Below are 144,179 nucleotides of genomic sequence, written 5' to 3' on the forward strand. Positions count from 1 at the left end.
TCACTTCAGGAACTATCAATATAAATTTTTCTGGATTTTTCAGCAGAAAATGACAGAGATGCCTTTAATCACACACAAAATCACATTACCAGCATATTTTACATACCTATTCAAATATTCATTCTTTGATTAAATATCGTGTGTCAAAATGTGCAAGCATCATAAGTAACTATGTGCTTCAAATATAATATATGTTCCAATGGGCAAGGAATGTATAGTCCAATGAGAAAATAAAAGCAAATAAATGAGAGTATTGATTTGCATAGCCAAATATTAAATGACTTGATTCACATTGCGAAGATCCCAGATGGCTATCAATACCTTGACATACCCAAATCCAAATCCAATTTCATTCTGTACAAAAGACCATTTTACCTGGATTCAGCATCTCTGCTCCTGGATTCTGTTTCCTCCAAGTGACTTGCTGTTTGGCCTTCTATTCTTCTAACACTAGCTTTACCATCAAAACAATTCTAAATTCTACCTCTTCCACTCTGATCTTCCCTTTTCAGATATTTATGATGTTTTCAATTGAATCTCAAAAATCTACAGGCATGTTTTCATGACTAGGTAGTTATTGAAGTCTTGTTTCTTCAAACAAATACATACTCCTTGAAGGCAGGAAGCATGTCTCTGGTTTTTGAAATATAAGTGAAAACATCTCCACAAGTGTGTGCGTACAATCAAGTTTTGATAAACACATTAATTGACAAGATCAAAGAGCAGTATTTCTTTTCCCATCCAAATTTTTCCTGTTACATTTTAATTAATGTTAAAGTGCTTATGCTTCAACACTTTATTTTTCCTGTTAGTAGTCCCCCAAACTCACTCAAAATATTAAAAGTAGATATTTTGGGTTCTTATGAATTATTTCTAGAATGGAATTATATTGTTTCTGGTATTGGACTAATGATAATATATATCAGTTCGGTTCAGTCACTCCGTCATGTCCAACTCTTTGCAACTCCATGACTGCGCACACCAGGCCTCCCTGTCCATTACCAACTTCCAGAGCTTGCTCAAACTCATGTCCATCGAGAGAGTGATGCCATCTAATCATCTCATCGTCTGTTGATCCCTTCTCCTCCCTTCTCCAATCTTACCCAGCATCAGGGCCTTTTCCAATGAATCACATTATATATATATATATATATATATCTGATTCACTTTGTAGTACAGCAGAAGCTAACACAATATTGTAAAGTAGTTATATTCCAATTAAATATATATGTAAATATATGTATATATATAGCCTGAAAAATATTAATGTAAATAAAAATGACTCATAGTCACAGGAATAAACATGATTCAGTGGATAACCAAGTAGTACCCTAGTACTACAGGTAATACTGATGGTCAAGATGTAACATTAGTGATATGTCACAATTCAATGAAAATGATTGCAATCAGAATAACATGAAATATAGTTGGCGCTGATCAGATGATGACTATGACTAACTAAATTTCAACAGATTTCAGTGGATGGCCTTAAACAAAGGTGGTCACAACCCACATTTTCACATGTAACTAGAACATTTCATGTTGTATAATATTTTCACACAATGGCTTTTATTCTGCAAATGATATTTTAATAGAGGACTATTCCATTAGTAAACATACTGGTCTTGCTGACACATCTTTCCTTGTAAAATATACTTTGGCTGAATTCTAACAAAACCATTTTGAATGCAAAAGGGATGCTTTTCAAGCCAGATGGTTTATCTAATAGGAATGTTTTCTGATTAGAAAAACAGCAGTAGACTCATGATCACAGCAGGTGCCAAACTGGTCCTGTAGTTTACATGAATTTACAACTGAACAAGTCATGAACCAAAGGGAATCTATTTTACAATGTGCCACAATCTATTCTAAGAGGAAAGGGGGATGTAAAAGATACTACCGTTTCACATGCAATTCATATATCATTTTTCAAAAAAATTATTTCAATTGGAGGATAATTACTTTACAATATTGTGATGGTTTTTGCCTCTACATCAGTAAGTATCAGCCAAGGCATATATCATTTCTTCATATGAGTGTGGACATTACTACATTTGTGATAAAATTTAATTGTATGTCAAACTTCCCGAGTATTTTGTGCAGAATACTAGTAAAATTTCAAAATCATAATCATTTGCAGAGTAGTCTATATAGGCATAATAATCGAAATATTTTTAATCTAAATAATTAGAAGTCTTTTTATTTTAAAAAGTATTGCTGTTTTTCTTTCTTATTTTTCTTTTTCTTTACACCTGTATTTCTCTTAATTTCGAAAGAATTTTTCCTTGTATTAGTAATCAGAGAAGCAGAATATTATTGGCATGGTAGGTCAGCTATGCCTAAGTCCACAGAGGAGGGAACCTCCTAGGCCCTGCAGAGATGGCATGGGAACATAGGTTCCTGAATAATGGAATTATTGCCTGTGAGGGTAGTGTATGTTGTTTCTCAGTGCTAACATGACTACTGGGGACACAGAATGCAGTGAGCACAGAAATTCACATTCTGACTCAGCAGGATCTCATTTCCAGTGGCTTGCAGAGACCACCAAACACTGAGTCATCTCAGTAAGGTGTAATGGGCAAATTTGTTTCATCATATCCACCTACATACCTTCTTACTTCACTTACATCTGCAATTCTGTTTATTTGAAACTTTGGAGGAAAATCACAGTAAAACTAACTTAGAACTGAGTCCAAGTCATCATTCTCAGTCATCCTCACTGCAGTTAAATTCCATGATCTTTTCTAGAACAGTTGCTATCTGAAATCTGTTCAAATCAGAGATACATTACTCATATATTACTCATAATTTCCTAATTGTTATCAATATAACTATTTAAACTAACCCACTCTAAAGCTGTTAAACATGCATCAAAATATGTCTAAGTATGATAAAATTTGAAACCCCATTTTTTGATGTAATATAATGATTTGACAAGTTTTTTGTCCATGGATCTGATATTATAGGAATAGTTACTACAGCAAATGACTGTACCTTATATAATTTCCTCTGATTAATCAAACACCTTTAGAATTTTAAATGTATAACTTTTCCCACTTGTTTTGGCAGTTATTCATACCCAGACTTGTAACCTTATGCTATGTAATAAGGTCCGCCTGCAATATAGAAGACCATGGTTCAATTCCTGGGTCAGGAAGATCCCCTGGAGAAGTGATAGACTACCCACTCCAATATTCTTGGGCTTTCCTGGTGACTCAAATGGTAAAGAATCAAATGAAATATGGGTGACCTGGGTTCAATCCCTGGGTGGGGGAAGATCCCCTGGAGAGGAGGGCATGGCAACCCATTATAGTTTTCATGCCTGGAGAATCCCCATGGACAGAGGAGACTGATGAGCTATAGTCCATGGGGTTGTAAAGATTAGGACACAACTGAGTGACTAAGCACAACATAAGCAGTAACAGTACAAGAAATATATCTTCCATATTCTGTTCAATTCTTTCATAATTCTGACTTATGTAGAATTGACTATGTTTGTTTTATGAAATTGAATATGCTTATTTTATTAAATCCTTTGGTTGCTTACAAGAAAATGAATTATCTTGAAATAGAGGGATCTGTTTTTGATTCTGCTCAAGTTCCAGAAACCTATAATAAAACTGCTCCAGTGCGAAATAGTAACATCTTTCATCCATGACTTTGAAAATAAAGTAAGTGATCAACAACCTGAACTTTCTTTAAAGTGTTTTCATCTGTGCTGTAGATCAGTGTTTCTTATAATAAATGTGTGCAGATGTATTCTGGTAAGCTAATAGTTCTCAATGATAACAATTTAATTTTCATCTTCATTTTAATATATATATAATATAATATTTATTATATATTATATTACATATGTAACATCATATATATTTATTATATAATATATTAATATATTATATAATTTATTTTATAATATATATAATATATTATCTGGTAATATATAATATTCTATAGTATTCTATTTATAGAATGTATAATTAGAATTATATATAGAATTATATTAGAAAAATATAATAGATTTAAAAAATTAAAAAATTTAAGAAAAGAAAAGAGAAAAAGGAAGAAGAAAGGAAAAAAGGGGATAAAAGGAAAACCACAGAACTGCAATGGCCCAACATAGAGGCAGAGGTTTGTAACAAAAATAAAAATTGTGACTGAATATACACATATACATATACACCCATAAGCAAAATCAAAACAGTCCAACAAAAATAAAGTACAGTAAATTGACCTGGTGAAAAAGGAAACTGAAAATTATATCTATCAGAACAAACTACCTAAAGCACAAACTGGAAAAAGAAAAAAAAAAAAAAAAAAACTAGAGCAATGTCCCAACTGGGGAATAAAGCAATCAAAATAAAACTAACAAATATGTTGAGAGGAAAGGAAAGAAAGTAAAGAAAGAAAGAATAGATATGCAAAGTTAAATAGAGGCAGATAAAAAAGATTTATTTACATTAAAGATTAACTGCAAGGGGAAAAGAACAGTAGGAAAAGCAAACAAAGAAATGTGTGTGTGTGTGTTAGTTGTTTAGTTGTGTCCGACTCTTTGCAACCCCATAGAACGCAGCCCACCAGGCCCCTCTGTCCATGGGATTCTCCAGGCAAGAACACTGGAGTGGGTTGCCATTTTCTTCTCCAAAGGAATAAATGCAGGAAAAATAACAGTTTTAAAAAATTAAAATTAAATGGAGAGAGAGAAAAAAAAGGAAAACTCCACAGAATTTCAAAAGCCCAACGTAGAGGCAAAGGTTCATAACATCAATAAAAAATGTGACTGAGACCAAAAACAAAACACTCAGAAGCTTAACTAGATTTCATAGTGGCAATAAAATTGACAACTACAACAGAGGGAGGGAGGAAGGGGAAAAAAATCCAAAAGAACCTACAGAGCAAGTCAAAACATAAGAATAATAATTGTTTTTCCTGAGTCATTGCTGCCAGAGTCCTTTCCCTCACTGGGAGTCACAGTCAGCCTCACCTCCATAGGATGACTTCCAACACTGATGATTTCTGGACCTGCTGTAGGGGCAGCTCAGATTCTAATTTGGTGCTACTCACATGTGTTCTTGCCTCCACTGTCCACGGCTATCAGAATTAGTGCATTTTCTTTTGTGAGTGCTCTCAATCTTTTATATATTCCATTGACACCAAGTCTGCCTAGTTGATCATATGGACTTAATCTACAGCTTGTACAGCTGGTGGGAAGGTTTGGGGTCTTCTTCCTTAGCCACACTGCCCCTGGGTTTCCATTGTGGTTTTATGTCCACCTCTGAATGTGGGTCATCCACTGGGGTTTACTCCTGAGGCTGTCCTGAAGGACTTGGGTTTGCTCCTATGAGAGCCAAGTGTGGAGGTGGTGAAGACGCTTGGGTCAGAGAGGTTCTGGCAGCACCAGGATACTCAGGGGAGTTGACAGCTAGGACAGCAGAAAATATAGTGCTCTAGAAGGGTATGGCTGTGCAGCGCTGGCACGGTAAGTGGCCGAGAGGAGATACCCCATATCCAAGGTCAGAAGCGGTGGCTATGAGGAAATACACCATGTGAAATGTAAGAAGTGGTGGTGCTTTGGTGGAGGAGCCATGAAGACACCCCACATCCGAGGTAAGAGAAAACCTAGCAAGACAGTAGGTGCTGAGAGAAGGCATCAGAGGGCAGAAAGACTGAAACCACAATCAAAAACAACTAGCCCATCTGATCATATGACCAACAGCCTTGTCTAACTCAGTGAAACTAAGACATGCTGTGTAAGACCACCCAAGATGGATGGGTCATGGTGGAGAGTTCTGACAAAATGTGGTCCACTGCAGAAGGGAATGGCAAACCATTTCAGTATTCCTACCTTGAGAACCCCATAAAGAGTATGAAAAGGCAATAAGACAGGACACTGAAAGATGAACTCCCAAGGTTGGTAGGTGCCTAATATGCTACTGGAAATTAATGGAGAAATAAATCCAGAAAGAATGAAGAGATGGAGTCAAAGTGAAAACAACACACAGCTGTGGATATGACTGGTGATAAGAGCAAGGTCTGATGCTGTAAAGAGAAATATTGCATCAGTTCAGTTCAGTTCAGTCGCTCAGTCGTGCCTGACTCTTTGCGACCCCATGAATCGCAGCACGCCAGGCCTCCCTGTCCATCACCATCTCCCAGAGTTCACTCAGAGTCACGTCAGTTGAGTCCATGATGCCACCCAGCCATCTCATCCTCTGTCGTCCCCTTCTCCTCCTGCCCCCAATCCCTCCAAGCATCAGAGTCTTTTCCAATGAGTCAACTCTTCACATGAGGTGTCCAAAGTACTGGAGCTTCAGCTTTAGCATCATTCCTTCCAAAGAAATCCCAGGGTTAAGCTCCTTCAGAATGGACTGGTTGGATCTCCTTGCAGTCCAAGGGACTCTCAAGAGTCTTCTCCAACACCACAGCTCAAAAACATCAATTCTTTGGCGCTCAGGCTTCTTCACAGTCCAACTCTCACATCCATACATGACCACAGGAAAAACCATAGCCTTGACTAGACAGACCTTAGTCGGCAAAGTAATGTCTCTGCTTTCGAATATACTATCTAGGTTGGTCATAACTTTTCTTCCAAGGAGTAAGCGTCTTTTAATTTCATGGCTGCAGTCACCATCTGCAGTCATTTTGGAGCCCAAAAATAAAGTCTGACACTGTTTCCACTGTTTCCCCATCTATTTCCCATGAAGTGATGGGACCGGATGCCATGATCTTCGTTTTCTCAATGTTGAGCTTTAAGCCAACTTTTTCACTCTCCACTTTCATCAACAGGCTTTTTAGCTCCTCTTCACTTTCTGCCATAAATGTGTCATCTGCATATCTGAGGTTATTGCTGTTTCTCCCGGCAATCTTGATTCCAGCTTGTGTTTCTTACAGTTCCTGCTTTCTCATGATGTACTCTGCATAGAAGTTAAATAAACAGTGTGACAATATACAGCCTTGACGTACTCCTTTGTCTATTTGGAACCAGTCTATTGTTCCATGTCCAGTTCTAACTGTTGCTTCCTGACCTTCATACAGATTTCTCAAGAGGCAGGTCAGGTGGTCTGGAATTCCCATCTCTTTCAAAAATTTCCAGTTTATTGTGATCCACACAGTCAAAGGCTTTGCCATAGTCAATAAAGCAGAAATAGATATTTTTCTGGAATTCTCTTGCTTTTATGATGATCCAGCGGATGTGGGCAATTTGGTCTCTGGTTCCTCTGCCTTTTTTAAAACCAGCTTGAACATCAGGGAGTTCACGGTTCACGTATTGCTGAAGCCTGCCTTGGAGAATTTTGAGCATTATTTTACTAGCATGTGAGATGAGTGCAATTGTGCGATAGTTTGAGCATTCTTCAGCATTTCCTTTCTTTGGAAATGGAATGAAAACTGATCTTTTCCAGTCCCGAGGGCACTGCTGAGTTTTCCAAATTTGCTGGCATATTGAGTGCAGCACTTTCACAGCATCATCTTTCAGGATTTGAAATAGCTCCACTGGAATTTCATCACCTCCACTAGCTTTGTTCGTAGTGACTCTTTCTAAGGCCCACTTGACTTCACATTTCAAGATGTCTGGCTCCAGGTGAGTGATCACACCATCGTGATTATCTTGGCCTTGAAGATCTTTTCTGTACAGTTTGTGTATTCTTGCCACCTCTTCTTAATATCTTCTGCTTCTGTTAGGTCCATACCATTTCTGTCCTTTATCCAGCCCATCTTTCCATGAAATATTCCCTTGGTATCTCTAATTTTCTTGAAGAGATCTCTGGTCTTTCCCATTCTGTTGTTGTCCTCTATTTCTTTGCACTGAGGAAGGCTTTCTTATCTCTTTTTGCTATTCTTTGGAACTCTGCATTCAGATGCTTATATTTTTCCTTTTCTCCTTTGCTTTTCGCCTCTCTTCTTATCACAGCTATTTGTAAGTCCTCCCCAGACAGCCATTTTGCTTTTTTGCATTTCTTTTCCACGAGGATGGTCTTGATCCCTGTCTCCTGTACAATGTCACAAACCTCATTCCATAGTTCATCAGGCACTCTATCTATCAGATCTAGACCCTTAAATCTATTTCTCACTTCCACTGTATAATCATAAGGGATTTGATTTAGGTCATACCTGAATGGCCTAGTGGTTTTCCCTATTTTCTTCAATTTGAGTCTGAATTTGGTAATAAGGAGTTCATGATCTGAGCCACAGTCAGCTCCTGGTTTTGTTTTTGTTGACTGTACAGAGCTTCTCCATCTTTGGCTACAAAGAATATAATAAATCTGATTTTGGTGTTGACCATCTGGTGATGTCCATGTGTAGAGTCTTCTCTTGTGTTGTTGGAAGAGGGTGTTTGTTATGACCAGTGCATTTTCTTGGCAAAACTCTATAGTCTTTGCCCTGCTTCATTCCATATTCCAAGGCCAAATTTGCCTGTTACTCCAGATGTTTCTTGACTTCCTACTTTTGCATTCCAGTCCCCTATAATGAAAATGACATCTTTTTGGGGTGTTAGTTCTAAAAGGTCTTGCAGGTCTTCATAGAACAGTTCAACTTCAGTTTCATCAGCATTACTGGTTGGGGCATAGACTTGGATTACTGTGATATTGAATGATTTGCCTTGGAGACGAACAGAGATCATTCTGTCATTTTTGAGATTGCATCCAAGTACTGCATTTCAGACTCTTTTGTTGACCATGATGGCTACTCCATTTCTTCTGAGGGATTCCTGCCCACAGTAGTAGATATAATGGTCATCTGAGTTAAATTCACTCATTCCAGTCCATTTTAGTTCGCTGAATCCTAGAATGTCGATGTTCACCCTTGCCATCTCTTGTTTGACCACTTCCGATTTGCCTTGATTCATGGAGCTGACATTCCAGGTTCCTATGCAATATTGCTCCTTACAGCATCGGATCTTGCTTCTATCACCAGTCACATCCACAACTGGGTATTGTTTTTGCTTTGGCTCCATGCCTTCAATCTTTCTGGAGTTATTTCTCCACTGATCTCCAGTAGCATATTGGGCACCTAATGACCTGGGGAGTTCCTCTTTCTGTATCCTATCATTTTGCCTTTTCATACTGTTCATGGGGTTCTCAAGGCAAGAATACTGAAGTTGCTTGCCATTCCCTTCTCCAGTGGACCACATTCTATCAGACCTCTCCACCATGACCCACCCGTCTTGGGTTGCCCCTCAGGTATGGTTTGGTTTCATTGAGTTAGACAAGGCTGTGGTTCTAGTGTGATTAGATTGACTAGTTTTCTGTGAGTATGGTTTCAGTGTGTCTGCCCTCTGATGCCCTCTTGCAACACCTACCATCTTACTTGGGTTTCTCTTACCTTGGGCGTGGCGTGTCTCTTCACAGCTGCTCCAGCAAAGTGCAGCTGCTGCTCCTTACTTTGGATGAGGGGTATCTCCTTACCGCAGCTGTTCCTGACCTTCAACATGGGATAGCTCCTCTAGGCCCTCCTGTGCCTGCTCAGCCACTGCTCCTCGGGTTGCTCCTCCCGGCTGCCGGCCCTGGCCTCAGGCTCAGGGTGGCTCCTCAGGGTCACTGCCCCTGGCCTCCGGTGAGAGGTGGCTTCTCCCGGCTGCCCCTGACGTCAGACGTGGGGTGTCTCCTTTCGGCCACCACTGACCTCGGACGCTGCCCCTGACCTCAGACGCGGAGTGGCTCCTCCTGGCTGTTCCTGCGCTGTCGCAGCATGGCACTCTGGACCACCGTCCCTGACTTCGGATGTGAGGTAGCTCTCGGCCACGCTAAGTGCACCGGCCCACTGCGCCGCCACCACTGCCGCCTGCGCTTAGTGCGCCACCACCTGGAATGCTAGTTCCATAAATCAAGGCAAATTGGAAGTGCTCAAACAGGAGATGCCAAGAGTGAACGTTGACATTATAGGGATCACCAAAATAAAATGGACTGGAATGGGTGAATTTAAATCAGATGTTCGTTATATCCAGTACTGTGGGCAAGGATCCCTTAGAAGAAATGGAGTAGCCATCATGGTCAACAAAAGAGTCCGAAATGCAGTACTTGGATGCAATCTCAAAAATGACAGAATGATCTCTGTTCACTTCCAAGGCAAACCATTCAATATCATGATAATCTAAGTCTAAGTAATGCTGAAGAAGCTGAAGTTGAACAGTTTTATGAAGACCTACAGGACCTTTTAGAACTAACACCCAAAAAAGATGTCTTTATCATTATAGGGGACTGGAATACAAAGTAGGAAGTCAAGAAACACCTGGAGTAATAGGCAAATTTAGCCTTGGAGTATGCGATGAAGCAGGGCAAAGTCTAATAGAGTTTTGCCAAGAGAACCCACTGGTTATAGCAAACATCTTCTTCAACAACACAAGAGAAGTCTACACATGGACATCACCAGATGGTCAACTCTGAAATCAACTGATTATATTTGCAGCAAAAGATGGAGACTCTCTATACAGTTAGCACAAACAAGACCAGGAGCTGACTGTGGCTCAGATCATGAACTCCTTATTGCCAAATTCAAACTTATATTGAAGAAAGTAGGGAAAAGCACTAGACCATTCAGGTATGACTGAAATCAGATCCCTTATGATTATACAATGGAAGTGAGAAATAGATTTAAGGGACTAGATATGATAGACAGAGTGTCTGATGAACTATGGACAGAGGTTCATGACATTGTACAGGAGATAGGGAGCAAGACATCCCCAAGAAAAATAAATGAAAAAAGGCAAAATGGCTGTTTGAGGAAGACTTACAAACAGCCATGAAAGAAGGGAAGCAAAAAGCAAAGGAGAAAATTAAATATATAAGCATCTGAATGCAGAGTTCCAAAGAATAGGAAGGAGAGATAAGGAAGCCTTCCTCAGTAATCAGTGCAAAGAAATAAAGGAAAATAATAGAAAGGTAAAGACTAGAGATTTCTTCAAGAAAATTAGAAATACCTTGTGAACATTTCATGCAAAGATGGGCTCAATAAAGGATAGAAATGGTATGGACCTAACAGAAGCAGAAGATATTAAGAAGAGAGAGGTGGCAAGAATACATTGAAGAACTGTACAAAAAATATCTTCATGACCGAAATAATCATAATGATGTGATCACTCACCTAGAGCCAGACATCCTGGAAAGTGAAGTCAAGTGGGCCTTAGAAACCATCACTATGAACAAAGCTAGTGGAGGTGATGGCATTCCAGTGGAGCTAGTTCAAATCCTAAAAGATGATGCTGTGAAAGTGCTGCACTCAATATGCCAGCAAATTTGGAAAACTCAGCAGTGGCCTCGGGACTGGAAAAGATCAGTTTTCATTGCAATTTCGAAGAAAGGCAATGCCAAAGAATGCTCAAACTACCACACAAATACACTCATCTAACACGCTAACAAAGTAATGCTCAAAATTCTCTGAGCCAGGCTTCAATAATACATGAACCATGAACTTCCAGATGTTCAAACTGGTTTTAGAAAAGGCAGAGGAACCAGAGATCAAATTGCCAACATCTTCTGGATCATCGAAAAAGCAAGAGAGTTCCAGAAAAACATCTATCTCTGCTTTATTGATTATGCTAAAGGCTTTCACTGTGTGGACCTCAAAAACTGTGGAAAATTCTGAAAGAGATGGGAGTACTAGACCACCTGACATGCCTTTGAGAAATCTGTATGCAGGTCAGGAAGCAACAGTTAGAACTGGACATGGAACAAAAGACTGGTTCCAAATAGGCAAAGGAGTACGTCAAGGCTGTATATTGTCACCCTGCTTATTTAACTTAGAAGCAAAACACATCATGAGAAATGCTGGGCTGCATGAAGTGCAAGCTAGAATCAAAATTGCTGGGATAAATATCAGTAACTTCAGATATGAAGATGACACCACTCTTATGACAGAAAGCAAAGAAAAATTAAAGAGCCTCTTGATGAGCATGATAGAGGAGAGTGAAAAAGTTGGCTTAAATCTCAACATGCTGAAAACTAAGATCCTGGCATCTGGTCCCATCACTTCATGGCAAATAGATGGGGGACCAGTGAAAGACTTTATTTTGGGGGGCTCCAAAATCACTACAGATGGTGATTGAAGCCATGAAATTAAAAGATGATTGCTCCTTTGAAGAAAAGTTATGACCAACCTATATAGCATATTAAAAAGCAGAGACATTACTTTGCCAACAGAGGTCTGTCTATTCAAAGCTTTGGTTTTTCCAGTAGTCACGTGTGAATGTGAGAGTTGGACTGTAAAGAAAGCTGAGCACCAAAGAATTGATGCTTTTGAACTGTGGTGTTGGACAAGACTCTTGAGAGTCCCTTGAACTGCAAGGAGATCCAACCAGTCCATCCTAAAGGAGATCAGTCCTGGGTGTTCATTGGAAGGACTGATGCTGAAGCTGAAACTCCAATACTTTGGCCACCTGGTGTGAAGAGCTGCTTCATTTGAAAAGGCCCTGATGCTTGGAAAAATTGAGGGCAGGAGGAGAAGGGGATGACATAGGATGAAGTGGTTGGATGGCATCACCGACTCAGTGGAAATGAGTTTGGATAAGCTTCAGGAGTTGATGATGGTCAGGGAGGCCTGGCATGCTGCGTTCCATGGGGTTGCAAAGAGTCAGACATGACTGAGCCACTGAATTGAAGAATGATATGGCAACCATTATTGGTCAATACACTCCAGTATTCATGCCATGAGAATCACCCTCCCTGACAGAGAAGCCTGGCAGGCCACAGTTTACGGGGTTGCCAAGAATCAGACACGACCTAAGGGACCCTTCACTCATAGACACAAGACCTTTTTTTTTTTTCCCCCTGTGGCAGCTCTTCCCAAGTGAGAGTTGAGCATGAAGGTAGTGCAGCTGCTTGGCTTGTGGGGACTCTGGTGGAGCCAAGTGTGGAGGGACATGGACTGCCTCCGCTGCAAGAATTATGGCCCTATCAGAGTCTTTTTTGGAGCCTCTTATAGCTGATGATCAGAAGGCCTGTTTGGCCAGTCTTTTTCCATAGCTCCATCCATTCAGGCACTTAGAGGGCTTCATTGCCTGGGGTCCTTCTCTATTTCTTCCTGTGTCAGGCACATAGAGGGAGCCCCCTGGCTAGGGTCCTATGCTGTAGATCCATGCATCAATCACTTAAAGGAGCACCCTGGGTGGGGTCCTCCTCTGTAGTTCAGTGCCTCAAGTGTTTGATAGGCAAGCTTCTCTATCGTTCAGCTGCATCTATATTGTATATAGAATATTACATAGAACATTTATATATATCTATACATATATATGTATAAATATACATGGCTTCTCCAGTGGCTCAGTGGTAAAAACCCAGCCTTCCATGCAGGAGATGCAGGAGATGCAGGAGACACAGGAGACGTGAGTTTGGTTTCTGGGTTTGGAAGATTCCTTGGAGAAGAGCATGGTAACCCATTCCAGTATTCTTGCCTGGAGAATTCCATGGACAGAGGAGCCTGGTGGGCTATAGTCCATAGGGTTGCAAAGAGTAAGACACAGCTGAAGCAATGGAGCATATAAGCCCGTATATATGTATGTGTGCACATATATATATATGTATGTAAGCACATATTAAGTCATCTGGATGATCATTATAGACAACCATCACAGGATGCCAATTTCATGATTCAAACACTGAGTTAGTTTGCACAAAATAACACCATCATTAAATCCATTTAATATTAATTCGTTTTTTAATACTTTAAATATGTCTTGGAATAAACTAATAAATAAAGAGTGTATACCTAGTTATACATATATTCAGAAATAAAATAAAAGTAACTTAAGTCATTAATCACAGTCTAGGAGAATACTTTTCATCCTTCAAAGCAATTGTTTGAATTTCTTAAGCATAAGAAATGCTGTTATAGTCTATGTGTACTCTCTATGGCTGGGTATCACTTTATTACAGTTATAGGTCAGGACACCTGGGTCAAATAACTCAGTTCAGGAGTAAGCAATGTTTTCTGTAAAAGGTCAGATGGTAAATATTTTAAACTTGTACAGTCCATATAGTCTCTGTAGCAACTACTCAACTCTATACTGTTACAGAAAAAAGTCATAGATAATGTGTAAATGAATGAGCCAATGTGTCCCAACAAAACTGTATTTACAAAGAGAGGCAGTGGGCAAGATTGAGTCCGTGACTGTAGTTTGTTCACCTCTGAATTAGTTTAGTGGCTTCAAGATATGGTATTATGAAAATATTTCGAGAGTAAGTTACCTATTATCTCAGCTTCTAACTGGGGAACCTATGTACCACTAGCAGTTTTCCAAAAGAAAACAGAAACTGCACAAAATTTTGTTTCTTACTTTAACTTACGATGATTTATTATTTAGAGAAGTTGAGCAAAATCCACCTAAAGTCAAAAAAGATGTTTTATACAGATAAAAAAAAAATTGATAGCATAAATTAGCTATTCATGCCTATTTAATCACCATAATAATTAATGATTAAATATATTTATACCTATTAAATATTTAAAAAGAAATGATCCTTATTACTAAAGCCAGCATTTCACTTTTCTCATGTAAACAAATTTTAAGAAATTTTTGCTGCTGCTGCTAAGCCGCTTCAGCCGTTTCCAACTCTGTGCAACCCCATAGACGGCAGCCCACCAGGCTCCCCCGTCCCTGGGATTCTCCAGGCAAGAACACTGGAGTGGATTGCCATTTCTTTCTCCAAAGCATAAAAGTGAAAAAAGTGAAGTCGCTCAGCTGTGCCTGACTTCGCAACCCCATGGACTGCAGCCTACCAGGCTCCTCCATCCATTGAATTTTCCAGGCAAGAGTACTGGAGTGGGGTGCCATTGCCTTCTCCGGCCTTCTCCTTAGTGTTATATTATTATGAATGTGCCTACTTCTTGGGGAGAAGGCAATGGCACCCCACTCCAATACTCTTGCCTGGGAAATCCATGGACGGAGGAGACTGGTAGGCTGCAGTCCATGGGGTCGCTGAGTTGGACATGACTGAGCGGCTTCACTTTCACTTTTTACTTTCATGCATTGGAGAAGGAAACGGCAACCCACTCCAGTGTTCTTGCCTGGAGAATCCCAGGGAGGGGGAAGCCTGGTGGCCTGCCATCTATGGGGTCGCACAATGTCGGACACAACTGAAGCGACTTAGCAGCAGCAGCTACTTCTTAGAGGAACAACATGGAAAGATAACACATTTTAGTAATGGGAATAAACAAGCTTTCCAATGTGATCACAGATGTGTCCAATACATTCTAAGTACCCTGGGTTCCGGACTATGCATTTCACATCTTCTGGACAATGATTACCTTTAAAAAGAATAAATGTAACACATCAGGTACTTTCCTGTCTTGCCAGATGAAAGCTATTAATTGAAAAGCACTACACAAATAACCATGGAAAATGCATAATTAAAAAAATAAATTTTTATATTAAATATAATAAGTCAGGATGCATTATGAAAAGCTGATAATACAATTCTTTTAGGAAAACAGCAATGTTTTTACTCATGATAAATCTATATAATTATAATAAAATTCTACTGCTTTGAAGAAAGCACATGAATGAAATGTGTTTTATGATTTAAGCAGTTATATAGCAAAGTTAATTTGTTTTATTTAATAATGCACATGATCATATTCTGTTTATAAAATAGACAAAAGTAATAAATATTTCCTATCAAGGTCTGATCATTATTACTTCCAGTCAGTTAAATACTGATGTTTAGCTTATTTACAAAAAAAATTGCAGAACACTATTAATACAACTTTTGAAAATGTTCTACTTTTTTCTTTATTTCTTCTACTGTTACTTTATTCTGTTTATTCTTTCATTCATCCTTTCTCCTCTTAAGTCATTTATTTACTCACTCTTTATGATTCATTTAATTGTCCCTAAACATGGAAGTGTCTGCTGTTTCTCTCATGATTACACTGGGGTTCTGGGTTTGGGAAAAGAATACCACAGAGGTAAGTAGCTTTTACATCACAGCATATCAGGGAGCAATGATGTCCACATGGCATCACTGGTGATGTTAACCTTCATCATTTGGTTAAGATAATGTTTGTCAGGTTCCTCCACTGTGAATTTACCATTTTACCTTTCCCTATACAATTATTTGAAACATATCATCTAGCTCATTCTTAATGGGAGCATGCAAGCAAAGGACAAGAATTAAGTTCCACCTCCTAGGAGGGTAAGTATCTACATATATTATCTGGAATTTTGTGAAAAAATATTGGTCACTTCTCCCTCATTTAAATAATTTTACATTTATTGATATTAAAGTAAAAAAAAATATTTAACTTCTTAAAATTTAACTTTTAAAAATTCCTCCAGAAATATCATCAAGCAAAGTTGTTTATTAGAACTTATGCAGTAAAGAAGACTCAAAAGAGGTAAAGTCAGAGGGAGAAAGATGTTCATTAGGTTTCAGTGCCTGAACTGAATGATTTTAATATGAACTTTGCCAGGAGGGAAACTGGTTAGGATTTGGCAGGGTTCAAAAAATAAAAGTTTTGGATTGATGGGCCCCATGATATGAGTGTCTTGAAATCAGTATTGTTGAATTAGTCTTGATTAAAGCTATTGTGGTCTTGAAAAAAGCTATTAGTCTTAATTAAAAAGTTATTTCAAAGTCTTGTATTTGAAGAGCAAAAATTTCCTAGAGCAAGTAACTGACTTATTTTTGCTTGTTCTCTGTGTTGTTCCATAGGCAAAACAGGTTTACTTAGATCTGGTTTTATTTTACATAGTGACCACAAATTATGTTAGTTTTGATTTTTCATTTTTTATTTGGTTCATTCTGTTGTTTTCTTAGATTCCTGAGGTGAATGCAAATTCCATTTATATCAGACATTTTTTAATAAAAAAAAGAGCATATAGTGCTATAAAACTTCTTCTAAGTATAATTTTAATACGTGACTTGGTATGTAGTGAAATTTGTTTCTAATCTATAATTTCAGTTTGATTTCTTTAACACCAATAATTGAGAAAAGTATCTTTATTTTCAAGACTTTTTTTCATTTTGGCTATTTCTGCTTTTAATTTCAAATTTTAGTCTATTGTCTTCCATTCTTATAGCACATATAAATTTTCTTGCATTGTATTGATTTTTTTTGACTAACATATTCTATGAGCATTTTTTTAAAAATTCTATGCTGTTTACTGAAATTTTAAAATTTATTATTATGTGCAATTATATTTCTGATAGTTTTGCTTCATACGAGTTTTAGCTATGTTTTTCAGCACATAAGTGTTATGATGGCTACATCTTCCTAGAGGATTGTAAGTCTTGCCTTTTGGTCCAGCTATTGTTCCTCCAGCTCCATCATCTTCACCACTGCTTTCTATCTCACAGGAAAATAGCTCCTTTTTCTTTTGGTATTTGGCCTCTGATTTTCCATCTGTACGTATTCAGAATTCTCCACAGGACAAGCTGTTGTTTTCTAGAACAGTCAAATCTCAACTTATTAACAGAAAAAATCAGATATCAGGCTGCAGAGATATATATATACTGCAGTGACCACATTTTCCATTTCCAATGTTAAAAATAATATATTTACTACTATAATGAAGAGTCTGGAATAGCTTTTCTGATATGAAGACTACTTTTTGCATCTAATATATAATTTGCATATATTTTTTATTTACATGGTTATATGATCCATTCAAGTGATTGTCCCAGAATAGAAAGATCTTTCTTAAAGATATGTCTGTTTATCTCTGCTTCCTCTGAAACATCACAAGTTATTTCAGGTTCCACTCCCTCCTTCAAGATTTCAAAGAACCCAGGGGTCACATCAGAGTTCAACTTCAAATCAAACAGTCAGATACTCCCAAAAGTCTCTGCAAGAGAGAAGTGTTCTCCAAGTTAACCTAAGCCCAGGGAACAATTTAATATGATAAAAGTGAAATCAGTCATTAAAAGCAAGTGGCATTTGGTTGAGTCATTACTGTTCTACCATTTCCTGTGAGATCTTGAGCAATTCAGTAGACTTCTTTACAATTAAATTTTTTCCATACAAAAAGAGAATAATATTAAAATTTACCTTATACCACTGTTTCCAGGATTAAATGAGATAAAATCTGGAGTGTGTTTTGCAAAAGCTTGGCACAGAGTAAATACTCAATACAAGATAACTATTATTAATAATGGAAGCTCAGTTCTCAGATGATAAATATATGCCTGGCTTGCATGCACTCTTTCAGAGATCATTACCTATTCCCTAGGCAGAGATGACTGTTACACCCAGAAGCTTGGGCCAAGGACCCATCAGGATCTGAGAAAGCACATGGAGTAACAGAAGACAGGATACAGGAAGCAGGTGCTGAGTGATCCACTTAATTCTGATGGATGGCATGTGTCTGGCTTAGGGCTATTTTTAACAGCCCAGCAAAACTGCAGCAGACCTTACTCTGCAGCCTCTTGAAAGCACTGCCAGTACCTGCCAGGCTCCAGGACCAATGGGAACTTTGTGTAAAGGTATTTGTTATCCTTTCTGGCCAAGGACTATTCTTTAATCATGACTTAAATCCCTTGTCACATTATTTAATTGGCTCCATTCTCACTATGCATCTATCTGTTATAATGCAAGCGGTATAAAATATCTCTCCACAAGTATAATACTCGCTTTCTTTTTCATATGCTTTAAGTTTTTGAGAGCTGGTTGCTGCCTCGCACCAGCAAGATGAGTCAGCAGATAAGTGACCACAAGTGTGTACCGCAAAGGCACCTTATCCCTGCATCATCTTCATGAAAATAGAAATAAGATGATTGTTACTTCACTTTTGCCTTCCCAACCTCATTATTAATGTCTTTGTTACTCACTTGGAACTATTCAGAGAAGAGAATTGAGGGAAACATGAAATTCCAGATTAACTCAATTGACCCAAAACAAAACAATAACCTCTAATTGGAAGTTTTAAGGCACCTCTTAGTGTGGATGGCTGTGACTGGCGCATAAAGCGCGGCGGAGAGGAGCTAACCCACGTCCGAAGTCAGGGGCAGAAGCCGGGAGGACCCCATGCCCAAGGGGCGGCAGCCAAGAGGAGTTACCCCACGTCCGAGGTCAGGGTGCGGCCAGGAGGAGCTACCCCATGTTCAAGGATCGGTGGCTGCGCAGGCGCAAGCAGGCCTAGAGGAACTATTCCACGTTCAAGGTTGGGAGAGGCGGCGGTGAGGAGATACCCCTCATCCAAGGTAAGGAGCAATGGCTGCGCTTTGCTGGAGCAGTCGTGAAGAGATACCCCAATCCAAGGTAAGGGAAAACCAAGTAAGATGGTAGGTGTTGCAAGAGGGCATCAAGAGGGCAGACAGACCGAAACCATAATCACAGAAAATTACCCAATCTAATCACACTAGGACCACAGCCTTGTTTAATTCACTGAAACTAAGCCATGCCTGTGGGGCCACCCAAGATGGGAGGGTCATAGTGAAGAGGTCTGACAAAATGTGGTCCACTGGAGAAGGGAATGGCAAGCAACTTCAGTATTCTTGCCTTGAGAACCCCATGAATAGTATGAAAAGTCAAAATGATAGGATACTGAAAGAAGAACTACCCAAGTCAGTAGGTGCCCAATATGCTACTGGAGATCAGTGGAGAAATAACTACAGAAAGATTGAAGGGATGGAGCCAAAGCAAAAACAATACCCAGCTGTGGATGTGATTGGTGATGGAGGTAAAATCTGATGCTGTAAGGAGCAATATTGCATAGCAACCTGGAATGTCAGGTCCATGAATCAAGGCAAATTGAAAGTGATGAAACAAGAGATGGCAAGAGTGAACATCGATATTCTAGGAATCAGCAAACTAAAATGGACTGGAATGGGTGAATTTAACTCAGGTCACCATTATATCTACTACTGTGGACAGGAATCCCTTAGAAGAAATGGAGTGGCCATCATGGTCAACAGAAGAGTCCAAAATGCAGTACTTGGTTGCAATCTCAAAACGACAGAATGATCTCTGTTCGTCTCCAAGGCAAATCATTCAATATCACAGTAATCCAAATCTATGCCCCAACCAGTAACGCTGAAGAAGCTGAAGTTGAACGGTTCTGTGAAAACCTACAAGACCTTTTAGAACTAACACCCCAAAAAGATGTCCTTTTCATTATAGGGGACTGGAATGCAAAAGTAGGAAGTCAAGAAACACCTGGAGTAACAGGCAAATTTGGCCTTGGAATATGGAATGAAGCAGGGCAAAGACTATAGAGTTTTGCCAAGAAAATGCACTGGTCATAACAAACACCCTCTTCCAACAACACAAGAGAAGACTCTACACATGGACATCACCAGATGGTCAGCACCAAAATCAGATTTATTATATTCTTTGCAGCCAAAGATGGAGAAGCTCTGTACAGTCAACAAAAACAAGACCAGGAGCTGACTGTGGTTCAGATCATGAACTCCTTATTACCAAATTCAGACTCAAATTGAAGAAAATAGGGAAAACCACTAGGCCATTCAGGTATGACCTAAATCAAATCCCTTATGATTATACAGTGGAAGTGAGAAATAGATTTAAGGGTCTAGATCTGATAGATAGAGTGCCTGATGAACTATGGAATGAGGTTTGTGACATTGTACAGGAGACAGGGATCAAGACCATCCTCGTGGAAAAGAAATGCAAAAAAGCAAAATGGCTGTCTGGGGAGGCCTTACAAATAGTTGTGATAAGAAGAGAGGCAAAAAGTAAAGGAGAAAAGGAAAAATATAAGCATCTGAATGCAGAGTTCCAAAGAATAGCAAGAAGAGATAAGAAAGCCTTCCTCAGTGCAAAGAAATAGAGGAAAATAATAGAATGGGAAAGACTAAAGATCTCTTCAAGAAAATTAGAGAAACCAAGGGAATATTTCATGGAAAGATGGGCTGGATAAAGGACAGAAATGGTATGGACCTAACAGAAGCAGAAGATATTAAGAAGAGGTGGCAAGGATACACAGAACTATACAAAAAAGATCTTCACAACCAAGATAATCACGATGGTGTGATCACTCACCTAGAGCTAGACATCCTGGAATGGGAAGTCAAGTGGGCCTTAGAAAGCATCACTATGAACAAAGTTAGTGGAGGTGATGGAATTTCAGTGGAGCTCTTTCAAATCCTGAAAGATTATGCGGTGAAAGGGCTGCACTCAATATGTCAGCAAATTGGAAAACTCAGCAGTGGCCACAGGACTGGAAAAGTCAGTTTTAATTCCAATTCCAAGGAAAGGCAATGCCATAGAATGCTCAAACTAGTGCACAATTGCACTCATCTCACACGCTAGTAAAATAATGCTCAAAATTCTCCAAGGCAGGCTTCAGCAATACGTAAACCGTGAACTTCCAGATGTTCAAGCTGCTTTTAGAAAAGGTAGAGGAACCAGAGATTAAATGGCCAACATCCACTGGATCATCATGGAAAAAGCAAGAGAGTTTCAGAAAAACATCTATTTCTGCTTTATTGACTATGCCAAAGCCTTTGACTGTGTGGATCACAATCAACTGTGGAAAATTCTGAAAGAGATGGGATTACCAGACCACCTGACCTGCCTCTTGAGAAACCAATATACAGGTCAGGGAGCGACAGTTAGAACTGGACATGGAACAACAGACTGGTTCCAAATAGGAAAAGGAGTACCTCAAGGCTGTATATTGTCACTCTGCTTATTAACTTCTATGCAGAGTACATCATGAGAAAGTCTGGGCTGGAAGAAGCACAAGATGGAATCAAGATTGCCCGAGAAATATCAATAACCGCAGATAGGCAGATGATACCACCCTTATGGCAGAAAGTGAAGAGGAACTAAAAAGCCTCTTGATGAAAGTGAAAGAGGAGAATGAAAAGGTTGGCTTAAAGCTCAACATTCAGAAAATGAAGATCATGGCATCCGGTCCCATCACTTCATGGGAAATAGATGGGGAAACAGTGGAAACAGTGTCAGGCTTTATTTTGGGGGGCTCCAAAATGACTGCAGATGGTGACTGCAGCCATGAAATTAAAAGACGCTTACTCCTTGGAAGAAAAATTAGGACCGACCTAGATAGTATATTCAAAAGCAGAGACATTACTTTGCCAACAAATGTTCGTCTAGTCAAGGCTATGGTTTTCTGTTGTCATGTATGGATGTGACAGTTGGACTGTGAAAAAATCTCAGCGCTGAAGAATTGATGCTTTTGAACTGTGGTGTTGGAGAAGACTCTTGAGAGTTCCTTGGACTGCAAGGAGATCGAACCAGGCCAGTCTGAAGCAGATCAGCCCTCGGATTTCTTTGGAAGGAATGATGCTAAAGCTGAAATTCCAGTACTTTGGCCACCTCATGCGAAGAGTTAACTCATTGGAAAAGACTCTGATGCTGGGATGGATTGGGGGCAGGAGGAGAAGGAGACAACAGAGGATGAGATGGCTGGATGGCATCACTGACTCGATGGCCATGAGTTGAATGAACCCCGGGAGTTGGTGATGGACATGGAGGCCTGGCGTGCTGCGATTCATGGGGTCACAAAGAGTCGGACATGACTGAGCGACTGAATGAATTGAACTGAACTGAAGCCACCTCAGCTCAACATCTTTAAATATAATCTCTTGACTCCTGTTATTTATACCCTCTACTTTCTTGTCTTCCTGTGTTCCTTATGGAAGAAAATGGTACCACCACGAAGCTAGTCGCTCAGGATTAAAATGTTGCAATCATATTTCAGCTTTCTATTTCTCTTTAACCTCACATCTAATCATTCAGTAAATAGTAGTCAGAGCAAAGGTAATAGCTACCTTGGGTGTATATTGTTTTTCTCTCTTTTTTTTTTTTTTTGCACACCATGTGGCTTTTGGATTTTATTTCCTCATTGAGGGATCAAACGCCAGCCTTTGGCAGTGAGAGTGCAGAATCAAAATGTTTGGTAGTTAGAATAGTTTAGGAGTCCAGAATGGCAATAGCTAAATGACAAGGAAGGGAAAAGCCTGCAAAAATAGAACAAAGAAATGTCTGAGGACAAGAGTGAGGACCTTAGGTAGAACAAACAGCACTCCTGGCTAGACCAATTTTCACAGGGCAGGCCCCGGGGGAGGGAAACAAAGAAACATACAGAAAGAGGAGCCAAAAGGCCGGGGGCCACTCTCCCTCTCTGCCTCTCTCCCTCTCTGCCTCTCTCCCTCTCTGCCTCTCTCCCTCTCTGCCTCTCTCCCTCTCTGCCTCTCTCCCTCTCTAGCTCTCGCCTGCTCTCACTCACTCTCTCTTGCTTGCTTTCTTGCTTTCCCTCGCTCTCTGCCTCTCTCCTTCTCCAGCTCTCTCTGGCTCTCTCTCAGTGTCTCTCATTCAGTCTCTCTCACTCTCTCTTGCTCTCCCTCGCTCTCTCCCTCTCTCCCTCTCTGCCTCTCGCTCTTGCTCTCTCTCGTTCTCGCTGTCTTTCTATCTCTCTCTGTCTCTCTCTCTTCTCTTCATGTCTTTTTGGTCAGCATGGCCTCAGGCCTTCAGGATGTATTTTCCTTTATTTTCTAAATAAAACTGAGCTGTAACACGGAGCTATACCACTGATCCATCTGGGTCGATCACTTAAAATATTTGTTGTGATGAGGCAAGATCAAGGAAATTACACACTCCCCCAACACTAACAATTAGACCACCAGGCAATTCATGGAAAATGCACAAATCTTAACTGAAGAAACCAATTATATATATATTTTTCTTTTTTGGATGCCCAGAGTAGCTTAGCTCCTCAACCAAAGTTCAAACTTGGGTCCTCTGCAGTGGAAGCATGGAATTCTAACCACTGGATCACCAGGAAATTCCCCATGTGTGCTTGTTTTCACTCTTCTCACCACCTCCACCATCAACCCAACTGATGTCATCATATCCAACATGGACAACTTCTATAGCCACCTAACTCACCTCCAGAAAATGTGAAATATCGCTTTCCATTCCTTAGTCTATTCTCTACACAGCAGCCAGAATGACAGTTCCAATTGGCAAACTAGATAATGTTAGTCCTCTGCTCAAAACTTTTCAGTGACTTCCCATCACATTTAGAATAAATTCTTTGGTTTTTACTATGGCTCTTAAGTTGCAATTTCACTTCCTCTCCAGCATTCTTGGTGTCTTCATTTCCTAGTATTCTACTAGTTGACTACTTTACCCTAGCCATAGTGGTCTCCTTGCTATTCTTTAAGTTCTTGGAGCTCATTCTTATCTCAGGACATTTGTACTTGCTTTTTCCCCACCCAGAAATATTACGCCTCCACATACTTGCATGACAGGCTAATTTATTCACTTCATTCAGATTTCTGTTCACATATCTGTTCACATATCCAAAGCAGCTTTCTTACTTTTATCTCAGCTCCTGAGAGAAAGGAGGTTTTTTTTTTTTTGCCAGGGGGGTGAGGGGGTGGGGTGGGGGGTGGTGGAAAGCTGTGCCCTGTAGCATGTGGAACTTTAGTTCCTCAACCAGGGGTTGAACCCATACCTGTGGCAGTAGAAGTGCAGAATCTTAACCACTGGACCACCAGAAAGTCCTTTTTTTAAAAAAAAATCCTGAAATAAGTATTCATATCTGTCTATCTTATTATCCTACTTTATTTTTTCTTAACAGTACTTATAAGAACTCCCCAATGTTTTATTCTATTTTATTTTATTATTATCTGTTTCTTCCAATAGTAGAATGTAAGTTCCATGAGGTGGGGCTGGGTCTGTACTTTTTTTTTTTTTTTTTTTTTTGAGTTCTCAACATTTATAACATAACTTGCTCCATTGTAGAAACTCATAAATGAATCTTTTATTTATCAGTAGAAATAGGCTTGTTTTCTTTGTATTAATTAGAGCCTATTCTGCTCTTGGTGGTGGTTTAGTTGCTAAGTCGTGTCTGACTCTTGTGACCCCATGGACTGTAGCCTGCCAGGCTCTTCTGTCCATTGGATTCTCCTGGCAAGAACACTGGAGTGGGTTGCCATTTTCTTCTCCAAGATATCTTCCCGACCCAGAAATTGATCCAGAGTCTTCTACACTGCAGGCAGATTTTTTACCGACTGAACTATGAGGGAAGCCCCAACATTCTGCTAAGGGCTCTAATCTAATAGAAACTCTGGTATATAAAACTGTTGCAAGGTCATTAGACATACTTTTTTGGTTTGTATGCTTCAGAATGGCATTACATACTAAGTTCGGTTATTTGCATTAGCCCTGGAAACAGGAAAGAAGAAATGATTGGACAGAGACCTAACCTTGAGGCTAAAAGAGAGGACCAAGGGAAACTGATAAATTTTGAGCAAGGAGAGTAATAGCATCCTTAAGTCCACTGTTGAAGACATTATCACACAGGTAACACTAGGGACCATGATCTATTTTGAAATCACTCTTTTCCCAGAGAAGTAAAGTATAACAAATGTGTAATTTTAGGCCACTAAAATGTCTGTAATTAATATTTAATAAATAGAATGTGTCAGCTGAACAATATCATGGTAGGCATATAAGGTTAAATGATATATGAAATAGAATTTATAGATGTATTTGGTGGGATAAAGAAAAATGGCAATAACTGATATAAGATTAAACATGTTCATGCCATTTTTTCTCTCAATATCTTAGGAATTTTGTGAAATGGAGAGGCTTCAGGAAGAGATAAATGCTCTGTGTGTGTTATTTCATCCGTCCTTATGCAATTTCTCTATTTTGGCACTTCACCTCTATTTTCCTCCCATCAAGCCCACTACAAGGTCCACAAATCATTGCCTCTGGGGAGTCATTTATCTTCCATACTTCAGTTTCATCATCTGTAAAAGAAAAATGCCACCAATATTTTATGTATTTTACAAATATAGTATGGCATAAAGCAAATAATATATGTGAAGAATGACCATATGCCTTCAGATGCTATGAGACAATCTGAAGGCAAGGAAAGTGGAGGAAGTCACATCACTAAAGGAGCTGTCACTAATAGGGAAACAATGCCAAGCAGGGGTAGAAAGGAAAAGATAAGGCACCAACAGAGAGAAGCAAGTGATGAGGGAAATGACTACAACTAATAGCCTAAGGGAACAATAATGAAATTAATGGAACATCTTGTGAAACTGCAAGATAAGCAAAGAAAATATAGTCATTTTGCTCATGAGGGAGAGTTAGGCACTGTGATAACCTAAGTATATGCTATTATTTATGTGCATTGGAAATTTGTTAGTAAAATCATGGTCTGTCTTATTTATACTGAGTTGGAGAAGACTCTTGAGAGTCCCTTGGACTGCAAGGAGATCCAACCAGTCCATTCTGAAGGAGATCAGCCCTGGGATTTCTTCGGAAGGAATGATGCTAAAGCTGAAACTCCAGTACTTTGACCACCTCATGCGAAGAGTTGACTCATTGGAAAAGACTCTGATGCTGGGAGGGATTGGGGGCAGGAGGAGAAGGGGACAACAGAGGATAAGATGGCTGGATGGCATCACTGACTCGATGGATGTGAGTCTGAGTGAATTCTGGGAGTTGGTGATGGACAGGGAGGCCTGGCGTGCTGCCATTTATGGGTCACAAAGAGTCGGACACGACTGAGCGACTGAACTGAACTGAACTGAGGAATTAAAATTAAGTAATGATTGCTGCTGCTGTTTGTGCATAAGTGGAATCACATTATGATTAGGCTAATAGAATAAGACATAAACACAAAAGCTATTGAAGGCTCAGCCTTTCACTTTTATCAAAGGAATAAGAAAATGAGCAAGAAATAATAGGCAATTAGAGCCTACCAACTACTAATCCCAGGATATTCTTGTTCAAGAGCCAACAGTAGAGGTTGTTTAGAACAGGAATGTAGATGATCAGAGAAGACTGCCCTCTGGCCTAAGGCTATGGCTTGCTCTATATGTGTCTCAAACCAAAAGGACTTGGTATACCTCTCTCAGCAGGAAATATCTCAAGAAATTCCGGGGAAAACTGAGGAAAGCTGCAAACACCAGGTTATGATATAAACAGATCCTCTCATTTTTTTCAGAATTAGATGTTAATGAGACCAGATTATTGCTTTTCCTCAGGGAGAAAATCACTAATGCAAATTCTCTAACTTATTTTGGGACTCTAAAGAGGTGGCTAATAATCCTTGATTAGAAGAATTATTCCAACTACATTTCTGCACTCAGTTATCCAGGCTTTGAAGTGCAAAGAAGTAAATTCCAAGTAAGTAAATTAAAATCGTTAAAAAAAAATTTTTGATCTATGTGTAACAATGATTAGATGAAAAAGCTGTATCACTCTTATGCCAAGAATTCATGCCCCAAAGTTATCTCTTCTTTTATTGACTATTACCTATAAATTTTTTCTTCTCTCTGGAAAGGAAGTTTTAAACGAAGTTTAACACTAAACTGCAAACATAATATTAAAAAGGGAAATTTCAGAATTATATTTTTGTCTGTCTTGCAGAAAGTAAAGATTCATATTAATAGAAAAATATCAATTAACTAAATATGTAAAGTCTTATCTAAAATTTTGAGTTTATTATACACTATTGATTGATATGGAGGAACTTATGGAGGTGATTCATCTGATCCATCCAATAGAAATCAACTTATCTGTTTTGTTATCACAAGCTTGTGAACATTTTCTGAATCAATCTAAAATATTTTATTTAAAAAAATTTATTTCTAGGAAATATGTGTTGTATTAAATCTTAGATTTCTGTTTTGCTATGTAAAACTGAATTAATATTATTTCCACTGATTCATTCATTTGACAAATATTTGTGGAGTATCTACTATGTACCAAGTACTATTCTAGGTAATGGAGATTGAGAAAAAGATAAGAATAACAAAGACCCTGCTTTCATAGGGCTTATTCTAGTAGTGGAAAGATAAAATAGATAGGATAGATAGATTGACAAATAGATGATGATAGATAGATACTCCTTAAAAAAATAAATATGGAGATAGGCTGGAATTCCTGGTGCGTACTTCAGACTGAATTGTCAGAAGTCTATTTCAGAGCATACCATCCTTAAACTTCAACCTGAATTACAAGATTTGGAGAAAAAATATTATCATCAAGGAAATGACAATGACAAAGTCTGAAGACAGGAACTAGTTATATTTTAGAAAATAGGAGAAAAATCAGTGTGATCATAAAAAAGCAAGTACAATGGAGAATAGTATAGCATGAGCATAGGGAATAGGTAAATACTAGATTATACATGGCCTCAGGGGACAGGGTAGGAGTTCAATTTTATTCTGTTTTCAATGTTGCATCATTTGTGTAATAAATCATTCTGAAATTTAATGACATATTAATTTATGTTGTTTACATATCTGCAATATTCCATGCAGCATCAGCTGAAAGCTGTTAAACTAGGGGCTAAAATATTCAAGATGGCTTACTAGCATGACTGCCACACTGGCATATCAGACGAGAGCTCAGTCAGAACTGTGGACCAGAGGTCAAGGTTCTTCTTCATATGACCCTCTCTACACAGGCCTCTTGGGATTATACAAATACAGTAGCTAGATTTTTTAAGAGCAAGCAGTCTAAATGGACTAGAAAGACATAACACACTTCACAAGCTTCTCTCTCAAAGCCATATAGTTTTGTCACAGTTCTGCCCAGATTTAAGGGAAGGGAATAACTCTTCACTGGAAAGGTCTCAAAGACATATTGTAAAAAGGAAAAGGGAACTAGGAGGTAATATTATTGTCATATTTGAAAAATACTATTTGCCACAGTTTGTTTCAGGCTACCACAATTTACCTCTCTCCCACATTCAAAAACTGTCCTTTCCCTTCCCTAAGAAAGAAAAAAATCCCATTCCATAATTACATCAGCTCAAAGTTAAGAACCTTATTGTCTAAATCAGACCTAGGTATAGGTGATACATTTTATGGGCAATTTCTCAAAGACAGCTCTTTGAGCACTCTTTTGAATGATGTGATATCAAGTGAAACTTTTGACTCAAAGAGCCAATTGTTCTAGGTCTCCAAAGGCTCAAAATTTGGGGACAAACATTGGATAACTGCTATGGACAGTCTCATTAAAAATGACAGGTAAGAGGAAGGAACACAGTGATTACTGGTCCATATCAATTCTGAAGTTTAGCTAGTTACATGTTGCCTGTTCTTTGATTAGAGTTCACTCCTGCTCCACCTTTCTTTTCCCTAAGGCTTCTTAAGAATTGACTTAAGCAGATTCTCTACTTGTAAATGTTTGAAGGTTCAGAACCCTTCCTCATGTTGTTTTGTTTCTCTTCCTTCTATTACAAGCTGATACAACCCCTTTAACTATTTTGGTAGGCTTTCAATATATAAAGCTTACCTATATAAAATTATATAATTTATAATTCACTCCAAAAGATATTATATAAGCCCAAATCATTTCTAAGTAATTCATTCTCTTCCTCAACTTCATCATGACGCTATGGAATAACATCCTTAAGATTCTTAAATTCTTATTGTATAATAAAGAGTTCAGCTAATTACAATATTATGATCCTTAAAACAGCTTTGTCTGTTTGAAAAGTTCTATGTGGAATAATTTCAGATATCTCTGAAAGTCTTAATAATAGTGTTAATAGATTTTACAGTAAAATCTTTTCCCTTAAGTCAATACTTAATTTAAGTACCATTTGTCACCTAGAGAGATTTGGGAAGAGAAAAATTTAGTTTGAAACTTAGATAGTTTCAAATTGGATCCTAAAATAGTTTCATACTGGATCCTTTATAGAAGAGTTAATTTTTAGCTTATTCATCTCTTCTCCCATTATGCCATATTATATGCATTCATGCATTATACACATTATACAATAGTATGCAAGATCATACAATTATTCCTAAATTTTAATCATGTCTTCCCCTCTAATGATCTGAAACAAAACTCCACTCTTCTCCAGTTTCACTCATTTCACTCTACTGTCTTTAGTTACTGCATTTCTCCGAATTTTATCTGAAGTGAAGTTGCTCAGTCATGTCTTTGCAACCCCATGGACTGTAGCATACTACGCTCCTCCATCCATGAGATTTTCCAGGCAAGAGTACTGAAGTGGGTAAGAATATTAATTGGGAACTAGCCAAATTAGATTTTGGTCTTTGGTCTGCTACTGATTTAGTGTTGGCAACTCAGCTTTGTGGTCTTCAGGCTCTTCTTTTTTGGAATGTAATTTCTAGACTACATGATAATGATGATAAAAATAATACTTTGCATTTGTATAACAATGGAAAATTTTAACACTTTTTGGATGCACTTTTTGCTTTAAATTGTTATGCTTTAAGAAAAGGTGCAAGTTTAAGAAAAAACTACATTTATATCTTTCAATGTTGTTGTTCAGTTGCTAAATCATGTCTAACTCTTTGTGGCCTTATGGACTGCAGCATGCCAAGCTTCACTGTCTTTCACCATCTCCCTGAGTTTGCTCAAATTCATGTCCATTGAATTGGTGATTGATACTTTACCTTTTAACTGTATATGCAATATATTTTTACAGTATGATTTGTAATTAATCTTATGGTTTCTGTGTGAATGATTAACTTTCACCACTAGATTGTAAGTCTCATAAAATTGGGATTCCCAGGTGGTTCAGTGGTAAAGAATCTGCCTGCCAATGAGGAGACATGGGTTCAATCCTCAGGTCACATAGATACCCTGGGGGAGGAAATGGCAATTCATTCCTGTATTCTTGCCTGGAAAACCCCATGGGCAGAAGAGCCTGACAGGCTAGAGTCCAAGCAGTTCCAAAGAGTTGGGCAAGACTGAATGACTCATAAAACTAGAAAAATTGCCTTTTCTGTCTCGCTCTCTCTCTTTTTTTTTTAGGCACATGCTGTATACTTAGTGATGATAATGAAGGTAATGTGTCAATATACTGTTTTATTTTTTATAATGATGTCACCTTCTTTATGTTCCAGTGAACTAAGTCACATAAGTCATGTCTGACTCTTTGTGACCCCATGGACTGTAGGCCACCAGGTCCCTCAGTCTATGAGATTCTCCAGGCAAGAATACTTGAGAGGGTTGCATTCCCTTCTCCAGGTATTTATGTCCAATATTCTTCTAAATATTTGAAATACATTGTCATCACATGCTAACAACAACATAAGACAGGTATTGTCTCTCCAGCAACTGAAACTAAGTACAGAGAGGTTAACTAAGGTCAAACAGCTAGTAATTTTAAATGTCAAGCCATGATATTAACCACTAATCTAAACTGCTTCCCTGATTATAGTAAAATTGATGGTGATGGTCAAAGAGAATGATGTTAAGAATTTAATAGCTGAGAATTAGTTAAATAAATGGGACTTAATTCTAAGAATGGGAACCTGGGTGGCTCAGCAGTAAAGAATCCACCTGCAATGCAGGAGATGCAGGAGACACAGGTTATACCTCTGTGTTGGGAAGATCCTCTGGAGAAGGAAATGTCTACCCATTTCAGTATTTTTCCTTGAGAAATCCCATGGACAAAGGGGCCTGGTGGGCTACAGTCCATAGTGTCACAAGGAGTCAGACACAACTGACCACACACACAATTCTAAGAGTAAAATAATTGTAGAAAGGTGAAGAGAGTTACATAGAGGGAATTAGCTTGCAAATGGGTTAATACTTCCAGAACAAAGGGAGAGAGTGGTGCAGAAAAAGACTAGGAAACCAGTGTATGAAATGAAGATGTGAAGTATAATCTTTTTTATGGTATTAATGGAATATGACCAATCAAAATTTGATCATTATACTAAATCGACCTCTCTGATTACAGATCCACAAGATAATCACATTTAATCCTATTTCAAGAAACACCCAAAGTTAAGCTGAATTGATAATCAAAAATATAATGTGTATCACAATATAAATATCAATACAGAAATAACAGAATATAATATAAAACATATAAAGAAATGTATTATAAAAGACTGACTTACATAATTATGGAAGCTGAGAAGTTGAATTACAGTCAGCAAACTGGAGACCCAGGAGAATTGATGTGTAGTCCCAGGGCGAATCCAAACGCCTGAGCACCAGAACTGATGGTCAATGTTCCAGTTCAAAAGCTGGCAGTCTTGAGACCCAAGAAGAGCCAATGTTCAGTCTGAAGCCAAAGGATAAAAAAGAACAACATCCCAGCTCAAAGAGTCAGACAAGAGGAGTTTCCTGTTACTCAGTCTGTTTGTTCTATGAAGATCTTCAACTGATGGAATGAGGCTCATCCACATTAGGGAGGGCAATCTGTTGTAATCAGTCTGTTGAGTCAAATGTTAATCCCATCCAGAAACACCCCCTATGACAACTCAGAACAATGTTTTCCCAAATATCTGGGAATAATAATATAATGATTTTATTTAAAATTATAGATGGAAATATTTTTACTATCTTATAAGAGAAATATGTATGTATTTACTAATTTGTTGCTGTTTAGTAGCTCAGTCATGTCCAATATTGTGATCCATGGACTGTAGCCTGTCAGGCTCCTCTGTCCATGGAATTTTCCAGGCAGGAACACTGAAGTGGGTTGCCATTTCCTCCTCCAGGAGATCTTCCTGACCCAGGGATTGAACCCACATCTTCACATCTCTTTCATTTCAAGAAGATTCTTTACTGGTACTGAAGAAATTTTTATATGCACTTAGATGCATATATCTGAGGAATACAATTCATTGAGCTTTGATAAATGTACACTTGTGAAAGCATTATCCTAACAAAGAAAAAGAACATTTCACTTATTCCAGAAAATCCACTTGGGCCTTCTAATCAATCTCCTGACTATTGGGTAATGATTTTTCTAATTCCTATTATTATAGAGGTATTTTGCTTGTTCTTGAACTTCTTGTAATGGAAATATACAATATGTACCATTTTGTGAATGGCTTCTTTTATTTAATAAAATGTCCTTGAGATTCATTCAAGTTGTAGTATATATTAGTAGCCCATTCTTTAAAAAAAAAAAAAAAAAAAAAGATTTCTAAACAGCATTTGATCAGATGGTAAAACATCTGCCTACAATGCAGGAGACCCAGGTTCGATCCCTGGGTTAGGAAGATCCTCTGGAGAAGGAAATGGCAACCCACTCTAGTACTCTTGCCTGGAAAATCCCATGGATGGAGGAACATTGTAGGCTAGAGTCCATGGGGTCACAAAGAGTCAGACATGAATGAGCTACTTCACTTTCACTTCACTTTCATTCCCTTATAAGCATATGTAGCTCTTTATTTATACACTTAACTAGTGGATGGACATTTGGGTGGTTGCCAGTTTGGTGCCATTATGAAAAATCTGCTTTGACCATTTTTGTATAAGGCTCCTTGTGGACATATGTTTATATATCTCTTCGGTAAATAATTAGAATTGCTAGTTCATAAACTAGACACATGTATGAGTGTATGTGTGTGAATTCACTCAGTTGTGTCTGACTCTTTCCGACTCCATGGACTGTAGCCTACTAGGCTCCTTCATCCATGGGATTTTCCAGGCAAGAGTATGGAGTGGGTTGCCATTTCCTTCTCCAAAGGATCTTCCCCACCCAGGGATCAAGCACATGTATATAAAGATATAAATATATTAATTATATTTTTGAAGAAAATACAAAATAGCAAATATGTTAATCCATTTTAAACATTCACCAGAAAAATATGAGATCCATACCACCTCTTTACCAAATTTGATGCTGTCAGTTTTTCTAATGTTAGCCATGCCGCTAGGGGTGAAATAATATCTCATTATAGTTAGACAATTATTTTCTCAATAGACCAACTAAATCTGTTGAAAAATTATGTTAAAAAAACATAATTTGCAGTACATTGTGGCATATTATCCAAATATAAATGTGAGTCTTTGGGCTAAAGAATATAGATCTTGAATATTTAAATTGCAAATATGAAACTAAACAGTGACTACATATCTGGGGGCCTTCAACATAAGCAATGACTTCTTTTTCCTTTCTCTTTATTTTTTTTATACAGTTTGCCACAAATCTCATTTTTTGCTTACCTCCATGATCAGGGAAATAAAAGTCTTTTTTTTAAAATTAAGTTTTCTTAATTAGTTAAAAGTAAATACTGTTGTGAGATTTTGCTTAAAGTTTAATCAACACATTTTTTGACTGAAAATCACTTTAATGTTTTTTTTTTGTTGTTGAAGATATTGTCTAAATAAAAAAATTAAAAAGTGAAGTAACATAAATAAAGATGCACATTAGAATCTGAATTTTGTCAGATGGAAGTAAGAGAATTATGTACAGGTTTTATATGATCTTTAATTTTTAGCCTCTCAGTATTAGCTAGCTTACACAAAAATTATATACACGTCAGAATTAAACAAGTCAGTTTTTAACTATCTAGTTTAAAATCACCTGCAAGTATGGTGTCAGAGGTACTCTTTGCTCCTTTAGCAGCTTCAAGTCTGGGCTGGTGGGCGGGAGTTGAGGGACCACAGCTGTGTGGGTATCCTGGTCTGCTGGACCTTCCACAGGAGTTGCTGGCTGCCACCTGATAAGGAAAAGGATGTTTCACCCACACCTGCTGTTGGAAATTCTCCCCAGGCAGAGGAGATAACCAAGGTCCCACACAGATTAGCGCTGACAGCAGCCATATAGGTGAGGGTGAGGAGAAAATGGTAACCATGAGGGCACCTGGAAAAGATCAAGGCCTGGGTCCATAAGAAAGAACTAAGGCACACACCCAGGTGGAGGATGGTAACTTCAAGCTGAACAGAAGACTCCTAGAACATTGCCCTGTTACCTAGCCATGAGTCAATTACAGAAATGTCATATACCCTTCAGCTCTCACCTCAAATTTTACCTTTAAAAACTTCTCCCTGAAAATCATCAGGGAGTTCAGGGTTTTGGAGCCCAAACCATTCATTCTCATTCTTAGGCCATGAAATAAACCTTTCCTATGTTTCTCTGACCCCCTCCCTTCCAAATCAAATGAATGACAACATCCTTTACTTCAGTCTTTTAGGTAAAGTTAGGGCTTTGAGACTGGTTGACTACAGACATGCGTGTTTGAGTTGCAGAGTGTTCAACATTTTTTTAACTCCAGATTTGAAAATGTGAATTTTAATATAAACATTCTTATCTGACTTCCTTGAGAGATAGGAACATCTGAAGAAATGGCAGCCACGTTCAGGCTGGGAATCAACTGAAGGTGGGTAGTGACTTCCAGTTGATGTATTCCTTTTCCTATTTGGAGCCAGTCTGTTGTTCCATGTCCAGTTCTAACTGTTGCTTCCAGACCTGCATACAGATTTCTAAAGAAGAGGGTCAGGTGGTCTGGTCTGGTATTCCCATTTCTTTCAGAATTTTCCACAGTTTATTGTGATCCACACAGTCAAAACCCTTGACATAGTCAATAAAGCAGAAATAAATGTTTTTCCAGAACTATATTGCTTTTCTGATGATTCAGCAAATGTTGGCAATTTGATCTCTGGTTCTTCTGTCTTTTCCAAAACCAGCTTGAACATCTGGAAGTTCACGGTTCATGTATTTTTCAGGTCTGTCTTGGAGAATTTTGAGCATTACTTTACTAGCGTGTGAGATGAGTGCAATTGAACAGTAGTTTGAGCATTCTTTGGCATTGCCTTTCTTTGGGATTGGAATGAAAACACCTTTTCCAGTCCTGTGGCCACTGTTGAGTTTTCCAAATTTGCTGGCATATTGAGTGCCACACTTTCACAGCATCATCTTTTAGGATTTGAAATAGCTCAACTGGAATTCCATCACCTCCACTAGCTTTGTTCATAGTGATCCTCCCTAAGGTCCACTTGACTTCACGTTCCAGGATGTCTGGCTCTAGGTGAGTGATTACACCATCGTGATTATCTGGGTCATGAAGCTCTTTTTTGTACAGTTCTTCTGTGTATTCTTGCCATCTCTTCTATCTTCTGCTTCAGTTAGGTCCATACCATTTCTGTCCTTTATCGAGCCCATCTTTGCATGAAATGTTCCCTTGGTATCTCTAATTTTTTTGAAGAGATCTCTAATCTTTCCCATTCTATTGTTTTCTTCTATTTCTTTGCATTGATCACCGAGGAAGGCTTTCTTATCTCTCCTTGCTATTCTTTGGGACTCTGCATTCAAATCAGTACATCTTTCCTTTTCTCCTTTGCCTTTAGCTTCTCTTTTTTCCTCAGCTCTTTGTAAGGCCTGCTCAGATAACTGTTTTACTTTTTTCATTTTTTTTTTTCTTGAAATGGTCTTTATCCCTGCCTCCTGTACAATGTCATGAACCTTCATCTGTAGTTCTTCAGGTACTCTATCAGATCTAATCCCCTGAATCTATTTGTCACTTCCAATGTAAATCATAAATGATTTGATTTAGGTCATACCTGAATGTTCTACTCTTTTTCTTAACTTTCTATTTAAGTATGAATTTGGCAATAAGGAGTTTATTATCTGAGCCACAGTCAGTTCCCGATCTTGTTTTTGCTGACTGTATAGAGCTTTGCCATCTTTGACTGCAAAGAATATAATCAATCTGTTTTCAGGGTTGACCATCTGGTGATGTCCATGTGTAGAGTCTTTTCTTGTGTTGTTGGAAGAGGGTGTTTGCTATGACCAGTACATTCTCTTGGCAAAACTCTGTTAGCCTTCGATCTGCTTCATTTTGTACTCCAAGGCCAAATTTACCTGTTATCACAGGTATCTCTTGACTTCCTACTTTTGCATTCTGGTCCCCTGTAATGAAAAGGACATCTTTTGGGGGTGTTAGTCCTAGAAGATCTTGTAGGTCTTCATAGAACCATTCAACTTCAGCTTCTTCAGCATTACTGGTCAGGGCATAGACTTGGATTATGTGACATTGAATGGTTTGCCTTGGAAATGAAATCATTCTGTCATTTTTGAGATTGCATCCAAGTACTCCATTTTGGACTCTTTTGTTGACTATGATGGCCACTCCGTTTCCTTTAAGGGATTCTTGCCCACAGTAGTAGATATAATGGCCATCTGAGTTAAATTCACCCATTCCAGTCCATTTTAATTCACTTGTTCCTAAAATGTGAATGCTCACTCTTGGCAATATTGTTTGACCACTTCCAATTTCCCTTGATTCATGGACCTAACATTCTAGGTTCCTATGCAACATTGCTCTTTACAACATCAGATTTTACTTCCATCAAAAGTCACATCCACAACTGGGTATTGTTTTTGCTTTATTTTTGTTTCTTCATTTTTTCATTAGTTATTTCTCCACTCATCTCCAGTAGCATATTGGGCACCTACCAACCTGGGGAGTTCATCTTTCAGTGTCCTATCTTTCTGCCTTTTTATACCATTCATGGTGTTCTCAAGGCAGGAATCCTGAAATGGTTTGCCATTCCCTTCTCCAGTGGACCATATTTTGTCAGAACTCTCCACCATGACCTGTCTGTCTTGGGTGGCCCTACACAGAATGGCTAATAGTTTCACTGAGTTAGACAAGGCTTTGCTCCATGTGATCTCTTTGTTTAGTTTTCTGTGATTGTGATTTTCATTCTGTCTACCCTCTGATGGATAAGAATAAAAGCCTTGTGGAAGTTTCCTGATGGGATAACTGACTGAGGGGCAAACTGGATCTTGTTCTGATGAGCCTGACCAATGTGAACGTGAACGTGAAGTTGCTCAGTCATGTCTGACTCTTTGCGACCCCATGGACTGTAGCCTACCAGGCTCCTCTGTCCATGGGATTCTCCAGGCAATAGTACTGGAGTGGATTGCCATTTCCTTTTCCAAGGGATCTTCCCAACCCAGGGATCGAATCCAGCTCTCCCGCATCATAGACAGACGCTTTACCATCTGAGCCACCAGGGAACTCCTGAGCCTGACCATGCAGTAAATTTTTAATTCAATTTTCTGTTGATGGGTGGGGCTGTGTTCCCTCTCTGTTGTTTGACCTGAGGCCAAACTATGGTGGAGGTAATGAAGATAATGGCGACCTCCTTCAAAAGGTGCTATGCATGCACTTCTGCACTCAGTGCCCCAGACCCTGCAGCAAGCTATCACCGACCCACTCCTCCACTGGAGACTCTTGGACACTCACAGGCAATTCTGGGTCAGTCTCTTGTGGGGTCATGGCTCCTTTCTTCTGGGTCCTGGTGCACACAAGGTTTTGTTTATTCCCTCCAAGAGTCTTTTTCCCCAGTCTTGTATAAGTTCTGGCGGCTCTGTGGTAGGGTTAATGGTGACCTCCTGTAAGAGGGCTTATGCCATACCCAGGTCTGCTGCACCCAGAGCCTCTGCCCCTATGGCAGGCCACTGCTGACCTGTACCTCCTCAGTAGACACTCAAACACAATTCTGTCCCAGTCTCTGTGGGGTCTCTGGTCCTGATGTGCACAAAGTTTGTTTGAGCCCTCTGAGTGTCTCTCTGGAAAGTATGGGGTTTGATTCTAAACGTGATTTCATCCTTATTGCCATCTTGCTGAGGCTTCTCCTTTACCCTTGGACATGGAGTACCTTTTTTGGTGGGATCCAACATTCTCCTTTCAATGGTTGTTCAGCAGTAAGTTGTAATTTTTTAGCAAGACATTAGCTACCAGGAGGCAAAAGTGAATTTAAAAGTCCAAGTGATAGGAGGCTGCTTTCTCATTTACCTAAAAATATCATAGCAAATCCATCTTAAGAGAACATGGGAGGATTTGGTACCACATGGAGCTATTATGATTTACTTATCTGTGAAGATGAGGTAATAGCACTGTCAGTAAACACCTGTATATACTTTTGGGAAATAGCTGAAATAGGGTAACAGCCTATTATATATTAACATGTACTAATGATTGCATATCATTTAAAAAATAAAAACCTAAGAGCCATCTTTGACATTTAGCTTGATTAAAAAAAAAAAAAAAGTGTTGAGTATTATGAAAGCCAGTTGAAGCTAAACACCAAATGCCCTGAACATGTATCATTATGCCATACCCATTGATTGTATTATATGTGGCATAAAAGGATTCTTGCCACTTGCCGCTGAGCTGGTGCTGTGTTTCCAAACTCACCCTTTTCTTTCTTTTCATCTGTTTTTAATCCTAGTCACACATAAGTCTCCTAAATGCCTGATTTTGCCTCTTACCTCCCTTTTCTTGCTTTGGCACGATTGGATTTTGTAGTCAATGTTTACTTTTCATTTGAAGTTACCTTTCATGTGAATAGTAAATGTCAGCCCTCTATTGTGTTGTTTCTGTTGGGTCATCATCAGTCCTGATTCCTTATCAATTCAAGAGTGGAAGAAATTCGAGCATGTATGAATATAGACTTACAAAAAAACCCAAGCACAATACAAAAACTGAAATTGAATACTAGCAAATAAGACAACATTCCTTCTTTCAGATAAGAACTAGGGAATCTGAGGAGAATGAAACAGCACACAAATGAAACTGTGCAGTGAAGACAGCCACAGAGATAATTCATGCTGTCCTTCTATTTCAAAATAAGCAGTGAGTAGAAATTCCAGCTGAGCATTGTTCATTTAAATTTAGGATTTTTAAGAATTATTAGGAAACCATCAAGGCACTATTGCTGAGGCTAAAATGCTTCTATTGGAGTTTTGAGTTGTCTTCATTCTCAGTCCCTCTTGGAGGTCATTGAGAAAAAACAATGTGTCTACAAGCTTTTAATAGAACAAAGAGTGCATCTGTCAGCTCTACTCATGAATTTAAGGCATTGGTGCCTCTGATCGTCAGTTTACTTTAGCTTTGCTCCTGATTCACAAGAATGTTAAGTACTCAAGGGATTAAAGGCTAGTCTCTTGAGGTTCTGTACACAAATAGGCTGATATGGTCTAGTAATCAAATGAGATTTGTTTTACAAGTAGATACCAGTTCAATTACTGAAACTAAATACAAAGAGGAGAGTTGCCAAGCCAAAAAGAGTGTCAGTGTTTTAGAACAGATAGATAAAAGACTATAATAAGGTATCCATTATGAATAGGAGAAATATCTGACCAATTCAAGAAGAAAGAACATTGGTTAAAATCTTCCTCTTAAACACTAGACATTTTATAAATCACAGTGAAAGAACTTCCATTTGAATTCCAATCCTTTTTTTTTTTTACTGTTTTAGAAACTAATATACCTATAAATTAATTCATCAGTATAGAGAATCAGAGAAGAGTTTACAAGTAAAAGAAATAAAACTACATCTCACAGCATGGGAAGAGTATTGGAAAAATGTAAATAATCCTTTGTACTCTAATATTTTTTAATACCTTGCATTTTTCTGATTTATCTGAGACTGTTAGAGGGAGGAGAGAGATGAAGTTCTATTAATTACTCTGCACATAGATCTCAGCCAGAAGCTAGGGAATTTAGCATTAATTTATTCCATATATTAACCTAGTGGGGCTTCCCTAGTGGCTCAGAGGTTAAAGCGTCTGCCTCCAATGCGGGAGACCCGGGTTTGATCCCTGGGTCGGGAAGATCCCCTGGAGAAGGAAATGGCAACCCATTCCAGTATTCTTGCCTGGAGAATCCCATGGATTGAGGAGCCTGGTCAGCTGCAGTCCACGGGGTCACAAAGAGTCAGACACGACTGAGTGACTTGACTTTACTATTAGCCTAGTGAAAATGAAGTTGCTCAGTCGTGTCCGATTCTTTGCGACCCCATGGACTGTAGCCTATCAGGTTCCTCTGTCCATGGGATTTTCCAGGCAATAGTCCTGGAGTGGCTTGCCACTCCCTCAATGTAGACAGACACTTTACCATCTGAGCCACCAGGAAAGTCTACATTAGCCTAGCACAATGCATACTAGAGAATTTGTAAAATAATATACCATTTTATAAAAGTGTAGCTTATAAATAAAAGCATGTTTATTAAAATATTATAATGATGACCATATAGCAATAAGTGATATGCTAATAAATGATGAACAAAGTGATGTTTAACTTGTACATATTTCAAACAAAATAAAAATTTTGAAAGACCATTTTGTATTTATTATGATTACAATAAATCAGAAATTAACCATATTTAGAGGTATTTATTCTTCTTAGTTTCTTCCTGACATCCTGTAGGAATTCGAAGTGATTTTTTTTTATACTAAGAAAATGTACAAGTTCTGTTTTTAGACCTTCTTAAAAGGGACCTTCTTTAAAACTTTAAAGAATTACGCTACCTTTTTAAAAGTCTCAACCAACAGCTATGAAATTACCTATAGAAACTTAGCTAGATAACTTCCCTGGTGGCTCAGTGGTAAGAATGTGGTGCCAAAGCAGGAGACATGGGTTCAACCCCTGATTTGGAAAGATCCCACATGCCACAGAGCAACTCAGCCTGTGCACCATAACTATTTAGCCTGTGCTCTACAGACTAAGAGCCGCAACTACTGAGTTCACACATTGTAACTACTAACACCTGTGTGCCCTAGAGTCAGTGTGCCACAGCAAGAGAAACCACCACAGTGAGAAGTCTGCACACGGCAAAAGAGAGTCACCCCTGCTCACCACAACTAGAGACAAGCCCACACAGCAGCGAAGACCTAGCACAGCCAAAAATCAAAATAAACAAATAAATCAATAAAATTTAATATATTTACTAAAGAAACTTAGCTGGAAACATCATCCTTCATGATTTCAATCAGTTGTTCTTACTCACTAATAGGCTTTATTTAATATTCTTTTAAGAAACATCTTCTTAAAACCCACTTATAGTTTTCTTTTGCATGAGTTTTAAACACGCTAGAAAATCCTGAATGCCAAGGTTGGTTTGCTTTAAATTTAAATATTTGTCAGTTTTTTTAAAGGTAACATGCTTACATTTTTCCAATAAATTTCATGGTGACAGAAAATTCTCCAAACTTTTATATTCAAAACTTAGTACAACACAACTTTTTTTCCAAAAGTATTTACTTTTGCACTTGTTAAAATTTCACTTTTACATTTAAAGTGTAGAGAATTCCTATTTTTAATAATATTTCTAGTTATTATACAACAAAAAATCACTTTTATGATAGATAGATAGAGTTTAATCAATGCAATTTGTGAATTAGTAGCTCAAAACTCAATTAGTAGCTTTAAACTCAAAAAATCATTTGACACTTTTTTTGGGAACACATCTAAACATCTAAATTATCAGCAAATATCTATGTGTTCCTTGATCCATCTCATTAGTAAGTAATGGAAGTGTTTCACTACTTAAGATTATAAAAATCTATAAATCTATTTAGTGAACAAGAAGTACTGAAAGCAGATCAATTCCTTTCTGTTGTGGAAGTTTTCCTTTTCCCTTAGGCTGCCTTATTTACTCCTTAGGCTGTCATGCTTGCTCCTCAGACAATGGGACCAAGAAAAGCATGTGTCAGTCTTAGTAGTATTAAATATTAGTAACTATAAACATATTTCTTAGAAAATATAAATAGAGATAATAATATATTGCTTTTAATATAGTGGATTTTCTTATTTGGAGACCATTTTAAAGCAGAAAAACAAAGTTCTGAGCTAATGAAAAGAAAGGAAAGAAGGTTTAAAAAGTAAAGAAAAAACAGAAAGACAGACAAAAGAAAAATAACTGCTGAATATGGTTGGCACTTTCTTAATACCAGGCTTAAGACAGCATTCAACTCCAGAATGAAAGCTAGATGCATAAATGTTGGAAATGAGGTTTACAATCAAAGAAGCAGAGATAATCACTATTGAGGAAAAAGGGAAAAATAAAAAATAAAACTTCCCCAAATGGTATATCTCTTACTCTATCAATCACATTGATTAGATTTTTTTGAGTTGGATTTCTGCATATGAAAAACTCAGCATTCATTTTAATTTTCCCAGCTACAAGTTCTCTTTCAAATTACATGATGTTTTTGAGATTCATCCATATTTTTTTGTAACACTATACTATTGCTGCGGTAACAAATTGTCACAAATTTTCTGGCTTAAAACAACATAAATTTCTTCCTTTACAGTTCCAGGAGTCATAAACAAGTTCAAACATAAGTCCAAAACAATCTTCAGGGGCTAAAAGATATCAGTATAGGTGACTCATTCTAGAGTTTCCAGAGGAGTATTCATTCCTGGTGGTGGTTCATGTTTGGGAACACATGTAAGAATTAAAGATTTTAAAATTAAAAAAATAAATAAATTAATTAATTAAAAAAAAAAAAAAAGAATTCACCTGCAATGCAGGAAAGCCTGGTTCATTCCTTGAATGAGCAAGATCCCCCATAGTAGGAAATGCCGACCCACTCCAGTATTCTTGCCTGGAGAATCTCATGGACAGAGGAGACTGGTGGGTTACAGTCTATGGGGTCACAAAGAGTCAGACACGACTATGACTAAACAGCAACAATAATCCATTTCTTCTCACCTGTCAAAGGTGATTTAGTTGTACTACTTTCCAGAAATGATAGTAACCTGTAACAACTCATCCCTAGGATATTTCAGTTCATTTTTACTGACATAAAAGGTTTATCTTTAGCACACAGTTTTTTAGCAAGTTGACATTAAAGAACAACTTATCTATGTAATATTGAATCTCCTTTACTTTGTTAATACACAATTCAAAGCACATTTATATCACATTACAATATGATTCCTCTGCTTCTGGTATACAGATGCTGTCAGTATTCCTTGTTTCCTGGTTATATCACTCCAATCTCTGCTTCAGGGATTACAACTTTTTATTTTTTGTTTTTACTGGAGGATAGTTGATTTACAGTGTGTGTTAGTTCCAGGTAGGTGCAGAGAGAATCAGTGATACATAAACATATTTCCATATTTCTATATTCAATGTAATGTTATTTAGTCTCAAAAAGCAGGAAGCAAAGCCTGTCATTTGCTACAACATGGATGAACCTTAAGGACATTATACTAAGTAAAATAAGCCAGACAAGCAATGCATTGTATCGCTTATATGTGGAATGTAAAAACCAACAACAAAAAGCAAAACTCAAAGAAAAGAGAGCAGATGGTGGTTCTAGGTGTCAGAGAGTATGCGAAATAGCATTTGGCAAAAGGTTACAAACTTTCAGTAGTAAGATGCATAGGGTCTGAAGAGCTAATATATAACATGGTGATTCTCATAGATAATAGCTGCATTGTATAATTTACACTTGCTAAAGAGTAGAACTTAAATGTTCTCATCAAAAAGGAAAAAAAAAAACTAAATATGTGAGGCAATGATGTGTTAATTAACTTGATGATGGGAATATTTTCTCCATGTATATGTATATATAATCATCATGTTTACATATATGACAATTTGGTCAAACATACCTTAATAAAGCTGAAAGAAATATTAATAAGGCACTCCATTCTCTAAATTTCTTCCACAAAATATAATCCTATTTTACATTTTTATTTTAATAATGTGACAAAATGTAGTCACTAAGAAAGTAATAGGTTATATATTGCAAGAGACTTTGTTAATGATAATACCAATAAATATAAATTTTTTAATAATCCAATATACTAAATATATCCACAGTAGAAGCTGTGAGGAAATCTGGAGCATATATTGATACTTTCAAGCAAATACATTAATGATATACATTGGAATAATGCTTTGTTGAATATAAATTTAAATTGAATCACATCAGTTTTAACTTTATCCTTTTCTGTGCCTTTTGTTTGCACAAGCATAATAAACTTTGCAAATAAAAATAGGCATACACAAATCTACACCTATACAGACACACACATACACACATAGGCATGCAGTAGCTGGGCTGTCATTGCTCTGGAAAATCACTAACCATTATTACATGAACAAATCACTAAGGCTTTTCACTTTACAATATGCCACTGAAAGTTGCTCTGATTATAAACAGAGCCGTTGAAAATCAGCTCCTGAAATTTTGAATATCTGACTCTGTGACTTTGATTTTGGAGGCTCAGAATTAAATCCTCTATTTCTTTTCTCGGTTCATGATTTCTTTTTCTCTTAAACTGAACGATGGTATTTAACAAGATACATAAACCATAAGCAAATATTTAAATAAGCTTTTGAATATTCATTCATATTCCCTTATTAACCACAAGCCACATTTTAGAATATTTCCACCTTACTAGTAGGCTCTCTCACACTCTTTCTAAGTAAATAACATCACTTCATTCTTGAGATAATGGTCATGACATTTTATTTTTATTTTTTTACTTTATAATACTGTATTGGTTTTGCCATACATTGACATGAATCCACCACAGGTGTACATGAGTTCCCAACGCTGAACCTCCCTCCCACCACCCTCCCCATATCATCTCTCTGGGTCATCCCAGTGCACCAGCCCCAAGCAACCTGAATCCGGTATCGAACCTAGGCTAGTGATTCATTTCTTACAGGATAGTATATATGTTTCAATGCCATTCTCCCAAATTATCCCACCCTCTCCCTCTCCCACAGAATCCAAAAGTCTAAAACAATGAATTTCACCTTTTTCTCAAGTGCGCACAGAACCTTCTCCAAGATAGATCACATCCTGGGCCATAAATCTAGCCTTGGTAAATTCAAGAAAATTGAAATCATTCCAAGCATCTTTTCTGACCACAATGCAGTAAGATTAGATCTCAATTACAGGAGAAAACTATTAAAAATTCCAACATATGGAGGCTGAACAACACACTTCTGAATAACCAACAAATCACAGAAGAAACCAAAAAAGAAAGCAAAATATGCATAGAAATGAATGAAAATGAAAACACAACAACCCAAAACCTGTGGGGCACTATAAAAGCAGTGCTAAGGGGAAAGTTCATAGCAATACAGGCATACCTCAAGAAACAAGAAAAAAGTCGAATAAATAACCTAACTCTACCCTAAAGCAACTAGAAAAGGAAGAAATAGAGAACCCCAGGGTTAGTAGAAGGCAAGAAATCTTAAAAATTAGGGCAGATATAAATGCAAAAGAAACAGAAGAGACCATAGCAAAAATCAACAAAGCCAAAAGCTGGTTCTTTGAAAGGATAAAAAAAATTGACAAACCATTAGCCAGACTCATCAAGAAACAAAGGGAGAAAAATCAAATCAATAAAATTAGAAATGAAAATGGAGAGAGTACAACAGACAACACAGAAATACAAAGGATCATAAGAGACTACTATCAGCAGTTGTATGCCAATAAAATGGACAACGTGGAAGAAATGAACAAATTCTTAGAAAAGTACAACTTTCCAAAACTGAACCAGGAAGAAATAGAAAATCTTAATAGACCCATCACAAGCACGGAAATTGAAACTGTAATCAGAAATCTTCCAGCAAACAAAAGCCCAGGTCCAGACGGCTTCACAGCTGAATTCTACCAAAAATTTAGAGAAGAGCTAACACGTATCCTACTTACACTCTTCCAGAAAGTTGCAGAGGAAGGTAAACTTCCAAACTCATTCTATGAGGCCACCATCACCCTAACACCAAAACCTGACAAAGGTGCCACAAGAAAAGAAAACTACAGGCCAATATCACTGATGAACATAGATGCAAAAATCCTGGTCATGACATTTTAATACACATTGTCTCTCTCTGTAAGTATCAGACTTTTCTAAAATTGCCTCGTGTTTTGCTGCTCAGGTAAATGACTGCCTTTTGAGGTGGTTCTAGATTTCATATTTTACATAAGTTTTGTATAGTTCACGTATGACAAATCTAGACTGCATATTAAAAAGCAGACACATTACTTTGTCAGCAAAGGTCCATCTAGTCAAAGCTATGGTTTTTTCCAGCAGTCATGTATGAATGTGAGTTGAACCATAAAGAAATGTGAATGCTGAAGAATTGATGCTTTTGAACCATTGTGTTGGGGAAGAGTCGAGAGTCCCTTGGACTGCAAGGAAATCAAACCAGTCAATCTTAAAGGAAATCAGTCCTGAATATTCATTGGAAAGACTTATGCTGAAGCTGAAGCTCCAATACTTTGGCCACCTGATGTGAAGAACTGACTCACTGGAAAAGACCCTGATTCTGGGATATATTGAAAGCAGGAGGAGAAGGGGACAAGAGAGGATGAGATCATTAGATGGCATCACCAACTCGATGGACATGAGTTTGAGCAAGCTCCGGTAGTTGGTGATGGACAGGAAAGCCTGGCATGCTGCAGTCCATGGGGTCGCAAAAGTTGTACAGGACTGAAAAACTGAACTGAAAGTTCACATAGCACATAATTTAATTCATACCATTCCAAATATATTCACTAAATTTTGTGAGAATTTAGGTTCATTTTTCAATGCTGTTGGATGAGTGCTCTCACTTTTAAGGGTATACTTGAGCTTCAAAAAACAAAACAGGAGTCTGCTGACAGAAAATAGCCGTCCCATACTGTCCAAACATAATAAAAATATATTTAGTTGATTTCTAATGAGGTTATAAGAGATAAACAGACATGAAATTTAAAGACATGATATATATTAATTCATATAATACTTACAGTATTTGTAAAATAGAAGTCAATCTGAAAAGGATAATTTCTCATAGAGAAATTGAAGATGGTAATGAGATAGTAAAGGGATTTAAAATAGAACTGAAAAAGCTGTGGTATAAATTAATCATTATTTCATAAATATGAATCACAACCAGTATAAGATGCAGAAAGTTTACCTCTAATGGAGCCAGGACCAAAATCATCATCATCATCATCATCACCATCATCTGAAACTGAAATACAAGCACTCTAGGTTAGGGATAATTAAACATTTTTCATGGTAAAAATTATTAAGCATACAGAACTTCTCTCTCTAGAGACCTATAAAAGTAGGAAAGATACTACTCTTTCAGAGATGATTTAGTTATCATGCTTTCAGGAAACAGGATAATATCCTGCAAAAATTTTTTATACTATGGATATTTCAGTTCATTATCACTGACAAGTTTACATTATATATATACATTAGTTCAGTTCAGTTCAATAGCTCAGTTATGTCTTTGCGACCCCATGAATTGCAGCACGCCAGGCCTCCCTGTCCATCACCAACTCCCGGAGTTCACTCAAACTCATATCCATCGAGTCAATGATGCCATCCACCCATCTCATCCTCTGTCATCCCCTTCTCCTCCTGTCCCCAATCCCTCCCAGCATCAGAGTCTTTTCCAATGAGTCAACTCATCTCACAAGGTGGCCAAAGTGTTGGAGTCTCAGCTTCACCATCAGTCCTTCCAAAGAACACCCAGGACTGATCTCCTTTAGAATGGATAGGTTGGATCTCCTTGCAGTCCAAGGCACTCTCAAGAGTCTTCTCCAACACCACAGTTCAAAAGCATCAATTCTTTGACATTCAGCTTTCTTCACAGTCCAACTCTCGCTGGAGAAACCATAGCCTTGACTAGATGGACCTTTGTTGGCAAAAAATATCTCTGCTTTTCAACATGCTATCTAGGTTGGTTATAACTTTCCTTCCAAGGAGTAAGTTTCTTTTAATCTCATGGCTGCAATCACCATCTGCAGTGATTTTGGAGCCCCCAAAAATAAAGTCTGACACTGTTTCCACTGTTTCCTCATCTATTTCCCATGAAGTGATGGGACCAGATGCCATGATCATAGTTTTCTGAATGTTGAGCTTTAAGCCAACCTTTTCCACTCTCCACTTTCACTTTCATCAAGAGGCTTTTGAGTTCCTCTTCACTTTCTGCCATAAGAGTGGTGTCATCTGCATATCTGAGGTTATTGATATTTCTCCCAGCAATCTTGATTCCCGCTTGTGCTTCTTCCAGCCAAGCATTTCTCATGATGTACTCTACATATAAGTTAAAAAAGCAGGGTGACAATATACAGCCTTGACGTACTCCTTTGCCTATTTGAAACCAGTCTGTTGTTCCATGTCCAGTTCTAACTGTTGCTTCCTGACCTGCATATAGGTTTCCCAAGAGGCAGGTCAGGGGATCTGGTTTTCCCATCTCATTCAGAATTTTCCACAGTTTATTGTGATCCACACAGTCAAAGGCTTTGGCATAGTCAATAAAGCAGAAATAGATGTTTTTCTGGAATTCTCTTGCTTTTTCCATGATCCAGCAGATGTTGGCAATTTGATCTCTGGTTCCTCTGCCTTTTCTAAAACCAGCTTGAACATCAGGGAGTTCACGGTTCACGTATTGCTAAAGCCTGGCTTGGAGAATTTTGAGCATTACTTTACTAGCATGTGAGATGAGTGCCAATGTGTGGTAGCTTGAGCATTCTTTGGCATTGTCTTTCTTTGGAATTGGAATGAAAACTGACCTTTTCCAGTCCTGTGGCCACTGCTGAGTCTTCCAAATTTTCTGGCTTATTGAGTGCATCTCTTTCACAGCATCATCTTTCAGGATTTGAAAAAGCTCAACTGGAATTCCATCACCTCCACTAGCTTTGTTCATAGTGATGCTTTCTAAGGCCCACTTGACTTCACGTTCCAGGATGTCTGGCTCTAGATGAGTGATCACACCATCGTGATTATCTGGGTCGTGAAGATCTTTTTTGTACAGTTCTTCTGTGTATTCTTGCCACTTCTTCTTAATATCTTCTGCCTCTGTTAGGTTCATATAATTTCTGTCCTTTATCGAGCCCATCTTTGCATGAGATGGTTCCTTTGTTTCTCTAGTTTTCTTGAAGAGATCTCTAGTCTTTCCCATTCTGTTGTTTTTCTTTATTTTTTTACACTGATCGCTGAGGAGGGCTTTCTTATCTCTTCTTGCTGTTCTTTGAAACTCTGCCTTCAGATGCTTATATCTTTCTTTTTCTCCTTTGCTTTCCATGTCTCTTCTTTTCACAGTTATTTGTAAGGCCTCCCCAGACAACCATTTTGCTTTTTGTATTTCTTTTCCATGGAGATGGTCTTGGTCCCTGTCTCCTGTACAATGTCACGAACCTCCATCCATAGTTCATCAGGCACTCTATCTATGAGATCTATTCCCTTAAATCTATTTCTCACTTCCACTGTATAATCATAAGGGATTTGATTTAGGTCATACCTGAATGGTCTAGTGGTTTTCCTACTTTCTTCAATTTAAGCCTGAATTTGGCAATAAGGAGTTCATGATCTGAGCCACAGTCAGCTCCTGGTCTTGTTTTTGCTGACTATATAGAGCTTCTTTATCTTTGGCTGCAAAGAATATAATCAATCTAATTTCAGTGTTGACCATCTGGTAATGTCCATATGTAGAGTCTTCTCTTGTGTTCTTCGAAGAGGGTGTTTGCTATGACCATTGTGTTTTCTTTGAAAACTTTGTTAGTCTTTGCCCTGCTTCATTCTGTATTCCAAGGCCAAATTTGCCTGTTATCCCATGAATTTCTTGTATCTATCTATCTATCTATTTTGTTTATCTTTAGCAAGCAATTTTTTAGCAAGTTGATGTTAAAAATAACTTGTAAATGTAATATTGAACCTCCTTCACCTTATTAATATGCAATTCATAGCACATTTACATGGAGCTACAATTGTGACTCACAAATGAAAAGATGAAAGATTCAGACATTGCAAAACAAGAGAGAGGCCTTATTTGACATAAACTTAAAATCACGTTTTCCTTCAAAGAGCCATATTTTGCGTTAAATTTAAGTGAAGTTGAACCTTTGGGAAACAATATAACTCAGTACTATTGCTTTGCCCTTCTACGAAGCTTTATGCAAAATGCTTTGGTTGTTACTCATGCTAATAGATGAGAATCACTGATTATATAAATTATTTCCCAAAACTTTTCCAGATGGAGAAACATATTCACTGAGTATTTTAAGAACTTTCCTTTTACAATCAAAATTATAGTCATACAATGCAAATGTAAGAAACAATCTTTAGATACTATCTAGCTGTATAAGTGACTATTAATATGAATCTATTAAATTTAGATTTCAGAATTCTTGTTTCTGTTTGTGTTTATCTGTGGATATTGCTCTGAGTTATCTGTTATGAGTGGGACTAATATAAATATTAATGTATCCAACAAGTAAAATTCTTAATATAATAGTATATGTGATATTATAAAATGAAGGAACAATAAAGCATTATGATACACATCTTTATTTAACTGTTAAAACATAGGCTTGTTTTTGTTTTGTTGCTCAGTGATGGCTGACTCTCTTAAAACCCCATGGACTACAGCTTTTTCAGGCTCCTCTGTCCATGGGATTTCCCAGGCAAGAATATTGAAATGTGTTGCCATTTTCTTCTTCTGATCTGCCAGACTCAGAGATCAAATGTGCATCTCCTGCATTGCAGACGGTTTCTTTACCATTGAATCACCTCAGAAGACTACTAAAATTAAAACAAACAAACAAACAAAAAAATGGTTAGGGAAGAATTTAATGGATTCTTGGTATGCTATAGGCTTCCCAGGTTGTGCAGTAGTAAAGAATCTGCCTGCTAATGCAGGAAATGCAGGAGATGCAGGTTTGATCCTTGGATAGGGAAGATCCCCTGGAGTAGGAAATGGCAAACTCCTCCAATATTCTTGCCTGGGAAATTCCATGGACAGAGGGGCCTGGCAGGCTATCATGTGGTCACAAAGACTCAGATATGACTGAGCAACTGAGTATGCATGTTACGCTATAGATTCTCAATAGTAATTAAAATGTAATAATGAGTAAAAATGATCACCTATTTCCATTTATAAATTCTCTCCTAGGAAAATACGTCATACATTTGATATGACAGCATTGCAAAGAAAAATATATCCTTATAAAGATGTATAGAAAAAGAGAAAGAATTTGAAAATGAGGGCCAGAAAACAAAAAGCAGAATGAAATGTATAGTTTGAAGTCACACTGGTAAATAATTACTGACCTAGTAGTCAATAAAATATTGTAATGTTGATAGTAATTCATGAGTGACTAATCATGAGTTACATATTTTATACCTGCAGTATAAAATAATCATGATGATTCAAAATAGTACTAATTGCAATAATGACTTTAATGGTAACAAAAAATCAGTTCATGGAAACAGATTATGAATAAAGAAAATTAGTAAATTAAAAAGTTTGGAAGGCAGATACAAGCAGAAAAATTCCATCAAAAACTGTCAGCCAAACCAACTATACACATGTATTCTAATGAAAAGAGACACTGTGTAGCTGCTGTCACCAGTGGGGAGGACAACAGCATCCTGCATTCACGAGAAAAAAATCTAATGCATGAGTTTATTTTTTTTTTAGAGGCATGCATCTGTTTATTGTATTTTACCTTATTGTACTTCACAGATATTGCATTTCTTTCAAATTGAGGATTTTTGATAACTGTCAACAAGAATAATCAATAAGCAATCTATAGTAGGAGAAGAAAAGGGTTTTTTTGGTTTTTATTTTAATTTATTTTTTTATTGGAGAATAATTGCTTTATAGAATTTTGGTTTTTTTTTCTGTCAAACTTAAGCCATAGGTATACATACATCCCCTCCCTTTTGAACCTCCCTCCCATCTCCCTCCCCATCCTACCCCTCTAAGTTGATACAGAGCCCCTATTTGAGTTTCCTGAACCATACAGCAAATTTCCATTTGCTATCTATTTTACATATGATAATCTAAGTTTCCATGTTACTCTCTCCATACATCTCACCTGCTCCATGTCCATAAGTTTATATTCTCTATGTCTATTTCTTCACTGCTACCCTGTAAATAAGTTCTTCAGTTTCATTTTCTAGATGCTGTATATATGCATTAGAATACAATATTTATCTTTCTATTTCTGACTTACTTCACTCTGTATCCTAGTTTCTAGGTTCATCCACCTCATTCGAACTGACATGAATGTGTTCCTTTTTATGACTGGGTAATATTCCATTGTGTATATGTACCACTACTTCTTTAACCATTCATCTGTTGATGGACATTTAGATTGCTTCCATGTTCTAGCTATTTTAAATAGTGCTGCAGTGAACAATGGTATAGAAGTGCCTTTTTAAATTTTGGTTTCCTCAGAGTATATACTAGGAGTGGGATTGCTGGGTCATATGGTGGTTTTATTCCTAGTTTTTTAAGGAATCTCCATACTATCTTCCATAATGGCTGTATCAATTTACATTCCCACCAACAGTGCAAGAGCATTACCTTTTTTCCCTACCCTCTCCAGCATTTATTGTTTGTAGACTTTCTGATGATGGCCATTCTGACCGATGTGAGGTGATATCTCATTGTAGTTTTGATTTGCATTTCTCTAATAATAAGCGATGTTGAGCATCTTTCCATTTCTTTTTTAGTCATCTGTATGTCTGCTTTAGAGAAATGACTTTTTAGGTCTTTTCTCCACTTTTTGATTGGGTTGTTTGTTTTTTTAGTATTGAGTTGTATGAGCTGCTTGTATATTTTGGATATTAATATTTTGTCAGATGTTTCATTTGCTATTATTTTCTCCCATTCTGAAGGTTGTCTTTCACCTTGCTTATAGATTTCTTTGCTGTGCAAAAGCTTTTAAATTTAATCAGGTCCCACTTGTTTACTTTGTTTTTATTCCCATTACTCTAGGAGGTGGGTCATAGAGGATCTTGCTTTTGTTTATGCCGTTGAGTGTTCTGTTTATGTTTTCCTCTAAGAGTTTTATAGTTTACGGTCGTACATTTAGGTCTTTAATTCACTTTGAGTTTATCTTTGTGTATGGTGTTAGGAAGTGTTCTAATTTCACTCTTTTACATGTATCTGTCCAGTTTTCCCAGCACCATTTATTGAAGAGGCTGTCATTGCCCCATTGTATATTCTTGTCTCCTTTGTCAAAAATAAGGTACCCATAGGTGCATGGGTTTATTTCTGGGCTATTTATCTTGTTCCATTGGTCTATATTTCTGTATTTGTGCCAGTACCATACTGTCTTGATGACTGTAGCTTTGTAGTATAATCTAAAGTCAGGAAGGTTGATTCTTACTGCTTCATTCTTCTTTCTCAAGACTACTGTACCTATTCAAGGTCTTTTGTCCATACGAATTGTGAATTTTTTTGTTCTAGTTCTGTGAAAAATGTCATTGGTAATTTAATAGGGATCTCATTGAATCTGTAGATTACCTTTGGTAGTATAGTCATTTTCATAATATTGATTCTTCCTACCTAGGAACATGTAATATCTCTCCATCTGTTTATACCATCTTTGATTTCTTTCTTAGTGTCCTACAATTTTCTGTGTACAGTGCTTTTGTCTCCTTAGCTAAGTTTATTCCTAGATATTTAAATCTTTTTGTTGCAATGGTGAATGGGATTGATTTCTTAATTTATCTTTCTGATATTTCATTGTTAGTATATAGAAATGCAAGTGATTTCTATGTATTGATTTTGTATCCTGCAACTTTGCTAAATTCACTGATAAAGCTGTAGTAAATTTCTGATACTATCTTTAGGGTTTTCTATCTATAGTATCATGTCATCTGCAAACAGTGAGAGTTTTACTTCTTCTTTTTTATTCTGAACTACTTCTCTTTCTTTTTCTTATCTGATTATGTAGTTAGGACTTCCAGAACTATGTGGAATAATAATGATGAAAGTGGACACCCTTATTTTGATCTAATCTTAGGGGGAATGCTTTCAGTTTTTCACCATTGAGAATATTGTTTGTTGTAAACTTATCATATATGCACTTTATTATGTACAGGTAGGTTCCTTCGATTCCCATTTTCTGAAGAGTTTTAATCATAAGTGGGTGATGATTTTTGACAAAGGCTTTTTTTGCATCTATTGAGATTCAGTTCAGTTCAGTTCAGTCACTCAGTCGTGTCCTACTCTTTGTGACCCCATGAACCACAGCACGCCAGGCCTCCCTGTCCATCACCAGTTCCTGGAATTCACCAAAATACATGTCCATGGAGTCAGTAATGCCATCCAACTATCTGATCCTCTGCTGTCCCCTTCTCCTCCTGCTCTCAATCTTTCCCAGCATCAGGGTCTTTACAAATGAGTCAGCTCTTCGCATCAGGTGGCCAAAGTATTGGAGTTTCAGCTTCAACATCAGTCCATCCAATGAACACCCAGGACTGATCTCCTTTAGGATGGACTGGTTGGATCTCCTTGCAGTCCAAGGGACTTTCAAGAGTCTTTTCCAATACCACAGTTCAAAAGCATCAATTCTTTGGTGCGCAGCTTTCCTCACAGTCCAACTCTCTCATCCATACATGACTACTGGAAAAACAATGGTCTTGACTAGATGGACTTTTGTTGACAAATTAATGTCTTTGCTTTTGAATATGCTATCTAGGTTGGTCATAACTTTTCTTTCAAGAAGTAAGCATCTTTTAATTTTATGGCTGCAATCACCATTTGTGGTGATTTTGGAGACCCCAAAAATAAAATCAGCCACTGTTTCTACTGTTTCCCCATCTATTTGCCATGAAATGATGGGACTGGATGCCATGATTTTCGTTTTCTGAATGTTGAGCTTTAAGCCAACTTTTTCACTCTCCTCTTTCACTTTCATCAAGAGTTCGTCTTCAGTTCCTCTTTAGTTCTTCACGTCTGCCTTAAGGGTGGTGTCTTCTGTATATCTGAGGTTATTGATATTTCTCCCAGCAAACTTGATTCCTGCTTGTATTTTTGCAGCCCAGCATTTCTCGTTATATACTCTGTATATAAGTAAAATAAGCAGGGTGACAATATACAGCCTTGACGTACTCCTTTTCCTATTTGGAACCAGTCTGTTGTTCCATGTCCATTCCTAACTGTTGCGTCCTGACTTGCATACAGATTTCTAAAGAGGCAGGTCAGGTGGTTTGGTATTCCCTTCTCTTTCAGGATTTTCCACAGTTTATTGTGATCCACACAGTCAAAGGCTTTGGCATAATCAATAAAGCAGAAATAGATGTTTTTCTGGAACTCTCTTGCTTTATGAAGATTCAGTGGATGATCTCTGGTTCTTCTGCCTTTTCTAAAACCAGCTTGAACATCTGGAAATTCACGATTCACATATTCCTGAAGTCTGGCTTGCAGAATTTTGAGCATTACTTTACTAGCGTGTGAGATGAGCACAATTGTGAGGTAATTTGAGCATTGTTTGGCATTGCCTTTCTTTTGGGATAATTGAGATTATCATGTGGTTTTTATTTCAATTTCTTAATATGGTGTATCACATTGATTTTCATATATTGAAGAATCCTTGCACTCTTAGAATAAACCCAACTTGATCATGTTGTATGAGCTTTTTGATGTATTGCTGAATTCTGTTTGCTAAAATTTTGCTGAGGAATTTTGAATTCATATTCATCAGTGATATTGGCCTGTTCAGTTCAGTTCAGTTCAGTCACTCAGTCGTGTCCAACTCTTTGCGACCCCATGAATCGCAGGACGCCAGGCCTCCCTGTCCATCACCAACTCCTGGAGTTCACTCAGACTCATGTGCATCAAGTCGGTAATGCCATCCAGCCATATCATCCTCTGTCATCCCCTTCTCCTCCTGCCCTCAATCCCTCACAGCTTCAGAGTCTTTTCAATGAGTCAGTTCTTCACATGAGGTGGCCAAGACTGGAGTTTCAGCTTCAGCATCAGTCCTTCCAATGAACACCCAGGACTGGTCTCCTTTAGGAAGGACTGGTTGGATCTCTTTGCAGTCCAAGGGACTCTCAAGAGTCTTCTCCAACACCACAGTTCAAAAGCATCAATTCTTTGGCACTCAGCTTTCTTCACTGTCCAACTCTCACATCCATACATGACCACTGGAGAAGGGAATACTAATACTTTAGTATTTTTGCCTTGAGAATCCCATGAACAATATTGGCCTGTAGTTTTCTCTTTTTATGTGTTGTCTTTGTCTGGTTTTGATATCAGGTTGATGGTGGCCTCATAGAATGAATTTGGAAGTGTTCCTTCCTCTGTAATTTTGTGAAAGTGTTTTAGAAAGATATGCATTAGCTTTTCTCTAAATGTTTGATAGAATTCTCCTTTGAAGCCATTTGATGCTGGGTTTTTGTTTTTGGGAGATTTTTTAAATCACATCTTCAATTTTAGTGCTTGTAATTGGGTTGTTCATAATTTCTATTTCTTCCTGGTTCAGTCTTGGAAGATTGAACTTTTGTAATAATCTGTCCATTTCTTCCTGGTTATCCATTTTATTGCCATACAGCTGTTCATAATAGTCTCTTATAACCCTTTTTATATCTGCATTGTTTGTTGTAACCTCTCCTTTATTATTTCTAATTTTGTTGGTTTGATTCTTGTCTCTTTTTTGCCTCAATGAGTCTGGCTAAATGTTTGTCAATTTTGTTTATCTTCTCAAAGAACCAGCTTTTAGTTTCATTAATCTTTACTATTGCTTCTTTCATTTCTTTTTCATTTATTTCTGCACAGATCTTTGGTGATTTCTTTACTTCTACTAATGTTGGGGATTTTTGTTCTTCTTTTTCCAATTGTTTCAGGTGTAAATTTGGTTGTCTATTTAATATTTTTCTTGTTTCTTGAGGTAGGATTGTATTGCTATGAACTTCCCTGTTAGAAATGCCTTTGCTGCATCCCATAGGTTTTGAATGGAAAAACAGACTGGTTCCAAATAGGAAAAGGAATACATCAAGGCTGTATATTGTCACCCTGCTTATTTAACTTATATGCAGAGTACATCATAAGAAATGCTTGACTGGAAGAAACACAAGCTGGAATCAAGATTGCAGGAGAAATATCAATAACCTCAGATATGCAGATGATGCCACCCTTATGGCAGAAAGTAAAGAGGAACTTAAAAGCCTCTTCATGAAAGTGAAAGTGGAGAGCGAAAAAATTGGCCTAAAGCTCAGCATTCAGAAAATGAAGATCATGGCATCTGGTCCCATCACTTCATGGGAAATAGATGGGGAAACAGTGGAAACAGTGTCAGACTTTATTTTGGGGGGCTCCAAAATCACTACAGATGGTGATTGCAGCCATGAAATTAAAAGACACTTACTCCTTGGGAGAAAAGTTATGACCATTCTAGATCGCGTATTCAAAAGCAAAGACATTATTTGCCGACTATGGTCCGTCTAGTAAAGGCTATGGTTTTTCCTGTGGTCATGTATGGATGTGAGAGATGGACTGTGAAGAAGGCTGAGCACTGAGGAACTGATGCTTTTGAACTGTGGTGTTGGAGAAGATTCTTGAGAGTCTCTGGGACTGCAAGGAGATCCAACCAGTCCATTCTGAAGGAGATCAACCCTGGGCTTTCTTTGGAAGGAATGATGCTAAAGCTGAAACTCCATCACTTTGGCCACCTCATGCAAAGAGTTGACTCATTGGAAAAGATGCTGATGCTGGGAGGGATTGGGGGCAGGAGGAGAACGGGACGACAGAGGAAGAGATGGCTGGATGGCATCATTGACTGGATGGACATGAGTCTGAGTGTACTCCGGGAGTTGGTGGTGGACAGGGAGGCCTGGTGTGCTGCGATTCATGGGGTCGTAAAGAGTCAGACACGACTGAGTGATTGAACTGAACTGATAGGTTTTGAGTTTTGTGTCATTGTCATTTGTTTCTAGAAATTTTTAGTATCCCTTTTGATTTCTTCAGTAACCTGTTGGTTATTTAGAAACATGATGTTTAATCTCAGTGTGCTTATATTTCTTACAATTTTTTTTCTTGTAATTGATATCTAGTCTCATAGCATTATGGTTGGAAAAGATGCTTGATACAATTTCATTTTTTTTTAATTTACTGAAGTATGATTTGTGACCCAAGATGTGGTCTATCCTGGAGAATGTTCCATGTGCACTTGAGAAGAACATGTATTTTCTGCATTTGGATGGAATGTCCTGAAGATATCAATGAGATCCTTCTCATCTAATACATAATGTGAGACTTGTGTTTCCTTATTAATTTCTTGTTTTGTTGATCTGTCCATTGGTATGTGTGGGGTGTTAAAGTCTCCTCCTTTTATTGTGGTACTGTCGATTTCTTGCTTTATATCTGTTAGTGTTTATCTCATGTATTGAGTTGCCTCTATGTTGTGTGCATAGATATTTACAACTGTTAAGTGTTCCTCTTGGATTGATCCCTTGATCATTATGTAGCGTCCTTCCTCATCTCTTGTAATTTTTATTTTAAGGTCTATTTTGTCTGATATGAAGATTGCTACTTCAGGTTTCTTTTGCTTCCCATTTGCATGGAATCTGTTTTTCCATCCTCACACTTTCAGTCTATATATGTCTTTAGGTCTGAAGTGGGTTTTTTGTAATAGCTCTATATGGGTCTTCTTTTTGTATCCATTCAGTCAGCCTGTTTCTTTTGGTTTGAAAATATAATCAGTTTACATTTAAAGTAATTATTGATATGTATGTTCTTATTGCCATTTTCTTAAATGTTTGGGGTTGATTTTGAAGATCTTTTTCCTTCTCTTGTATTTCTTGACTATATAAGTCTCTTTAACATTTGTTTTAAAGCTGGTTTGGTGGTACTGAATTCTCTTAACTTTTGCTTGTCTGAAAAGCTTTTGATTTTTCCATCAATTTTGAATGAGATGCTTGCTGAGTACAATAATCTTGATTGTAGATTTTTCCCTTTCAGTACTTTAAATATATCCTGCCATTCCCTTCTGGACTGCAGAGTTTCTGCTGAAAGATCAGCTGTTAAGCTTATGGGGGTTTCCCTTGTATGTTACTTTTTGTTCTTCCTTTGCTGCTTTTAATATTCTTTCTTTGTATTTTGTCTTTGTTAGTTTGATTAGTGTTTCTTGTCATGTTTCTCCTTGGGAGACTTTATCCTGAATGGAACTTTTTGTGCCTCTTGAGTTGGTTGACTATTTCCTTTTCCGTGTTGCGGAAATTGTCAATTATGATCTCTTCAAAAAATTTCTCACACTCTTTCTTTTTCTCTTCTTATTCTGGGACCCTTAAAATTCAAATGTTCATGTGTTTGATATTGTCCCAGAAGTATCTGACACTATCCTCAGTTTTCTTCATTATTTTTACTTTATTCTGCTTTTCAGAAGTTATTTCCACCGTTCTATCTTTCAGCTCACTAATTCAGTCTTCTGTCTCAGATATTCTGCTATTGATTTCTTCTAGAGTATTTTTAATTTCAATATTTGTGTTGTTTGTCTCTGTATGTTTATTCTTTAATTATTCTAGGTTTGTTTATGCAAAATCAAAATCGTCCAACCAAAAAAAAGAAAATACAATAGACTGACCTGGTGAACAAACGAAACGAAAAATTCTATCTACCAGTTACGAACAAAGCTAACTAAAGCACAAACTGGAAAAAAAAAAAAAAAAAGTAACTCAAGCAAGGTGACAATTCGGGAGTAAAACAATGAAGAGAAAACTAACAAATATTTTGAGAGGAAAGGAAAGAAAGAAAACAATAGATATGCAAAGTTAAATAGAGGTAGATAACAATTTATATACATTAAGGATTAACCACAAAGGGAAAAGAACAGTAGAAAAAGTAAACAAAGGAATAAATGCAGAAGAAATAATAATAGTTTTAAAAGCTAAAAATTAAAAATAGAAAAAAGAGAAAAGAAAGAAAAAAAAAGAAAGAAAAACTTCACAGAGCTTCAAAAACCCAACGTAAAGGCAGTGGTTTATTACAACAATACAACAACAAAAAGTGTGCCTGAAGAAAAAAAAAAAAAAAACTTCAAAAGCTTAATTAGAATTCATAGTGCCAGTAAAGCCAACTGCAAAGGAGAGGATAAAAGGGGAATAAAAAATCCAAAAGAATCCACAGAACAAGTCAAAACATAAGGATAATAAATGTTTTTCTTCAGTCATTCCTATCAGAGTCCTTTCCCTCACTGGAAGCTACAGTTCACCTCACCTCCATAGGATTCCTTCCAACACTGTGCTGAACACTTAACATGCTGTAGAGGCAGCTCAGATTCTCATCTGGTTCTACCCCCATATGTACTTGCCTCCAACTTCCATAGCTATCAGAACTAGTACATTTTCTTTTGCAGGAACTCTCAATGATCTTTTATATATTCCATAGACAAAGAGTCTGCCTAGTTGATTGTGTGGATTTAATCTGCATCTTATACAGCTGGTGGGAAGGTTTGGGGTTTTCTTCTTTAACTACACTGCCCCTGGTTTTCAATTGTTGTTTTATTTCCACCTCTACATGTGGATTGTCCACTGGGGTTTACTCCTGAGGCTTCCCTGGAGGACTTGGATTTGCTCCTGTGAGGGCCAGGTGTGGAGGTAGTGAAGCCGGTCGGGTCATAGGGGTTCTGGCAGCACCAGGTATTCAAGGAAGTTGACGGCTAGAGCAGGAGGAAATATAATGCTCTAGAAGGGTATGGCAACCAGTATTGACCAATACACTCCAGTATTCTTGGTTGGAGAACCCCCCTCCCTGACAGAGAAACCTGGCAGGCCACAGTCTACAGGGTCGCAAGAGTTGGACATGACTGAAGAGACCCTGCATGCATAGACACAAGGCTTTAAAAAAATATATATTTATTTATTTTAATTTGAGGCTAATTACATTACAATATTGTAGTGGTTTTTGCCACACATTGACATGAATCAGCCATGGGTGTACATGTGTTCCCCATCCTGAACCCTACTCCCACCTCCCTCCCCATCCCATCCCTCATGGTCATCCCAGTGAACCCTCCCTGAACCCCCTGTCTTTTCCATTGAACCTGGGCTGGCAGTCTATTTCACATATGGTAATATGCATGTTTCAAAGCTATTTTCACAAATAATCCCACCCTCGCCTTCTCCCACAGAGTCCAATAGTCTGTTTTCTACATCTGTGTCTCTTTTGCTGTCTTGTATATAGGGTCATCATTATCATCTTTCTAAATTCCATATATATATACATTAATATACTATGTTAGTGTTTTTCTTTCTGATTTACTTCATTCTGTTTAATAGTGTACAGTTTCATCCACCTTATTAAAACTGATTCAAATTCATTCTTTTTAATAGCTGAGTAATATTCCATTGTGTATATGTACCACAGCTTTCTTATCCATTCATCTGCTGATGGACATCTAGGTTGCTTCCATGTCCCAGCTATTGTAAACAGTGCTGCGATGAACATTGGGATACACGTGTCTCTTTCAGTTCTGTTTTCCTCAATGTGTGTGACCAGCAGTGGGATTGCTGGGTCATATGGGAGTTCTATTTCCAGTTCTTTAAGGAACCTCCACACTGTTCTCCACAGTGGCTGTACTAGTTTGCATTCCCACCAACAATGTAAGAGGGTTCCCTTTTCTCCGCACCCTCTCCAGCATTTATTGTTTGTAGAATTTTTGATAGCAGCCATTCTGACTGGCATGAGATGGTACCTCATTGTGGTTTTGATTTGCATTTCTCTTATAATGAGTGATATTGAGCATCTTTTCATGTGTATGTTAGCCATCTGTATGTCTTCTTTGGAGAAATGTCTATTTAGTTCTTTGGCCCATTTTTTGATTGGGTCATTTATTTCTCTGGAATTGAGCTGCAGGTGTTGCTTGTATGTTTTTGAGATTGATTCTTTGTCAGTTGCTTCATTTGTTATTATTTTCTCCCATTCTGAAGGCTGTCTTTTCACCTTGCTTATAGTTTCCTTTGTTGTGCAGAAGCTTTTAAGTTTAATTAGGTCCCATTTGTTTATTTTTGCTTTTATTTCCAATATTCTGGGAGGTGGGTCATAGAGGATCCTGCTGTGATTTATGTCGGAGAGTGTTTTGCCTGTTTTCCTCTAGGAGCTTCATTGTTTCTGTTCTTACATTTAGATCTTTAATCTATTTTGAGTTTATTTTTGTGTATGGTGTTAGAAAGTGTTCTAGTTTCATTCTTTTACAAATGGTTGAAGTTTTCCCAGCACCACTTGTTAAAGAGATTGTCTTTTCTCCATTGTATATTCTTGCCTCCTTTTTCAAAGATAAGGAGACACAAGTCTTCTGTTTTTTTTTTTTTTTTTTTTTTCCTGTGTCAGCTATGCTTAGTGAGATTTGAGCATGAAGGTGGTACAGCTTCTTGGCTTTTAGGGACCCTGGTGGTGCCAAATGTGCATGGACACGAACTGCCTCTGCTGCAAGACTTATGGCTATATTGGAGTCTTGTTTTGAGCCCCTTGTATCTGGCGATCAGAAGGCCTTTGGCCAGTCTTTCTCCACAGCTCTGCCCATTCAGGCACATAGAGGTCTTCCTTGCATGTGGCCCTTCTCTGTTTTTCAGCACGTCAGGCACATAGAGGGACCTCCCTGGCTGGGGTCCTACTCTGTAAATGGACATGTCAAGCACTTAAAGGGGCACCCTGGGAGGGGTCCTACTCCATAGTTCAGTTCATCAAGCATTTGATGGGACATGGGCCAGACTCTCTACTGTTCAGCTGCTAATGCTGGTGGATGGGAAGAGACAGGCTATGGTGATGGCTCCACCCACTATGCGTGATTCAATAGTATCACCTTGCTTCCATGGCTGCCCAGCTTTCTGCCACATGCATTTCCCACCACAATCTTCTTATTCACACCTCCTTGATCTGTCTCTCCACAATCAACAGCAGCCCTCACCCTGGGATTGCTCCACAATCCCTAAACACCAACTCCCAGGTGCTGTGCCTTCCAGGGGACCTGCATCCCTCTCCTGGGTATGTATGGCTGAGGCAAGAATCATCTTATTCTCATCCCATTTAGGCTGCCACAGATCAGATGTTTCACTGTCAGCCTTAAATGTTTCTCCTGTGACTCAGACAGTAGCCCCACTGTGGGGATCGGACCCCTGCTTCAGTTCTTGCCTCACCCACCAAGGACAAGTCCAGTCCTCCTAACACTCCTGTTTCTACCCTAGTTCCTTCATCTATGGACTTTTGCATGGTTCTATATATTCTTTTCCACTCAGGTACTCCTGTCCATTCTCAGATGGTATTCTGCATGCATGTCTGTGTCTGAAGGTGTATTCTTGATATATCCATGGAGAGAAATGTACTCCATGTTCACCTACTCCTTCACTACCTTATTCTGTCCTCAAGATTTTGTATCAAGAACTGATGTGGCAGGTTGGAATTTGCCTTCCAGATAAGCACAATTTTCAGACCTCACATAATTGAGAAATGATCACCTCCACAGGTATCCCTATACCCAGTAAAAGGATCTGTAGCCATGATAGTTTCCTGAAAACATTCTATCAAAGAAAAAAAAAGAATAAAGTTGTTTGTAATAGATTAAACTATTAGATTATTAATTTACTAGAGTATTATTAACCTAGCAAATTTACCAACACAGGGTAATTCTAAATTGTGTGTGTGTGTTTGTTGGGTTGAAATTAAGGATGAAAGTTATATAATGGACTTTTGAAAACTGACACCTTGTATCTATTGCTTATTGTCCCTGAGATTTTGAAAATTAACAACTGTTTAATTTAAAAAAATCTGAGCAAATGAATAACTATATAATTAACTGTTATTTGTGAGATTTCAGGAAAGCAAAGGAGCTCTGCAGAACCTGATGGAGGTCTTCACTATTCTATGAGGCAAAATTGTAAGTAGGTAGCAAATTCTGACCACCATTGAGTATTGATGTATTATCCGTGAATGACTTGTTTGTACTGAGTTGCATTCCATAGGCTTTTGTATTAAATATATCCAATACTTAGTGGTTCGATCCAAAGCCATAAAATCCTAGAACAAAATATTTCCTATTAAACATTCTGGATTCAGTGAAAGTAGATTTATAGGAAGACTGAAAAAGGTCAGTTTTCATTCCAATTCCAAAGAAAGGCAATGCCAAGGAATGCTCAAACTACCACACAATTGCACTCATCTCACATGCTAGTCAAGTAATGCTCAAAATTCTCCAAGCCAGGCGTCAACAATACATGAACCATGAACTCCAGATGTTCAAGCTGGTTTTAGAAAAGGTAGAGGAACCAGAGATCAAATTGCCAAAATCCACTTGATCATGGAAAAAGCAAGAGAGTTCCAGAAAAACATCTATTTCTGCTTTATTGACCATGCCAAAGCCTTTGACTGTGTGGACCACAATAAACCGTGCAAAATTCTGAAAGAGATAGGAACACCAGAACAGCTGACCTGCCTCTTGAGAAATTTGTATGAAGATCAGGAGTTAGGAAGTAACAGTTAGAACTGGGCATGGAACAACAGGCTGGTTTCAAATAGGAAAAGGAGTATATCAAGGCTGTATGTTGTCACTGTGTTTATTGAACTTATATGTAGAGTATGTCATGAGAAAGACTAGGCTGGAAGAAGCACAAGCTGGAATCAAGATTGCTGGGAGAAATATCAATAATTGCAGATATGCAGATGACACCACCCTTATGGCAGAAAGCGAAGAACTAAAGAGCCTCTTGATGAAAGTGAAAGAGGAGAGTTAAGAAGTTGGCTTAAAGCTCAACAGTCAGAAAACTAAGATCGTGGTATCTGGTCCCATCACTTCATGGCAAATAGATGGGGAAACTGTAGAAACAGTGGCAGACTTTATTTTGGGGGGCTCCAAAGTCACTGCAGATGGTGATTGCAGCCATAAAATTAAAAGACGCTTACTCCTTGGAAGGAAAGTTATAACCAACCTAGACAGTATACTAAAAAGCAGAGACATTACTTTGCCAACAAAGGTCTGTCTAGTCAAGGCTATGGATAGTCATGTATGGATGAGAGAGTTGGACTGTAAAGATAGCTGAGCACTGAAGAATTGATACTTTTGAACTGTGATGTTGGAGAAGACTCTTGAGAGTCCCTTGGCCTGTGAGGAGATCCAACCAATACATCCTAAAGAGCAGTCCTGGGTGTTCACTGGAAGGACTGATGTTGAAGCTGAAAGTCTAATATTTTGGCCACCTGATGCGAAGAGCTGAATCATTTGCAAAGACCCTGATTCTCGGAAAGATTGAGGGCAGAAGGAGAAGGGGAATACAGAGGGTGAGATGATTGGATGGCATCACTGACTCAATGGACATGAGTTTGCATAGACTCTGGAGTTGGTGATGGACAAGGAAGCCTGATGTGCTGCAGTCCATGAAGATGCAAAGAGTCAAACATGACTGACCACTGAAGTGAACTGAACTGAACTGAAATCTTAGAAAAGATTGACTCACTTTCAAAATCAATGGCATTCAAACAGGATGCGAATTTTCACACACAGATGATACATAAAAGAGAAATGCTGCTTTCTTAAAATTAATTTTTAAACACTAAGAAACCCTGAGAATATGATTCAATACTTGATGAGACCCTCAGTGTAGAAAAATGGGCCCAGCAAATACACTATGTCTCTTGCTATAAAGTATCATCACATTCTATTGTGACATGGCCAAGGATAGATTATTCCAATGAAAATGCAAAAGCCCCAAAACTGACACAATATAAGAACACTTAACCACAGGGAAATTCCTTTTCAACTAAAGTTTATGCAGCAATTCCTGGAAGTACAATACTTCATCCTAACTGTCAGTTCAGTTCAGTTCAGTCACTCAGTTATGAACAATTCTTTGCGACCCCATGGACTGCAGCACGCCAGGCCTCCCTGTCCATCACCACCTCCTAGAGTTTACTCAAACTTATGTCCATTGAGTCAGTGATGTCATCCAACCATCCATTGTAGACACAGTTTTACTTTATGTAGACCTCTCATCTCTTGAAATATTTTGTCTTAGTAATATTACAGTATCTCTCAATAGCTCAAAGTGCTGCATTAATTTTTCTAAGCAACATTATATTCCCATGTGGTGAATTTAATACAGATGTACACAGAATTCTTCTACAGTGATGACAAAAAGAACTGTACCCATAGAAATGTCAAAGATGCTTTAAATACAAATATTATTATAAGCAAAGTATCAGCTATGAAAAATAATATCTGTATTTCATTAAGTTATACTATTAATCTGATAACAACGCTATTATTGCATTTTATGATAAATTATTATATTGTTAACTTTTAAATATGCCCTAAATGCTGAAAGTATATATAAAATTGTAATAACCATCATCAAAAAAATTTTAAGTATTTTTAAGTACATGATAAGAGTATTATTGAAATTGATTATTTCTTCTTCTATAACATTTTTAAATGGTTTTACTCAAAATTTTTTTGAAACATTAGTTAATTTCCAGTAATTAATTTATATTGACCACACTGATAATCACATTGCCTTACCATGTTCATCTTAAGATTTTGATTGTGGCTCAGATCATGAACTCCTTATTTCCAGATTCAGACTTAAATTGAAGAAAGTAGGGAAAACCACTAGACCATTCAGGTATGACCTAAATCAAATCCCTTATGATTATACAGTGGAAGTGAGAAATAGATTTAAGGGACTAGATCTCATAGATAGAGTGCCTGATGAACTATGGATGGAGGTTCGTGACATTGTACAGGAGACAGGGACCAAGACCATCTCCATGGAAAAGAAATACAAAAAAGCAAAATGGCTGCCTGAGGAGGCCTTACAAATAGCTGTGAAAAGAAGAGAAGTGAAAAGCAAAGGAGAAAAGGAAAAATATAAGCATCTGAATGTAGAGTTCCAAAGAATAGCAAAAAGAGATAAGAAAGCATTCTTCAGTGATCAATGCAAAGAAGTAGAGGAAAACAACAGAATGGGAAAGACTAGAGATCTCTTCAAGAAAATTAGAGATATCAAGGGAACGTTTCATGATAAGATGGGCTCGAAAAAGGACAGAAATGGTATGGACCTAACAGAAGCAGAAGATATTAAGAAGAAGTGACAAGAATACACAGAAGAACTGTACAAAAATGATCTTCACGACCTAGATAGTCACAATAGTGTGATCACTCATCTAGAGCCAGACATCCTGGAATGTGAAGTCAAGTGGGCCTTGGAAAGCATCACTATGAACAAAGCTAGTGGAGGTGATGGAATTCCAGTTGAGCTGTTTCAAATCCTGAAAGATGATGCTGTAAAAGTGCTACACTCAATATGCCAGAAAATATGGAAAACTCAGCAGTGGCTACAGGACTGGAAAAGGTGTTTTCATTTCAATCCCAAAGAAAGGCAAGCCAAAGAATGCTCAAACTACCGCACAATTGCACTCATCTCACATGCTAGTAAAGTAATGCTCAAAATTCTCCAAACAAGTCTTTAGCAATGCGTGAACCATGAACTTCCTGATGTTCAAGCTGGTTTTAGAAAAGGCAGAAGAACCAGAGATCAAATTGTCAACATCTGCTGAATCATGGAAAAAGCAAGAGAATTCCAGAACAATATCTATTTCTGCTTTATTGACTATGCCAAAGCCTTTGACTGTGTGGATCACAATAAACTGTGGGAAATTCTGAAAGAGATAGGAATACCAGACCACCTGACCTGCCTCTTGAGAAATCTGTATGCAGGTCAGGAAGCAACAGTTAGAACTGGACATGGAACAACAGACTGGTTTCCAATAGGCAAAGGAGTACATCAAGGCTGTATATTGTCACCCTGCTTATTTAACTTCTATGCAGAGTACACCATGAGAAATGCTGGACTGAAAGAAACACAAGCTGGAATCAAGATTGCTGGGAGAAATATCAATAACCTCAGATATGCAGACGACACCACCCTTATGGCAGAAAGTGAAGATGAGCTAAAAAGCCTCTTGATGAAAGTGAAAGTGGAGAGCGAAAATGTTAGCTTAAAGCTCAACATTCAGAAAACGAAGATCATGGCATCTGATTCCATCACTTCATGGGAAATAGATGGGGAAACAGTGGAAACAGTGTCAGACTTTATTTTTTGGGGCTCCAAAATCACTGCAGATGGTGACTGCAGCCATGAAATTAAAAGATGCTTACTGCTTGGGAGAAAAGTTATGACCATTCTAGATAGCATATTCGAAAGCAGAGACATTACTTTGCCTACTAAGTCCATCTAGTCAAGGCTATGGTTTTTCCAGTGGTCATGTATGGATGTGAGAGTTGGACTGTGAAGAAGGCTGAGTGCTGAAGAATTGATGCTTTTGAACTGTTGGAGAAGACTCTTGAGAGTCTCTTGGACTGCAAGGAGATCCAACCAGTCCATTCTGAAGGAGCTTAACCCTGGGATTTCTTTGGAAGGAATGATGCTAAAGCTGAAACTTCAGTACTTTGGACACCTCATGCAAACAGTTGGAAAAGATGGAGGAATTGGGGGCAGGAGGAGAAGGGGATGATAGAGGCTGGATGGCATCACCAACTCGATGGACATGAGTCTGAGTGAACTCTGGGAGTTGGTGATGGACAGGGAGGCCTGGCGTGCTGCAATTCATGTGGTCGCAAGAGTCGCACATGACTGAGCGGCTGAACTGAACTGAACTAAACTGAAGTTATTGTCTTAAATTTATATCCTTAAGCATAAACTTTCTGGTCCCTAGTCACACAGAGAAATTGAGGCAAAATATTTGATATACAGCATCAATTATAATGTAATCCTCAGTTAAATACCTCTACACTGTCTACAGTGAATGTTACTTAGTAAATATGTGGCACAATACAGGAAAACAACTTACACATTTCACAATTAAAAGTTAAAAGTTATACAATTAAAAATCAAGATAAACTGCGTAATTGCTATTAGAGGCTAAACTTTTATTTTTAATATAAGTTTAAACAAATATTTGACATTTATAAGAGTTGCCCCTTTGAAATTTGCCAAAAAAAGAGGCAATTTCAAAATCCTATCAGCCCTATTGCCACTCCTGTCACCCTACGAATCACCCAGTCTTTACCAACATTGACCCTGGACATGGGAGTTTCTTGGAATATGTGATGTGGTGTTATTTCTGTGCTTAAGTGTAAAATCACAGGTAAATCTATATTAATCATGTGAGTAGCAGTTTCCCATTCTGGTGATTCAACTTTTCAGTTCAATTTCAAATGTTTGCTTTTTTCTGAGTTGTAAAAGTAGTCCTCTTACTTTCAACCTGTTCAACATGAACTTTTAAATCCACAAACACAAATTTCCCTAAAGGAATTTTATTCTTATGTTAAATCACATCTAGAAACTACACATGTCAAAATTATTTCTACTCTGCTGAATCAGCTAAAGAACAAAATTACATTTTGAAGATAGAAAATTAAAATGATTTCTTCTCTTCAAGTGTTTGAAGTATCTTAAAGATATGTTGAATATATATTCAGTAGATTCAATAAGTTTTAAAAAATCTAATTTACTCTTTAAACCTTCCTAGAACAATGAACTGACAAGTCATATAATTTTCACTTTCTTAATTTAATGCTCTTGAAATATACACATATCAATACTTTCAGAAAGTTGACTTTCAAACAATAATCTTGGCAAAGGGTAATCAAGCTTTATTTTCCTAAACAATGAAGTTTATATAAACATTTGAAGTCCAGTTGAAATGTCTTAGCAATTCTGACTATAATTTAACAACTATAATTACTCCAGATCTTATAATATCTCTTTGTGAATTAGAATTAGATAATGTAAACCCAACTGTAATACAAGCAAACTATATTATACAAGATGTTCTTTCTTCTTAGGTTGTGTTTAAATATAATATCAATTTTGTAGATGAAATATTCCAACTTCGCTAGTACATGGAACATCATTTCTCAAGCTATACTGGTTATAAAGACCATCCTGGGATGTGTTAAATTGGAAAAAAAAAAAAAAGATTCTGTAGGTTTGGGTTCTAACCTGAGAGTCTACATTTATAACAAGCTCCCAGCTGATGCATTACTATATACTGGCAAATCTGATAAATGTTTCTTGTTTCTTTAGATTGATGCTCCATTCCCAGTGTCCTTGTCCCTCCATCACACTTACAGCTGGAGAAAGAGAATCTGAAAAATGGTGGAAATAAGGAAAAATTCAACAAAAGTAATTAAAATAAATACAGTGTTTCCTAAGCCATTTTCTATCCTGTGACTCTCTGAATTATGAATTTTAAATTTCTACCTTTTATTCTGGTATCTGAGTACAGAAAATCTCCCCTAACCCAAATCTATAATATTGAATATCCATAATATTGAAGATTCTTCTCATAGTATTTGTTAACTGTAGTTCCGTAGCAGAGTTCCCAAAACTTCATTGTTTAAAATAAATCATATTTATTATCTCACAGTTCTTTAAGGTCAGGAATTTGTGTAGGGCTTAGCTCAGTGATTCTGGCTTAGCATCTCTCAAAAACTGCACTCTGGGGCTGCAGTCATTTCAAAACTCGACTGGGGAAAGATTCCTTCCAAACTCATTTATGTGGCTGATGGCAGCTTCAGGTCCTCACTGGCTCTTGGCTGAAATCATCAGTTATTTTTGCCATATGAGCTCTTCACAACATGGCATCTGGATTCCCTCAGAGTAAGTGAACGAGAGTACAATAGAGGACACCCCAACAGAAGCACAGTCGTTTGGTAACCTAACCTCAGAAGTGACAAACCAACACTTCTGCCTTATTCTGTTCATTAGAAGCAAGTCAATTAATCAGTCACACTCAAGGCGACAGAAATACACAGATACAAGTATTAGGAGATTGGAATCATTGTGGGTCATGTTGGAGGCTGCTGCTTATACCCATATTTCAAGAAATGAGTTCTTATTCCATTCTTCAATTAAATAGAGCTGAAATGGGAAAATTACCTAATTTACTGAGTTTCTATTATGTGCTGTGCTTAGACTCTAGTGAAACGGTAGCAATACCTGTAGCTTTCATTACAGAGAGGGGAGAATAGAAAAATCAGAAGCTGACAATATGTGTCATAAAGAAAAAATAATAAAACTGAGTGATAAAATAAAATGGCTGATAGAATGAGTGGCTAATTATTTTAACTAGTCGGGAAAAGTTTATTTGTAGAAGTACTTCTGAGATGATAATTGAATGGTAAAAAGGAAGTAGCCTTATATTCTCATAGAAACAGGTACATTGTTGAGAGCAGAATATTGCTAGCAAAGGGAAGAATAATGCAAAAGATTCAAGGATAGGGAGATCCTTGACAATTAGGAAAATTATGGGATGTCCTGGAGACATGTAAATTTAAAGGACCAGGTCATATATAATCTTGTAGGCCGTGGGAAAGATTTAGACTTAGTGAACTCAGTCTTTTAAGTTTTCAAACTTCTAAGTGGTTGCATATTAATATACATATTTTTAAAGACCTTTTAAAGCTTAAAAGCTACTTGTGGAAAATGTGCTAAATAGAGGGAAATGTGGCCATGGAAGAAAAGGTACTGATTTCAGTGTTCCAGAAAAGAACTGGTGGCAACTTGAACTGAGGTCATGTATACAGCTAACAACATAGATGGACACAAGATATATTTTTAAGGTAAGGCAGAAAGTCTTTTGTAATGAATTCTATCTGGAGAGATGTAGTGAACTTATTATATTTTAGCCTCCATAACCCTTAAACATATTTCTATATACTTTTAAAAATTTGTCAATCATGAGTCACCTCTACTTAAAAATGTCTGAAAGTCTACTTCCTACCCCTCTTTGAAGGTGAAGTTCAGACATGTGAATGTCTGGCAATAAGATATACAGAGGACAGACTGGTATAGGGTGCAAAATCTGAGCTAGGAGGTACCAATGTTTTATCCAAAAACCCAAGAGAAGAGAGTGTTTCCAGAAGTAAGGAAGATTCAACTATGTTAAATGCTGCTAAGAGGTTTAAGTATGGAGGACAAAGATGTGAATAGAAGTTCTTTTGGCAACCAAAAAGTCATCAGAGGCAAGCGATAAGTGTAATTGGAAAATTTTTTGAGCTAGATATGGCAGAGATGAAGTATTAGGAAGAATAAATAGCAACCTTAAAGAGATTTTTATTCTTACTTAAAAATTTTAATCTATGAGAACAAATGACCTGAGCATTGCTATCCAATTTTTTAAATCGAAGTACAGTTGAAACACAATGTTAGTTTCTGGTGTATAGTAATGTGATTCAGTTTATATATATATATATATATATATATATATATATACATATATATATATATACACATATATATATATATATACACACACACACATATGTTTTCATATTCTTTCCATCTGGTTTATTATAGGATATTTAATACAGTTCCCTGTGCTATACAGTAAGATCTTTTTATTTATCTATTTTTATATATAGACGTTTGTATTTGCTAACCCAAATACCTAATTTATTCTTTCCCCAACTTTTTCCCTTTGGTAACCACAAGTTTGTTTTCTAAGTTTATGTGTCTGTTTCTATTGTGTGTATAAGTTCATTTGTGGTCATATTTTAGATTCCAAATATAAGTGATATCATATGGTATTTTTCTTTCTCTTCCTGACTTACTTCACTTAGTATAATAATTTCTAGGTAAACCTATATGTGCAAATGGCATTATTTCATTCTTTTTTAATGAATGAGTAGTATTCCATCTTCTTTATCCATTCCTCTGTCAGTAGACATTTGGGTTGCTTCCATGTTTTGGCTAATGTAAACAGTGGTGCAAAGAACACTGGGATGCAAATATCCTTTCAGATTATGTTTTTCTTTGGGTATATGCCCAGGGGTGGGATTTTTGGATCATATGATAACTTTATTATTTGTTATTAAAAATACTAAACAATACCTCTTTAAAGAAAATATTGATGTATTGTTTACTGAAGACAAAAATAATGCAGACAATTTTAGATATGGTAGCCAAGGTAGTTCTCACTGAAAAAAAAAAAAAGTTTCAATAAAGATCTGAAAAAAAGATAGAAACTACATCATGTAGAAAGATATCTGAGGAAAGAACTTTCCAGAAGAGGTAGCAGCTAGTGCAGGTTTCCTAATTTCAAGAGTATGCCTGATGTTTGAGGAATGGCAAGGTCGATGGAGCTGAGGTCAAGTAAATGAGAGCCAGGAGAAAACATCAGAGATAAAACAGGAAGCCAGATCTTGAATTTGGTAGATTATATAAGGGTTTTAATTTCTATTTAGAATGGGAAAAGAGGCCAATGGAGGATATTGAGCGGAAGTATAGCATAATTTCAAGATATTTTAAAGGCAGAGTTGATGTATCAAGTACAGAATGTGAGAAAAAGGAGTAAAGTATGATGTATGGGTTTATGTTTAAGTACCAGAGGAATGGAGTTGTCATTTATTGAGATGTGAAAACTGAGGGTAGATCTCTTTGGGACAAATGCTATGAGATAAGTTTTGAGCACACTAAGCTAAAATGCCTATTTTTAGACATTTAATTGTAGATATTGATTAGGCAGTTCTATATAGAAGTCTATCGTTCAAAGAAAATGTCTTAAATGGAGATACAAATTTTAGAGCCATTAGCAAACAAGCTTGTGAAATTGGATGATTAAGATATTATAAAGGATTCCAAGGCCTAAGTCCTGAAAAATATGTGCATAGAAAATGAAGAGAAGTCAATAAATGAGACTGAAAAGGAGTAATCAGAGAGGCAGGAGGAAAATGAGGACACAGTGATGTCCTAGAAACCCAGTGATGGTTTGGTCATGAGTTATACAGGGTGGGTGGATGGGTGGGGTGGGGTGGGGGTGTTGTCAAATGAAGCCAACATTTCAAAACAGAGATGGCATATAATTGTATCAAATGTTGTTGATGGGCCAAGTTAATGAGAGTTGAGAATTTGCCACAGCTTTCAGCAAAGAGGATGTCACTGGTGACCTTAAAAGAGCATTTGTAATGTATTTTTGGGAAAAAGTATCTGACTGGAGTATTTTCAAGAGAGAATTATAAGAGAGAAATTGGAGCTAATGAGAAGAGACTACTCATAGTTTCAAGAAGTATCTCTTAGTAGGAAAAAATGTGGCGATACCTGGAGAAAAATGTGACATCTGTGTGAATTTTTAATGAGGAAACATTAAAAAAAAATTGTATGCTAATAAAAAAGGCCCAGTAGATCATGGCTTTTTTCCCAACTTTCTGACCATATCTTCTGTCTGCTTGTTTGTTCCCTATGTCAACTGCTTGACTTCTAAACATTGAAGTGGCCCAAGCATCAATCTTTCAATCACTTTTCTTTCACCTTTTAACTAATGTTCTAGGTGATCTGCTTCGGACTCATGATATCTATATGATGATAGCTCCCAAATTTATATCACCAACCTACTCTCTTACCTGAACTCTAGACTCTTATATATAATTTGGTTTCAATATCACTACTTGGATGTTTAAACAAAAACTTCAAATATAGAATGTCTAAAACTGAACAGCTAATTCACCTCTACCTTTGCCTGGGACAAAGTTGTGCCAAGTTGTACCTAACCATTGTACCTAACCAAGTTGTACCTTCCATTGTCTTCTTCCCATTATTTAAATAGTTATTAATTATTTAAAAATAATTAATTCCTTTCAACTACATACTTGGAATTATCCTTGAAGTATTTCTTTCTTAACCTTCATCCAAATCACCAGTGAATGAATCCTGTGCAATTTTCAATACTATGTTTTACTATGTAAAACAATTCCAGTCACTTCCTTACTACAGCTACTCTGTAGCTACAGCTACACTATTTCTAACTCCATTATTATAATAACCTCTAACTGGGGTACCTTTTATTTGCTCTCAAATCATTTACAAGCAATACTCAACCAAAAGCCAAAGTAATCTTATTAACTTATGTCATATTTTTCCCCTATTTTCAACCCTCCCCCAATGGGAACCCATGTTTCTCAGAATAAAAACTAAATAACTTGAAAAGGCCTGCAATACTTTCCAGAATTCTACTGTTTCTCTAATGTTTTTCTCCTACAATTCTCATCCTCACCCACACTGGTCTCCTTACTGATGTTGAAACATTCTACACATGCACACACCACCAGATCCTTGCATTTGCTATTTTTTTATCCTATAATATTCTTTAATCATATATCTATAAGGCTTGTTTCTATACTTCCTTTGGCTTATTGCTCAAATGTTACCTTAGTTAGATGTTTCTCTAACTACTCTACATAAAATAGTACCCCTCCTTCTTTGGACATTTCATTTCCCCTGCTTCATTACTTTCCACAGCATTTCTCACCGTCTAAGCCGCACAATTGCACTCATCTCACATTCTAGTAAAGTAGTGCTCAAAATTCTCCAAGCCAGGCTTCAGCAATACGTGAACTGTAAACTTCCTGATGTTCAAGCTGGTTTTAGAAAAGGCAGAGGAACCAGAGATCAAATTGCCAACACCTGCTGGATCATGGAAAAAGCAAGAGAATTCCAGAAAAACATCTATTTCTGCTTTATTGACTATGCCAAAGCCTTTGACTGTGTGGATCACAATCAACTGTGGAAAACTCTGAATGAGATGGGAATACCGGAGTACCTGACCTGCCTCTTGAGAAATCTGTACGAAGGTCAGGAAGCAGCAGTTAGAACTGGACACGGAACAACAGACTGGTTCCAAATAGGAAAAGGAGTATGTCAAGGCTGTATATTGTCACCCTGCTTATTTAACTTATATGCAGAGTACATCATTAGAAACGCTGGACTGGAAGAAACACAAGCTGGAATCAAGATTGTCAGGAGAAATATCAATAACCTCAGATATGCAGATGACACCACCATTATGGCAGAAAGTGAAGAGGAACTAAGTGATGAAACTAAGGATAAAAGTGAAAGTGGAGAGTGAAAAAGTTGGCCTAAAGCTCAACATTCAGAAAATGAAGATCATGGCGTCTGATCCCATCACTTCATGGAAAATAGATGGGGAAACAGTGGAAACAGTGTCAGACTTTATTTTTGGGGGGCTCCAAAATCACTGCAGGTGGTGACTGCAGCCATGAAACTAAAAGACGCTCACTCCTTGGAAGAAAAGTTATGACCAACCTAGATAGCATATTCAAAAGCAGAGACATTACTTTGCTGACTAAGGTCCGTCTAGTCAAGGCTATGGTTTTTCCAGTGGTCATGTATGGATGTGAGAGTTGGACTGTGAAGAAGTCTGAGCGCCGAAGAATTGATGCTTTCGAACTGTGGTGTTGGAGAAGACTCTTGAGAGTCTCTTGGACTGCAAGGAGATCCAACCAGTCCATTCTGAAGGAGATCCACCCTGGGATTTCTTTGGAAGGAATGATGCTAAAGCTGAAACCCCAATACTTTGGCCACCTCATGCGAAGAGTCGACTCATTGGAAAAGACTCTGATGCTGGGAAGGATTGGGGGCAGGAGGAGAAGGGGACAACAGAGGATGAGATGGCTGGATGGCATCACTGACTGGATGGACATAAGTCTGAGTGAACTCTGGGAGATGGTGATGGACAGGGAGGCCTGGCGTGCTGCGATTCATGGGGTTGCAAAGAGTTGGACACGACTGAGCGACTGAACTGAACTGAACTGAAGCCTCCATATATTTATTTCCTTAAAAAAAAAAAATCTTCCCATTTCAGGATGGAGATTCTATTTTCTCCTGTTCTCTCTTATATGCTCATGCTTAGAACAGAGCCTGACTCAGAGTAGGTACTCAATAAATAATCATTGAATAAATGAATCTCCTCAAACACTATTCCCTGTATATTAATTGAAAGTTGGCTTTCTAAGGAGCTTGTTGATAAAGACAATGACTATATTCATGACTATCATTTTTGACTGTTCTGCTTCTTTTGACACAGATTTTTGATCTTTCATTTTTGAAAGTCTCTCCTTCCCACTCCTGGTATTCCTCAAATCTTTCTTTTACCCACTGTTCCCAGTTGCTTTGGAAGGTTTTAATTTTCTTAGCCAGTCTATTTAATATTTATCCTCTTTTTCAGGATTCTATTCTTAACTCTCATAATCTCCTACTTTGCCTAGCTGAACTCATCTGTACCCACAGTTTCAACAATGCTTTATTTCCATGCGTTGATATTTTCTGCAGAATCTTTGTAAGTATGACTCTAAGTTGGTCTATGAACTATTTTTCAATTCTGGGACATCAGTGTCAGGGATCACCAACTTAGGGCCCTTAATGTGGCCCTGAAAACGTCACTTTAACAAGAGCTTCTGTTGCTTTTATACATACTAGGGTTTGAGGACTCCTGGCCTATGCTTTCATATCTGACCTTTTTTCTGAGTTTCACACTAAAATATACAACTGCCTGACATTTCTACCTGGATGTTTCTAAAGTAACTCAAATTCTACACATTTGATGATGATCATCTGATCTACCTCCTAAGTTCTTCTGCTATACCACATCCTGATGAATGGTACAGTGACCTATCTATTGCACTGACCCAGAAGTCAGGATATAATTACTGTCTCCTATCTTTCCCTTGCCCCCACGTTTACTCATTCATCAGATCCTGGTATATCTTTTCATTCTTATAGTTACTTAATTTCTTAATAATTTCTAAGTGTTACAATAACCTTAATGGCATCATTCTTGTCAACATTCATTTTTATTTGTTCCAGACTGCTGCTAATTTTATTGTGTCAGATTTGTTTCTTAATGTTATTTATATAATAAAATAGTCTATTGAGGATGTATTATATAATAAGCATTGTGGTAGATAATTTAAATGCATTATCTCATTTAACAACCCTGTAAGTTTTACATGACATTTAAGATAATATCCAAATTTTTATTGTGGTATATATTGTTTTTTATAATCTGACTACAGCTGCTTCTTACTGACTACCTCATCTGTTTCCATCTTCTATGTTACAGTTGAAATAAGTTGAGTTACTTGTTGCCCTCTGATTGGCAGGTGCTATCTTTGGAACTTAGTTTAAGCTGTCTCCTGGAAAACCTCTCCTGGCTGGTTGCTATCCAGCACAGATCCCTCCTTTACTGATGTCCATGGTTTGTTGCAGAAATGCCCTCATCTTTCACATTAGGAGCATCCTCTCATGTCATCACTCTACATATCTTATTCTGAACTAGGAAATGAACTTCCTAAGGATGGTACAATGGCTTTTTGGATATGTCAACTTGGTTAGGTGTATAACTAGAGTGTTAAGTTATACACCTTAGTGATTCAATCAGACACTAATGCAGGTGTTGCTGTGAAGGTATTTTGCCAGTCTAAATCAGATGACTTTAAATAAGGGAGATTATCCTGGATAAGCTAGGTAGGCCTGGTTGAATCATTTGGAAGGACATTAAAGTAGGTCTGAGGTTTCCCTGAAAAAGAAAAAACATTCTCTTGTGGATGAGAGGGTCATCTGGTGCCCTTGGAACTTTATCCTTCTCTTGATCTTTTCTAATGATTTTGGATTTCTGACCGAATCCTGACTGATATATATGGGATCTCTTTTTTGGTTGTTCTTGTGCATGTCTTGTGCAAAATTTGATGTCTAGAAAATAATATGTAATTAGTATACTTTTAAATGAGTAAAAATGAAAGAATAAGTCAATTTTGCAATAGCCCAAAGTTCTGTCAGCTGCTAGACCACTAAGAACCTTTGGAGAATATTACCCTGGTCAGTACCATTGAAAATATATACTCTCTAATTTCAATGGGGTCAAAAAAAATTGCTTGGCAAATTTTTAACTCTCTCTTAACTTCCCCCTCTATGATCCTGTTCAGTGAAAATTTGCTTCATTTTTCTCATGTTCCTTAACAGTCTGTAACCCTTATTTTACACAGATAATTTCTGTTTCACAAAGAATATAAGTGACTCTCAACATGAAATATTTTACTTATAAACATATACTTCTATACACAACTGTACTTTTTTGCCTACATTTTTGAAGGGAAATTGTTCTTTTAGTCCAAACCTACATTCCAAACTTCATCTTAAATTATCTACTCTTTTATCTTCTATAAAATACTACTTCATCAATCTTACACTCTCCTTTTTGACAATCTCTGTTCTTATGATAAAGTTACAAATAAAATAAATTCTTTACTTTGTTAACTCAGCTCCATATCATTCTGTAAACATTGTCATATTCTCTTTTCTTACATCAAAACAAGCTCCCTAAAGGACTATTTCACATGATCTTTTTAGTGGTCTATGCCAAACATTTCTCCACTGAAAATTATTTTACTGAGGTGAAAAACAAATTCCCAACTTATCTCAATGAACACATATAGGAAGGGAATGCTCCTTTCAACAAATAAATATTTTACTCCCATGTTCAATGCAGTGTTATTCACACTAGACAAGATGTGGATGCAAACTAAATATCCATCAGTGGATTAATGGATAAAGAGAATGTGCTACATACATACAATGAAATACAATTTAACCTTAAAAAAGAAGGAAAAGAAGGAAATTTTGTCATATGTTACAATATAGATGAAACTTGAGGACCTTGTGCTAAGTGAAATGTCAGTCCAAAGAAAAAACTGCAGGATTCTACATATATGAGGTATCTAAAGTAGTTGAACTCTTAAAAGCAGAGAGTTGCAAGAAAGTGGGGTTGTTCTATGGACACAGGTTTTTAATTCTGCAAGATGAAAAAGTTCTAAAAATCTGTTGCACAGCTATGTGCATATAGTTAACACTACTGTACTGTACACTTAATAAGACAGCAAATGTTATTTTTTACTGTAATAAAATTAACAATAACAACAAAAACAAAACTAAGAAAATCAACTCCTAAAATGTTTATTAATACAGTATCTGACTCAACTCTAAACTGGCAATAGATGCATCTATAAAGGCATATTAGGGGATTTCCCTGGTAGTCCAATGGTTAAGACTCCACATTCCTAATGCAGAGGGTCCAGGTTCGTTGCCTGATCAGGGAACTGGATCCTGCACACTACAAGGTAGATTGGAGATCTGGTAGTGCTGCAACTAAGACCCAACACAGCCAAGTAAATCAAGAAAAATACTTTTTAAAATGACATATTAGTATATGATTGCAGGTATGTAAATGGAGAGCTTTTAGTGTAAGGGCAAATGTGTCATTAATTAGTACCAGTTTTCTTTTGTTTTGTATATTTCTTAAAATTGATGAACCACTCTTGTTGTTGTTCTTCAGTCCTGTCCAACTCTTTGTAACCCCATGGATTGTAGCATGCCAGACTTCCCTGTCCTTTACTATCTTCCAGAGTTCACTTAGATTCATGTCCACTGAGTCAGTGATGCTATCTAACCATCTCATCCTCTGCCACCCTCTTTTGCTTCTGCCTTTAATCTCTCCCAGGATCAGGATCTTTTCCGATGAGCTGGTTTATCACATCAGGTGGTCAAAGTGTTGGAGCTTCAACTTCAGCAACAGTCCTTTCAATGAATATTCAGGGTTGATTTCCCTTAGAATTGACTGGTTTCTCCTTGCTGTCCAAGTGACTCTCAGGAGTCTTCTCCAGTACCACAGTTTGAAAACATCAGTTCTTAGACACTCAGCCTTCTTTATGGTCCAACTCTCACATCCATACATTACCATAGCTTTGACTATATGGACTTTTGTCAGTGAAGTGATGTCTCTGCTTTTTAATACACTGTTTAAGTTTATCATAGCTTTTTTTTCCAAGAGAAAGCATCTTTTAATTTTGTGGTTGCAGTTACCATTCACAGTTATTTTGGACCCCAAGAAAATAAAAATTTTCACTGTTTCCATTTTTTCCCCATCTATTTGCCAGGAAGTGATGGAACCAAATGCCACGATTTTTGTTTTTTGCCAGCTACCCAGCTAGATCACTGCTTAATTCTCTGTTGAATAGTAAAAATATATCAGAAGGAATCTGTAAAAAAAAAATCATAGTGTTAGACACAAGCTGCTAATTTAACTGGCAATATAACAATAAACACATAAAAGCTTCATATGTCTTGATACAGCATCCAATTCCTGACCAAAAGAACAGGTTCTATGTTTTTCTGAGATACTTGTTTTCAGTATAGTATGTATATAGTTGTGTAGGTGTGGTTGTCATCTATGATGAGGAGTTCACAGAAAGGATGGGGTGGGATTCACTCCAGGCCCCTACACAGTTTCTTTGATTTTTAAAATGGCACTGTTTTCCTTTATTGGCAGATGAAACAATTTTTCAAACAAGTCAGCTTCCATTGTTTAATTCTAAATGCAAGGGCAGCTTTATTGCTTATGTTTGGCATGTAAGATTATACAAACCTATTTGGTGGATTTAACTCACCTCAAAGAGGTAATTTTCCAAATAACTTCTACTGGCCTGAAAGAGTTAAAGTGCTGCCAGATGGGTAGATTAGTCCTTTCTCAATGGCACAAGCACATAAGGACATAAATGAAATCTGAACTATGGGTTTCTATATACACAAACAAGCAAAACACCTAGCTAAGTGAAAGAGAGGAGCACACTTTCTGTTGATAGACTTCTCTTAATCTCCACAACCGGAATATGTATTTTAAAAAGGATTTTCATTATATTAACAATCAAGATTTTAAAATGTTTGTATTATGAAGTATAATACAGACATAGAAAAGTGCACAAATTTATCGTAGAAAACAGCCATGTAACAGCATCCGGGTGAAGAAAGACATCAACCTGAGAGACACTTTATATATCTTTTCCACCTTTATCACTTCCCTCCTCTGCAAAAGTAACCACTCTTCCCATATCTGGTGCTTTCTGTAGCTATAGTTTATTCATTGTCTTTGCTGCATAGATTTTGTTGTATGAGGACTACTATGAACACTTCCACATGGTCTTTCCATGCCTTCATTTCTCTTTCAATATACCCAGAAGCGAAATTATTGAATCATAAGTTATGCAGATCTGTAACATTAGTAAAAACTGTTAAATTGTTTTCCAAAATATTTGTATTAATTTACCTCCTTTTTAGTGAATTTGATTGCTCCTTGTGCTTCATATCTTCTCTAATACTTGAAGGGAATAGCAACCCACTCCAGTATTCTTGCCTGGGAAATCTCATGGACAGAGGAGCCTGGAGGGCTACAGTCCTTTGGGGCACAAAGAGTCAGACATGACTGAGCGACTAAGCACATTTAAATTTTATCCATTTTGATTAAGAATGGTATCTTATGAAATACTTTCCTGTATGTCCCTGAATATTAGTGAACTATGCACCTTTTAGATAATTTTGTAGGATATTTTGATATCATCTTTAATAAAGTATCTCTTCTTATTTTTTGCTCAGTGTCAATTACATGTATTGAAAATATCTTCTCATATTTTGTTTTATACTGAATCTATTAATAGAGATTAAGAATATTTTGAATGGATGTTCTTGATTTAATGTAGTCAAATTTATCATTCTTTGCCTTTATAATTAACACTTTAAAATATAATATTTAATAGTTTTTTTGCTGTCTCAATACTGTGAAGATATTTTACTTCATCATCTTCTGGCTATACTTATTACATGTCACATTATGATGTTAAAATCATCCTGGGATTGAGTTTGGGGCAGAATGTGATACAGAGATCAATTTTTTTTTCACTGTTTTAAAAGTTAAATTGATATTCAATAGACTTATCAAAAATATCATCTTTCTTTCACTACTCTTCAGTAACCTCATAAGTCAAAGTGCCCATGAATACGTGGGCTCAGTATTTCATTGATTTATATCTAACTTTGTTTTAATACCACTGTTCTTTATTTATTGTAGCTTTGTAAAAAGACTTGCTGAAAGTCCTCCAACAGTGTTATTGTTCATTAAGAATGTCTTGCAAAATATTGGCCCATGATATCTCTCTGTGCATTTTAGAATCAGCTTGTCAGTTTTCATAAGAATGCCCATTGGAGTTTTCACTCAGACTGTATTTGTCTATACAAAAACTTGTGGGGAATTTGACACCTGTACCATGGGCAATTTTTTAATCAATAAAAAGAGCATATTCATTTATCTCTCAAGAAAGCTGTCTGGGTAGAGTTCTTAACGGGCATATTAATATTAGTCAGGGTTCTCAGAATTAAACATCACATCTGATTTTGACTAATTCAGTTCCCAAGTATTTGTTATATTTTAGGTATTGAAATGATGTCTTTTAAAAGATTTTATTTTGCCATTTACATTTGATATGTAGCTATACATCTTTTACCTTTATTCATCTTTTTATTTACCTACTTGCTTATTATTCATCTTTTTATTTATTCCTATTATTTTCTTATTTTCTTCTATTTATTAATTGTATTTTACTGAGCCTTATGATCTAAGAAAGGATTTCCAATAATACCAAATTAGTCTGCATATTCTGTATTATTCAAGTGATGATTTGCACATTTCAATATTTTCTCTTCCTGATACATTTTTTCCAAGAAATCTACACTAATAACTTTTAAATTTACTATTTTGAACTAAAATGCCAATTTGACACATTTTTAAACATTTATTGACTTGCATTTATAAAATTTTACTTTTAAACAATAAGAAAATTTTCTATCATTACTGGAAAATTCCATAGAAGTTTTGTGATATTTAGTATGTATTCCAATTGCAAGGTTTTCAAATTGTCCATAGTCTTATTAATTTTTGTTTGCTTCTCTAACTATTACTATGTTAAAAATTTATCATTTCTAACATAGTAATAGTTAAGTTTTTCACTACGATTATGCATTTGTCTATTCCTCCTTTCAATCTGTCAATTTTTGACTTTTATATTTTGAGATTATATTATTAAGTATATAAAAATTAAGAAATTTATATATTCTTATTGATTTATACCTTTCCTTATAATGAGGTGTATCTCTTACAATGCATTCTGCCTTTTAATCTACTTTTTCAGATATAGCTAATATAGTTTTCTTTGGGTTAATATTTTCATATTATAAAAGTTTCTATCCATTATTTCCAGCCTTTCTGTGTCCTTTTGTTTAGATTTTATTTCCTGTGCTCAGTCCCTAAGTTGTGTCTGACTCTGTGTGACCCTATGCCAGGTTCCTCTGTCCATAGGATTCTTTAGGTTAGAATACTGGAGTGGTTAGCCATTTCCTTCTCCAGGGGATCTTCCCAACCCAGGGATCAAAGCCAGGTCTCCTGCATTGCTAGCAGATTCTTTACCATCTGAGTACATAGTATATTGGAAGTGCTCAATGAATTTTATAAAATTGAATACATTTGATAAAATTAAAAGAATTTTCATCAAATAACTTGGGCTACTTTAAAGTGGTTACTTTTACCCTAGTTGGTTACAAAGCTGCATATGAAAATACTGAACTAAACATCAATGTAAAATGACATCTCTTTACTAGGTTCTAAAGACTAAAATGTCAATATAACAACACAATAAACTTACAGTGTAAATTGTATATGCTAAAGTCATTATGTACAGGTATCAGTAAAAATATGAGTTCTTTTTAATAATCTACAGATAATACACACATTTAAAAAATACATAAAATTTGTTAATAAATTTCTAGTGTTTCTGTGATGGTCTTGTCAGGCTAGCATATTCTCCTCAGTTCTGTCTCATCTCAACAAAAATCTGAAGTGATGGACATTAGAGCTCTCAGCGTGTCATAGCTCTCAGACAGACTGTGTTATAGATCTCGGGTCTTGGACAGACTGTGTTATCGCTCTTAGACAAATCAGTGTTACAGCTCCCTGTTACGGCTCACTTATACTGAGAAAATAACAGGAAAATACATCTTCGAGGTGTGAGGGCATGCCAACCTAAAGATATGAAGAGAAGAGAGCCCCGTGCCCTTTGGCTCCTCTTTTTCTATGTTTTTTCCTCCCCCCTGTTGCGAAAAGATGGCTGCTGCCAGTTTGGCTGTTTTCTGCAGACAAGTCTCAGCCACTTTGAAGGCTTCTATGTCATTAATAAATTATCAGGCCCTTGCTAGCACAGGGTAAGTTATTTGAGGAGTAGGTCTGTCCACCTCCCCAACTTTGGATCTTGTTTGGTTGTTGACATGCTGAAAATGCTTTGGGTTGGGAAGGCTGCTTTGATGGCTGGACGTGAGCCCATCTTCGTGAGGAGTCGGTGACCTTGGAGAAGTCTATCACCTGCGACATGTCCGTGTCTTCCTCAAACATTTTGTTGCCACCTACTGTGGACCAAGCAGTTCTCAGGGTCTGTAGGAACCCAGTATTTGTTTAATTAAATGTGGAGGTACAGCAGCATCCTGCTTGACTGGGTGTTTTTTAAAGAATTCACTGAAGAGCTTTTGGTTGTGTAACTGAGCGCTCTGTCAGGTTTTGATAGATTAAAAAGTGGGGAAGGGGATGTGTACTCCCAGAGCCTGTCAAAAAGAGGTGTTCAGTAAATTTTGAGTGAATGAAAGCCGAGTGAACTGAAAGTCGCCTTGCAGGTGTGCGAAAAGAATATACTACACACGGTGGTTATTTCTAGAAAGATCGCTTGTCTTCTGGACAGACAGATCATGAAAGTCGCCTTGCAGGTGTGCGAAAAGAATATACTACACACGGTGGTTATTTCTAGAAAGATCGCTTGTCTTCTGGACAGACAGATCATGACCTCCCTGTTATTAGCTTTTGTTTTTAATGAGTTGAATTTTATAAATTATTGGGGGTTTTTTTCCAAAAGGAAGTAATGTGTGTGCTCTTGAATCCAGCACAGTTATTGGGCATCTCTCAGCTATAATGTAATTCCTTACATTAACCTCAGAGATAAGCAGTGGTTTTGTGTGTGTGTGTGTGGTTTTTTTTTTGCAGAGATTCAGGGGTTGTAACTTGAAAAGTGGCAGACTTGAACCAATTATCTCTTCCATCTCATCATTCATTTTCCTTAAAAATAAGTTAGATTTTTATCATTACTATTAAGTTATCCATTTACAGACACTTTGGAAAATAAGGGCTTCCCTAGTAAAGCATCTGCCTGCAATGCAGGAGACCCGGGTTCGATTCCTGGGTCGGGAAGATCCCCTGGAGAAGGAAATGGCAATCCACTCCAGCACTCTTACCTGGAAAATCCCATAGACAGGAGAGCTTGATAGGCAACAGTCCATGGGGTCGCAAAGAGTCGGACACAACTGAGCGACTTCACTTTCACTTTCTGGGCCTATGCTATGGAAATTGGGCTAGCCAGGAGTGCTGTTTGTTCTACCTGAGGTCCTGACTCCGGTCCTCAGACTTTCCTTTGTTCTATTTTCTCAGGCTTTTCCCTTCTTTGCCTTTTAGCCACTGCCATTCTGGACTCCTGTTTCCTATTCTAACTACCTAACAATATGAAGCCTTAGTTCACTCAACTTTATGAAAGTTCAAGATTTTCATAACCAAATATGGGATTCACTTGAAGAAGTAGCCCCAGTCATTACCCTTGTGAAAATACATGCTCAGTCTGATTTCTTTTTGAGTCAAGATCCAGACATGAATTATCCTTGTCAGCGTGCATAGTCGTGCTATGACACATAGTGAAATCATCTCTGGTTGTGTTTCATTCCATCTTGGCAACCAAAATATACAGTCTAACTCCTTTAACCTATGTTCAGAATAGACTCAATGGTTTAGCACTATTGGACAAATTTTGTTTTTAGGTAATGGATTGGTGAAGACTTGGATAAATATCCTTGAAGAAATGTTGGTTCTGGCACAGTATTAAAGAATCCACCTGCCAATGCAGTAGCTGCAAGAGATATGGGTTTAATCTATTAGTCAGAAGATCCCTTGGAGTAGAAAATGGCAGCCCACTTCAGTATTCTTGCCTGGGAAATGCTATGGACAGTGAAACCTGGTGGGCTACAGTCCATGAAGTCACAAAGAGTCGGACATGACTGAGCACACACAGCAATAACTAGCCATTGAATAGAAAGGAGCTATTTCTTTCTCTCTCTCCTCTCTCTCTCTCTTTTTTCTTTTAGTATTTAGTATCCTTTTTCTTATTGTTTTCAATCAGTTACCCTTTGCACCTCCACATTCTCTTCTATATTCAGATCTACTCTTATCTGTTCTTAGGCTGCTCTGTAAGCATATGGCTGAGTCTTTCTGTCACTTACTTACTTGTGAGTCTGTTTCTGCTTATCCACAGACAAGTTGAGAGGGGATAAAATGCCTTAGTAAACAAAGTGAAGAGAGTGATAAAAATGCACAGAAAACACATGGATTAATATTTAGAGATATAATCTTGATATGTATCTTTTCCTCTTTATGTATCAGAAAATCTGAAAAGATAGAAAAATTAACTTTAAGCCTACTCTGTGCCAAACAGCATGGAAAAGATATTTACATTTAGCAAGAACCACAATTCCATAAGGTGGATGTTTATAGATGAGAAAACTAAACTTAAGAGAAGTTAACTGATTTGGTAAATGTCACATAGTGAGTGAGAAAAAGATAGTCAAAATTTAAACCCAAGACTTGCTGGCTTCTAAGTTAGGCCTCCATTTCTCTATATCATAGTCATACTTTTGTAGCAGGTAAAAAAATCCAAATGTCTCAATCTATATCTTCTCTCATTTTAGATCTATTATATTGCTTCTTTCTCACAAACAGAAGTACTTTTTTTAGAGGCCTCAATATCTGGAGTTTAAGAATTTTCATAGGCAATGAATTAATCTACACAAAAACTCAATAAATTCTAGATATTTTAATAAGGTTAAGGTACTTTTTTTTTTCCTATTCCCTATGCTGTAGCCAAAAGATGGACAAAAAAGGGTTGATTCTACTCCTGATCCATTGTGTTTGCCATTTCAAATGTTTAGTTGCACCAGCGTACCCAAGTTATTGCATATATGTTATTTAAATAAATATTTTTCGACAAGGGGAGGGAGGAGGCTTGTGTAGAAAAATGAGCTAGTAAAGAAGCATTGTTGTTTAGTTGCTAAGTCATGTCTGACACTAATTTTGACCCCATGGGCTGTAATCTGCCAGACTCCTCTATCCTTGGGATTCTCCAGGCAAGAATACCAAGAATATTGGTGTGTGTTGCCATGCCCTTCTTCAGGGGATCTTCCAAAACCAAGGATCAAACTCGTGTTTACAGCATTGCAGGCAAGTGTTTTTTTTTGTTTGTTTGTTTGTTTTCTTTTTTTTTTTTTAACATAGAGCCACCAGGGAAGCCCTAGTAAAGAAACATATTAGCATTATTTACATGTGATAAGCATTTACTATTAGTCAAGCAACTTACAGAGAGCTTTGCATTATTATCTAGTTAATCAGGTTACGGGTCATTACATTTTTACCTTAACTCTATGAAATAGGTAGCATATTATCCTCACTTTATGTTAAACACAATAGAAAAGGCATAAGAATAGTCTCACTCTAGATAATGTAGACCAGTTTAAAATTTTACTTTGGCTATTTTCCCAGTATTTTGCTGTTTGTGCTTTAGAGCAGTGCTTCCTAAACCTTGGAAAGAGGTCACATGAATTACCTGGTGTGCGTGTGTGTACTCAATTGTGTCTGACTCTTTTCCTTGAATTACCTCAGGATCTTTTTGAAATGCATATTTTGACTAGGTAGGTCTTAGGTAAGGTCTGAAATTCTGCATTCAAACATGCTTCACAGATCATACTGTGAAAAACAGGAGTTTAAATCACTGATTTTTCCTTCAAGCTAAGTCTCCTTCCTAAAGAGCTTTCATACTGATTGGAGTATTAATTTTAAATTTATTAAATAAATGTTGATGATCAGATATATTTCAAAATCAAAAGATTTTTCACAAAGACAACAGTTCAATTTAGAGAGAAAAATTTAAGAAGGTACACCAAACTTTCCCTCTCCTTAAACTGTATATACGATGTATACTAGCATAAATACCTCATGCCAATAAAAATAGGTATAGTTATAAAGCATTTACTATGTACCAGAGACTAAACTAAGAGCTTTAAGTTATTATTTTATTCAGTACTACTAGCAATGTATCAAGTGTCATTATGATTCAAATTTTACATATACAGCTGTGGAAGCATTGATAGTTTAACTGTCCATTATGACTCATATTGAGTAATTCTTTTATCTTATGATTCAGTCCTTATCTTGTGTTTCATGCTATCTCTCTCTTAATTTTACTTTATACCACTCTTTTTACAATATACTGCTTATTTCTGCTCTACACTTTGTCTCCTAATATAAGCATAAAGATCTTTCTGACTTAGAATCTCTACACAGAGGTCAGGGTAAGAGCTGTATAAGATAGACTGGAGCAGACAGTGGAACAAAGTAGTCTGTAAGAGAAGAATCAAAATCATAGTCAAGCTGGGCTTGGATTATATCATAAACTAGGTGACAGCTAGGTGGCAAGGTTCAAGGCAGCAAACAAAAGAATGAGTGACAGAAGCAGAGTGTGACAGGATCCAGGGCAGAGAACAGTTAAATACAGGAGGCTGGTTGCATTTAATGACAAGAACTAAGGCATAAATGATGAGTATCAATGACCCAGGTGGAGTGGGTACTGGCTCTTTAATCCAATAGCACTTTTGATGATTGATAATAGGCTCAGATGGTCAAATGTCTGCCTGCAATATGGGAGACCGAGGTTCAATCCCTGGGTCAGGAAGATCCCCTGGAGAAGGAAATGGCAACCCACTCCAGTACTCTTCCCTGGAAAATTCCATGGACAGAGGAGCCCGGTCCAACAACAAGTTGGACACGACTGAGCAACTTCACTTTCAATTTAACCAACTATGAGATAATAGGTAATTATAAACTTGATGTCTGTGCTGTGTGTGCTAAAGATGTTTCACTTGTGCCTAACTCTCTATGATGCTACGGACTGGAGCCTGCCAGGCTCCTCTGTCCATGGGATTCTCCAGGCAAGAATACTGGAGTGGGTTGCCATGCCCTCCTGCAGGGAATGTTCCCCACCCAGGGATCAAATCCATGTTTCCTATATGGCTCCTGCAATGCAGACAGATTCTTTCCCTCTGAGTCACCAGGGAAGCCTATAAACTTAGTATTTTCATGGCCTCCTTTCTCCATCTTTAAAGTCAGCAACAGTGCATAGAATCATTCTCATGCTCAAAATTCCTCCTACCACATTTGTCATATCTCTGTCTCTCTGGAACTAGCCTGGAAAAGTCTTTACTCTTAAAGACTTACATGATTAGATTGGACCCACATGGATGATCCATGATAAGATCCCCATTCAAAGGTCTGTAATCTTAATCACATCTGCAAAAAATCCCTTTTTATCATGCAACTTTGTATATTCACAGGTTCCAAGGATTAGGAAATGGACATCTTTCAGATCAGTTCAGTTCAGTTGCAGTCAAGTCCAACTCTTTGAAACTGCATGGACTGCAGCAAGCCAAGCTTCCCTGTCCTTCACCAACTACTGGAACTTGCTCAGACTCAGGTCTGTCAAGTCTGTTATGCCATTCAACCATCTCATCCTCTGGTGTCCCCTTCTCCTCCTGCCTTCAGCGTTTCCCAGCATCAGGGTCTTTTCAAACGAGTCAGTTCATTGCATCTGGTGGCCAAAGTATTGGAGTTTCAGCTTCAGCATCAGTCCTTCCAATGAATATTCAGGACTGATTTCCTTTAGGATGGACTGGATTTATCTCCTTGCAGTCCAAGGGACTCTCAAGAGTCTCCTTCAACACCACAGTTCAAAAGCACCAGGTAAAAATCATGAATTTTGGACATCTTTAAGGACAATTATTGTTCTAACACCAATCTGCTCTGTTGGTCATAAGAAGAGAACAAACTAGGTAAATCAAAAGAGAAATGTATTAAACTGTATAAGCTAGTCCTCAGAAGTTCAAAGAAGGGCTTCCTAGGTGGTGCAGTGGTAAAGAATCTGCCTGGCAATACAGGAGACACAAGAGACACAGGCTCAATCCTTGGGTCTAAAGACTCTCTGGAGTAGGAAATGGCAACCCACTCCAGTATTCTTGCCTGGAAAATTTCATGGACGGAGAAGTTTGGTGGGCTACAACCCATGGGGTCACAGAGAGTTGGACATGACTGAGCACAGCACAACAGCAAAAGTTCCAGGAGGATTAAATAACTAGTTTAGAAACTATGCACCAGAAATAATGCCCACACCAGACCACCAAACAATTCACAGGCTTGATTCCAGCACAGGCAGGGACACAGGATCTTATTCTCAGCAGTTCTGCCGTAGCTGCTTCTCAGACTCAGTGTCTATGCCAAACTCTGCTGAATTCACCAGTATTCACCAAAAAAGTCTGCTCCTTTTGTTTTTCTCCCTGTCAAATTGAAGCGTTTTGGAAGTACATTTTACCGGGGGATTCTTAGTCAAATGTCTTTATTTTAGCTGCCAAAAAGACAGGGAAGTACAGTTTTGGAATCTGCTTTGATATCAATTTTGCAAATATATATAAGGAAAATATTTTTTTTTAATGTTGGACTACAAGTACTTCATACTGTACAATCCTCTTTCTCACATGAGGCTCAAAATACCACCTAGATAGTCTTCACCTCCAATACAATGAGAATGCTTACTCAGGCCTAAAAATGTACAGAGGGTTCTATCTATATTGTGGTAATAATATTCATGATTGCATTTTCAAAAGATTACACCATTTAAAGAACCAAAAGACCATAGCATCATAAAAGTTATATCCCAAGCATTTAAGAGCACCTATAATTCTTCAGCAGGAGTAATTTTGATATTTCTGATATTTGTAGAATTTCATATCAACCCAGGATGTTTTTCTCTAGTTTGCAATACTCTGACACCTGGATTGAATGCTATTAATAATAGCCTGTGTTGCATCCATTACTTTTTATCTTACAAGTTATATTAACTACAATAGTATTTTATATCATACTTGATGCTCATAAAGTACTATGAGCAGAAGTACAATTTTTGTCATCTTTACTTTACTATAGAATGATCACCTAAGGTTAAGTGCTTAAGTTGGGATTTAGATTTGAATTACTTCTCTGTCTCATTTTCTTCATCTTAAATTGGGATGTTAATATCTATTTCATGAAATTTTTTTCAGGTCAAAAATAAATAAATGTACAAACTTTAATATACATTCAGAACCAGAAAAAGCATAGAGAAAGTTTAGGATAACTCAATAGCGGCCAATTGGTCAACAGATGATTCAGGGTTTGGAGATGGGAAAGGGTTGATGTTTGCTCACATTTGGTCCACAAATTTTCCATTAGAACCCAATAGGCATTTTCCACTAGTACTAGGAATACAGACTGTGGAAAAAGAAAGTTTGCCTGGAAAATCTAATTTTCCACTGAGAATTGAAACAGTGAACTCTCTAGAAGCATGATATGCAGTATAAACTGTAACTTAAAGGTATTTCCATAAATAGCAAACCATGAAATTATGTCACAAGAACAGAGCAACTTATTTGGTCAAGGTACTCACTATACACTTCATTTATTCAACAGTAATATTTGAGTTCACTGAGAAATATTTCATACTCTGTCACTAGCAAATTCAAAATATTCTAAAACACAGAGCTAGAGTTAGCAACTTGGATTTGAATTTCCTTTTCTTCCAGTTCCTAGCTGTGGGTGCATGCAGTCAATTCAAAATGAGCAATTCCTTAATGAGCGACTACCTGTTGCATTAAGTCCCTATGCTAGAGGTTTTTAAGTCCTTATGCTAGGATTCCAGTCTTCACTGAGTTTATAATCTCAGGAATGTTAGTTGCTGAAAGATAGTCATTCAAAAACTAATTATTCAATTACAGTTTGAATTAAAACTACCAAAACTAAGTAATATGTTCTCTATAGCAAATATATTCCTAACTTCAAAACCTGGTTTTTCCCAAAGAAAATTGTGTCCTACATTACTCTTAGAAAAGTAAGGTTGAAATGAGTATCTTAACAGCTAAATCTTATTCCAAAAGTAAATATGATTTCTTATACTCTGTTTAACTCAAAACTATTTACTTATAAAATTAATCATCATATCTTAAAGTTCATTATTTTTACTAAAAAGTAAATCAAATGAAAAATTTTTGGCAAATTAATTCCTTATAGCTTTAAGAAATCTTAGCTAATCCCTAAGTAAGAATGTCTCCTTCCTTCAAATTAAGTTGCTATAGTAAAATCTAATCATTCATGTCATCACTTGTACTGCTTCAACACATTAAAACTACAGCTCTCTGACACTGACATCAAGAATCATATACCTTTCTTTAACACCACACTGTCTCTTTTTGAAGCTGTTACAACATTACTAGAAATGAGTTAGTATGTGATACATTTTCGTTAAAAATATCACATCTAGAATAAATCATGATGATTTAACTGAGGTCTGCCAAAGACAATAACACACACAGTCAATGAGTATTAATATTTTTAATACACAGTGTTTGACTTTGTAGATAGAATGATTCTGTATATATTAAAGAAAAGGTGCACTGTTATTAGGTTGACCAAAAAGTTCATTCAGGTTTTTCTGTAACCTCTTATGGAAAAACCCAAACAAACTTTTTGGCCTACCCAATATTATTTACTGTCACAAATATTTTTCATACTTCAAGATGTTAAACACATTTTCATTTTAAAGGAACAAAGCAATTGGCTTCTGTGAGTTTCTTTAATGCTCAAAATAAAATTCTTCTGACTTCAGAAAGAAATGTTTCTACCATTTCTATTTGACAGCGTAGCCATATTTGAAAATTAATTTAAGATTCAGCAAGTTACAAGAGAGCAGTTTGAGTTTTATAGGGGCATGTGAAGAAAGTGCTTTTTCTGTTGTGTCACACAAAAATCATGCACAGACTTATTTAATTTCTGCAACAGATATTGGAGATAAACATTTAAAAGAGCTTTCTGTTATAGTGATTATTAATGATGAAATCTTTGTCTGCTTAGAAATAGCAGTTTGTCCAATTAGTTTTTTGGATTCTCAAATTCTGCACAAATATGATAAAATTTGCTTGTTTCCACCGTGATTTTTTCTGAGGCTCTCTTTCCTGGGCTAATCTCCAGATTGGCAAGCTCCAGCAGATTTTAAAATATCCTTTCTATATATCACCCACTCTTGTCCTGCTTGTGGATAGATTGACGTCTAAGCTCGGAGGGTTGTAACTAAGCTGCTTTTCTAGGCAGAAAAGTTCATTTTCCTTCAGCTGTTGCAGAAATCTCCCTTACCTCCCACTAATTCAGTGTTTTTCAATTGTTCCAGCTTGCTTCCAATTGCTCTGGCACACTGTTTGAGGATCACAGTGAAGAATGCCAAGTAAGGGCATCTTCTCCAGAGGGCAGTACCAAAGTTATTCTTCTCTCTTGACACATTACATAACTTGTCTACATGGATAAGGTGTGATAATGTATTTTATTTGTCATCCTAGTTGAGACAGGGAATAGTTGATAGCCTGATTTAAGGTTTGTTTTTTAAAATTTAGACACTTAACTTCCTATTAAACCCTTTTGATTTAGCTTGTTAAATAATTTAAAAATACTCAAAGAACTATCTCTTCACTGTGTGTATATATATATATATTTTTTCTTTTTTGCCTAAGAGCACAGGTTTCTGAAACAGCATACAACAAAAAGAAGAGAATGCCAAAATGGAAATTAAAAATGGGTATCTGCAATCCAACAGTATCTGTTGCATACAATAAGCAACCTAAGGAAAGTGAAAGTGTTAGTTGCTTAGTTGTGTCTGGCTCTTTGTGAAACCATGGATTGTAGCCCACCAATCTCCTCTGTCCATGGAGTTCTCCAGGCAAGAATGCTGGAGTGGGTAGTCTTTTCCTTCTCCAGGAGGGTCTTCCCAACATAGGGATCAAACCTGGGCCTCCTGCATTACAATCAGATTCTTTGCCATCTGAGTCATCAAGGAAGCCCTAAGATATTTCATTTGGGCCTAATTTGAATTATTAGCACAGCACTAATGAAGTCTAGGTCATAGAATGTTAGAATAAACCTAGAGGGAACCTTCAAGTTGATATAGGTCAAAACTTGAACCTCCTTCCTTTAAAAGAGAGAAAAATGATTCACTATGAGGTAAGTGACTTGGCTAAAGCCAAACAGCAACTTACAAAGCAGAAGTTAAAACCTAGGCCCATTGACTTCTGTGCCATTGTACTTTCTTCTAAGAATGATTATTACAGCTTACACAATCCCTCATTCATTGTAAAATCAGCCCCAGAAATATGCCCTTTGAGAGTGGATCAGGATCAGCCTCTTCATATTCAAATTGCAAACTGCATTAGTCAAAAACTGGTCAAGAGTTGTGCTGAAGCACATGATCTTCCATTTGATCACTAAATTACATCCAACAACTGTCCACTGTAATGTTCACAAACAAAACAAGAACAATGAAACAATATCCATAAGTTCAGGGACCTCCCTGGTGGTCCAGTGGCACTCCCAATGCAGGGGACCTGAGTTCGATCCCTAATTAGGGAACTAGATCCCATGTGCTACAACTAAGATCTACTGCAGCCAAATATGTGTGTTTGTGTGTGTATATATATATATATATATATATATATATATATATATTCATAAGTTTCAGGAAAATGTGTATGAAAATAGTTTAAATGTGTATTCAGCTGCTTTAAATAGTAGCTAGGTGTTCAGAGTATATTTGTTCTAAAGAAGAGTAGGATGGTTGAGAAGACAATTTTGTCAACCAGAATAACTGTGGTCAGATTCCACCATTTTCACATAATGAAGATAGAGGTAATAAAATTTCTGACCTCATGGGACTGTTTAGGGATTAAATATGTTAAGATGCTTGCTCTGTTGATATAGTTGTTGTCACTGCCATCATTATTACTATGTTCTTCAAAGACATGTAACGATAACATATTTTAAAATTCACATCTCTATCTCATTCATAGTTATCTGTTCTTTATAAAGGATACATTCTTTTTAATAAAACATTTACTGGAAAAATGCATCTGAGGCATTTTTGAGTTGAATTTAGAGCCATGAGCACTAAGATTTCAACATTAAAATGAACTGTATATAAATGACTTTATACTGAGCTCCAGCTAAAAATAATTGCTGATGAAGGTGTTAAAAATGTAAAGTAAAAAGTTATATCCTACTCAATTGACTTTATATTCTCTTCCTCAGTTTACTTGTAAGAAGAGAAAGTATGTTGCACAAGAGGATCTCTATGAGATTTCCAGCCTAAAGCTTTATGATTGTAAGATTTGATTCTATCATTCCCGAAAAGGGAGCTATTGCACTCTCACTACTAAGTAACAAAGTGCCCCAATTTTGCTAAGAAGTTTTTTTTTTGTTTTTTTTTTTTTTTAGCTTCAAATAATAGATTGATTAGCTTTTGGCCTGTGTATGGCATTTTTGTGTCTTTCAGAATTTGGGGGGAACCTAAGTATTTAAAAGGAATGTTAACTTGGCATTTGAATAGTTTTGTTGAGAGCAAAAGTTAGAGAACCTACATAAAACTTAAGTAAATTTAGAATCCTAAAATTTATCTTAGACTATGAGCTAAATGTAGGAATAAACAAATAGAAAACAGTATTTACTATCAGACAAGTTGAAAGAGTCAAGATTTTTGTTCAAGGATGTGCTCAGAACTTCACAAGGATTGGCTGGAGTATTGGTTAGGAGAGAAAGGCTGGATCGAGATGCTATTTTTATGCAGGTGGTTTCCTAGAAGGGCTTCCAAGCTGGCACTAGTGGTAAAGAATCCGCCTACCAATGCAGGAGATTTGAGAGACACAGGTTCAAACCCTGGATCAGGAAGATCCTCTGGAGTAGGGCATGGCAAGCCACTCCAGTATTCTTGCCTGGAGAATCCCATGGACAGAGAAGTCTGATGGGCGCATGGAGTCACAGAGTCAGAATGACTGAAGCAACTTAGTATGCATTCATGGTTTCCTAGAATATATAACAGAGAGCCTATTTTGACACAGACACCTAATAAAAGCAGGATACCTACTTGTAGAAGATGCTGTTTGTGCCATTTTAAAATCCCTTGGAGTTACTTTTACTACTTTCTTGGGTGCTTCTGTCAGTGTCTCATATTGACTGATACTTTCTGGAGAATTTCATTTATCCTATGAAATTCATCTCTCACTGTATTATGGTTCTCCAGAGAAATGGAATCACTAGTATCTATCTGTCTAACTACATATATCTAGAGAAAATTTTGTAAAGAATTGGCTTGCCCAATTATGGAGGCTAAAGTTCCAAGAGCTGCAGTTTGAAAGCTGAAGACCCAGATGTGCTGATGAAATAGTTCCAGTCTGAGTCTGAACGGCTGGGAACCAGGAAAGCTGAGTATAGTTCCAGGCCAAAGACTGGCAGGCTTAAGATCCAGGAAGAGTTTATATTTTATTTCAAGTCTACAGGGAGGAAAAAACAATATACCTCTGCTGGAAGGCAGTCATATAAGAGAAAGCTCCTTCTTACTGTGAGAGAGTGAGCCTTTTTGTTACTTTCAGGCCAAATGATTCAGTCAGGTCCACCCACACTGGGGAGAATGATCTGCTTTACTCTACTGATTCAAATATTGATCTCATCCATAAACACCTTCACAGACATACCCTGAAGAATGTTTGACCAAATGAACACCCTGAGGCTCAGTCACAGTGACATTAACTACCACACACATTTTCCTAAAAGTAATTCAGAATTACTGGAGCACTCCCTGCCTTCATCAACCCTGAATAGTCAATGAAAAAGATCCTGCTTCCTGACCCCAAGCCCTAGCAAGCCATATTGCCATTTATTCTCTAGAGCTCCCAGGGGATTAGAGAGAACATAGAGTTTATCTCAAACTAAATCTTATGCAGCTCCTTCTTGATTCCCACATCCCCTTATTGATTTCTCTTAAGAACACCCCCTTAATCAATCATTAACATGAAATTTCTCATTGCAGCTCAGCTTCTAGAGAACTAGACACAAATGATAGCTTTGCAGCCTTAGGGAAACCTTGGGGAAAGCCTAGAAAATAGATAAAATGTTTAGAGTTTCCTCAACCTCTTCGCATCTAATCTTCAACTCCCAATTTTTGTATTATAAACCTTAATTATATATAGGTATTATCTATAAACAAATTAATGTATATGTAAGCAAATATGGTTACTCATATAACTTAATATCTAGTATTTTATGTACTAATTTGCACTTACATTTCTCTTCCATGCCTTATTTATAGACTGATTATAAATAAAAAACACTAAATATCATTTAAAATTCAAAACCATGTGAACAATATTCAATGTTGAATTAAGTTATGGGATTGGATCTATAGGGAAAGAAATATAATCTGACATTTCTTAAACATTACCACCAAAAGAAGAATCATCTAAATATAAAGTCAGTGTACCTTCTTTGTGATCTCCTATCTTCTGCTGTGTCATGATTAACTCATGCTGTCTCTTAAAGCTGATGTCATCTGCTTTGTTTTGTTTTCACATTTTGCTGAAGTAACTGTTTTTATTTTCAATAATATTCTTTATTAATAAACATTACACAAACATCTCCTTCAACAAAAAAAAGGAACATTTTTAAGCTAGCATTATGCTGATACCAAAGCTAGAAAAAGGCATCTATAAGAAACATATAGGTTAATACCCTTGATGAACACAGATACAAAAATTCCCAATAAAATACTAGCAACTGCATTTGACAGTCTATTAAAATGGTCAGACATCATAACCAAGTGAGAGCTATCCCTAGGATTCAATGATGTTATAACATATTAAAATCAATTAATATGGTATCATGTTAATGGAGTGAAAGATAAAAACATATGGCCATCTCAAAGATGCAGAAAAAGGATTTGACAAAACTCAATACTCTTTCATAACCATAAGTAAAAGGAAATTGTCTCTACATAATAAAGGGGATATATGAAAAAACTGATAGCTAATATCATATACAATGGTAGAAAACTGAAAACATTTCTTTTAAAATAAGGATCCAGGCAAGGATGTCCCATTCTTGCTATTTTTGCTCAAAATAGTACTGGAAATCTAGCCAAAACAAAAAGGCAAGTAAAAGAAGTAAAAAGTATCCAAATCAGAAGGGAAGAAATGAAATTTCCTTCTTTCCTTATGACATGGAGTTATATTAAGAAAACCCTAAATATTCCACACAAATAAATTAATAGATATCACAGTTCAGTTCAGTTCAGTTCAGTCGCACAGTCGTTCCAACGTTTGGCAACCCCATGAATCAGAGCACACCAGTCCTCCCTGTCCATTACCATCTCCCGGAGTTCACTCAGACTTATGTCCATCAAGTCCGTGATGCCATCCAGCCATCTCATCCTCTGTCGTCCCCTTCTCCTCCTACCCCCAATCCCTCCCAGCATCAGAGTCTTTTTCAATGAGTCAACTCTTTGCATGAGGTGGCCAAGTACTGGAGTTTCAGCTTTAGCATCATTCCTTCCAAAGAAATCCCAGGGCTGATCTCCTTCAAAATGGGCTGGTTGGATCTCCTTGCAGTCCAAGGGATTCTCAAGAGTCTTCTCCAACACCACAGTTCGAAAGCATCAATTCTTTGGCGCTCAGCCTTCTTCTCAGTCCAACTCTCACATCCATACATGACCACTGGAAAAACCATAGCCTTGACTAGACGCACCTTAGTCGGCAAAGTAATGTCTCTGCTTTTGAATATGCTATCTAAGATGGCCATAACTTTTCTTCCAAGGAGTAAGCGTCTTTTAATTGCATGGCTGCAGTCACCATCTGCAGTGATTTTGGAGCCCCCCAAAAATAAAGTCTGACACTGTTTCCACTGTTTCCCCATCTATTTCCAATGAAGTGATGGGATCAGATGCCATGATCTTCATTTTCTGAATGTTGAGCTTTTGGCCAACTTTTTCACTCTCCACTTTCACTTTCATCAAGAAGCTTTTTAGTTCCTCTTCACTTTCTGCCATAAGAGTGGTATCATCTGCATATCTGAGGTTATTGATATTTATCCTGGCAATCTTGATTCCAGCTTGTGTTTCTTCCAGTCCAGCGTTTCTAATGATGTACTCTGCATATAAGTTAAATAAGCAGGGTGACAATATACAGCCTTGATGTATTCCTTTTCCTATTTGGAACCAGTCTGTTGTTCCATGTCCAGTTCTAACTGTTGCTTCCTGACCTGCATACAGATTTCTCAAGAGGCAGGTCAGGCGGTCTGGTATTCCCATCTCTTTCAGAATTTTCCACAGTTGATTGTGATCCACATAGTCAAAGGCTTTGGCATAGTCAATAAAGCAGAAATAGCTGTTTTTCTGGAATTCTCTTGCTTTTTCCATGATCCAGCAGATGTTGGCAATTTGATCTCTGGTTCCTCTGCCTTTTCTAAAACCAGCTTGAACATCAGGAAGTTCACGGTTCACATATTGCTAAAGACTGGCTTGGAGAATTTTGAGCATTACTTTACTAGCATGTGAGATGAGTGCAATTGTGTGGTAGTTTGAGCATTCTTTGGCATTGTCTTTCTTTGGGATTGGAATGAAAACTGACCTTTTCCAGTCCTGTGCCCACTGCTGCATTTTCCAAATTTGCTGGCGTATTAAGTGCAGCAATTTCACAGCATCATCTATCAGGATTAGAAACAGCTCAACTGGAATTCCATCACCTCCACTCACTTTGTTCATAGTGATGCTTTCCAAGGCCCACTTGACTTCACATTCCAGGATGTCTGTCTCTAGATTAGTGATCACACCATCATGATTATCTGTGTTGTGAAGATATTTCTTGTACAGTTTGTCTGTGTATCCTTGCCACTTCTTCTTAATATCTTCTGCTTCTGTTAGGTCCAAACCATTTCTGTCCTTTATCGAGCCCATCTTTGCATGAAATGTTCCCTTGGTATCTCTAATTTTTTTGAAGACATCTCTAGTCTTTCCCATTCTGTTGTTTTCCTCTATTTCTTTGCATTGACCACTGAAAAAGGCTTTCTTATCTCTTCTTGCTATTCTTTGGAACTCTGCCTTCAGATGCTTATATCTTTCCTTTTCTCCTTTGCTTTTCACCTCTCTTCTTTTCACAGTATTTGTAAGGCCTCCCCAGACAGCCATTTTGCTTTTTTTACATTTTTTTTCCCATGGCGATGGTCTTGATCCCTGTGTCCTGTACAATGTCACCAACCTCCGTCCATAGTTCATCAGGCACTCTAGCTATCAGATCTAGTCCCTTAAATCTATTTCTCACTTCCACTTTATAATCATAAGGGATTTTATTTAGGTCATACCTGAATGGTCTAGCGGTTTTCCCTACTTTCTTCAATTTAAGTCTGAATTTGGCAATAAGGAGTTCATGATATGAGCCACAGTCAGCTCCTGGTCTTGTTTTTGTTGACTGTATAGAGCTTCTCCATCTTTGGCTGCAAAGAATATAATCAATCTGATTTCAGTGTTGACCATCGGGTGATGTCCTTGTGTAGAGTCTTCTCTTGTGTTGTTGGAAGAGGGTGTTTGCTATGACCAGTGCATTTTCTTGGCAAAACTCTATTAGTCTTTGCCCTGCTTCTTTCAGCATTCCAAGGCCAAATTTGCCTGTTACTCCAGGTGTTTCTTGATTTTCTACTTTTGCATTCCACTCCCCTATAATGAAAAGGACATCTTTTTTGGGTGTTCGTTCTAAAAGGTCTTGTAGGTCTTCATAAAACCATTCAACTTCAGCTTCTTCAGCATTACTGGTTGGGGCATAGACTTGGATAACTTTGATATTGTACGGTTTGCCTTGGAGACGAACAGAGATCATTCTGTCGTTTTTGAGATTGCATCCAAGTACTGTATTTCAGCCTCTTTTGTTGAACATGATGGCTACTCCATTTCTTCTGAGGGATTCCTGCCCGCAGTAGTAGATATAATGGTCATCTGAGTTAAATTCACCCATTGCAGTCCATTTTAGTTCGCTGATTCCTAGAATGTCGACATTCACCTTTGCCATTTCTTGTTTGACCACTTCCAATTTGCCTTGATGCATGGACCTGACATTCCAGGTTCCTATGCAATATTGCTCATTACAGCATCAGACCTTGCTTCTATCACCAGTCACATCCACAGCTGGGTATTTTTTTTTTTTTTTTTTTTTGGCTTCATCCCTTCAATCTTTCTGGAGTTATTTCTCCACTGATGTCCAGTAGCATATTGGGCACCTACTGACCTGGGGAGTTCCTCTTTCAGTATCCTATCATTTTGCCTTTTCATACTGTTCATGGGGTTCTCAAGGCAAGAATATTGAAGTGGTTTGCCATTCGCTTCTCCAGTGGCCCCCATTAAAGAATCTCAATGTAAAGTTATGGAACTCAAAATCAAAATGTAAAAGACAGTTGCATTTCTATACACTAATAATGGGCTATCTGAAAAGGAAATTAAGGAAATTATCTTGTAATACCTCTAAAAATAATAAAATATTAGGAACAAATAGAACTAAGGAAGGGAAAGATTTGTGCACAAAAAACTAAAAAACACTGGTAAAAGAAATGAAAGAATATACAAAGAAATGGAAAACATCCTGTGTTCATGGATTGGAAGATAATATTGTAAAATGTCCATGCTACCCAAAGTGATTTACAGATTCAGCCCAGTTCAGTTCACTTCGTTTCACAGTTGTCTCCAACTCTTTGCGATCCTGTGGACTGCAGCAGGCCAGGCTTCCCTGAACATCACCAACTCCCGGAGTTTACCCAAACTCATGTCCATCGAGTTGGTGATGACATCCAGCCATCTCATCCTCTATCGTCCCCTTCTCCTTCTGCCCCAATCCTTCCGAGCATCAGAGGCTTTTCCAAGGAGTCAACTCTTCACATGAGGTGGCGAAAGTATTGGAGTTTCAGCTTTAGCATTAGTCCTTCCAAAGAACGCCCAGGACTGATCTCCTTTAGCATGGGCTTGCTGGATCTCCTTGCAGTCCAAGGGATTCTCAAGAGTCTTCTCGAACACCACAGTTCAAAAGCATCAATTCTTTGGTGCTCAGCTTTTTTCACAGTCCGACTCCCACATCCATACTTGGCCACTGGAAAAACCATAGCCTTGACTAGATGGACCTGTTTAGGCAAAGTAATGTTGCTTCTTTTGAATATGCTATCTAGGTTGGTCATAACTTTCCTTCCAAGGAGTAAACAGCTTTTGATTTCATGGCTGCAATCATCATCTGCAGTGATTTTGGAGACCCCAAAAGTAAAGTCTGACACTGTTTCCACTGTTTCCCCATCTATTTCCCTTGAAGTGATGGGACCAGATGCCATGATCTTCATTTTCTGAATGTTGAGCTTTAAGCCAACTTTTTCACTCTCCTCTCTCACATTCATCAAGAGGCTCTTTAGTTCTTCACTTTCTGCCATAGGGTGGCGTCATTTGCATATCTGAGGTTATTGATAATTCTCTGGCAATCTTGATTCCAGCTTGTGCTTCTTCCAGCCTGGCGTTTCTCATGATGTACTCTGCATATCAGTTAAATAAGCAGGGTGACAATATACAGCCTTAGCGTACTCCTTTTTCTATTTGGAACCAGTCTGTTATTCCATGTCTGTTCTGTTGCTTCCTGACCTGCATATCGGTTTCTCAAGAGGCAGGTCAGGTAGTCTGATATTCCCATCTCTTTCAGAATTTTCCACAGTTTATTGTGATCCACACAGTCAAAGTCTTTGGCATAGTCAATAAAGCAGAAATAGATATTTTTCTGGAACTCTCTTGCTTTTCAATGATCCAGCAGGTGTTGGCAATTTGATCTCTGGTTCCTCTGGCTTGTCTAAAACTGGCTTGCACATCTGGAAGTTCACAGTTCACGTATTACTGAATCCTGGCTTGGAGAATTTTGAGCATTACTTTACTAGCATGTGAGATGAGTGCAATTGTGTGGTAGTTTGAGCATTCTTTGGCATTGACTTTCTTTGGGATTGGAATGAAAACTGACCTTTTCAGTCCTGTGGCCCAATCCCTTTTAAAACCTCAATTGTAGTTAATATAGAAAATAAAACATATATTACAATTCATATAAAAGCATAAGAGATGAAGAATAGCTAAAACAATCTGTAAAAAGAAGAATAAAAGTGGAGGTATAATACTTTCTTGTTTTAAAATATATTATGAAGCTACAGTAACTAAAACATTGCTAGTTGGGACTTCCTTGATGGTCCAGTGGCTAAGACTCAGTGTTCCCAAATGCAAGGGCCTGAATTCGATCTCTAGTCAGGGAACTAGATTATACATGTCACAACAAAGGACAAAGATTCCAAGTGAAACAACTAAGACTCAACTACTAATAAGAACCAGTGCAGCCAAATAAATAAATAATTTTAAAAAAACCAAAAACAGTGTAGTACTGGCCTAAAGACAGACATATAAACCAGTGGGACAGAATGGAAAACCTAGAAATAAATCCACATATGTAAGGTTAATTGTTCTTCAATAAGGGTATCAAGAACACACATAGGGAAATGATATTCTTTTCAACAAATTAGGCTGGAAAAACTGGATATCCAATTGCAAAAGAAGGAGCTTATACACTATCTTACACCATACGCAAAATAAAATCAAAACAGATTAAAAACAATGCAAGGACTTCCTGACATCTGTTTAAGCAATATGCTCATTGGTGAAGCCAAAACCACACACTGCAAAAGAAAAAACAGACAGGCAAGACTTCATCAAACTAAAATGTTTTGCTCAACAAAGCAAACAATTAACAAAGTGAAAAGGCAATGTACAGAACTGGAGAAAATATTTGCAAACCATACACAAGAAAGTGGTTAATATCCAAAATATATGAGAAACTTCTATAATTTAATAGAAAAAAATAGAAATGCAGGCAAAATAACAAAAACAAACAAAATCCTGGTCTTAAACTGGGCTAATGATTTGAATACAGATTTAATCAGAGACACATAAATGGCCAATAAGTACATGAAAAAATACTCAATGTCACTAACATCAGGAAGATATAAAATCAAATCCAAATCTGTGAAAATCACAGATTTTCACCTCACATCTGTTAGAACTGTTATTATTTAACAAAACAAAACAAATAAAAACACATGTTAGATATAATGTGGAGAAATTATCCACAGTGTACTTTTCCTCGGAATGCAAAATGGTACAGCTGCTTTTACAACGGACTTTTGGATTCTGTGGGAGAGGGAGAGGGTGGGATGATTTGGGAGAATGGCATTGAAACATGTATACTATCATGTAAGAAATGAATCGCCAGTCTATGTTCGATGCAGGATACAGGATGCTTGGGACTGGTGCACGGGGATGATCCAGGGAGATGATATGGGGTTGGAGGTGGGAGGGGGGTTCAGGATGGGGAACTCATGCACATCTGTGGCTGATTCATGTCAGTGGATGGCAAAACCAATACAGTATTGTAAAGCAAACAAAATAAAGTAAAAATAATTTTTTTTAAAAAAAAGAAAATAGTATAGTGATTCCTAAAAAAATTTAAAAATAGAATTACCATAAAATTCAGTAATTCAATTTCTGGATATTAATTGCAAAGAATTTAAATCAGGAACTCAAAGAGATACTATCATATCTATGTTCATTGAAGTACTATTCACAGTAGTCAAGAGATGAATTTACACACTCCCCCGACGGTAAATTCGTTGAGCTACAATTTTTCTACTTTCAGTACATACTTACCACAAAGAATTGGGTATTTCATACAATATATACTGTTTATCAGCTCAGTTCAGTCGCTAAGTCGTGTCCGACTTTTGCGACCCCATGAATCGCAGCACGCCAGGCCTCCCTGTCCATCACCAACTCCCGGAGTTCACTCAGACTCACGTCCATCAAATCAGTGATGCCATCCAGCCATCTCATCGTCTGTCGTCCCCTTCTCCTCCTGCCCCCAATTCCTCCCAGCATCAGAGTCTTTTCCAGTGAGTCAACTCTTCACATGAGGTGTCCAAAGTACTGGAGTTTCAGCTTCAGCATCATTCCCTCCGAAGAAATCCCGGGGCTGATCTCCTTCAAAATGGACTGGTTGGATCTCCTGCAGCCCAAGGGGCTCTCAAGCGTCTTCTCCAACACCACAGTTCAAAAGCATCAATTCTTCGGTGCTCAGACTTCTTCACAGTCAAACTCTCACATCCATACATGACCACTGGAAAAACCATAGCCTTGACTAGATGGACCTTTGTTAGCAAAGTAATGTCTCTGTTTTTCAATATGCTATCAAGGTTGGTCATAACTTTTCTTCCAAGGAGTAAGCGTCTTTTAATTTCATGGCTGCAATCATCATCTGCAGTGATTTTGGAGTCCAAAAAAATAAAGTCAGACACTGTTTCCACTGTTTCCCCATCTATTTGCCATGAAGTGATGGGACCAGATGCCATGATCTTCATTTTCTGAATGTTGAACTTTAAGCCAACTTTTTCACTCTCCTCTTTCACTTTTATCAAGAAGTTTTTAGTTCCTCTTCACTTTCTGCCATAAGAATGGTGTCATCTGCATATCTGAGGTTATTGATATTTCTCCCTGCAATCCTAATTCCAGCTTGTGCTTCTTCCAGCCCGGCGTTTCTCATGATGCACTCTGCATATAAGTTAAATAAGCAGGGTGACAATATACAGCCTTGACGTACTCTTTTTCCTATTTATACATTTCACAAATGAGACAGTATTTGTGACTCTTAGATAATTATTTAAAATCATAAAGATTTCTCAAATGGTAGTAAAATCTGATGCCTTTAAAAGCCCCATTTTATTAAAATGTAGGCAGAAGATCAATATGTAATCACAGTTTTTCAGTGATATTGTAGTCTCAGAAAGTTTATTTGACCTTGGACAATTCACCAAATACATTTATTAAAAGATAATTTTCACACTTGATTTATGCATCTTCAGAATTATTGTTAGGATCATAAAATACAGAAAAGACTACTGAAAACTATTTAAAAACATGGCATAAAGAAAAACACATAAAATACTATAGCTTTCACTGTGAAGTATCTTGCTTGCTTAGTTGCTTCAGTGGTGTTGGACGCTTTGCGACCGCATGGACTGTAGCCCACCAAACTGTCCATGAGATTTCCCAGGCAAGAACACCGAAGTGGGTTGTCATTTTGTTAATTTATCATTCACTTTGAAGATAAAATTCACTTACTCAACAAATATTTATAGCTTAGTGCCAATTGTGCACTAGTTTCTGTTCTAGGGGTTTTAGCTAAATCATGGATCAAAACAAATATCCTTGTGAGATTATTATCTTGCTGGATACCAGAGTATAATACCTTCAATGATTCTGGTCACTCATGAATTTTACCATACTTTTTGCCAACTCCAGAATAAGAAAGGAGTTGTCAGATAGAGAGTTCCTGGTTGGTAAATACATTATTATTATATCAGCTAACTGTTGTATAACTGGTATTATGGCACAAAGAAGAGAAAGCACTGGCATCATGGAAACTATTGCATCAGGCTTATAAATTAAGAGATATTGCAAAGTTAAATTTTATTCCTGTGGATAGTTAAAGCCACTCATTCATTCAGCTAATATTTATTGAGTATCCACTATGCGCCCATCACTGTTCTAGCCTCTTCAAATCTGTCATTGAAAAAGCAGACAACACTCTATCCCTACTGAAGTTTATAGTCCAATGCAGGATAGATATATATGTGGATCCTATCTCCCTGAGGGGCTTTTGAGAAAGATATAGGAACATGAAATACAAAAACTAATTAACACTTGACATGAAGTTGATGTTCACCAAATGGTAGACAAAAAATTATCTTCATGTAAATTAAATATGTATTATTATCAAGAGGAAAATTTATTTACTGCTACTACTTGTGTACTGTCAAGATGAATAGTTTTATTGGTCATGAGTTTAAGATAATATTTATTTAAATTTTATTAACGGTATTGGTGCAAAGCAGAGAGGTAGTAGGTGAATTCAACAAAAAAAACAGGTTTCAACGTTTTTAAGTTATATGAAACTAAAGTACTTCACCAGTTGGGAACATTGTGAATGGCAGCCTTTTTCTCATTATGCAGTTGGCAGGTAATGACTGAGCAGAATGCATGGTGAGATTGCCAATCAGTAACAATGCAAGCAATGTAACACTATATCCAGTAAGATACCAATTCTGCAAAGCAAATCATTAAGAGAATGTACTTCTGGTAGAAATTGTGTTTGTATTGTCCAGGAGATTGAAAAAGACCACTATGCGATTGTAGGCTGCTTAACACCAGCTCTCCACAGGTGATAGAAAAGCTCTGAATTATAGTATTTGCAAATTCCTTCAGTGCTCTGATTTCATACTGTTAAATTATTATAATGATTTATTTATTCAGCATTGCCAGAAAATAAAGCAAAATTACTATTGAATCATAGATACACTTAAAATATTTCACACATGAAGAAAGATACAGAATACATAATACAATCAACCAATTCATGTATTTATGTGCCCAAAAGAAAAATGTTAACTTTTTGTCATATTTCCTCCAGATAAGGTTTTGAAAACTGTGTTCTCATAAAATAAATTTAAAAATTAGTTAAAGAACATTCAGAATAAACATTAACTGCCCCTGAAAAATTTCTGAAAAAGACAAAAAATTTAAAATTTGTAAATATCCTTGATTTTTTAATGTAAAAGTAATGCAAAATTTTAAAAGAATGAAGCAACACCAGATGATGTTTATCTTTACTTTTGAGTCAAAAGTATTAGAAAAAAGCTACTTTTAACTTTCTAATTATGTGTGTGTGTGTGTGTGTGTGTGTGTGTGTGTGTGTGTGTGTGTGTGTGCCTGTGTTGAAATATATCTATGAAATAACTTCTGACATTAGCTGCTTAGAGAATGGCCAAACTTCAAAGTTAGGGTCACACTCCTCCAAGAGATGCCCTCACAAGTGCAGGGATCCCCAGGCCACACTTCTCACTTGCAGGCTACAATGTCACAGGTTTCCAATATCAGCTCAGATTTGATAATTAACTGGAATGACTCATAGAACTCATGAAAGTGATATGATTACAGGCATCCTCATTCCATGCCTCCCTTTATTGCTTGTCGAAGACATTGTTCATTTTTACAAAATGTGGTTTCAGGCAATCCTGCATCCTGTGTCTACTGGCACCATTGTCCCAGCATTTGCTCACCTCATGTCTCTATGTCATATTTTGGTAATTCTCATAATATTTCAAACTTTTCTATTATTATTGTTGGGGAAACACAATGGCTGAAACCACTCACCCTGGCCAGGCACTGCAGTAACCATTCATGTGATTTATTTCATGACAAGAGATCCTGGTAAGGCACACAGAACTAACAAACCACCACCACCTGAAGAATTCTGGAAAGGTCAAAAGGAGATGCCACATGTCCTACTGACTTCCCAGAATCTGCCTCGTTGGAATTCATTTTGGTTGAGCAATGCATGAGCCACCCAGAGGGATCCTGAATCAGAATGATCGGCCAGAAACAACCCAGAAACTAATCCTATAACTGTAAAACCTGAGACTGCAAGCCACAAGCCAGAGCAGTTCTCTTGAGTTCCCTTACTCTCCTGCTCTCTACCCAGGGGCCCCTTCTCAATAAAGTCTCTTGCTTTGTGTGTTGACAAATTCATTTCTGAATGTTAGAAAAGAGCCCTCTCTTAGGCCCCAGAAGGGGTCCCATTTCCTGCAACATTATTATCTTTGTTAAGGTGATATGTGATGAGTGATTTTTCATGTTACTGTTACAACTCACTGAAGGCTCAGATGATGGTTAGCATTTTTTAGAATAAAGTATTTTTAATTAAGGTATGTACATTTTTTAGACATAATCTATTGCTCATTTAAGAGACTACAGTATAGTATAAATGCACCTTTTATATGCACTGGGGAACCAAGTATTTTGTGATTCACTTTATTAGGATAACTATATTGCATTGGTCTGAAACTGAACCTGCAGTTTCTCTTAGGTAAGCCTGTACAAAAATATTATAGCAAAAGGATAAATAGCAATATATTGAAAGATCCCAAATAGGAAACTTCCATTGTCCTCTGCCTGTGTAGTCAGGACATATTACCCTTCTGGCACATCCATGCACAACAATATACAGATTATTGCCAACTAGTAAAGCTCACCCAAGCTTTGCTTCTTAGAATTTTTATTGGTGTTTCATTACATAGGCATCATTGATTTAATCATTTGCTATAAAATTAGGCTCAGTCTCTGGCTATCCTCTCCTACCTGGAGAATGGGCTGATATGGTTTGGTTCTAAATCTGACCTTTTAATTAAGTGACTTGTTTTTCTAGCTTGGCTAGTCTCTATCTTAGTCATCTCATTAGCTTACACCAACTAGGGACCTCCTATTGGTTGCTTCCTTAACTTCCTTGGTGGCTCAGACGGTAAAGCATCTATCTACAATGCAGGAGACCTGGGTTCGATCCCTGGGTCAGGAAGATTCTCTGGAGAAGGAAATGGCAACCCACTCCAATACTCTTGTCTAGAAAATCCCATGGATAGAGGAACCTGGTGTCCATGGGGTCGCAAAGAGTCAGACACGACTGAGCGACTTCACTTTCAGTTTAGCATAAGCTTATCATCAGGGCCCATTGTGAATAACAAAAATATTCATATCACTAAAGGAATTCCAAGGATTTAGAGGCTACCTCTCAGGAATTGTTAATAAAGGGCAGATAAGTAGAGATTTACTAGATTTACTCTCATGTAGAGATTTACTATGATTTTTTTCTTCAGTCAACAAACTGGAGTTCAATACCATGTTAACTATTGTTATTGTGGATTGAATATTGAGAAAATTAGAAAGACTCACTTCTACAAAGTCTATTTATAGTATAAAAGCTTTGACTAGAAAGTCCATGGCACCCAATCTGTGCTTCAAGGAGATGGGAAAGAAAGAATGTGATATTCAAGTCAGAGGCTATTGGTTCAAGACTAATTCTGCTCTATACTAATAAGATGAGCACTGTGCTAAGTCCCTTCAGTCATGTCTGACTCTTTGCAATCCTATGAATGATAGCCTGTCAGACTCCTCTGTCCATGGGGATTCTCCAGGCAAGAAGATAGGAGTGGGTTGCCATGCCCTCCTTCAGGAGATCTTCTTGACCCAGAGATCGAACCCATGCCTTTTAAATCTCCTGCATTGGCAGGTGGGTTTTGTTGTTGTTGTTGTTGTTGTTGTTGTTTTACCACTAGTGCCACCCAAATAGGGTGGTAACAGGATAATCTTGGATAAATCACAATTTTTCTGGATCTCAACTAACTATAATGAAATAGATATAATAATAATTCCTGCTTTGCTTAAATAACAAGTTGGTTATAAAGTTTACATAAAATTGCTCTTTGCCTGGAAAACTCCATGGACAGAAGAGCCTGGTAGGCTGCAGTCCTTGGGGTCTCAAAGAGTTGGACACAACTGAGCATCTTTTCACTTTTATGCATTGGAGAAGGAAATGGCAACCCACTCTGTTAGGAGAAGCACACTGATTGAAACCGCCCACCCTGGCCCGGCACCATAGTAACTATTTACATGAGTTGTTTTATGACAGGAAATCCTGATAAAGAATATGGAACTAATAAGCCACCACCAACTGGAAGAGCTGGGGAAAAGTCAAAAGGAGACACCGTGTGTCCATCCAGTTCCCAGAATCCCTCTTGCTAGCATCCATTTTGGCTGAATGATGCATGCGCCACCAGGAAAGACTCTGAATTAGAATGATCGGCCAAAGACCACCCGGAAACTAATCCTATCACCATAAAACCCGACTGCAAGCCACTTGGCAGAGCAGTTCTCCTGGGTTCCCTTACCCTATTGCTCTCCACCCGGGTACTCTTTCCCAATAAAATCTCTTGCTTTTTCAGCACATGTGTCTCCTTGGACAATTCATTTCTGAATGTTAGATAAGAGTCCAATTTCAGGCCCTGGAAGGGGTCCCCCTTCCTGCAACAACTCCAGTGTTCTTGCCTGGAGAATCCCAGGGACGGCAGAGCCTGGTGGGCTGCCATCTATGGGGTCGCACAGAGCCGGACATGACTGAAGCGACTTAACAGCAGCAGCAGCAGCTAATAGAAATGGAAATAAAATTATAAAACTCCTCATACATGTTATTTCTAAGTCATAGCTCTACTGTGTTTTACCTGTAACTGGATGAAACTTTTAAGGAGTTTAGGAATATGTAGATGGCCTGTGACCACAATATCTCATAGATTCACTTAAAGTTACACATTCTTTTAAACAAACCTGACAGGAAAATGTCAGGAAAGTTATCTGCCTTTTTACAGTTAAGAAAAGTCAAGTAAGAAAGATTAAGTACCTTAGTTGAGCTCACATAAGTGACTATCAGAGACTATTTAGGTTGTGCTTTTCCAAATGACCTGTCTAAATGGTGGAGTTGAACTACATAATCCCTAAAAATCTTTCCAGCTCTACAATTCCATGGCTTTTTTTTTCCTCATAAATGGGTTACAGACTGTGTGATCAAAACATACTAGTGGTCAGCTGACCTAAGCAGAATAGAGGGCCGAGATGCTAGGAGGATTGGGAAATGATATACAGGTCTGAAAGCAAATAATGTAGTTGCTTTTTATAGGAAGTTGAGAGTACTATTTAAGAAAGTTATTTTAGCTATTAATGGAGGCTGGGTTATTTTATGGTTGTTGTTGTTTAGTTGTTCACTCATGTCCAACTCTTGCAACCCCACGGACTATATAGCCTGCCAGGTTCCTCTGTTCATGGGAATTCCCAGGTAAGAATATTGCAGTGGGTAGCTATTTCTTTCTCCAGGGCATCCTCCCAATCCAGGAATTGAACCCAAGTATCCTGTATTGGCAGGCAGATTCTACTTCCGAGCCACCAGGAAAGCTATGTTATGGTAAAAAGGTACATTATTATCTCAATTATTTAACATAACAAAAAATTCATTTTTCATTCATGCTACAAACAGAACAGCAGAAGTCCCACTCATATTTGATACTCAGGAGCCCAGATTTTACAGAAGCTTAATCTTGATTCAAGTTTTCATGGAAAGGGAAGGCAGAAAATCATGAAGTTGCTTGTAAAATTTCTGCTTTGACCATTAGTTTAGTTTCAAAGGAGCAACAAAGAATTCTATTGTATGTCCAGAAAAAGGAAGCCTGAACATATTTAACTGGACATAAACAGCTGCAATGACTACTACTGTCACCTACTTTTTGTCTGTATGATACTTAAATCATTTTTACACATTATTCTCTTAATAATGACAATAAAAAGCTACACTGGTGATGTCTCAGAAATCAGCAGATAACCTAAATATAACTTTCATGTAGTGCTTTAAAACTTACCTATTTCCATTTCACTAGTATCCTCTTAGAATATAAATTAGTTTATCTGATGACATACTCCAAACAGAGACAGATATTTAATGCCTTGACTCAAATAAATTAGTGATATGAGAATTTTGACATTTGGTTTTTACAACCAAAGTAGTATTTTGAGACAAAAACTGGTCATATCCATATAAAGGAACCATTTCATTTAAGGTCCAGGAAAGATATGAAAACAGTAAATAAAAACCATTTCTCTGTTCTCTTTCACATATGCACTTATAGAAATACAAGTACTAGAAGAGCCATATACTTTATTGCCCAAACCAGAGCTTTTGAAGAGTGAAAGGAAATACAATAAGTTACGATAGGACAGCAAGTATCAAGTAGGACTGTTCTATATAAAGTGGAATGTATTATCACCCTAAAAGAAGTTCAGAGAGAAACCATCTCTATCATTGAAAAATGTGTTACTTTTTCCTTTTTCCTCTAGGCCATAAATATTTACATACAGCAGTTCCAGCTAAGAATGCACTTGTGCATATGTTTGTTCATTTTTTGCTTATGTATGTGCATACTTCATGCCAGAGTTTTTTCTACTACTGAAGAGATAAGAATTAATTTGGTTTAAATGAGAATAGCAAAATAGAACTACAGGCTCACAAACAATTAACAGTTAAGAAGAATTCAGCTGATATGTTTTTGTGATGCCTAAATGTACCAGGTGATGATGTCATAATTTTGTAGGCAGCTCTAAAAAATTTTCCCAGACCTTGAGGTTAAATTATTTACTTCAGTTTAAAATTCCATTTTCTGTATAGATTTGAATTTAAATATACACGTACTATAATAGAAATTTTATGCTTAAACTAATATAAATAAGTTAAATTTTCATCTACAACTTTTACTTAGTGATCCAAGTCTCATCAAATGACTTTTCCTCAGAGCTATCTGAGAGGCTGTCTCCAGGGCTCTAGACCTCAGTTGCTGTCTGATTATTCTGTGACCCACATAGACTATAGCCCACTAGACTCTTCTGTTCTTAGAATTTCCCAGGCAAGACTACTGAAGTGGTTGCCGTTTCCTTCTCCAGGAGATCTCAAGCCAAGGATAGAATCTGTTTCTCCTGTGTGGCAGGTGGATTCTTTACCACTGAGCCAGCTGGGAAGCCCAAAGGTCTCAATAGGACAAGAATACAACTCAACTTACAGTTCTTAAATTGCACTTTTGTGTGTGTGTGTTAGTTTGTTGTTGTTGTTGTTGTTGCTACAGTTGACAAAATGTATCACATTTGGACTTGTAATGTAATAACATGACTGGTTCCAAATAGGAAAAGGAGTACGCCAAGGCTGTATATTGTCACTCTGCTTATTTAAGTTCTATGCAGTGTACATCATGAGAAACGCTGGACTGGAAGAAACACAAGCTGGAATCAAGATTGCCGGGAGAAATATCAATAACCTCAGATATGCAGATGACACCACCCTTATGGCAGAAAGTGAAGAGGAGCTAAAAAGCCTCTTGATGAAAGTGAAAGAGAGTGGGAAAGTTGGCTTAAAGCTCAACATTCAGAAAACGAAGATCATGGCATCCGGTCCCATCACTTCATGGGAAATAGATGGGGAAACAGTGGAAACAGTGGCAGACTTTATTTTTTTGGGCTCCAAAATCATTGAAGTTGGTGACTGCAGTCATGAAATTAAAGGACACTTACTCCTTGGAAGAAAAGTTATGACCAACCTAGATAGTATATTCAAAAGCAGAGACATTACTTTGCCAACTAAGTTCTGTCTAGTCAAGGCTATGGTTTTTTCTGTGGTCATGTATGGACTGTGAAGAAGGCTGAGTGTTGAAGAATTGATGCTTTCAAACTGTGGTGTTGGAGAAGACTCTTGAGAGTCCCTTGGACTGCAAGGAGATCCAACCAGTCCATTCTGAAGGAGATCAACCTTGGGATTTCTTTGGAAAGAACGATACTAAAGATGAAACTCCAGTACTTTGGCCATCTCATGCTCATTGGAAAAGACTCTGATGCTGGGAGGGATTGGGGGCAGGAGGAGAAGGGGACAACAGAGGATGAGAAGGCTAGATGGCATCATTAACTTGATGGACGTGAGTCTGAGTGAACTCCGGGAGTTGGTGATGGACAGGGAGACCTGGTGTGCTGCGATGCATGGGGTCGCAAAGAGTCGGACATGTCAGAGCGACTGAACTGAACTGAACTGAACTGAAGTCTTTAAGGTCAACTTTTCCAGCTCAAGCAGTCTTAAGTCTATGATATATTTTTGCTTTGTCTTTTTTTTTTTCTTTTAGAGAAAATATAACATTTCTTTTTACAATTTTTCTAATTATTTCTGGACAAATGAGTAAGACCTGGTATTTTTTAAGGTAATGAATATTTAAAACAATATTACTCTTTTAAAAATAGGAAGATCAATTTTTGAAAAAAATTGTGAGATTAAAAAGTTATGTGATTTTAAATTCTAAAATGACATGGTAATTTGGTATAGAGAACTTAGTGTGCTTTGATAGATAAAATATTTAATCACAAATCAATTTCATTTATGAAGATAATTTAAAAATTATCTAAAATATAGTAAAGATAAATCCAAATGCAAAACTGTATTCTGTGACTCCCTGAAAAATAAATAATACATATGTTAATATGTATAATACATATGTTAATAGCTAATCTAAATGACAATGATAGCTTAATTACTCATCCAGGACTCTCTGCCCTTAAGAAACTTGAAACCAAGGGACCCAGCAAGTATGTACAAAATTTCTAGCATAAGAGATCCCCACAAATACAGCTTACAGTGCAAGCTAAATGTTAAATAACACATGAGGAAACACCTCATGAGAGCAGACACAACAGATAATTTTAACTTTTATCTCAAGCTATCATTTAATATGAGAGATGGTATTTTTTTTTTTTTTTTTTTCCAGCAACAAAGCATTCAAAAAGCTTGACAAGGAACAGAGACATAGATAAGTCAGAAGTATCTGTGGCATGTTGTTCAGTCACTAAGCCATGTCCGACTCTTTTGTGACCCCATGGACTGAAGCCCACCAGACTCCTCTGTCCATGGGATTTTCCAGGCAAGAATACTGGAGTGGTAGCCATTTCCTTCTTCAAGGGATCTTACAACTCAGGGATCAAGCTTGAGTCTCCTGCATTGGCAGGCAAGTTTTTTTTACCATCGAGCCACTGGGGAAGCCCATCTATGACATAGAACTGCATAAAATGTCAGACCAAGTAGAGGTCAATGAAATGAGAAAGAAAACAAAGGGACAAAGGGAAGGAAAAAAGATGGTGTTCAGTTCCTTACTGCAGAGAGAAAACAAAAGGAAACTACAGACGTAGAGACTATGAATTCTAAAAAGTACCAAAAGGATATGATAATAAAGACAATGGTATGTCTGTCAGAGACAACAAATGCTGCCTCTGAAAGTACTAACACAGAAGCAGAGGAGAGTGAATGGGAGAGTGACAAAGACCAATTTCTCTTTAAAAGTGCAAGACGAGGTAAGTCACAGAGAAAATACCAGATGAAGATGAATAGAAACAGAAAACAGTCACATTTCTTTTATCATTAAAACTCTTTCAGATTGCATCAAACTATTAAATGTTTGCAATTCCTCTTCTTCCTTTATCCCACTTTCACTTTCACAAGCTCTTGAGTAAAATGAGCATTTTATTTTCCCTGGCATCATGTCATCTTCCTTATACACCTCACCTCCTTCTCCTTTCCTTACAACTGTTATTTCTTAAAGAGATTCAGGGCTAGTCAGCATTGCTTTAATGCAGTAAACCTTCAATTTTCTGAGTGAAAATCTGAGAGATATTAAAATGAAAGTGTAAATTAAAGTATAATATGGTAACAGGGAGGCTGTTTTCCATATTTTAACATTAAAGTGAAATGCAGGAGACCTGGGTTTGATCCCTGGGTTGAGAAGATATCCATGGCATGGAAATGGCCATCCACTCCAGTATGCTTACCTGGAGAATTCCATGGACAGAGGAGCCTTGTGGGCTATAGTCCATGGGGCGACAGAGTCAGACATGGCCAAGAGTTTTTTACATCCAGACCCCAACAAGTTGGTTATTTTAAATTATTAGTCTGCCATCTTCTTGCTTAGCTGGCTTTACCAATAAAGTTGTATTCCTTGCCTCAACAAATCGTCTCTTCATTAACTGGCCTGTTGTGCAGCAAGCTGACTGAGCTTGGACTCAATAACATTTTTTTTTCTCTATTTGTAACAGATAAACATTTATATTTTGTTAATCTTCAGCAAGGATTGTGTTTAGCTAATAGGTGTCTCATTTCATGGAGCTTAGTCTGTCCCCCTGGAGGCCTGGGGTCTTCTACTGTTGCCTAGAAGTTGCTTTGTAAGATTTGTTCCATATCTGATGCACTTTTGATGTATTTGTGGGGAAGCTGGTGATCTCTCTATCTTATTTCTCTACCATTTTCTTCCCCCCTGGACTCAGTAACATTTTTAATAGATTCCTAAGTCTCTGCTCAAGGTCTTGTTATAAGGACAGTAAGAGCCTTTTTGTTTTCACTAAAAGTTATCTTCAAAATTTAGATTTACAGAAAACTAATTAGAATTAGTTGTTGGATATTGTGGCTCTTAATATATATCACTATGTGTTCTGTTTCTCTCTGTTTTTGTGTTGTGTTGTGCTATATTAAGGACAAAAATCCCAGGGTAGAACACAGGTATATGTCTTATAAATCTCCAAAGGGGTTCAGAACAAGCTACCCCAAAATATGACATGTTGGATTACAGCTGAAGATGTTGAAGGCCCAGAAGATACAGGAAGAGCTTTTTATCCCCCCTTCAACTGCCTGAAAGAATTTTGATAGGCGGTCTGGTTCATAAAAAGTTATTGCCAGAGATTACTTTTATCTGAATGACCTATCTGTATGCCAGGGATAACATCTAATTCCCAAACATGTGCTTATTTCACTGTCCTGTGAATTAGCCCTCCTCCCCTTTGTAGCCCCACAGCCTTATCCCACCCCTTAGCTCAAAAGAACACATAGGCTCCAACTGCCTGACTGCCATTGTGTTTCATATTTTCATGGGAACCTCATATGCAAGTATGTAATTATTTTTTTCCTGTTAATTTGTTTTATGATATATTGACTTTTAGACCACCTGAAGAACCACAAAGGGCAGAGGAAACATTGTCTTCCCTAACACCTATTTTTTGGACCTACTTCATAAGTTGGTGAGTTTGTTGGTCATCGATAATACTGGCAGAAAGTGAAGAGGAATGAAAAAGCCTCTTGATGAAAGTGAAAGAGAAGAGTGAAAAAGTTGGCCTAAAGCTCAACATTCAGAAAACTAAGATCATGGCATCTGGTCCCATCACTTCATGGAAAATAGAAGAGGAAACAGTGGAAACAGTGACAGACTTTATTTTGGGGGGCTCCAATATCACTGCAGATGGTGATTACAGCCATGAAATCAAAAGCCGTTTAATCCTTGGAAGAAAAGTTATGACCAACCTAGACAGCATATTGAAAAACAGAGACATTACTTTGCCAACAAATGTCCATCTGGTCAAGGTTATGGTTTTTCCAGTGGTCATGTATGGATGTGAGAGTTGGATGGTGAAGAAAGCTGAGTGCTGAAGATTTGATGCTTTTGAACTGTGGTGTTGGAAAAGACTCTTGAGAGTCCCTTGGACTGCAAGGAGATCCAACCAGTCCATTCTGAAGGAGATCAGCCCTGGGATTTCTTTGGAAGGAATGATGCTAAAGCTGAAACTCCAATACTTTGGCCACCTCATGCGAAGAGTTGGCTCAATGGAAAACACTCTGATTCTGGAAAGGATTGGTGGCAGGAGAAGAGGACGACAGAGGATGAGATGGCTGGATGGCATCACCGACTCGATGGACATGAGTTTGAGTGAACTCCGGGAGTTGGTGATGGACAGGGAGGCCTGGCGTGCTGCGATTCATAGGATCGCAAAGAGTCGGACACGACTGAGCAAAAGAACTGACTGACTGACTGATAATAGTGGATAACAGCAACAAAGTTCTCCTTCTGTCTCAATTTTGTATTCCAAAAGTTTGGCTTGGATCCAGAAAGAGTGTTCTTTTCAGTTTTTTATATGCCTGGAATGGGTTGGAGGGAGACTGTCGGATCTGTGATTGGAGGTTAGGTTGGGGTCAACAATTTGCAGGCAGCTGGACAGAAATGTGGGAAGCCTGGATACTCCATTTGTGGCTGTTATCTTACTGATCATTGTCAGCTCTCTGGGATTTTTTTTGGGTAAAAATAAAGGGTCTCAGACTATAAAGACTCTTATTTTACTTCTGTTGCCTTTGCTTACTTCCCATAGCAGTGTTCTTGCTTTTTTTTCCCTTGGATATTTTTGGGTACAGGGGCTGCATTTTTGGTGTGATTTTGGTAAAAAGTATTAAGTCCAAAAATAATTACTATGTTTTCCATGAACAACTGTGAAACATTACTTGGTTCTTTAGTGTTCTATTTATCAGGTTTAAGAAATGCTTTTGGGGCGAATTTCCTGGTTATCCAATGGGTGGGACTCCAAGCAGGTTCAAACCTAGGTTGGAGAACTAAGATCACACAAGTCATGTGGTGCAGGTAAAAATACTTATTAAAAAAAAAAAGAAGCTCCTCTTTACTTTTTTTCATGTTATCTATAACTTCCAAAAATTTAGTAGATTATAATTTTGTAAGCAGAAATGAAACATGTTCTTTTCTTTCTGCCTGATCACTCTAGAATTCAGAAACTCTGATTAAGTATTCTTACATGGCAATACAGTTATTTGCATAAATTCAGTGAGAATCTGTTCTTGCAACAGAACATAGTTGGGGAAATGGATCATATTATCAAGGCTTTAACTGCAATGCCATATTTGAGAATGATGTGCATAGAATCAGATGTGACTAGACAGTCTTAAGGAACTCAGATGGATTTTATGAGCCAATATTTACAAAGACCTCTTGGGGAAAAACTCATCTGATACTTAGCATATAAGGATTCCAGACTTGCAAGTGACCATGGTAACATCCTGACAGTTTCAGGAACCTTAGGATATTTGGAAGTACATTGAGAAGAGAATAACTTATCCAAATTGCTAATTACTGCATGCAAAGTATGATGATAAGTTCTTGGCATGGCTTCTAGAAGTCCAATCTAAGGCTCTCTATAAAAAGTTTCAGTAAAGCAAACTTAAACAGAAGCCTGTTTTCAGTTACTATTCTTGCTCCTGATGATGATGTGCTCTTGGAGCCTGTGCTCAGTCGTGTTCGACTCTTTCTGACCTGTTGAATCACAGGTGGCCGGTTTCTCCTTCCATAGGATTCTCCAGGCAGGAATACTGGGGTGAGTTGCCATTTCTTTCTCCAGGGGATCCTTCTGACTCAGGGATCAAACTCCCATCTCTTGCATCTTCTGCACTGGCAAATGAAATCTTTACTGCTGAGCCATTGCACTTATTTAAATATTTAGGACAAATTTAATAAGATTAGGCTTTGTAATAAAAACTTTGTAACAAAAATCATCTTACTTTGATTATCTTTGAATAAATGAGAGTTATAGTAGAGAGAAATTTTGTCTCAATGAAACTATAATCCACCATGTGGCTTATCAGATTTTAGTCCTGTTCACTGTCTTTGAGCTATTTTCAACTCTTTGTAAATTGGATCCTGCTATTTTGAGTATTTTCCCCAGTAATTTGTCAATAAACCATGTTTCCAGTTTTTCTCCCACCCTCCTGTCTTGGTGTCACTGAGAACTAATAACTGACTGTTCAGATCTTTATGGAGGCTCTAGATTGCACAGTCACTGTTCCTTTTCCAAAGCCCTGAAAGCTGGACAACTTTACATAATTTCAAAGAACATACATCACAATAGTTTGGAGCAGTTGGTAAGTTCACCAGAATCCCTGAAGTTTCCATTCTTTGCACCTGAAAATAACTATGAGGATTACATTGAGATCTATGCTGTCATGGAGAGCACTCAGACTACAAACTGGGGAATCCACCAGATTGCCATTGCTGTCCTCTCTCTACTATCTACAGACACATTAACCCTACTCTTCTCAACTCTATACTCTGGACTCAGAAATTAGCCTTTATCAACTGCTCCAACCACTGTTCTTTCTTAAAAATCTTTTTGTTCCCATATAAATTCTATTCATTGGATGTTTGACTGCTTCCACTATTTAGAAACATAAGTTGATGTGTGCTGTGTCTCAACCTGCATCAGTGTTTCCTTGAATGAGACACCATTTACCTAGATTGATTTACCCATTTCCTGGACTGGTCTATTGGGATATGGAGTAGTATCCTTCAGTTCAGTTCAGTCACTCAATTGTGTCCGACTCCTTGTGACCCCATGGACTGCAGCATGTCAAGCCTTCCTGTCCATCACCAACTCCTGGAGCTTACTCAAACTCATGTCCTTTGAGTCGGTGATACCATCCAACCACCTCATCTTCTGTCGTCCCTTTCTCCTCCTGCCTTCAATATGTCCCAGCATCAGTCTTTTCAAATGAGTCTGTTCTTTGCATCAGGTGGCCAAAGTATTGGAGCTTCAGCTTCAGCATCAGTCCTTCCAATGAATATTCAGGACTGATTTCCTTTAGGATGGGCTGGTTGGATCTCCTTGTTGTCCAAGGGACTCTCAAGAGTCTTCTCCAACACCACAGTTCAAAAGCATCAATTCTTCAGCACTCAGCTTTCTTTATAGTCCAACTCTCACATCCATATGTGACTACTGGAGAAATCAAAGCTTTGACTAGACAGACCTCTGTTGGCCAAGTAATGTCTCTGCTTTTTAATATGCTGTCTAGGTTGGTCAGAACTTTTCTCCCAAGGAGCAAGTGTCTTAATTTCATGGCTGCAATCACCATCTTCAGTGATTTTGATACTCAAGAAAATAAAGTCTGTCTCTGCTTCCATTGTTTCCCCATCTATTTCCCATGAAGTAATGGAACCAGATGCCAGGATCTTAGTTTTCTGAATATTAAGTTTTAAACCAACTTTTTCACTCTCCTCTTTCACTTTCACCTAGAGACTCTTTAGTTTTTCCTCACTCTCTGCCATAAAGGCAATGTCATCTGCATATCTGAGGTTATTAATATTTCTCTGGCAATATTGATTCCAGCCTATGCTTCATCCAGCCCAGCATTTCTCATGATGTACTCTGCATATAAGTTAAATAAGCAGGGTGATAATATACAACCTTAGTGAACTCCTTTCCCAATTTGGAACCAGTCTGTTCCTTGTCCAGTTCTAACTTCCTGACCTGCATACTGATTTGTAAAGTAGCATCCTTAGGTTTGTTCTTTTCTGCTTATTCATTCTTGTTTTAATCAATGCTCTTTCCCCTTTGGTACATTTCTTACCTCACAATTTCTAATTGGAATCTCTCTCTACTCCAACTAATATAGATTTTTTCAAAAAATAAAACTTCTCAGGAAGTTTCAAGTGGGGGAAATGTCAGGACCCATCTGTATTCTAGGAGTTGGAAAGATGATTGTAAAGTGAAAACATCTGAGCTGCAGAAGAGGCAGAATAATCTTATATGAATTTCCTTTATCTGACTAAATCAGGGCCTCCTGAAAATGAAACTGCCATGAACTTCCCTTAAAGGAAATTTCCTGTGAATTTAGCTATCCAGGAAACAGACTGTCCATTGCTATCAACATTAAAAATAATGAAGTTTATGAGAATCTTCCCTATTTTCCCATGGAAGTCCTAAGTTCCCCCTCTCCAGTTTTTGTTAATTCTGCAATACAAATCCTTATTTCTGGCTATTCAGTGAGTTGCTCATCAATGAGCAACTCTTGCATGTAAAATATATAAACATAATTTTCACTTCTGTTAATCTGCTTATTGTCAATTAAGTTGCAAATTCCCAAACACTGGATCCAAGTAGGAATAGGTAAAATTTGTGCTCCCAACGCATCTACACATATTTCAATGATCTCTCTTGTAGTGAAAATTATATATGATTACAACAAATGTGTTTGTTAATCAATTGTACATTTAATAACTTCATTCCAATATAATTTATACAGTCTACAAGCAAAATAAGTGTTAGGTTATGACAGATTAAATTCAGTTTGAAAATGTCAGACTAATCACAAATGTTTTCTTATGTATCATTCTAAGTTTTGAATTTAAATGGCAATAAGTTATTATAAAAATTACATTAATTTAAAACATAATGAAACCAGATAGCAGTGGGGAGAGGAGAAATCCCATTAGATACCTTGAAAGTTAAAAGGCATACATAATTGAATAGAGGAGAAATCATGACAGCAAAATCTAAGAAAACAAGCTATGTACAATCCTTTCCAAGAGAACCTGGGGAAACTATCACCTCAGAATCAGCAAATACACAGCAGGAAGCTGAGGAATAACAGCATTCAGAATAGCTGTTCATTGGGCCTTTCACCCTTTTCCATTCTTAAACCAACCATCAGGAAGGAATGGACTTTTCCTTAAGGTCTAACACTTTGTAGAAGAAAAGATTCCTGGTTAAAGCTCTGAGACTTGAGAGAAAAGCAAAGCAGAACTAAGCTTCTTCATCAACTTGCAGTAAATCCTAAAATAAAGGGAAAGCAAAAGGGTCCAGAGAAGAATGACATCAAAGGATACCATCTCACAAATCCATTTTAATTTGGAAATGATGGATGTCACTGATTTAACTGCCCCTTGTTGTCCATGCACTCTACAGGAAGCCCTGAACTTCAAAATGCACAATCCACTTACACAAAATATACAGTCACCACCTGATTCAAAAGTGAAAATGAAAGTGAAGTCGCTCAGTTGCTTTGTGACCCCCGTGGACTGTAGCCTACCAGGTTCCGCCATCCATGGGATTTTCCAGGTAAGAATACTGGAGTGGGCTGCCATTTCCTTCTCCAGGGGATCTTCCCAACCCAGAGATCGAACCCAGGTCTCCTGCATTGCAGACAGACACTTTACCGTCTGAGCCACCAGTGAAGCTTATAAAAGAGATAACTTCTAATGACACATTAGAGGAACATTGCTAGTTCCTTGTACAAATCAACATATTTTGTCCATCGAATGAAGAATTAAGGGTCATAGGACCCTGAAGATTAAAAACCAATATAATGACTGTGAAGGACAAAAATGAAAAATGGAGTAAGTGATACTAAGAGACACAGAAGCACCTAAGGATACAAAGGTAAAATGAAAGTGTTAGTTGCTCAGTCATGTCTGACTTTTTGTGACCCTATGTCACCCTTTGTGACTCTACTGTAGCCCACCAGGTTTCTCTGTCCATGGAATTCTCCAGGCAATAATACTGGAGTGGCTAGCCATTCCCTTCTCCAGGGGATCTTCTTGACCCAGGGATTGAACCTGGGTGTCCTTCATTGCAGGCAGATTCTTTACCATCTGAGCCACCAGGGAAGCCCCAAAGGAAACATAAAGAATTCTGATTATTACCACTCAATAAGATTTAAGATAACTTCATAAAACAAGGAAATGAATAATGGGAAAGGAAAATAAGAAAGATCCTGGTGAAGAAAATTATATAAAACGTGGAAATAGACAAGCCAGGTAAAACATGGACAAAGCAATGTGTTCTTCAGTACAGTACTGGGCTTGATTTTCTAAACTTTCTATACACTAGTCTCTTATGACTCTTAAGGGGTCTGAGATTAATGTGTAGGTTTTTGACTAGAATAAATGCAAGTGATTTTTTTTTCTGGTAAAAAGTCTCCCTCAAACTTACAAATTATGGACAGCTTGGATCAAACTCAGCAATCTAATGCTATCATTTCCCCTAAATGTAAACTTTTTAAATGTTCCTTGATATGGTTGTATTATGGTATTGCTTCCCTCATTAACTACTGGGTGAATAAAATCTTCAACACATGTTTATTTTTATTTGCATGAGAATCATGTTTCTTAAACATTTAACTGTTGTGGAGGTCATTTACTTTGATGTCCAAGTGGACTTAACCAATGACGTAAAACAAACAAACAAAAAACTGCATTTCCAGAAAAGCATACCTCGTGGGCTGCCTGAATACATGGGCAAGTCTTTTTTGACTCAGAGTAAAGCACAGAACTTTACATTTCCTGACTCTCTAGTTGTGCTTTTACTTTTTTTTCCTAGTGATTTTGTGTTTTGCTTTTGTGTCTAATTTGTGAGCTGATAAGTTTTTTCCATTGAGACCTGCAGTAATTGGGAATGTGGGTTTATGATTTGCCCATTTGAAACTCTCTGTCAGATGTATGACGATGATCTATTTATACTGGGTGATAGAGGCCAAACGTGTTTTGAGAGTTTCCTTATTTGTTTGTTATCTACTTATGAACCCAGTCTCTTAAAAATGTTGTGCCCCACTGAGAAAGGAAATAGATTTTCAATATCTACCTGGTGGGTTTTGTGTTTATGGTTTACTTCTGACCTGTGACTGATGTTATAGAACTAAAACTGTAAGTTATTTAGGAGTCTGTAACTCAGAAAAGATTTTACATTTTCTGATGGAAGAGTAACATATTTTCCTACCACCAAAGGGTATTAAAATAAATTAAATGATTAGGTATTCTTAAAGTACCTCTACTCATTTTATAAAAATAAATAAACATAAATCTAATGTTCCTAAAATTCACAGAAAATAAGGAAAGTGAGCTTCTAATGCCTTAAAGATGTTAGACGTCTTAAGAAAATAATTATTATGGAAACTGCAATGTCAGAAACATTTAATAATTCAAATGTATTAAAACTTTGCCAAAGATCACTGTTTTGATTGGTTTATTTATAATAAGACAGTCTATATTATTCATTGCCACATATTATATTTGACTTTATTTCTGCTAAAATGGTAAATTGTATTAAAGTTACTAACATAATGATTAACGTTGCTTTTCACCTTTTCTGTAATTTGCCCACATAGACATGAGGCTTCATGAGTCTCCAGGATGATTTTCTCTATTTTGTGTTAACTTTTATCATATCCGTGAGTACTTAAAATAATGATAACAATATACAAAAACACAAAGAACCAAACTTTCCCCTTTGTGAAAGACTGCTGCTGCTACTGCTGCTAAGTCGTTTCAGTCGCGTCAGACTCAGTGTGACCCCAGAGATGACAACCCACCAGGCTCCCTCGTTCCTGGGATTCTCAAGGCAAGAAAACTGGAGTGGGTTGACATTTCCTTCTCCAATGCATGAAAGTGAAAAGTGAAAGTGAAGTCGCTCAGTCGTGTCCGACTCCCAGGAACCCCATGGACTGCAGCCTTCCAGGCTCCTCCATCCATGGGATTTTCCAGGCAAGAGTACTGGAGTGGGGTGCCATTACCTTCTCCGTTGTGAAAGACTAGTGTTCCTTATAATATTGTATATAATACTGTAAACATTCCATCACTTTGATTAAATAGGTGAACAAGTAAAATTTTTTAAGCACCTGCTTCTAACTTTATTAAATGATCAAATTTTAAAAAATGATTTTGATTTTGCCTTCCCAAAATCAGATCCTAAGCTAAAAACTAAAATAAAATAACATTTTCAGGATATATTTCACAGCTAGAACTATCTTTGAGTATTCCCAGCAGACTCCAGGAAATCACAAAGATTTGTTATTTCTTCTTACAAAATGAGGGTGGGTTCTAGGATGATTAGGTTTGTTTAGTAGCCTCCATGAAACATTCATCTTTCCTAGGCTAAGCTTGCTCCTTGGAAGAAAAATTATGACCAACCTAGGCAGCATACTAAAAAGCAGAGATATTACTTTGCCAACAAAGGTCCATCTAGTCAAAGCTATGGTTTTTCAGTAGTCACGTATGGATGTGAGAGTTGTACCATAAAGAACTGAGGGCCAAAGAATTAATGCTTCTGAAATTTGGTGTTGGAGAAGACTCTTGAGAGTCTCTTGGACAGCAAGGAGATCCAACCAGTCCATCCCAAAGGAAACCAGTCCTGAATATTCTTTGGAAGGACTGATACTGATGCTGAAACTCCAATACTTTGGCCACCTGATGTGAAGAACTGAATCATTTGAAAAGACCCTGATGCTGGGAAGGACTGAAGGCAGGAGAAGAAGGAGGACAGAGGATGAGATGGTTGGATGGCATCACCGTCTCAAAGGACATGAGCTTGAGTAAGCTCCAGGAGTTGGCAATGGGCAGGGAAGCCTGGCGTGCTGCAGTCCGTGGGGTCGCAGAGTCAGACACAGCTGAGCACCTGAACTGAACTGAACTGAGTATTCAAAAAGGAACCATTCTGATAAGTGTATAAAGGATTTTTCAATTTTATTCCTTTCATATAATTTCAGGGTAAGTAAAATTAAAAGCTAGCTGATGGGTCAAACAAACTCCTAATATGTCTTGCATAGGAAGTTGGCACCTTTGGAATGAGGGGCCACTTGCACCTATTATGTTATATTTGACCTTAGGAATCTCTGCCTAAACTGAGACAATAGAAAAATGACAGTTAACATGCTGCCACCCTAATACACATTAGAGCTTATCACAAACCAAGCATTTCCATGAATACTTTATGTGTACAAACTCATTTAATCTTCAAACTGCTACTAAAATTAGCTCATTTTATCCTCAATCTTCCTTTAAGTTCATATAAATATTCCTATTTAAATGTAATCAGGTCTTTTTGAATGAAAATAACTGTCATGCCATCCCCTGGAAAACTGTGACTGTTAGAAACATGACCAAATAGCACAACTCCACATGTTTAAGAACAGAGTGAAGTAAGTCAGAAAGGAAAACAGCAATACAGTATATTAATGCATATATATGGAATTTAGAAAGATGGTAATGATGACCCTATATGCCAGACAGCAAAAGAGACACAGATATAAAAAATAGACTTTTGAACTCTGTGGGAGAAGGCGAGGGTGGGATGATTTGAGAGAATAGCATTGAAACGTGTATATTACCATATATGAAATAGATCGCCAGTCCAGGTTGGATGCATGAGACAGGGCATTCTCTGGTGCATTGGGACAACCCTGAGGGATGGGATGGGGAGGGATGTAGGAGAGAGGTTCAAGATGGGGGACACATGTATACCCACGGCTGATTCATGTCAATATATGGCAAAAATGACTGTGAAGCTCGCTCAGTCGTGTCCGACTCTTTGCGACCCCATGGTCTGTAGCCTACCATGCTCCTCCATCCGTGGGATTCTCCAGGCAAGAATACTGGAGTGGGTTGCCATTTCCTTCTCCAGGAGATCTTCCCAACCCAGGAATCGAACCCGGGTCTCCTGCATTGTAGGCAGACGCTTTACCATCTGAGCTACCAGGAAAGCTTGTAAAGTAATTAGCCTCCAATTAAAATAAATTTGAAAAAAGAAGAAGATTTTTTTTACATTGAGAGAAATCCCCAGTGATCTTTATGGCACAGTGAAAATACCTGCTGCTCAATATGTAGGGATCTGGCCTGCACTCTAGCCCATTTGGGCAGGCACAGTGTAAGTAGGAATGGTCAAAATCCTGAGAAATCCTGTTGTAAGAAAGAGGTTTCACTTTCTCTATCAAATGTGGTAGTAAAAAAACATCATGTAATATACTAAAAAATAAAAAGGAAAAAAATAATCAAACTGTGATACAGAGACATAAATTAACGTCTAAAATAATGGCAGGGTTTAATTTAAAAGTTTCCCTATACTGAACCTAAGGATAAGGAGGTCATCATATGATTAAAAAAAAGAAAAAATAAGATGAAACTATCATGATTTCCTGTGGCCTACTAGAATAATCTTAAACACATGTAACACTAAAAAGTAGAAGAAAATTTATAATGCAAAAACATAGTACAAACATTTTAATGCATACCTTAGAAACTGATAGACTAGATACATTAAAAATTAGGAGGGATATAAAATATTTGAGATAAATTACATATTATAGTCAATCCAAAGCATGTCTGTTTTTCTTCCTTAACCGTGGTCCAGAAAAATATACTCCAATTACTGGGAAGAACATATATGTGAGAAGAGAGGACAAAGAATGAGATGGAGAGAGCCAGGCTTAAGATACACTTGTAACATTTTATTTTTTAAAAAAAAACAATCAGAAGTAAATATGATAAAAATCTTAACATAATAAACCTAAATGACACATTAGTGACTGCAACCTTATGCTTTTTCATATTTTTGGCCTACTATATATTTAAAATATTCATAATTCTGAAAACAATAACAACAAAAAATCTCTTGAGACAGACAGATTATCTTCAGTGTTTCTGACAACTAAGAGAAGCTTCAGTTATAAAACATACTGTTTTTTCTGGCAAAGTGGATCCTATTTTCCTGTTCAGGAAAGTAATTTCATCAGTTTCCTGCAGTTGTTACCTCTGCAGTGGTCTCCTCAAGAAGACTAAGTCTTTTACTTTTTTATGCCTAGCCAAACAATTTCATTTCAGTGCTTAAGGTCCAGACTGGCTTCTCAATTTGTTGTCCTTTTTGAAAATACAATGTGTATGCAAGTGTGTCTGTGTGTCTGTGTATGTGTTAGATAGGGAGAGCAGGTGTGCAGGATACAAAATAAAATTAATCATTTTTCTGTGGCTCTTACATTATACATATAGTGATATAATAACTAATTTAAAGTAATTGTGATAAGTTAAAGACATGTTTTTAACCCATAGAAATATATGGAAGACAAATAGATATCAATATCTCAAAAGTTATTGGAGTAGATAGAATGGAATACTGAAAGATACTCACTTAGCTCAATTAAGTCCATAAAACAAGGCAAAAGAAATAAATAGAAATGAGAAAAACTTGTGAGTGTTCAGTCATGTTCGACTCTTTCAACCCCATGGACTGTCCCCGCCAGGAGACATGTTAATGGAGATAGAGTTATTTTTATAATAATAAAAGTTCAATTCACCAAAAATAAATAGCAATTCTGAATGTTTAGTACTTATTGCAAAACTTTAAAATACATACAACAAAAATGAACTAAACCTAGAATTGAAGACAGAAATAAATTCATAATCTGAGATATTTTTAGCAATTTTCTCTCAGTAGATAACACACAAAAAATAAGTAAGGATATTAAAAGTGAAAGTGAAAGTCACTCAGTTGTGTCTGACTTTTTGTGACCCCATGGACTGTAGTCTATGGAATTCTCCAGGCCAGAATACTGGAATGGGTAGCCTTTCCCTTCTCCAGTGGATCTTCTCAACCCAGGGATTGAACCCAGGTCTCTTGCATTGCAGACAGATTCTTTACCAGCTAAGCCACAAGGGAAGGATATTTAAAATGTAATCAAAACTATCAAATCACTTGACCAAAGTGTTGGAATGCTATCATATAGAATGTTACACCCAATAGCAGAAGAACACAGTCTCTTCAAGTGCAAACAGAATATGCACGAAAAGTGACCGTATGGTGGACCATATAGTAAGTCTCAATAAATTTCACAGTACTAAAGAATATAGTGTCTGTTTTCTGATCACAACTGAATTAATAAGAAATCAAGAACAATATGATAGGAAATATTTGTAATTTTGCAATACACTTCTAAATAAAAATCAGAAAGATCAGAAGTAAATTAGGATTTATATTGAACTGAATGATAATGAAAACACATGACAGGAAATATAAAGGCCAGAGTAAAGAAGTAGTAAGTGTGATAGAAAACAAACAGAGAAAATTAACACATCTAAATGTGGCCTATAAGCTTAATAAAACTGGTATATTCATTAAAAAAATGAAGAAGAAAAGAGAGAGAGTGAGAGAGGAGAATGAAAAGAGAGACAGTTACTAATATTGAAAGGAAAAGAGAGATTCACCCACATATATTGAAAAAAGAATAATGAGATATCATTTAAAGTTCTTCTAATAAATTCAGGAACTTAGATAAAATGAACAAGTACCTTGTAAAATACAGTTGCAAATCAACACAAGGAAAAAAAAAAGAGAGATCCCTGTATATGTTGAGAATATTAAAATTGTAATTCAAAACCTTTCTAAAAACAAAACTCTGACCCAGATGGCTTGAGTGATGAATTTTATCAAATACATAAGGAGAAATGAGTATCAGTATTCCCCAAATTTTTTTAGGAAATAGAGAAGGGACTATTTCTTAACTCATTTGTTGAGGCCAGAGTAACTTAGATTTAAATTTAGCAAGGATATTTCCACAAAGACATTCCATGTCAGTATTTCTCATAAACAAAAATGCAAAAATCCTCAAAAATGTTAATAAATCAAATCCAGCAATACATAAAATAGATAATACACCATGAGAATTTAGGGCTTAATGAAGGGATCAAAGATTGGTTTGAAACTCAGAAAACCAGTGCAATATCAAATTATCAGAATAATAATTAAAAGAGAAATATGATGATCTAAATAGAAGCAGAATCTCTTTGACAAAATTCATTCACAACTTTAAGAAATCTTTAGCAATTTAGGAATAGAAACAAACTTCAACCTGAGGACAGCAGTGACAAACCTAGAGCCAACATCATTTTTCCTGGTAAAATATTTTATAATGCCTCAGAAGATTGGAAAAAAGACAAAATATTAATTCCCACCACTTCTATTCAATATTCAAGTGGAGTTCCTAGTCAATGCAACAAGCAAGGAAAGAAAGTGATAACATTTAGAAAGAAAAAAGTAAAACTTTTTATTCAGAGATGATGACATATATGTAGGAAATCCTAGGATAGGTAAAATAATGTGAATTGAGGAAGGTCTAAGAATGCAAGGTTAATATTAGCAAAACAATTGTATCATTACATTTTAACAACACAAAATTGGAATATAAGCATTTTAGAATACTACTTATTAACATCAAAACTATTAAAAAGAAACAAGAATCAATGCAATGATAGTTGGTCAAAGATTCACAATGAAAGCTACAAAACTTTGCTGAGCAAAATTAAGAAAGACTTAAATACATGAACAGATATAACATGCTCATAGATTTCAAGATTTAGTGTTGTTAAGATATTAATTCTTCCATGGAATAAATGAAATCTCACACCTTAAACCCTAATAGGCTTTTCTTCTTCTTCTTCTTTGGTAAATAATTGCTAGCTAATTCTAAAATTAATATGAAAGTGCAAAGGCTCTAGAATAGCTGAAACAATCTTGGGAAAACAGAAAAAAGTTGAAGGACTCATATTATCTGACTTCAAAAGCTACATTAAACAGTAAAGAAGATATTTTGGTGCCAGTGTGGGAATAGAAAAATTGACCAGTGGAGCAGATAACTAGGCAATTTGACAAGGGCTCCAAGATAATTCCATATTGAAAAAATATTATTTTCATTCAATGGCACTAGAACAATTTGATATTCATTCAGAAAATAAAATGAATATCAGTTTAAAAGAAAAACCCAGCCTGACCTCCTGTTGTGAAGAAAAACCTCCATGTTTCTATTACCATTCACACAAAACCCCTTACTTCTGACACTTCCAGTCACCAAATATGTGGGGTGTTTTCCTTACAACAAGTAGGACTCCAACACTAGCCAGATGTCCTACAATTTAACTTGGTTCTGACACTAATTACCTACCCACAGGTAAGGGCTCAGTCCCACAAGATTATTCCCCTTCTTCTAGTCCCATTCAGATACCAGTCACAAGCCCATGTTGTTGCCTATCCTGACCAACAGACAATAGATCAGAGTTTCCAACAACCCTCTGCCTCAAGTATGATTAGTTTTCTAGAGAATCTCACAGAACTCAGAGAAACACTTACTTAGGTTACTAGTTTTCTGGGGATATGATAAAAGATACAGATGAATATCCAGGTGAAGATGTACATAGGACAAGGTTTGGAAGATTTCAGAACACAGGAACTTCTGTCATCATGGAGTTGATTGTGTTCAACCCCCCAGTGTGGTTGTATTCACCTGCATGGATGCTCTCCAAAGCTCCTTACTATTGGGATTTTTTTAATTTATATTTTTAAACTTTTAATCTTATATTGAAGAATAGCTGATTAACAACGTTGCGTTAATTTTAGATATATAGCAAAGTGATTCAGTTGCTGCTGCTGCTGCTGCTGCTAAGTCACTTTAGTCGTGTCCAACTCTGTGTGACCCCATAGATGGCAGCTCACCAGGCTCCCCCATCCCTGGGATTCTCCAGGCAAGAACACTGGAGTGGGTTGCCATTTCCTTCTCCAATACATGAAAGTGAAAAGTGAAAGTGAAGTCACTCAGTCCTGTCTGACTCTTTTGCGACCCCATGGACTGCAGCCTACCAGGCTCCTCTGCCCATGGGATTTTCCAGGCAAGAGTACTGGAGTGGGTTGCCATTGCCTTCTCCAAGTGATTCAGTTATACACATATACATATGTATATGTATATATATTCTTTTTCAAAAATGTTTTTCATATTTAGGTGGTTATATAATATTGATCTGAGCTCCCTGTGCTAAACAGTATGTCCTTGTTGGTTATCCAGTCTAAATAGAGCAGTGTACACAGGTGAGGAGCGGAAAGAATAATCAGGGAGTTTGGGATTGACCTATACAATTGGGATTTTATGGAGGCTTCCTCATGTGGGCTTAATACATTATTAACTCAATTTCTAGCCCCTCTGCCTTTTCTGGAGCCTGAGAGCTGAAAATTCCAAGCTCCTAATCATGGTTTGGTCTTTCTAGTTTCCAGCCCCATTCTGTAAGCCAACCAACAGATAAGTGGACAACAGAAGATGACATGGATGGATGGCATCACCAACTCGATGGATATGAGTTTGAGCAAGGTTGGTGACAGACAGGAAAGCTTGGCGTGCTGAAGTCCATGCAGTTGCAAAGAACTGGACAAGACCAAGTGACTTAACTGACCTAAAGTGAACTGAATATTTGGTATAATGTAATTTTGTTACACACTTGTCAAAACTCAGCATAGTTTAATGTACAAAGGTAAATCTTACTGAATATACATTAAAAAACACCTCATTTAGGAATTTGGGGATCCCAGGAAGGAAGGCAGAGAGAATCTAACTGTATTTTTTACAAATATATGAAACAATCTCACTGAAGGAGTTGAGAAGAAAATATGCTGGTCTCTGAAAATAATATAAGCCTATAAAACTAAAGGCATAAAGACTATACATAAGCCCTGCACTTTAGTTCTCATGCAGGTACTAGTTAATTTTGATACTTCTAAACATATATTGGAATTGAATAATTGAGTGGATAGCAGATTGGAAAATGGGTTTTCCACCATTGGGTGAGAATTTATAGCTAGTCAAGGTAGGGGCTTTCTTGATAGCCTCCCTGATAGCTCAGTTGTTAAAGAATATGCCTGCAATGAGGAGACTCTGGTTGGATTCCTAGGTCGGGAAGATCTGCTGGAGAAGGTATAGGTTACCCACCCCAGTATTCTGGGGTTTCCCTGGTGGCTCAGATGGTAAAGAATCCGCCTACAATGTGGGATCCCTGGGTTTGATCCACTTGGAAAGATCCCCTGGAGAAAGGAAAGGCTACCCACTCCAGTATTTTTGCCTGGAGAAATCCATGGACTGTATAGTCCATGGGATCGCAAAAAGTCAGACATGAATGAGCAACTTTCACTCGCTATAAGTAGGGGATAGAATATCCTTTTGGTGATGGATTAGAGTTGAAGACATCCATATGAACTCATGTTTAATCAATACGGATACACATGGCAATTTATAAAAATTACATATCATACAGGAGGTAATACATACACATGTATTTTCTCCTTTGTCAGCTGAGAATGCCTGAAGGCAATAACAGTACCCAAGCAAGAAACACAGATATTGCCCAGGTTTTGGTTTCTAATATCATTCCACAATAATAGGAATCAAGACTCTGAAGAAATGGCTGATTCTAGGACTGAAGTCATAAATATTCAAGATGAGGGCAGAGCATGTTGCAGTGCTAAAAAGTGAGAAGGATTCAAACCAAGCATGAATGGGGCTATATCAAAAAGTCACAGGAAAGAGCTGCGACTGAAAAAGCTCCCAAGTGGCAACGTTTTTCTGAACAATGAAATACAAAAAGTGGTATTGAATTATCACCCAAAGTACAAAAAAAAAAAAAAAAAAAAAAAGATTTCATACTGATATAAAAGAGTGAATGAATATTTCAAGAGAGAATAATAAATGCATCTCATGTGAACAATTCCAAGTTATTAGTGTATAAATGACCCCATTGAGAAGGAGGAGCATAATTCTCCATGCTTATGTTTTGGCTGAGCATAACAGAAGCAGAAGATATTAAGAAGAGGTGGCAAGAATACACAGAACTATACAAAAAAGATCTTCACAACCAAGATAATCACGATGGTGTGATCACTCATCTAGAGCCAGACATCCTGGAATGTGAAGTCAAGTGGGCCTTAGAAAGCATCACTATGAACAAAGTTAGTGGAGGTGATGGAATTCCAGTGGAGCTATTTCAAATCCTGAAAGATGATGCTGTGAAAGTGCTGCACTCAATATGCCAGCAAATATGGAAAACTCAGCAGTGGTCACAGGACTGGAAAAGGTCAGTTTTCATTCCAATCCCAAAGAAAGGCAATGCCAAAGAATGGTCAAACTACTGCACAATTGCACTCATCTCACACACTAGTAAAGTAATGCTCAAAATTCTCCAAGACAGGCTTCAGCAATACGTGAACTGTGAAATTACAGATGTTCAAGAAAAGACAGAGGAATCAGAGATCAAATTGCCAATATCCGCTGGATCATGGAAAAAGCAAGAGAGTTCCAGAAAAAACATCTATTTCTTCTTTATTGACTATGCCAAAGCCTTTGACTGTGTGGATCACAATAAACTGTGGAAAATTCTGAGAGAGATGGGAATACCAGACCACCTGACCTGCCTCTTGAGAAACCTATATGCAGGTCAGGAAGCAACAGTTAGAACCGGACATGGAACAATAGACTGGTTCCAACTAGGAAAAGGAGTATGTCAAGGTTGTATATTGTCACCCTGCTTATGTAACTTATATGCAGAGTACATCATGAGAAAGTCTGGGCTGAAAGAAGCACAAGCTGGAATCAAGATTATTGGGAGAAATATCAATAACCTCAGATATGCAGATGACACCACCCTTATGGCAGAAAGTGAAGAGGAACTAAAAAGCCTCTTGATGAAAGTGAAAGAGGACAGTGAAAAAGTTGGCCTAAAGCTCAACATTCAGAAAATGAAGATCATGGCATCTGGTCCCATCACTTCATGGGAAATAGATGGGGAAACAGTGGAAACAGTGTCAGACTTTATTTTTGGGGGCTCCAAAAAACTGCAGATTGTGATTGCAGCCATAAAATTAAAAGATACACTCCTTGGAAGAAAAGTTATGACCAACCTACATAGCATGTTGAAAAGCAGAGACATTACTTTGCCAACAAATGTCTGTCTAGTCAAGGCTATGGTTTTTCCAGTGGTCATGTATGGATGTGAGAGTTGGACTGTGAAGAAAGCTGAGCACCGAAGAATTGATGCTTTTGAACTGTGGTGTTGGAGAAGATTCTTGAGAATCCCTTGGACTGCAAGGAGATCCAACCAGTCCATTCTGAAGGAGATCCACCCTGGGATTTCTTTGGAAGGAATGATGCTAAAGCTGAAACTCCAGTACTTTGGCCACCTCATGTGAAGAGTTGACTCATTGGAAAAGACTTTGATGCTGGGAGATATTTGGGGTAGGAGGAGAAGGGGACAACAGAGGATGAGATGGCTGGATGTCATCACTGACTCGATGGACGTGAGCCTGAGTGAACTCGGGAGTTGGTGATGGACAGAGAGGCTGGCATGCTGCGATTCATGGGGTCGCAAAGAGTCGAACACGACTGAGTGACTGAACTGAACTGAGTGGCTTTCCCCCAAAGTCCACAGAAGGGAAAGGGAGTGGGATGGAGGGTCATTTTACAATAGAGAAACCTACAGAGTCTACTGTTGATAGATAATAAACATCAACCGTGATAAAGGATGCAAAAGCATGTACTCTTGACATGATATGATGAAAATAGTACATTAGCTCTAAGGTAGAACAAAGGAAATCTGAAGAAAGTGTCACCTTTGATAATAATAATGTATAAATATTAGTTCATTAATTTTAATAAATGTGCCATAGTAATGTGCGATATTAAAATCAAAATCTGGGTACAAGATTTTCAAGAACTAGCTGTACTATCCTTTCAATTTTTCTGTAAATCTAAAACTGTTCCAAAAAGTAAAATCCCTTTATAGAACTGAAAACATGAAAAAAAAAAAAAAATGTCAGCTTACATTGCATCCAAAGAGTCAATCTCCTGAATACATAGAAAGGATTCCTGGACATTTATTCTCTTTTAGAAAAAGACCAACAGTCCACTTTCTAAAAACAGACAAAGGTTATGAACAGAAAAGGAAATACAAATTGGTCTTGAAAAAGTGAAAAGATGCTCAACCTAATTCCTAGTAAGAAAAGTGAATATTAGCACTACAGTGAGTTAGCATTTTGTGTGTGTGTGTGTGGGGATAAAATCTTAATGTTTGGCAACATACTCTGTTAGCAGGGCTTTGGGGAAATAAAGACTCTCATACATTACTGGTGGAACTACACATTAAAAATCACTAAAGAGGGTAATTTGGCAGCATCTATCAAAGTTACAAATGCATTTACATTTTACAAAGGCATTTACATTTTCAGTAATCTGACTTCTAGGAATTTATCCTATAGATATCCTTGCAAATATTTTTTCTGTCTAAGATTATTTACTGCAGAATTGGTTGTTAAAAAAAAAGTTTGGAAGCAACATAATTTTGCATTAGTAGAGTACTGGATAAATAAATTACAATTAATCTAGTGGATGGTATATCATACGCTGAAAGGCATTACAATATAAAATTTAAAAGCACAAATTGTTGTGGGAGTAGCAGGTTCAAATCCCTACTTTAGACCTTGATATTGTGAGATTAGAGCAAGATTCATAAATCTTGACTTCTTCATCTATAAAAGGGGATGAAATAAATATATGTTTCCTAGTGTGCTTTTGAAGTATATGCCATCACATAACACTTAAAACACTTAAAATAGTCCCTTGTGCATGCTAATTGCCATAAAATTGTTGACAATTTTATGATTGTGCTGCAAAAAAAAAAAAAAGACTGAAGACATTCTCTGTACTTTGACATGGTGTGACATCTAAGATATAATGATGTTAAAGAAAATATGTGTAAGACAGTCTGTGGCCATCATTAAAGCATGAAGAGAAAAGAGAATATATATTAATTTGCACTTGTTGGTATTGCATGAAGAAATCTAGAAGCAGGCACACACATACACAAATGTGGCTATCTATAGGTAAAGGAAGAAGTCTTGTAGAGGCAAAGTGAGAGCATTTTTACTGTATAGCTTTTCATAGGTTTGATTTTTTAAAAAAGAACAATTTAAATGCATTACTCTATTGAAAATATATTAAATTAAAAATATGCTAGTGTGCTCAGTCCTGTCCAACTCTTTGCAACCCCACAGAATGTAACCTGCGAGGCTTTCTTTCCATGGGATTATCCCATCAAGAATATTGGAGTGGTTTTCCATTTCCTCCTCCAGGGGCTCTTTCCCACCCAGGATCCAACTGTACATTTGTATTGACAGGCAGATGCTTTACCACTGAGCCACCTGGAAATCCCTCAAAATTCAAAATAAAGCGGTTATAAATGTCATTATTTATACATAGGTATAACCATTATGGAGACTTCCCTGGTGGCTCAGAAGGTAAAGTGTCTGCCTGCAATGCAGGAGACCTGGGTTCAGTCCCTGGATTGGGAAGATCCCCTGGAGAAGGAAATGGCTACCCATTCCAGTATTCTTGCCTGAAGAATCCCATGGATGGAGGAGCCTGGTGGGCTACAGTCCACAGGGTTGCAAAGAGTCAGACATGACTTAGAGACTTCACTTTCACTTTCATAACCATTATGGGCTTCCCAGGTGGTGCTAGTGGTAAACAACCTGCCTGCCATAACGAACTCAGGTTCGATTCCTGAGTCAGGAAGATTCCTTGGAGGAGGGTATGGCAACCCACTCCAATATTCTTGCCTGGAGAACCCCATGGACAGAGGAGCCTGGTGGGCTATGGTCCTTAGGGATGCAAAGAGTCAGACAAGACTGAAGAGACTTAGCAGGAATGCATGCGTAACCATTATATACATATATAGGCATATAGTAATAAGGGGTCGGACACATAAAATGTTGTCTCTCACTGAATATTCATATCCATCCAATTAGATATGTTCTGCTATCCTCAATACACTGAAAAATCGAGACACAGAGACTTAATAAATTTTCTAGCTTTACAAAAATAGCTTAATATTCAAGTTTAAATCTATCTGACTTCAAAGTTTATGTTCTTAACGACTGTTTTGAAAAGCACATGTATAGCAAATCAGAATGATATGTCAGTCAGTTAGTTTAGTTGCTCAGTCATGTCCAACTCTCTGCAGCCCCAGGGACTGCAGCACACCAGATTTCCTTGTCTATCACAAACTCCCAGAGCCTACTCTACTCATGTCCATTGCATCTGTGATGCCATCCAACCATCTCATCCTCTGCTGTCCCCTTATCCTCCCCACTTCAATCCTTCCCAGCATCAGGGTCTTTTCCAATGAGTCAGTTCTTCGGATCAGGTGGCCAAAGTATTGGAGTTTCAGCTTTAACATCAGTCCTTCAAATGAATATTCGGGACGGATTTCCTTTAGGATGGACTGGCTGGATCTCCTTACAGTCAAAGGGACTCATAAGAGTCTTATCCAACACCACAGTTCAAAAGCATCATTTCATCGGCACTCAGCTCTCTTTGTAGACTGACTCTCACATCCATACACGACTACTGGAAAAACCATAGCTTTGATTACAAGGGCCATAGTTGGCAAAGTAATGTCTCTGTTTTCTAATATGCTCTCTAGTTTGGTCATAACTTTTCTTCCAAGGAGCAAGCATCTTTTAATTTCATGGCGTCAGTCACCATCTGCAGTGATTTTGGAGCCCTCCAAAAAATCAGTCTCTCACTTTTTCCATTGTTTCCCCATCTATTTGCCATGAAGTGATGGGACTGGATGCCATGATCTTAGTTTTCTGAAAGTTGACCTTTAAGCCATCTTTTTCACTCTCCTCTTTCACTTTCATCAAGAAGCTCTTTTGTTCTTCTTCACTTTCTGCCATAAGGGTGGTGTCATCTGTGTATCTGAGCTTATTGATATTTCTCCCAGCAATCTTGATTCCAGCTTGTGCTTCTTCTAGCCTGGCTCTGCATATAGGTTAAATAAGTAGAATGACAATATACAGCCTTGACATACTCCTTTCCTGATTTGGAACCAGTCTGTTGTTCCATGTCCAGTTCTAACTGCATCTTGACCTGCATACAGATTTCTTGCTTCTTGACCTGCATACAGATTTCTCAAGAGACAGGTCAAGTGGTCTGGTATTCCCATCTCTTGAAGAATGTTCCACATTTTGCTGTGATCCACATAGTCAAAAGTTTTGGCATAGTCAGTAAAGCAAAAGTAGATGTTTTTCAGAAACCCTCTTGCTTTTTTGATGATCCAGCAGATGTTGGCAATTTGATCACTGGTTCCACTGCCTTTCCTAAATCCTGCTTGAACATCTGGAAGCTCATGATTCATGTAACTGTTGAAGTCTGGCTTGGAGAATTTTGAGCATTATTTTGCTAGTGTGTGAGATGCGTGCAATTGTGCAGTATTTTGAACATTCTTTGGCATTTCCTTTCTATGGGGTTTGAATGAAAACTGACCTTTTCCAGTCCTGTGGCCACTGCTGAGTTTTCCAGATTTGCTGGCATATTGAGGGCAACACTTTCACAGCATCATCTTTTATGATTTGAAACAGCTCAACTGGAATTCCATCACCTCCACTAGCTTTGTTCATAGTGATGCTTCCTAAGGTCCACTTGACTTTGCATTTTAAGATGTCTGGCTCTAGCTGAGTGATCACAACAAAGTGGTTATCTGGGTCATGAGGATCTTTTTTGTACAATTCTTCTGAGTATTCTTGCCACCTCTTCTTAATATCTTCTGCTCGGTTAGGTCCATACCATTTCTGTTCTTTATGGTGCTCATTTTTGCATGAAATGTTCCCTTGGTATCTCTGATTTTCTTAAAGAGATCTCTAGTCTTTCCCATTCTATTGTTTTTCTCTATTTGTTTTCATTGATCACTGAGAAATGCTTTCTTATCTCTCCTTGTTATTCTTTGGAACTCTTCATACAATTGGGTAAATCTTTCCTTTTGTCCTTTGCCTTTAGCTTCTTTTCTTTTCTCAGCTATTCGTAAGGCCTCCTCAGACAACCATTTTGCCTTTTTTCATTTCTTTTTCCTGGGATTATCTTGACCCCTGCCTCCTGTACATTGTCATGAAACTCTGTCCATAGTTCTTCAGGTACTCTATCAGACCTAATCCTTTGAATCTATTTCTCACTTTCACTGTACAATTGTAAGGGATTTGATTTAGGTGATTCTTGAATGGTCTAATGTTTTTCCCAACTTTCTTCAATTTAAGTCTGAATTTGGGAATAAGGAGTTAATGATCTGAGCCACAGTCAGTTCCCGGTCCTATTTTTGCTGACCATATGGAGCTTCTTCATCTTTGGCTCCAAAGAATTTATCAGTCTGATTTTGGTGTTGAACATCTGGTGATGTCCATGTGTAGAGTCTACTCTTGTGTTGTTGGAAGAGGGTGTTTGCTATGACCAGTGCATTCTCTTGGCAAAATTTTTAGCCTTTGCCCTGCTTTATTTTGTACTCAAAGGCCAAATTTACCTGTTATTTCAGGTATCTCTTGACTTCCTTCTTTTGCATTCAAGTCCCCTATAATGAAAAGGACATCTTTTTGGGGTGTTAGTTCTAGAAGGTCTTGTAGGTCTTCATAGAACCATACAACTTCAGCTTCTATAGCATTATTGGTTGGGGCAGACTTGGATTACTCTGATATTGAATGGTTTGCCTTGGAAAGGAACAGAGATCATTCTGTCATTTTTGAGATTGCATCCAAGTACTGCATTTTGGACTCTTTTGTTGACTATGATGGCCACTCCATTTCTTCTAAGGGATTCTTGTCCACAGTAGTAGATATAATGGCCATCTGAGTTAAATTCACCCATTTCAGTCCATTTTAGTTCATTGATTCCTAAAATGTTGAAGTTCACTCTTGCCATCTCCTGTTTGACCACTTCCAATTTTCCTTGATTCATGAATCTAACATTCCAGTAGTGTAAACAAAAAAATTTCCTGGGGCAATATATACTTTTCTTAGCTCTGCCCTCCCACCAGCTTCTCTTTTCTCATCACGATAGTAGAAGTTTTGGGGTAGTGGATCCCTAAGCCTCCTTCTACCCATAATATCTTATAAACTCTGCTACTTTCTTTAAAATAAAATTCTTGGCACAAGTATTCTTAGGTAAAGTACATGAAACACTAACCTATTTTGGAATATATAATGTCATGATAATATTAAATATTATTAAATATTAAAATTTAATATTACATATTATGTATTTCTTAATTTTTACCCATTAGATTCTCAATTATCATTAAAGAATTAAACTTTTAGTGAATATTTATAAACTGATATGAAAAATTTATACTTCTTAAAATGATATAAATATCTCAAATTGAATTAAACTTATAATTTCAATTCTAATTAAGATTAATTGCAAATTATCAGGTATTTTTAATTGCAACATTCTTGATAGTTAATTCCAGTTGATTTCAACTTTCTGTGAAAGTATTTATCTGTAGAATTTATTTATTTTTACTTCTACTTTCTGTAGACTATGAATTTATTCTGAAACATAGGTCACTGTTTCTCATTCAAGATGTACTTTTCTTGAAGATTTTTGTCAATAGGATTGGGGGCAGTATTGAGAAATTTCCTTTAACAAATGACAGATGCTTGTAGCCCTCAGAACAGATTTTGAGAAACACTGTCATAGAATACCTCAAAAGAGGAATCAAAATCCTTTCTCAAGCCCAAGAAACAATTGATGTAATCTTACTTTAATATATAGATTTGTGATTGTATTACATGGCATTTTTGCTGATATTGAGGTGTCACAACTAAAAAAACAAAGTATTAAATATTGAACTAGACATTAATATTTATCAAACGAATACCCTGGAACATGATTGTCCCTGGCTAGGCTAATATTTTTTTAAAGAAAAGGCTTTCTATTTTTTTCTTTTAAGAGAGGTAAGGCTATATCTGGTTCATTTTTTTTTTTTAAGTAACGGTCATTGATTTTTGTTTGGTTGTTATTTTTAAATTGAAAGACAGATGAGGAATCATACTGGATTGAGTGTAGTTTCTGTATTCAATAGTGTAATAAATCAGATAAAAAAGACAGAATAAAGATTTCTATTTCTCAGCAGAGATACATATAACTGAGTATTTGAAACACCATAGTATATCATGTCAAATACAATCCATGAACAATAGTGATCTCCATTCATATTTTCTATCTTGTCTACTATTTGATTTAGCTGGTAGATGGTAAAATGTATCTAATAATGCCACCAACTACTGAGACATTAAAAAGAAAACTTTGTAAAATTGAAATATATATAGATTCTCATGGCTGTCTGCTTTTCTGCTTTAAGATTAGTCTTAATCTTTTCCAAGAGTTGCTGAATACCACTGTATACCAACTTTAACATTTGAATTGTATTCCTAAGAAGAGAAAAATGAAATGACTCATATTTTAAAAATGTATTTTCAAGAACTAAATTTAGCTTCCTTGATTTTATACCTATACTCTATTTAGGTTTACTAATAGTCTAAATCCTTCCTTTGCCAGAAACTTCAAAATGTGAGTTGAGAATCAGAGTTGGATTAAAGAGCAATCTTAGGTGTTGCTTAAGGTCTGTCTAGTCAAGGCTATGGTTTTTCCAGTGGTCATGTATGTATGTGA

Source organism: Budorcas taxicolor, chromosome 1, assembly GCF_023091745.1.
Source record: "Budorcas taxicolor isolate Tak-1 chromosome 1, Takin1.1, whole genome shotgun sequence".
NCBI classification, from domain to species: Eukaryota; Metazoa; Chordata; class Mammalia; order Artiodactyla; family Bovidae; genus Budorcas; species Budorcas taxicolor.